The 105,534-nt window shown below is 31.2% G+C and overlaps 11 protein-coding genes across 21 annotated transcripts; 8 read left to right on the forward strand and 3 right to left on the reverse strand.

The window, feature by feature from the left end:
• Positions 1-957: 957 nt before the first annotated feature.
• LOC105203799 (short-chain dehydrogenase/reductase family 16C member 6) lies at positions 958-5,497 on the forward strand. The gene is made up of 8 exons (XM_011172705.3): positions 958-1,370; positions 1,708-1,893; positions 1,998-2,135; positions 2,262-2,456; positions 2,660-2,789; positions 2,856-2,973; positions 3,949-4,074; positions 5,273-5,497. Exons 2-8 carry the CDS (start codon positions 1,735-1,737, stop codon positions 5,382-5,384), a joined length of 978 nt encoding a protein of 325 aa, XP_011171007.1. The 5' UTR covers positions 958-1,370; positions 1,708-1,734; the 3' UTR covers positions 5,385-5,497.
• Positions 5,498-13,008: 7,511 nt separating this feature from the next.
• On the forward strand, positions 13,009-22,935 carry LOC105203800 (estradiol 17-beta-dehydrogenase 11). 3 transcript variants are annotated; one of them, XM_011172707.3, is made up of 7 exons: positions 13,009-13,296; positions 19,152-19,343; positions 19,837-20,196; positions 21,517-21,631; positions 21,728-21,812; positions 21,899-22,009; positions 22,535-22,657. In XM_011172707.3, the coding sequence occupies exons 2-7, from the start codon at positions 19,158-19,160 to the stop codon at positions 22,605-22,607; spliced, it is 930 nt and encodes a 309-aa protein (XP_011171009.1). In that variant the 5' UTR covers positions 13,009-13,296; positions 19,152-19,157; the 3' UTR covers positions 22,608-22,657. The 3 variants fall into 3 exon arrangements, with proteins under 3 accessions (XP_011171009.1, XP_011171010.1, XP_025991045.1); XM_011172708.3 differs by having other exon boundaries at positions 13,028-13,328; XM_026135260.1 differs by lacking the exon at positions 13,009-13,296 and having other exon boundaries at positions 19,158-19,343; positions 22,535-22,935.
• A 670-nt stretch (positions 22,936-23,605) lies between these two features.
• LOC105203801 lies at positions 23,606-26,538 on the reverse strand. Its single transcript, XM_011172709.3, has 3 exons — positions 26,347-26,538; positions 25,407-25,551; positions 23,606-24,044 (listed from the first exon to the last, which is right to left on the reverse strand). The coding sequence occupies exons 2-3, from the start codon at positions 25,470-25,472 to the stop codon at positions 23,709-23,711; spliced, it is 402 nt and encodes a 133-aa protein (XP_011171011.1). The 5' UTR covers positions 25,473-25,551; positions 26,347-26,538; the 3' UTR covers positions 23,606-23,708.
• A 1,225-nt stretch (positions 26,539-27,763) lies between these two features.
• LOC105203802 (sodium/potassium-transporting ATPase subunit beta-1-interacting protein) lies at positions 27,764-39,679 on the forward strand. 4 transcript variants are annotated; one of them, XM_026135236.2, is made up of 7 exons: positions 27,773-28,135; positions 29,278-29,415; positions 29,633-29,713; positions 29,794-29,985; positions 30,093-30,153; positions 31,288-31,321; positions 35,785-36,017. In XM_026135236.2, the coding sequence occupies exons 1-7, from the start codon at positions 28,082-28,084 to the stop codon at positions 35,792-35,794; spliced, it is 570 nt and encodes a 189-aa protein (XP_025991021.1). In that variant the 5' UTR covers positions 27,773-28,081; the 3' UTR covers positions 35,795-36,017. The 4 variants fall into 4 exon arrangements, with proteins under 4 accessions (XP_011171012.1, XP_011171013.1, XP_025991021.1 ...); XM_039450354.1 differs by lacking the exon at positions 35,785-36,017 and adding an exon at positions 31,870-32,000; XM_011172710.3 differs by lacking the exon at positions 31,288-31,321 and having other exon boundaries at positions 27,764-28,135; positions 35,785-39,679.
• Positions 39,680-40,130: 451 nt separating this feature from the next.
• LOC105203803 (glutaminase liver isoform, mitochondrial) lies at positions 40,131-53,951 on the forward strand. 4 transcript variants are annotated; one of them, XM_039450457.1, is made up of 13 exons: positions 40,131-40,315; positions 40,576-40,690; positions 43,307-43,404; positions 44,517-44,597; positions 46,448-46,547; positions 46,644-46,789; positions 47,279-47,652; positions 47,857-48,137; positions 48,462-48,638; positions 49,232-49,392; positions 49,726-49,851; positions 50,055-50,195; positions 50,637-53,951. In XM_039450457.1, the coding sequence occupies exons 2-13, from the start codon at positions 40,616-40,618 to the stop codon at positions 50,809-50,811; spliced, it is 1,935 nt and encodes a 644-aa protein (XP_039306391.1). In that variant the 5' UTR covers positions 40,131-40,315; positions 40,576-40,615; the 3' UTR covers positions 50,812-53,951. The 4 variants fall into 4 exon arrangements, with proteins under 4 accessions (XP_039306391.1, XP_011171015.1, XP_011171016.1 ...); XM_011172713.3 differs by lacking the exon at positions 44,517-44,597 and adding an exon at positions 45,975-46,010 and having other exon boundaries at positions 40,132-40,315; XM_011172714.3 differs by lacking the exon at positions 44,517-44,597 and having other exon boundaries at positions 40,132-40,690.
• A 5,919-nt stretch (positions 53,952-59,870) lies between these two features.
• Positions 59,871-66,397, forward strand: LOC105203805 (uncharacterized PE-PGRS family protein PE_PGRS54). 3 transcript variants are annotated; one of them, XM_026135239.2, is made up of 5 exons: positions 59,871-60,068; positions 60,450-60,743; positions 61,689-62,261; positions 63,000-64,652; positions 65,263-65,841. In XM_026135239.2, the coding sequence occupies exons 1-5, from the start codon at positions 59,999-60,001 to the stop codon at positions 65,337-65,339; spliced, it is 2,667 nt and encodes an 888-aa protein (XP_025991024.2). In that variant the 5' UTR covers positions 59,871-59,998; the 3' UTR covers positions 65,340-65,841. The 3 variants fall into 3 exon arrangements, with proteins under 3 accessions (XP_025991024.2, XP_025991023.2, XP_025991025.2); XM_026135238.2 differs by having other exon boundaries at positions 59,872-60,068; positions 65,355-66,397; XM_026135240.2 differs by lacking the exon at positions 61,689-62,261 and having other exon boundaries at positions 59,873-60,068; positions 65,355-66,397.
• A 1,999-nt stretch (positions 66,398-68,396) lies between these two features.
• LOC105203807 lies at positions 68,397-73,863 on the forward strand. Its single transcript, XM_039450735.1, has 4 exons — positions 68,397-68,961; positions 69,222-69,420; positions 69,608-69,821; positions 72,256-73,863. The coding sequence occupies exons 1-3, from the start codon at positions 68,826-68,828 to the stop codon at positions 69,807-69,809; spliced, it is 537 nt and encodes a 178-aa protein (XP_039306669.1). The 5' UTR covers positions 68,397-68,825; the 3' UTR covers positions 69,810-69,821; positions 72,256-73,863.
• A 153-nt stretch (positions 73,864-74,016) lies between these two features.
• Positions 74,017-76,779, forward strand: LOC105203808. Its single transcript, XM_011172720.3, has 4 exons — positions 74,017-74,147; positions 75,348-75,478; positions 75,755-75,977; positions 76,600-76,779. The coding sequence occupies exons 2-4, from the start codon at positions 75,397-75,399 to the stop codon at positions 76,649-76,651; spliced, it is 357 nt and encodes a 118-aa protein (XP_011171022.1). The 5' UTR covers positions 74,017-74,147; positions 75,348-75,396; the 3' UTR covers positions 76,652-76,779.
• A 3,063-nt stretch (positions 76,780-79,842) lies between these two features.
• On the reverse strand, positions 79,843-83,702 carry LOC113003879. The gene is made up of 3 exons (XM_039450844.1): positions 83,572-83,702; positions 80,266-80,625; positions 79,843-80,141 (listed from the first exon to the last, which is right to left on the reverse strand). The coding sequence occupies exons 1-3, from the start codon at positions 83,639-83,641 to the stop codon at positions 79,843-79,845; spliced, it is 729 nt and encodes a 242-aa protein (XP_039306778.1). The 5' UTR covers positions 83,642-83,702.
• Positions 83,703-93,732: 10,030 nt separating this feature from the next.
• Positions 93,733-96,473, forward strand: LOC105203809 (nucleolin). The gene is made up of 4 exons (XM_011172721.2): positions 93,733-94,019; positions 94,346-94,749; positions 95,028-95,467; positions 95,726-96,473. The coding sequence occupies exons 1-4, from the start codon at positions 93,935-93,937 to the stop codon at positions 95,757-95,759; spliced, it is 963 nt and encodes a 320-aa protein (XP_011171023.1). The 5' UTR covers positions 93,733-93,934; the 3' UTR covers positions 95,760-96,473.
• Positions 96,474-97,731: 1,258 nt separating this feature from the next.
• LOC105206996 lies at positions 97,732-98,610 on the reverse strand (the record flags this gene model as incomplete). The annotated part of the gene is made up of 2 exons (XM_011176443.3): positions 97,732-98,091; positions 98,229-98,610. Coding segments are annotated over 2 exons (684 nt in total), but the record flags the coding sequence as incomplete, so codon positions are not given.
• Between the last annotated feature and the right edge of the window lie 6,924 nt (positions 98,611-105,534).

Below are 105,534 nucleotides of genomic sequence, written 5' to 3' on the forward strand. Positions count from 1 at the left end.
GTCATAAGAGATTATGACCGGTATTTATAGTCGATTTTTATTTTAAGATTATCTTTAGTTGATGACATCATAAGATATCATAAGATGACATTTTAAGATGTCATAAAAAAAACTACTTAAATTGGTCATAAATATAAAAATCGATTATGAATACCGGCCTATGTTTAGATTTTATAAATGTTTTAGATTAAAAAAAATGATTATATAAATTAAAAATTTACACTTAGCTATTTTAATTATTCGAACACGTTCTTATTATAATATTTCGATTCTTGAATATTGGAACACTCTGTAATTGATGGAAAGTTACAATATTAAAAATTTTAATAATTTTCTAAGAACTACAGAATACGCGATTTTGAGTTTCAACATTTTTTGGATTTGTATCAAATCTGTAAAAACGTAAATTCGTGAAAAGAATAGAATTATAAACAAAATAACTATTAAATAAAAGAATTAAATCTTTATTTTTTTTAAATTTACATTATGAGTTATATTATAACCCAATTAATGTTTTATAAATGTTTTTTGAATATTTAAAAAAACATTATAATGAAAAATAAGCATTAAAAAATTTTTAAGAAACTTGTTTGCTGATTAGGAATTACAGTATTACAATATAAATTACAATTTATTAGAGATATTATAATAGAGATAGAGATAAATTATTTTTGTTATTAGCAAAATTTATTTGTAAATTGATATAGTGATTTATCAAATAATATCAGTTCCCGTTTTACGTTTTTTTCAATGCATTTTTAAAAAGTTTCATCTTTATCATAATATATTATTGTAAACATATCAAAGTGCTATATTTTAATTAATAATTTTTGTTGAAGATAAATATTTTAGGCTATATATTACATTCAGATTAGTCACATTATGTATTTAAATGTTTTAAATCAATAAATATTACAGTCGTTAATGTAAATAATTGAATGTTTATGCTTCAAAAAATGTCTAATAAAAGTTAAACATGTTTAGTATTTTGGTAAAATCATAAAAAGTTTTGAAAAAGACATTCTTGAGATGTCTATTTACTGAATAATTAGACAATTTGTTTAAAATGAGTTGTGGATGGCTAAATCACTAACGTTATATTTTTCATTTTTTCTGTTTTGAAAAGAAAGAAGTGATAAATTCCGAGTCGATTTGCGATTTGCGATTGATTTGTAGGTCCCCATATCGGTGTCATGGCTACGAACTGTCATTAATGTGATGATACACTGTTCTTAAACCTGTAAATAACATCTTTCGAGATTTTTAAATAAACTGGTCTCCCCACCGACGACGTTTCGCAGTAATCGCAGTAGGAAGGAAAGTGATCGGCGAATATTACGGTCTGCTGAGGATTGCGTCACAAAATCACGGTGCGTTCGCGAGATTAACGAGCGGATTTTTCCACTCATTTTTTCACTATTTCTATGTGAAAATTTCCATTAGATTCGAACTTTACATTTCTGAAAGTCTTCAAGGAATCTCAATAAATCATGCTTTAAGTAATTTTACAGCCTCGGAGGAATTTTCTCCGAGGAGACATTACTTTCTTCTCCTTATCGCATAATTATGTTTAATTAAATATGCAATTTTTATCTCTTAATTAAATGTGAAATTTTAGATTTTAGTGAGAATGACATTGTAATGAAATGTTTATCTCTTGAAGTTTATTTTTTCCGATTGATAAATTTATGTTTGACACATCTTTAGGCATATTTTTATTAATTCTACTCCAAAATGAAGATTATTCAACGTCTTTTCAAAGACATGCAATTGCATCGATTACTTCTGGATCTGTCTCTTTTGTCGGCGAAAATAAGTCTAGCGATGATAATTGCAACTTTCAGAATGATTGTACCGTGTTCCATGAAACGTTTACTAGGAGAAACCGTTCTCGTAAGCTTGCTTTGCTTTTCATCAAACTGTCCAGAATATTGTAATTACTTTCAAATCTATACATACATGTCCTACAAAGAATGCTTTATTAAAATTGAAATTAGATTACTGGAGCTGGCCATGGAATCGGCCGTGAATTAGCCATCCAGCTGTCTTCCATGGGTTGCATAATTGTTTGTTGGGACGATGATATTGATAGCAATCGTTCGACAATGAGAGAAGTGTCGAAAAATGGCGGAGAGGTAGGAATACATTTAATCTACACTCGAATTGCATTTGACCTTTATTTTTTACTACCTATTCTTTGAAAGCAATTTTGAATACAATCAGGTGTTACCAGAAAGTATAAAATATAACTCTATTTTTAGGTTTACGGTTTTGTGGTCGACGTCTCAAAGAGATTGGAAGTGCGCGAAACAGTGAGGTTGATGAGAAAAGTAGGTGTACCGGATGTAACGATACTCATTAATAATGCGGCTGTATTATACCATAAACCGTATCTGAGCCTTGATCCAGACGACGTGGAAAGGACCTTCAACGTTAACGTACTTTCAAACTTCTGGGTATGCTTATGAATTATAAGCTAGATTATATTTACTTGTTAAATAGATATAATATTCATTTGAATAATATTTTTATTAGCATTTTTATGCAAAATTAAAAATTTATTAATAGTATATTATCTCTTCAAAATTAATTTACTAATTAAAGAACAAGTTTATTAAGGTATAAGATAATTTATGATTTTAATTTTTATTGTAAACAGACGATAGAAGCATTTTTGCCTACGATGTTGATGAAAGGGAGCGGTCACATAGTAGCGATAAGCAGTATGTGTGGCATTTACGGGGTGTCTCAAAAGGTAGCATACTGCTCGTCAAAGTTCGCCGTGAGAGGTATCTCATCGACACACGTCAGATTTCATTTATTTGTAGTAGGACTTTAACGAGTTTGATTTGTAGGACTTATGGAGGCCCTTCACGAGGAAGTACGATTAGATGAGAGAAAACCTAATATCCACTTCACGACGATATATCCGTTTTACGTTGATACAGGATTGGCGAAGGATCCTAAATACAGGTGAAACCGTACTTGAGGATTCGGCTATAATGATAGACGCTACGTGTTGTAAGACATTATAGCGAAAAGGAATTACTCATGAATTATGTACAAATTTAATATACACCTAAATGTAATTATATCTCACGCACGCAATGGTGCTCATCGTGTTATTAATTAAACGAGTATTTTTTTAACGAGTACACATCGACAATATCCATGATGAAATAGCGTTTCCGCGCAGACGTCTTCCGGCCTGGCCGAGGTAATTTACACGCGAGCATTGTATTTACGAAATGAGTCGTCTTTATCCACTGCAACATAGCGTAATTACATGGAATGTAATTAGCGCGCAGTAAATGGAACGGTCGGTGCCTGAAGTCCATGAAGTAATAACGAGATTAGAAAAAAAAGTTATCTATTATTTGCTATCTTCAGCAATTTCCAGCTTTTATATATTTAATAATTAGTATTAAAAGGAAAAGTCTAAGGCCACTTAGATACCGTCTAATGTGTGAAGTAACAACAAGATTAGAAAAAATTATGCGTGATTCGTTATCTACAACGATTTCCAGTCTTCTTTATGTGCGTAATGCATTAACATGTTAGAGGAAACGCCTAAGGCTGTGCACTTGAAAAAAAATCTTGATGTATTAGAATAAAACTTTTACTACGCATCCTTTTTCTCGTAGTGGAAAAAAACTTACGCAGAATGTAACTTTGAAATGAAAATTTAATTAAATAATATAAAATATAATGGCATAGAATATAATATGAAATCAAACGGCCAGATCACAGCGATTAGATTACTCCAAATATAAAGTCGATAGAAAAATTATTATTACAAAAAGACGAGTTTTCTTGTAACGTTAAACATGACACGTACTTTTTTTTATGCGTTACAAATAGTTTTTACTCAATAATTTACTCATTTTATATTATAATGGTAGCATAATAATTGGTCGGGAATGAACTTTAATCCAGAATTAATTGCAGATTTCCTTACATCTTCGGTGTCGTGACACCAGAGTACGCAGCTCGAGAGATAATTAAAGCAATCAGAAAAAACTATACGGAATATTCAATACCGCGATGTCTTTTTTCTTTGAATGCGATAAACAGGTATGTGCTAAAAGTATCAATAATCGCTCAGTTATTATCTATTTAACAATCAAATTTGTAGAGAAGTATTTTCCATATTATACGGGATATAATGTTTGTCTCATTGGAATGTATACGTCATATCTATGTAAGATATACTTTTTTAAACTTTCATAAACTTTCTTTTATGGAAATTTGTGGTGTATACGATGCTATGAGACTCATCGTTCCTTGGAAAACAGAATTGATAAAATTCTACTCAATAAATTGATTATTGTATCAGTAACTGATGATATCATTAGTTAACTAAATAGTAATTATCAGTTACTGATATAGTAATATCAGCAATTTTATTAAAACGTTATATTAGTTCGTTTTTTAAGGGGTAGCTTTTATTATAGTAAAAGCTACATAATATTATATAATATTTTCCAGATATCGTGATGAAATGTTCAAAATATCAAATCAGTGATTTGCGTATGATCTTAAATTGATTTTATTGTGATATTCATTACATTCTTCATTGATTTATGAACCTGAGCGTAAGCGGCACCTAAACGATTAATATTATTGCACAACATTATTGATTGCCTGGAAGGCAAAAGCCTTTGCAATATTGTGTCAATCAAAATTTTTTCTAAAATATATTATGTAATTTGTAAAATATTGAGCCGTCTGTGTTGATACTATTATGCAATAATTTTATAAATGCTCATTTTTAGCGTTAATAAATCCTTCTGGTGAGAATTGATGCTAAATAATGAAACTTGAATAATTTGTTTTTTATAGCTATTCTATTTAAAAATGTTGAGAATTTATTTTTACCAAATTATTTACAGAATTTATTTTACACTAAATTTTGCCTTTTAATGCCTCTCTGATTAATGATTAGATATTGACTGAAATATTCGCTATAAATATTTTGTCAAACGCAATGTTTCTAATGACAATAAGATGAGGTTAAGTCAAGACATAAAACTTGTAATAAGAATTAAGTCAAGAGGATAAGTCAAAGACATAAAACTTGTAATAAGAATTAACTAAATTATTGCACGTTTTAATTAAACGTTATATTAAATCTTCTAAAGGAAGCATTAATAATATTGTATAATACGATTGTCGTCTAGGAGCCGCTTCACACTTAATCCATAAATGTTTACTTCCAATGATTATGTCACGTGGAAACACGTATTTGTCATGACATTTTTTTCTTTTTCAGGATTGTTCCAGAGAGCGTAATGCGTTTGACATTAGATTTTTTAGCAGACGTCGATCGAAAACAGAAAGAAAAAGATGTGATGAATTCAAAATTAGATTTGATAAAAGCTTAGGAACTTTACAATAAAGCTTATATTTATTTATTTTTTTCATTAGACATATGATTTTTAAATAATGTATGAAAATTGTATATAACAATTTGCCATTAATTTAATAAATATTTCTATCTATTTTATTTGTATTTCTTATTCGCGATTAATCTGAAGAGATTTAAAATACATTTAAATAAATTTAAAATGGAATTTACAAAGATCTCTTTCAAAAGGTCTTTCAAAAAGACTTAATATTAATTTAAAGATTTATTATAAGATTTTAATAAATATAAAAAATTTTTAAATTTTGCAACTTTTTAAAACTATTTTCATTACAAAAGTAAAAAAATTTTTTTTTTAATTTTTAACTTCTATTGTATTTTAAAATTTTACCCAATATTAATTTATTTAACACTTTTGTAATCAGTACTTAATTGTTTTTTCTCATTTTGCTAAATTAATATTAAATAAAAGAATTTTGAAACATTGCGAAATATTTGTTCTGGTCAGTAAGAAATATTTTAACTTTAAAATATATTTTAAAGTTAAATATACTTTAATTTATTTTGGATTTAAAATACTTACTAGTAGTAGTAGTAGTAGTAGTAGTAGTAGTAGTAGTAGTAGTAGTAGTAGTAGTGCTTTATTCCCTTTGCAGGGTACACTGCGGACCTCCGCTCCGCTTACAAAATACCTACGCCTAAAAAAGACATTAAAAATGTAAAAAAAGCGCCAAGTATATTTTTTTAAATAAAAAACCAAACTACACCAAACCAAAACTGCAATGAATGAAATCAAATATAATGCCATCAAAAAGAAGTGAAATCAAAAATATTGAAAGTATATTTATTACCGATGAGGTGAAAATCTTTTGACCAAGTTGCGATTGACCACCAGCCACTTACAGTGTTAAACAGTGGAAAAATTCTAGGCACCGGTCGCTCTAAATGACTGTGATCAATCGCAACGTGGTCTAACGGGACACTCCCGTATCAATGAGCAGCAAATTATGTGACAGATAAAATCAAAGATGGGCAAAATCTCTAGCAGCAGCATACTTAACGCGCCCGTTTTTTTTATATAACTAATACCGTTAAAGTTATCTTTTATAACGATTTAGTAATAACGTTATAATTTTTTATAATACTAATAATTATTTAGAACTTAACAAGTACTGTTTTATTATTTTTTGTAATGCTAATAAATCACGAGATTTTTAAATTACTTTATTTGACGATTAATATTAAATGTAATGATAAATATTGTAAAAATTTAAACTAAACTATTCTGTACATTCAACAAGTTTATCTTTATGTTAAGCTTACCTAATAATTTTTCTAATAATTTTTTAGCATACTGCATTTTATAACGTCATTTTTATCAGAATTTGAATTAATTTTATTAAATATTAATGTTATTATTAGAACTATGTTTTAATCAATGCCAGTACTGAAAATTGATTTAATCATTATTTAACAAGTTTTGTAAATAATGATTAAAGTATAGTTTTTTATTTAAAAAAATATACTTGGCGCTTTTTTTACATTTTTAATGTTTTTTTTAGGCGGATTGTTATTTACTTGCAAACTAATGATTAAATATTCTTGTTCCAAGATCAATATTATTATTTGCACTTACATGCGCATTTAAGCACTTAAAACTTTTTAATTCGCGTAAAATGAAGATTACACAGAAAATTACACAGACTCAATTTTCATTCTACAGGAGTGATTTTTTACTCTTATTAGAGTGACAAATTATTCGAAAAATTGTACAAGTACAATTTTCGCTCTTTTGTGAATGTTTGATCTTTGTTAATATATAACATTTAGAATCAAACGCACAACTTTTTTACTAAATTTCTTTTATAAATACATTATAAACTCAATTTCTTGGAATAACTTGTAATTAGATAAGGTCAGCATTAATGAGTGAAACAAGATTAATAAACAGTTGCAGGAAAAAAGCTATTTGAAGAAAATAGTTTCTTATAAGAAATGGAGTAGCTCATTCAATTAATTTTTACTGATTTATACTACATTATACGTAGTAATACTCTAATAAGAAAAGTGTTAATGTATATAAACAGAATATTTATTTTTTTCTATAATTTTAATAAAAAGCGTAATACGATTTCGATTATATTATATTACATCTCAATGTGTAATAGAATGCAACTCGATAAAAATCAGTTGAGAATAATCTTTTCCATTTCATATATGTAAAAACTGTTTTCTTCCAATATAACAGGTTTATTAATTTTATTCGCTTGTTTATTATTTTGGGCGCGTTTCGCTTAACTCTTGCAACACTTGCGAGGCTAAGAGAACTCGATTCTAGGATAACCTTGATTTCGAATTGGGTCACGATATTGGCTCAATTATAAAACCAAATCATATATGTAGAAACTGTTTCCTTTCAATATAACAAGTTTATTACTTTTATTCACTTGTTTACTATTTTAGGAGCGTTTTGCTTAACTCTTGCAACACTCGCGAGCACTATTTATTCTTGTTTAATAAACAGCAATGATGACATGATGCTAAGAGAATACTAAAATATGCCTCTAGCTTGTAGGCAATAAAAAGTTGTTTTTAACAGAATGCTTGATTCAAGGATAACCTTGATTTTGAATTGGCGATGTTGGCTCAATATCACCTCAAGGTTATCTCAATATAAAACTAAATCATGTTTATATTTTTTGTTACAAGTAATTAGCATTTTGGTATTTCGTTTTTTTGAATCATTTCTTAAGAATCGATTGAGTTTACACAATATCTAGAGGCGCGGTCGCGACTCGCGCCTGTGTAGGAGAAGCGAGTCGCAGACTGACCCTCTTTTACGCGAGTCAGCGAGTTCCAAGCATGCGAGATTATCAGATCTCATTGTCAGTAACGGCTGAACCGATCAAGTTCTGAGTAGTCTCAAACGATAGCTTGGCCCCGACTTGTATAATAAAAGGGTTTTTATTTTTCCTCCCCGTGCCCTACGAACGGAGATATCGCAACGCAAAGTCCAAATCTCAATTTTTACATTTAAGAAACGTCATCGTCGCCAAGATTTTCTTGTCCAGTACATATTTTCGACACAGAGAGGCGTTCGCTATTATATTATATTAGCTATATTCAATCAATCATATCATGCACCTTCATTTAACCTGAATAGTAGTTGTCACCTAACGCAACTGACCATTCCGTCACGGCAATTCCGGTGCGAACAATCCTTTAATCCGTTTTCCGCCCGGTTAAGAATAATCAGTACAAAATTACCGTTTCAAAAAAAAAGGTAGGAAAAGGCACCAAGTGTATGTGCGCGCACCTAAAAACCTTTTTTTTTCTGCAACTGGTACTATCTCTGTGTTAATTGAAAAACTTACTATGCCAGCCCATGTCGTAATATCTTGAACTTTAATATACCTTTGTGAATTACAATATTACATTTTATTCCATTTTTTTTTCTTACAATTTTGCCAAGTTGAAATCATGTCTTTTATTACAAAAAAATACAAATTGTTTGATACTGCAAAACGCATGACATCAGTATAAAATTACCTTTTCAAAAAAAAGGTAAAGAAAAGCACCAAGTATGCGTGGGCGTGCACTTTATCTTTATTTTTTTTCTAAACCCAAGTGATATTATTTTTGTATTTTAACAGAAAAAATTTTTTATGCTAATTTAATTTTACAAAATCCAAGTAGTACTACTTCGTACTTTATATTTTCATTGAAAAATTTTCCTATTCTAACCCAATTGGTATGTATTTGATTCGCTAAAACCTAAGTAACAGTGTAAATCGTGTCTTATTACAGAAAAAAAAAAAAATCACATATTGCTTAACTACAAAACGCGTGATATCAGTACAAAATTATCTTTTCAAAAAAAGGTAAAAAAAGCGCCTATGTGTGTTGCGCGCAACTTATTTTGAAATTGTGTAATTTAATAAAAATGATATACGTTTATTAAAAAAAAATGTGTGAAATCTTTTAAAATGCACCTATTATAAAGAGAATATACTTTTTCTACAAATTAAAGTAGTCGTTTGTAATTTTGTATTTGTAATTTCTTTGAAAAACATTCCTATTCTAACCCAACTGGTAGTATCTTCAATTTTTATACAAAACCCACGTGGTACTATCTCTGTATTGTTATTGAAAAATCTTCGTATTTTAAAAATTCAAGTGATAGCATCTTTAATTCACATTGAAAAATTTTATTCTAACCCAAGTAGTATTTCCTTAAATATTGTGTAATTTAATTCAACCTAAATGTATTTTTCCAAAAAATCTTTTAAACAATCAAAGTACTATTTTTGTATTTCCATTGAAAAATCTTTCAATTTTAACCCAAGTGGTTGTATTTAATTTTAATAAAAAATAGTTGTAAAGTTTTTGCGTTTTATATTCTTTAGACTTATTTATTTCGCAATAAAAAAACTTTACATATATTGAAGTTTTTTTGAGAATTTTTTCAGATTTTTAAAAATAGATGTAATTAGATGGACCTTTTTTGCATGGAATGCCCCATATATCAATAAGAAGGTGTAATATATATATAGAAAATTTTATGGAAAAAGTTCTGGTTGTACCGATTAGGTTTTTTAAAAGATTATTTTATTTTGACATAATTTCTTATAAGATATATGTATAATAATATTATCCGCAATCTATAAATCATAACATATACATGTTTCTGTAAACAACAAAGTTTATTTGAAATTATACAAGAGAAAGAAGAAATATATTCATCAATGACATTAATTTAAATATAAGAATGAAATGTAATTAGATTGTGCTCTCAGTACTTAAAATTTAAATGTATTATAATTTAATATTTATTATCTAGACTTGCTTGTGGGAATATTCTATTAGCATTGTAAGGCCGTACAACCGCACGCCAAGGAGATAGAAGAATGACCGAGCAGAACAAAGTTTTTAACGATGCATTTAACGATGTTTATGCATTTTTTTTACTAACTTTATTTATTTCGTCTATATGTTTTTGTACCATCTATTATAAGATAACAGGTATATATGTTGTCTGATCTAAAATTTTATTTATCAAATTTTACTATATTTAAGCAAAATGAAGTGTACCAATATAAACTTTACTGTGTATACTATTACTTATAAAAAAAAATTATAAATACGAAATATTCATTGTATTATATTTGAAAAAAAAAAACTAAAAAAAATTTTTGGATTTCTACCGCATATCAAAAGTGGGTTTTATGACCACTTATGAGTGGGACAACCAAATTGGACAAAGAGCACGAGAACTAAGCACTTATATTTTTGCGTACTCCGTCCTTTGTTATTTCTCTGTACTTATGTATTATGAAATAATCAATCACATGGAATAACCTTTTACACTTTTTATAGAAAGAATAATCAGTTTACGTAAATTGTAATACATCGTTGCGCCATAAAAGCGAATTAAAAGTAGGTATAAACGGGCACTAAACAACGGCGGTATCATTTAGATCAGTGGCGTAATATTCTGTACATTTACTTTAATAAGAATTATCTAATATTTCAACATTAAAAGTTTCTGATTATTGTAAGTAAATTTCCGGTTATATTTGATAAATTTAAGGAAAAAACATTTAATTTGTATTTTTCTTGTTGCATTTACCAGATTTCTAATTTATGCAATCAAATTTTTCTTTCCATGATTGTGAATATAAATATTAGAAAATATTTTAATCATACAAAAAAGATATTGCGTACAATCTCGTTTTTATTTATATCCCTATGTATAGTCAACTCAAGGCAACTCAAATTGTGAAATTTCTTACAAAGATTTTTGCGCAATCTAATTAAATTGTAAACGAAGCGAGCTTGTACGAATTTATACATTACATCAGTGCTCGGAATTAGTGGCACATTTCGAGCCGATTTCCGAGGCGACGCCTACTGTCTCCCCTCGAGCCCCTCACTCCGCTCGTGGGCCGACAGCCGAGCTGCCGGCCGCGCGTCAAATGTTGTGGCTCAGGAGCGTTGAGCGTCCCTTGTAAAAGAAATAGCCTAGGGCCTAGAACCTAGAAATAATTATTATTTTTATAAATAATTATATAAAAATTTAATATTAATGTATGTAATATATACATACAATATAAATAATTATATAAAAATTTAATATTATTGTATGTAATATATACATACAATATAATATACATATATTATAATAATATATTTCCAAAATATATAATTAAAAAATTAAAATTTGAAATTAAAATCTAAACAATAGCTTTCCACATTACCCATGAGGTACTATTGCGAATGCGTTTTTTTTTAAGTGGTTTCCCCAGTAGGCCTAATCCACTAAAAAAATAACTAATTGTAAGATAATGTAAAATGTGGTTTAGCAAAAAAAAAACGCATTCGCAATAGTACCTCATGGGTAATGTGGAAAGCTATTGTTTAGATTTTAATTTCAAATTTTAATTTTTTAATTACATATTTTGGAAATATATTATTATAATATATGTATATTATATTGTATGTATATATTACATACAATAATATTAAATTTTTATATAATTATTTATATTGTATGTATATATTACATACATTAATATTAAATTTTTATATAATTATTTATAAAAATAATAATTATTTCTAGGTTCTAGGCCCTAGGCTATTTCTTTTACAAGGGACGCTCAACGCTCCTGAGCCACAACATTTGACGCGCGGCCGGCAGCTCGGCTGTCGGCCCACGAGCGGAGTGAGGGGCTCGAGGGGAGACAGTAGGCGTCGCCTCGGAAATCGGCTCGAAATGTGCCACTAATTCCGAGCACTGCATTACATTATAAAAGATAATAATTTAGAATATAAAAGATAATAATTTACAATTATGAAAGAGGTTTTTACCTTAAAAAAAAAACATTAATTTAATTATTAAGGTTATGCAGAGTTTTGTTGAAATCTTTATTTGCATACGCGCATTAATAGTACGTGCAATCATAAAAGAAAGGATTTCTGTACTTTTTTCTCACCGTAAACGTGACCTATGTCTATGCAAATGTAGATATTTAACTTTTAATTAAATGCGAGTAACGTGATCAGAATAAAACGTTTAGAAAACGTCATGTTAAACAGATTTCTTCTGAACCAATTTAAATTTTTCTCGTTTATACATATTTATAATCTTGCAGTTTCTATGCAAATAATTTTCTTGGAATTTTTCATCATCTAAAGACCTAATCTTTTACGTAACAAAAGCAAAAACTTTTATTGTTACACGCGTGAACAATAGAACATTATAAAATCTGTAGATATATATCATAGATATATAGATGTATCTGTAGATATATATTGTATTTATAATATAATTTACATAAAATAACATAAAATTTTATTAACATTACCGTTTCTCTGAGGATAGCAGTAAATTGTTTGTACATAGCCGTTATTAAATAATTAAACAATCAATAATAAGATCTTTCCCATTAAATCAAGAATGTTTTCAAGAAAATCTAGATGCATTAACGTAGAAATCAAAGTGGAAAATTATGTTACACATGGCTGGTTAACGATGTATCGGCATCATTCACACGAAGAAAATAATCTGGGTAGAGAAGGAAAGGAGCAAGCAAATGACGTTGGCGAAGGAGACGACCTTGGTTGGGTCTTATACTCTGACAACGGTTCCCGGTATGTTGCAGGGTTAGTCAAGTTCAAGCGATTCGAGCGTTCTGACCGCTTACGTCGCAGTTGGGGAATTGTTTCTTTACGTGTTCCCCACTGTTCACAAAACTGCCGAGAGTGCCGAGTGACTTGGAGATCCAACACGATCCAGTGATCTACGTGTCCCCCGCAGTAACGTTTCGCGCTATAAGCGCATTTCTTCCGTGCGATCGTAAGACCGCCGCGCGCCGTGCTACATGCGGGCTTATAGCGTATATCGTGTGAATTTGGATAATCTGTCAAAATAGGTACGCCAGGATACATTAGCTTCCGTATTTCGGTAAAATTTATCGTGTTTCTAAATATGACTCTGAATAATTTATATTTAATAATTCACTGTTATGTCAAAAGTTATTGTTACGAAAAATTAATTATTTTTTAATTGTTGTGTCACATTTAATTTTAAAGCAATAATAAGAAAGAAGCTAGGGTTTAATAAGCTCTTCTTTCTCACTATTGTTTAAAATTTAACTCTGAATATAGTAGAAAATTCGAAGTGCCTTGTATTTTATTTTTCTTTTGGGCAAAGAAAGATTGTTGACAGCGTTAACTAACATTCTAATTGAAAGAATAATGTTAATGTAATAACAGTACTAATAAAACAAATATCATGCTCTTGTTTTAATAAAATGTATCTTTAATACTTAATGTTATGCATTCGGTATTAATATTATATATTATTTGTTACTACTGTTAATGTTATATGTTCTATTAACTTAATAAATATATTATTAATACTATTAATAAATTAAAATTATATATTGTACATTAATACTGTTAATATATAATGTTATTGTTTTTTGTGTATAAATTCTTTAACCAATCTCTTAGTGCTTTTAACAACATAGAATTTTGATAATAAGAGATTAGACGTGCATTTTTCTAAAATTTTTAATTTTTACGTTTAAATGCAATATAAATATATTTATATTTTTTGAAGAAAAAAGACTTAATATAAACTCGGAACAAAATTGATATCTAGTTGTAAGATATAAATGATTTTATATCATACATCTCATTAATAATAAATTAGAATGGAATAATTGACAAGTTCCATAACAATAAAAAAATCTTATTGAAGTAAAAACATTACGTTCGTCACTCCAGTGTAATTCTATTTAAAACAATTTCTTGTCTGCCTTGATGGATCTCGTAAAGTAAAACTAATGAGATAAAAACCGTTATAAAAAAAGAGGAAAACAACTTTAACTGCCGTATTAATGTTTTTTTCAGATATTTAAATTTACCTTAAGAGTGACATGTTACAAGATAAAAGTAAAAAAAAAAAAATTAGTTTAGAATAAGAAAAAAACATGTTAACGGATTTTTATTGAATAGCAGATATTCGAAAAGTTTGGAAATAATGAAAATATATTGCATTTAACTTAACGAAATGTTGTATTTAATTTAACAAATTAATTAATGGTACCTATGTTTATCGTGAATATAAATAGCTATGCCAGGGTTACAAAAGTAACTGATCTTGCTCTACGTTGCGTATTTACGTGTACTTGAAACGAATGGCTGGAAAACTTACAATTGCCTTTGGAAATAATGTAGTTTCTGTGTAATATATCAGGAATGGTGATGACGTAGACAAACTGGTTTAAGAAAAAAAAAATTATACCTTATTTTTTCAGTATTATAAATCTTTATTCAAATCGATTTGCAGCAGCATACGTAGTCATTACAGAACGGTATTGAATGTAAAAATGTATCTCTGCGAATCGTGAAGGGAGAATTAGCTCTAATGCATGTTGGCGAGCTCTATGCGTTATGTGCAATCGATCGATCGCGCGATCGGGCACGCAGTATTTATTAGTTATAACCGCTTCTTTGTGTTATCGAAAGTGATTTACAAGAGATTGCCTTTAATGTTAATAACACTTTGTTCAGAATTCTCAGGCATGTCGCAATATTTAGCAGTAATTAATGTTTTTTGATTTATCGAAGATATAATCAAAAGAATAAATAAAAAATAATATAGAAAATATAAAAAATAAGTTTTTTTTTAATTATTAATCTACGTTATATCTGATATATCCATTCTAATTTTAACTGTTAATGAGAGAAATACTACAAAATCTTTTATTTTATTAACAATTTAATATGAAATCTTTTATATTCTAGAATTAGAAATTATATTTCGAGTTTATATTAAGCAACTTAACTTTCTTTTCTTCATAAATGAAGAAAGTTACGTGATAGATAATCAGTCTTTATCTTGAGTTATTGTCTTAAGGATACAAGGAAATTCTTAGTGAGATTCGTCTGTACCGTGATATGTTACATAAGAAAACATAGAAGTTTGTTTTTGAAGTTTGATTCCTTAAGACTTTAAAATAAACTTTAGGGATTGACGACCAAAACTCGATATTTTCTCTACTTTTATACATTCATATATTAGACAAATTACTGAAATTAGATTGTACATCGAGTTCCATACGCATACAGAGAAACATTGAAGATGCAACTTATTGCGGCCCTGGCCTGCACAATTGCTTGAATGCGTCATGAGATATGATCGTCCGTCAATCTCCATGCGAAATGCGAAAAAATTTAAATTTCCTTTGACTCAGCCTCAATCAGTAATACGATAATATCGTAATTAGTGCCTTTAAGGAGAATTAAATTTCCTTTATTCTTATCTCTCAGCTTTTTAACATTTCACATGACGATTATCGATACCTTACATTAATAATTGCAACTTAACTCTGTCATTACCATTATTGATTCAACGTAAATTATGACGTTATTAATGACGAATAAACAAAGAGACAAAATCAGACTTAATTAATTTATGCAAATCATATCAATTTATTATTTTTCAGGGAGTGTCATTTCGGAAAGGAATTTTATGTTTACGTGCAGAATAGTAGCTTTTGTTCTTTCTCTCTCGGATATCATGATAGTTATATAACAGGTAGTAATATCTAATTACGGCAGCTAGGTCGAGTAGACGTATCCTATCTGGATTTTGCTTACTCTTACTTCACTGAAAGTGGTGCGCCCAAAGAGAGTGCAAATTATGTAAGAGGAAAAACACCGCACGCTCTACAGATACCGCGCCAGATTTTATGATAGTTATTACGATTGCGTGCACTGTTACTGTGTCTCGCAAACGTTTCCTCATATTTTTGTATTATTATAATGAGTATTTGCTTACATTAACAGATTCTCCATTGTTTGAGTTAAATAAGTACAAAACGACATAATGGCGTGAAAATGATGCTTTAGCGGAATAAACTGTTGACATTTACGAGCGTTGAACTTCAATCGATTACCGTTTTATATTCTTATTACTTCCGTCATACGGTCGCGGGTCGTACCGATTGTTTCATCAAAGTAGTGTGCCGCAAATTGGCCTTTAATTGCGTGTCGGTGCACTTTTAATACTGAAATTATATTGCTTTAAACTATATGTTCTTACAAGGCTTTCTCCGCTGCGTTACAAAATTGTTACAGGCTATTTGTACTCGTAGTTACATAAACGTATGATTAATTGGTACAAAAAGAACAATGGTTTTACGATACTTTTTATTGTAAATTTATATATAAAATTAATGTGGCGTAACAATTAATTTTTTGTAAATTTTGATAAACAGTGGTTACTTTAAGATTTATCGTAATTTTAGACTAGACGTGAAACTTCCCAAGCAATATTATTTGTTTTCCTGCTGTCAAGATTCTGTTGAAATAAGACTCAACCAAAGTTTTATGTTAGTCAAACAGGAAAAGAACGAAATGACAACTTTACGGTTTGTTAAACCGCAGCACTTTAAATCTTCTTGGATTTAGTATAGTACTGCATTACAAGTATCCATATACATAAGTTTAGTTTATCGAGTTAGAAAGTTTCGAATATACTATCCTTCGTGAAAAATTTTAAAATTCTTCAGAGTTTCTATATAAATTTGATAACTTTTTAGAAACGTTTAAGAGTTTTTACAAATTATTGAAACACTTTTCGGAAATATTGAGAAAGAATCTGTACTTTCTTCAGGCAAATTCTTTTATATGCATATTCTAAATAATCTAAATCGTTCTAACATTTCTTATTCTATAATTTCCGAGAACTAAGAAATCTAACGTATTTTCTTTAGAAATATTTATAAATTCTCTTAGCTTTATAAAATATAAGAAAAATTTTAAATATTATAAGATATAATAAATTTTTTATCAAAGTTTATTGATTAAAGATCTTTTATTTACACCGTAGCTGTAAATTGTAATAATATTTTATAATTATAAAATATAATTTTTAATTGCCTACTTGATACAATAATTACATTCTTTACATATGAATTGGTTTCTTAAATGAGAGGTAGTGTTCTATTTTGACTTGACACGCAATTTGTAACTTTATTTTCTTCTTTTTGGAGAGTAAAAACGTTAATGCTAACCTAAACCGTTATATAACACTAACAAGTCTTATAGCGGTTGCATTGCATTTTGCAACTGATTCTGGTTTTCATCATACTGGTCTTTAAGATAGAAATGGAAGCGAACACGTGTATTTCACAGGAATGTAAATGTAAATTAATTTCCGGGTTTAAACGGTTAGCTACATACTCTTTTCAATGAAATATAACTACTAGGAATCGAAGATGTTTGAGCAGTACAGTACTACCTAAAAGTGAAATTTAAATACTGTAGATTTCTTAGGTTTATATTGTCTGAAATATAAAATTAATAAAATGTTACGTAGAAAGTTTAACTATTGTAAAATAACGTAACTTTTAATATTTTTAAGAAAAAGAATATTTATAGTTAATACTTTTCTAATCTTTTTATGATGAAAAATTTTGACTGTGAATGTGCTTTAAAATCAACTGCGGAAAACATAATAAAATAATGAATAAGCTTATAACAGTTTATGCTGTGCAATATTTTGTTGCTAGTTTTAAGTAAACGACTTAAACGAGCAAGTAAATCCAAATTACCTTTATAATATAAATGTTTATTAGAATGTTACTATTATTTGTATAAAAAACTTAATTTAATTTGTAATGCTATTTTTTCATGTTTACAATAACACAAAACCACGATTTTACATAAAAATTAATGCAAACAGAAGATTAAGTAATATTTAAATCAATAAAAGAATTCTGCTCAAATTTTAAACAAATATTCAAATATAATAGGACAAGCAATTTTTATATGCAATTTTTGATGATGCTTTGAAATGTGATACAATAATAAATTTTATTACTGTTGCAGTAAGTTTAAGCTTTACTGAAATATATAAAATAATATTTATTTTTAAAGTACTTTAAAAATATTATATTATAATAAAAAACTATAATTCAAGAATTGAGAGCGTTTTATTATGTGCTGAAAGTCAATAATGTAATATTATTCTCTAAATCTTCTAATTATGTATTACATTAAAAATCATGTAAGGCGGTATATTATGATTAACTCATAGACTTAGAGAATGTTTTTTCTGTCAGGTGGAAAGAATCTCTGCAACAGTTTCTAACGTAACTAAATTTTATTTTTGTTTATTTAGTCTGTTTTCGCGTCTCAATGCGATGATCGTAAATCTTTTGGGGTACTTACTTGTATATTTAGTGCTATATTCTTCATTACCTGCATAGCGGCAGGCATATAGAAGTTTACACGTTACATAATCAACTTGCTAATAACCGCGTAGATACTTTCTCGCGTGAAAAGGTATTGATTTCGACAGAGTGCAAGTATAATTTCTCACGCCTTCTAGTAACGAGCAAGAACGAAAACGATTTGTTTATAAAAAAATTTGTTAGGGGTACTTATAGGCGTAGTAAAAAGAAGATAAACTATAAGTGTATAGACTGTGACAACTCTAGTGGTCATTTTGAAACATTAAAATAATTTAAACAATATTATTATAGGATTTCAATGAATATTACTGACATTTTAACAAATATAGTTTTATTATTTATCAAGATAATAATAATAATAATTACATATACGTTTTAAATTTTAATAAATAATTACTAAATAAAAAATGTAGCAAATAATTTATACATTTTATTAACTCATACATTAAATTTTAGATAAGAGTTATTAAATCGAGACATTATAATAAAATAATTAATTTGTGTTAATTGTTTTGCAGTGAACGATGCTACGAGTTAGAGACGATTCACTGATTAAAAATTCAACAACAGGCTTTTCGCTTAACCTTTTATTGTATCTCAGTGCCGAATTTCTAATTGGAGCTGTCATCGCTAGTTTCTTAGCCATCCTCAATGTCATAAAGTCTTTTCTGCCAAAGCCACCAAGAGATTTAACTGGCGATGTAGTTTTAGTACGTAAACTTTCTATTTATATATTTTAAATTGTATAATTAATACAGTATTTTTATAATTGAAGTTAACGATTTAAATATTTAAACACTTCTAGTTTTTTTTTGTAAAATATGATAAATATTTTTTGTTAGAATTGAAAGAACTAGAAAAAATTAATTTTACATGTAAATATAATTAAATATAAATATTAACGTAAAATTTATTTTCTCTCTAATTTTTTATCTATCACGAATTAATTAGATTGTTCAACAAAAATGCACAAGAACAAAAGCAAATGTTTTCTGTAATTTTTTGGATACTGAATTGATAGCAATTTGATAAACGGAATTATATTATTCAGCAATTAAAAAATTCTCAAAAAACGATTACCTTCGTTCTTGTGTTCGATAAAATATTTTTTTGTTAAACAGTGTTATAAATAAACCAGTTTAAAAACTATTCTTTAAAATGTAAAATAATGTTTTCTCAGTAAACAAATGTTTCCTGTAACAGATTGCTGGGGCCTCGTCGACCTTCGGCGAGTCTCTCGCCGAGGAATTCGCGAGGGGTGGATGTTCTGTGATCTGCGTGGATAACGACTTTAGATCCGTGGAGGAGATAACTGCAAGGTTAAAATCGCGGTGTAATAAAGTGAAGGGAATCGGGCCTGACCATAGAGAACGCCAACAGGAGAATGTAGGGCCCACAATGGCAGCGTACGGATGTGACTTGTTGGACCGTAATGCCATACGTGAGATCGCCAAGAAGATCGAGGATGAGGTCGGTGGCGTTGACGTCCTAGTGACCTGCGTTGGTCAGCCTTATCAAGACATCTTCGATACAGCCAGTACAACTCTCATGAGCCATTATTGGGTGAGCGTCAGTCAACAGCTTGTGTCCTTGAAGCACTTATATGTCAAGTCGTATTAAATCGCGGTCGGTTGTTAACGGATTAATTCTATCGTTGCAGTGTTGTAGAGTATCTACGGAGAAAATTTTCCTGACCTTTGCTATAAGAACGTATAAATATATGGAATATAGGCTGGAATGATCTATGGACTTAAATATACTTATAATAGAATGCTATACTAAGAAAAGTGTTTGATACTTATCGTAATTGTGATGGCTATAATTGCATAGTAAAATAATTATGATTAGGGGTTTCATTCTTTTATAGCATTTTTTGTAATAATGTTAATAATAATAATCTTATATTTATAGTTCTATCAACTACAAATGTTTTATAATAAATTATCATAATTTCAAATATTGATATAATAAAATATCAAGATAACGATAATAAAAATACAATAAAAATTTTTTTATGTAGTAAATGCAATTATAATGAATACAACTATTTTTTAAACATTTGTTTACTATTTATGTAGTAATAATTAAAAACTGTAATTTGCATAGTTAAAACGATATAAATATATATTGGCACCGAAAATGATTATGAATTAAATACGTAATTGGCAGATAATGTTTTAAATGTTTCTTAAATATTTAATTAAACGTTACAATGAAAAATAAATATTAGAAAAACATTAAAAAAAATATTTGTTAATTGGGTTAAATTATAATAAATTATTTTTAAAATACGTATATAAAATTTACACACACACACACACACACACACACACACACATATTATTAATAAATTGATCGCAAATGATTGTTTATAAAAATTAAAAAAAAAATACAAATCAAGATTGTATAAAACAAAAAAAACTTAACAATTAATTAAATATAAATATGAGAAATAGAATGTAGAAAAATTTTGTTTGAGGTGTTGTTTCTTTCAAGATATTATAAACAATGTTTTTTAAAATTCTGGATATTATTAAATTGTTCGTCAATGTAATTCGTGGACCAACAAATGCCGCGCAATTCACGGGAGTTGGAAATTATATGTAAAAGTCATACTAAAATTATTATTATTAGGCACCAAGATCCGCCGCACTGATATTGGCTTTTTCAATATGTGTGTTTGATTATTTTATTGGTTCTAATTTTACTTATTATTATTAATAATTAATAATAGTAATTAATAGAATAGTACTTTACTTTAGTATTGTAGTTTGATAAATTCCATATAGCATTGTATGGAGGTCGACGTGATCATTATAATATGCGTTTATTATAAGCTTTATTATTAATTGGAAATTTTTTGTCTCTTTTTTTTTATTGTAGATAGTGTTGGCATTTCTGCCATTTATGCTGCAACGCGATAGAGCGCACATTGTCGGAATCATGCCAGTTACATCCACCCAGGATGTATATTTGAGCTCGAGGATAGCAATCGCCGGTGAGCACAGCCAATCACAAAAGCCGCTCGTCAAATCACGCGCGGTAAACAATAAATGTCGTGTCGGTTAATAGCTCGTGATTTATTTACATGTAGGTATGATGGAAACTTTGGGTCAAGAATTGAGTAACCGTAATAATCAACTTACCTTCCTCACGGTTTCACCGACGATAGCACGCAGGTGAGCTTCTACACACAAAAGGAAAAGAGAACAAAGAAAATGCTCTGTTGTTTTCCCTGAAAATAAATCACTAACTTGCATTGTAGCTCGACAAGACAAGAAGAACAAAAAATGGCCCAGGATGTTGTAGAAGCGGTCAGAAGAGACCAGTGCAGTATTAGCATGAATTGGTGCTCGAAGATGATCTATCAAATAAGGTAAAAGAGTTTGATCTAATAAAAGATTAGTCATTACCAAGATCCATTCTTAAGGAATATGTATAAACGCATGGATTAAATATTTCAGGTTGGAATTAATCCTGAAGGAATTAATATATTGTAAGAACATAAAGAGATACAGACAATAAAAGAATAATAAAATGTTTCATCCATAAAATATTTTACCTATAATAATATACATTTTATTGTAAGATATCTGGCTTGACATATTTTTTAAGAACTCGCTATTTGTGGAGATTTTGAAAAACAGTTTATTTCAATATCTCCGTAAAGTTTTTAAAAAATAAATTAAATTGAGTAGTTGTTATTCAATCCAGATTATATTCTTACATAATTTTCATTTTATTTTATTACATACATCTGTTTTTTTTTACTAGTGCAATAACATTTTTGCATCATTGAATCATGTAATAAATTATGACATTGTGCAAGCTGTATCCTTGGCAAATGTAATTCTTGATATGCTGTAATTTTTAATTGACTTTGTGCGATTTTATATTTCAGTTGTGCGATCCATAGCGCAATAACGACGGTCTCACAATGGCTTCACACGCAGGGATGCGATTATTTCTTTTAAATCCTGTTCTTGCTCATGAAGCGTGAAGCATTCCAGCCAGCCACCGACTGTGGGAATTCGCGCTTTCTGTTAACAAATTCCTTCGAGATGGACAGCAAAAACCTTCAAAAGTTATTTGAAATTTGTGCAGAGCGAGCAGTACTTTCCCATGAGTTATGAAATAGAATTATGATTTATAATTCTAATTTGACTCTGCATGAATAATTAATTATTCATATAAATCATCATATATTACAGTATCATAGTACATTATTGTATTGCGTGAAGATGATGCTTCTAGCTTTTAAGAAAATAAACTCCCTTTTAATAAAAATTAAAGAAAAAGAAACATTTGCCTTATTTATTCTTTTTCAAATGGTGATACTTAATTACATGAAGCATTATGTTGTTTAAATATTTGTTTAAACTTGTTTGTTTAGTAAAGTTATTAATAAGAAATACTTTTAAGTTTTCGATTATTTCAAATAATATCTTGCCTTGGTAATATAATTTGTACATGGCATAAAAATCATTTTGTTAAAGTATTTAAAAATTAGTCCAGATACAAAGCTGAAAATAATTACGTTGGATCTTCTATGCAATTATATTGGACGTTCCAGCACTGGTTGCTGAAACGTCTAAAATTTTTGTATTATTATTATCATTTGCACCCTATAATTATTTTAATAATTTAATGTAATATATTATTTTTATCTCTGTAGCTGATCTAATTTTTACATAGTAGAAACATACTTTTTGTGATCTTATTTTTTTAACCAATCTGTCTTATATCTATCTTTACCATTTATATTATTTAATGTAATCCTAGATAAGTATTGCAAGTATCAACTTTTATTTTCGCAAATTTAAAGTTAATGAAGTCCCAATAATTTTTAATAAATTTAATTATATGACAGCAATTCTTATATATCGTTTCATATATATCCCACAAATTGAACATTACAATATCTCTTACAAAACTCAAAATAATGTCAAAATTATTAAATAAAAGTTAGCAAAGTAAATTTTTGTACATGTACTATACAATTTTGTAGTTTATTTGTAGAGAATTATTTTAACATTTAATTATTTCTTTTACTAATTGATATAAAGTGTAGCTTGTCAGTCCATAAAAACATTCGTCATTAAATCGTCATCAGGTAACAGGACGTCGTAATGACCATTTTCGGAGCATCCGGTGAACAGAAGCCTTGCAGTTTCGTAGCTGAAGTTCACACGATTGTGGAAGACCAACTTGAGTTCGTATCTGCCGGGTAGCTCACGATAAATTGAGAGATTCATGCGATAGAGCTTCGTGGCCACCGTGCACTCCAGCTCGCTGGCGAACGTGCCCACTAGGCTCATATAATCGTAATACTCTTGACGATCCGCAATGTTCCACTCGGCCATTACGAACGGACCGTACTCGTACCAATTGTCCTTAATGTGCTGCACAACCTGCCGAATGATCCATGGCTGTTATATACGGCGTCGTATATCAATTACTGCCGGAGTTTCTGTCAAGTTGATATCATAAAAAGTGACACTTAAGGGACAACAATGCACATGGCATCTATTCGATTTAACTAATTAAGCTTTACGTCACACGTTATAAAGGGGTTCTATTTTTAATTTCGACTCAATGCAACAGCGAAATTTTTCAGACATTTTTCATAAACATTTCAAATAAAAAGTAAAGTGTTTCATAAAAATTGCAAAATATCTGCAATATTTCTGAGGGAGATCTGGAATAGCAAAACATCCACGATACTTGAAATAATTGCTAAAAAATTATTCTGTAAAATTACCAAAAAAGTTTTTAAAATGGCTGAAATTATTTAGAAATATTGCTGACCGTAATCCACTAAATATAAAAAATTTAAATATCGTTTATAAAGTATTTTAACTTTATTTTTTAATAAATTAAAAAATGCGTACTTTAGAAACAATGTTTAAATTTATTATATTCAGAGTATTTTAAAATACAAAAAAAATTACAATAAAAATTATATATAAAATATAATTAGTGTTTTTATTATACGCTTTTATTCAACATTTGCGATCTAATGAATACGATAAATATAAAATTGATTTTTCTGAAATGTGTTTAAAATGAAGTTGAAATGTATATTCTGAATGAATATACATATAATATATATGATAATAATATTTAATTTTTGTAATTTTTGTAATTTCGGTATTTGTATCTTACTACGCAAAATAAAAATTTAAGATTTATATTTGAATAACATTCATTAACTTTCCTCTTTAAAAAAACTAAAAATAAACTTTTCTAAATAAAGAAACATAAAATCAAAGTATTTAGTCAAATGTAATTTGCTATTTAACGTACCATTACACTGCTATTCTGGTCGTGCGGCCTAATGTCATTGTCTCTTAGTCTAATTATACAAAACACGTACAATTGTATTAATTTGTTGTTCTGATATCACGAGTTATTCGAGCGAAGCAAAAAGTCATGACATAAAAATGAATCGTGATTAATCCATAAATTATTATTTTTATTTTTATTTTAATATCATGATGACTTTTTTGATTTTGCTTGGGTATGTTTTCTAATTTACTGCATATGTGACAGATTTTGGAAACACTCCTGTCGCAAAATTTTATATGACATTTCATAGAAACGTTATAAAATTGTTGCACATGTGAAATGTGAAAAGTTGAAACCTATTTGAAACTTTCTACAATAATTGGTGTTGTATGGGTTGTGATGAATCTTTGACATTTGCAATATTAGAACAGCAAATTTTATATTTATATATTTATAATATTTATATAACATGCAAAATGACTGACCATAGCTCGAAGCGATTGGTGTTCCTCCTCGTTCTGCCATAAAACGTAGCTGATCGCTCTGAACATGCAATTGCCATCCCCGTATATTTTGCGCACGCGAAACGTGCCTTCGTTACACCTTAATAGAGCCGTACCTTTGAGGGATCTAAAACATACGCATTATTGATTACGTACTTAATGCGTCTGTGCGATAAAATGATGCTTGTGTTGGCTGTATTCGCTAAACGAAAAGCAGCCTGAATAAATAAATTTTTAAATTCAATGAAAAGAAAGATTTCAATGTTGTGACTTTTGATTGGCGATACTTCCACCTAATCGAAGCAGCCATACTGTGACTGTGGTTTTTTACAAGGGTACGTTTCATTATTCACTCAGAATATTGAAAATTGTACATGTAACGTGAACTATAGATTTTTAGTACTCGCAGCAAATTTCAGAATGTAGCAATAGTTGACAATGATTAGATTAGAGCTGAATGATAGAACAGAATGATTACAATATGTCATTTAACTGTTTACATGATATTTTCAGTTATCATCATTCAATCAACACATTTATTCAATAAGAAAAAAACATAACAACTGCACGTGCATTAAGCAATATAGATCTTAATTTGACGGAGTGTGTACAGTGATGATCAGAACAGTTTCAACTTTTTTTCAATAAAATTTAGAACACAGCCTTGCTCCGCTTCGCATAAGCCAACGTAATTGCTTGAATCCATAGGTAAGAACTAGTTATGTTCAATCACTCGGTGAGCAGGCTGCATTCCGAAAACCATTGCAAAAAAACGTTGCAATTATTCTGCCTATCACTGTACATATATATATACGGAGTTTGATGAAATAGGAATGATCCAAATATGGCAGTGCTGGAGGTGGTGTCGAGAGTTCGAAATAGTTTCTCTCTTTATATAAGGACTCTACTGTTGACAAATTACCTTTTTTAGATGATCGAAAACGTTTGCTTCTACGCTTTCTGCAAGTGCACTTTGTAATTCGCGTTGAAATTTGTGCGCTGGAAACCCAAACACTGATTTGCCATGCAGAATCACGTTCGCTTGACTGAGTTTTTGAAAAATTGCCGAAGGAATCTCCTCGATCGAAGAAATGTTCTGTTCTTTTGAGATTATGTCCTTTCTCATTCTCGAGTAATGTGCGACGGTGATTCCAATCTTCTAAAAATATTAATCGCTATATAATTTCTTTATTGGAAAAATAAAATTTTAATACAACCAATCAGATTGAATAAAAACTTTATCGTATATAAAATAAGTTTTATTTTTTCGATAAAATAAATAAATGTTATTAAAAATATTACTTCAAATAATCACTATTTTTTAATTTTCTTATTATTTATTAACTATTAGCATTAAGTAAATAATAACTATTTTAGGCGAATTTTTATCAGCTTTGAAGACACGCATGCAGAAGTAAAGCCACCAGGAGCATGGATGATAAAGGGTTTTTAGTAGCTTCAACAGTTTTCTTGATGTTATGAAAGCTCAATTTGGCTTTACAGATCATAAGATCTTATAAGAAATAATTATCAACTATTCGTTCGTTGTCTACAGCAATATCTACATTGTGTTGTAATAAATAATTATTATGTAAATATTTTTGGAGTAAATCAGATACGTCTTGTACACATGTTTTGCTATTTGGACATTTCGCAACTTGACTTGAACGTAACAATTTATGATTATCGATTATCGAATATCGGTTTGTTCAATTACGTTTTGTAGAACTTTTTGCAATCAATAAGTTTTTGTAATAAAATTTTGGGAAGAGAAAGAAAAGAAGGTGCAAAAAGTAAATCAATAACAAACAGATTAAGAAAAATACAAAGTATATTTTTAAATAAATTTTAAAACTATTTAATAATATATTTTAAATAAATTTCTAATTAAATATATGTTGAGTAAATTAAGTGCTCAAATATTATTCGCAGTCAGTGCAAGAGTATTTAAATATTCGGGTCAATTATCCAGTACAAATCATTAGTTTTACTTCAAAGACGCATTCTTTCTCGATGGCGGGAAAATTCGTATTACAAGTTGGCACACCTGCTCCCAGTATCGTATCGATACCTTTCGACTTACACTTACAAATTTTTAACTTTTATTCTTTACATTTTTTTTTTAACACAAATATTTCTCATTATTGGGTCAGAATTCTACTTCTTTGCAACCGAATCCCTATCTTCTTTTCTTCTCGAGGACGTTGCATGCATATATTGTTCCTAATCGAATGGAATCGAACGGAACAGAAACTCAGAGCTCGTTTCGATTCGGTCTCGACAAAGCAACACGTTATTTCGTTACAGCTGCTGCCACAATGCTGTCGAGGGTGGGGATGTGAATTTCTTACACGTGCCACGGTGGTGGCAGTCGTTCGCCAACCGTGACAAAACGTGCGTGCTCCGGTTGCCTGGCTACGAGCGCACGGTGCATGCCGCACTTGCAGCAGCGCGGCACGCAGGCTCGCGCACCGTGAGCGATACCGCGCGGTGCAGGGAGGGTGGAGAAACGCAAGTGTTTCAGAGGAAGCGACGAGCGCGAGTAAAGCGAAAGATGGCGATGGCGCAGTAGTGATGCAGTGCGAGCGAGTGCCGTCGTTGTTTGCTCCGATCGTACCGCGCGTGATCGCTCGCTGAGCGGAGCGCGGCCAAATGACATGGGAATTTGCAGCAGAAGGCACTTTCTACTGACAATATGCAGCCTGCAACTAGTGAGTGCACGTTAATCCTCAAGCTGGTGTACGCCAGCTTTTCGTTCGACCGCGAGTTGTCCCACTATGAATTGTCATATACACATATATATATTACATATATACATGTATGTGTGCATGACTCTGTCCGTGTAGTGATTGAGTCACATATCTCTTCTTTTTTTCTCTTTGTGTAATCCATTGTATTGTATGATACGCGTTAGTCACGCTGTTTTGTTCGCCGACGCGTACTCGCATAGCGTCCATTGGGAGAGCCTCCGAGAAAGAGCCGTTACCACGTTTTTTCTTATCGCCTCGATTCGGACTCACGGATTATCGTATCGTTATATCACGTTGATCCGGGTTCGCGCGGTTTATCTATCGAGAAATTTCCTTAAAACGGATGCTCATATTACGATTCCGTTACGTCGCTTATTGGACGCCGCTCCGATGAATAATATTGAAGTAATTGCATTTAGATGCACTTTTTAAATGTATTCTAGCATGCTACGAGTGACTTGCTTTTCGTGTCAGGAATAAGAAAGTAAAGGTAATATGAGGCTAGGTAATATGAGAAGTGCTTCAGATTTCTTTTCTAAAATGTCAGGCTTTCTCCTCATTGGAATACTGCAATATTAAATTCTAATGTCTAAATGTAACGAGTTATAAATAGAGATACTGTATTTTATATGAACTGATAAATTGCAAATGTTGAAAATAAAGTGTTCTTTATTGCACAAAAGTTTGATAAATAAATTTAAAAGAAATTAATAAATATCGTATATTTGCGTATCGTTGGTTTATTATTTGGAAGACACACATTTGAATTGTACTTAATATTTCATAAAACATATTGATTTTTATTGAATTCTACCGTTTGAAACGAGAATATAAATTAAATCTTTTCACGAAGAAATATAATGTAAGCTAAGAGTTTTCGGACAACATCTTTCATATAAGCTATGCAGCGCCATCAAATGCTATGACTCAGAATGGCTAATTAACTGAGTATTTAGAACATAGGGCAATTGCCATAGATTAAGAACGCTCACAAAGGAATCAACAGGAATTGAGATGTTCGCCACTTATTATTTTGTCTACGCTTCATACTGAATGCTTATGCCTTGTGTTGTCTCTGTAACCTATTTCACTTTTGCTTTCAGATTACCACTATAGAACGACAAGTCTTCGACTTTTTGGGGTTTATGTGGGCCCCGATACTGGTCAACTTCTTCAACATCATCTTTGTAATTCTAGGATTCTTTGGGGCCTTTCAGTACAGACCTAAATATATCGTATCGGTGGGTAATTGTTCTTAACGTACAATTAAATAAAAAAAAAGATCTTTATAAGTTGTTTATTATATTTATTAAGATGAAAGTAATTTATATTCTGCGTTGTGCAAAAGCTCATTAAAACAAGCGAAGATATATATCTATACACACTTTTATTAATTTAATATACTTTTATTGAACTAATTATTTCTTTCTGGTAAAATAACTGCGATTTTTGTTTTAGTATTGTATATGGAATACAGTATGGCTAGGATGGAACATATTTATCATATGCTTTTACCTCAATGTAGGAATACTGGACAGAGTAAGCAAGAGAGTGCTTGTATAACATAATGTAATTTATTGTGTATGCAATAGACGTAATATTACAATTTTATTTTTTAGGATAGCGATATACTTAACCTTGGTACCGGTAGCTTTTCATGGTGGTATGTGAATGGACCAGGCTGCAAAGCTGTTTATGATGTGACGGAGCCAGAACTTTTTCGACCTGCACGACCTACTAATGTAACAGACTGCGTGCTGGATTACGAAGTGATAGAAATTTTACACGCCGCGACGCAATGTCTCCTAGGTGTAAGTGAAGAGTCAATTATCACATAATGCATTATTACAATGACTGCTTAGATTTTGTTATTGTTGTGTGCATTAGTTCCAAAGTTCAACTATTTTACATGTTCCAGTTTATGGCGATTGTCGGCGGAATTTGTCTCAGTAAAGTGTTCCTTGAGGAAGATGATAGCTGTGAGTATATTTAACAATCGTATTTTAAGTTTAAATGATTCATAATTTTTATTTAAAGTTATTCTAAGGAAGTTTCAAAAGAAGAATAAAGCAAACGGAAATTTTCTTATTGTGATGGTAATTTATTTATGTGCAGTTACATGTTTATTAACTACTTTTACAGATTTCTTTATTAGTAACTTTTGATTTACATTGAAACACCGAATTGTTGAATGTACTATTTAAAAAAATGATTAATATCTCAAATTAAATTAATGTAATTCTAAAATCTTTAGTAATAATGAGCAATTATTTTTTTCCTTTTTGCTAAATGTTTAAAGTCTTTTTGATCTATGTCTGAATTTTTTTTATATTATCTTTTACAAAAAGAATAATAAAGATGTATTAATATTAATTGAATTGTGATTAAGCTTTATTTTGCATAACAGCATTATCTTGCTTTTGAAACTTCCCTCACGTGTTAGATTGCAGTCGAGCATATTTAAGTTTCATACCTAAGATTTTAGTGAGATTGAATGCCTTTTAATATTTTAAAAGATATAATACTTGCTTGAAGTAAGAATTAATGATCTTTCACACTTTGCTGGTTTGTGGTTTATGATAAGCAATTGGGAACAGGTTGTGGTTATTATTAGAGCAGCACATTCGGTAAGAGAAAGAAATATGGAGGTATATCATTTTATAGATGTTCAGAGAAGTTAAAAGTGATATATGTATAAGTCATTATATTTTTATTTATTTCTCATAATTGATTCTTAATTTAAATATTTTAGCGATAGTTAGATAATTATAAGAACACACATGAGATTAATTAATTCTTTATTTATTTTTCTGTGTAAACTGAGTATATTTTGAAAAACGCAAGAGCTATATTAGTCTTATATAAGCGTGCTAGAGTTTCATTATTAGGCTTTATTTATATTCTTTGTATATACGTTCCTAATTGCACAATAATGTATACTTCAAATTTACACCAAAATATCAGGAATTTAAATTATCACCGCTAGAGCACATTTTTTCAACTTTAATTAGTAATAAGAAATTAGATAAATGATATCTTTGATAGTCACTAAAATTACGTATAAGTACCCGCGATTATTTATTATTGCTTGAAAAGAGGGTTATCGGTTACAGTTGATTTCATTGGTGGATTTGATCCTCCATTTTGGTAAGTCGGCTTAATCATGTTCATCAATTGCACGCCATACGTATTATATATTTATCTGTATATCTTTTGGCACGAGTAAATAATTTTTTATTATATATCATCATGTGGAGCTGTAGAATGTAAATTAAGTTTGGTTATGTAACGACGTAAAACTTTTTGCATCTTGAGACAATTCGTATCTACTATTATTGTTGTAATTACACGATATTGCTCAAATAGCGTTTCTTTACCTTCGCATGAACGGAATGATGTTGTGTCTTAATATAGAGTACGATATAATAATTATCTCTTTTTTTAGCGAATGTTATAAATGCAATTGCGAAGGCAGAGAAAAATGAAGTAGACTATAGGGCCAAATGTTGCAATCAAAGATATCGCGATAGGACGTTTCTTCTTCGGTGAAGAGCGTTTGGCTGTAACTTAATGACGATGTCACTCGTCGCGTATTCGCTTCTTCGATTGATTCGTTAACGCATTATGCTTAACTCTCTCCGGCTCGTCGTCAGCGGACCTCATCTAATACGATGGATTCTTGAATGACATTTCAGTTGACTTTGTCGGAGGTGATGACTTCGGGTTGGCAGGCCACACGCCGTTGCATCCTATGTACGTTAGCTACTCGGCTCTTCCACCGCCCGCCTACTCCCTCAAAAATTCCGCTCAAAATAATTACCCGACCGGCACGGCTAGCTCACATCAATCCGCCCATCGCGACCCGAGCTTTCCGAAACGCAGCGGCCAGAAGCTGCTGGGCGGCGGTTCCGCGCGCGGCAAAGGCAACGCCGTTGTCGGTCTCAAGAACGACACGGTCCGTAGTAACGGTAGTCGCTCGTCCAGCCGTGATTTTCAAAAAGTAGACTACTCGGTCGACTACCTGAATCCGGTGGATCACTTGCAGCGGCCCGTGTCGCCCGCGTACGACGAGTACGACTCGTTGGACAGCGCCACTAAGCTGCGATATCAGAAAAACAGGTTGTACTTCCCGCAGTCGGCGAAGTACAGCCCGGTCGCGCGTATCAAGTGCCGTCAGGTCGCGGCGAGGCAGGCCAGGAACAACCCTGTCAAACCCCGCGTCTTTATCGATCACGTGCGCGATCAGCCGCTGCGATCGTTTTACTCCGATCCACGATTGGCCATTGATCAGGCCGCCGATCAGTCGTCGGGCGAGCACGACAGGTCGTCGTCTCGGTCGAAACGAGAAAGCCGACCGTTGTCCCTGTACGCGAGTAACTTCTGAAGCTGAATCTTCCGCTTTTACACCGCGACTACCCGAAGTACTTGTAAATCAAAGTCGATGACATTCTCTTCGATCGGCAGATAAAATTGTCCGCGCAAGTTCTTGTTTTCTGCTCTCTTATAGCGAGAAGAGTAACGGAAGTTGTATAGCTTACGCGAACTTCAATGCTACCGCGTATGGCGTCTATTTGCGCGGTACGTGAAACGTTATAATTCCTATACTTGCCAAACAGATAGAGAACAATTAGTCTAGCTAGCCTCTAGATGCCTTTTTCCCTCTAACTATTTTTGTTGCTCTAAATTGCGAGTCGTATGTTTTTTTTATATAACATTAAACATTTTTTTTTTACATAACATTACATAATATTATTTATTGATAATGTTCTTCGTGTTTTACATCGACTGACGCACTGAGGAAAAAAAGTTGTGAATTTGAAGTTCTGCAACTTGATTAAATTTCTTCCGTTCAAGTATTTATCTATTTAACTTAAATACTCTTGAAGAAATTTAATCGAGTTGCAAAATTTTATCGAGTAAACATATTTTTCCCTGTGCACGTCGAGCTGTGTGTGTTCAATAGCGTTTGTTCGTTCGTACGAACGATCGATGCAGTGTGACTTACCTACTAATTCATAAATGTTGCATATTTATATGTGGGATGATTTGGAACTACCCTCCTCTCTCTCTTTGTTAAAAACACTAATAATTCGCATACAAATAAATGATTAAAATAAGATAAATCGATGTGCTGTAACGGCGCTGGATAGTATCAATTTTGAACTAATGCTATCACTGGCCATTACCTGGCCCATAAGATTAATGGGGAGAGTGTGAGAAGTCAGAAAAGATGTTACTAATTTATACACATTTATTTGTATAGAAAGAAAGTTAAGAGGAGTGGATGACAAACGTGAATCATCTTTGTACATGATTCATTCACACGTATTGCTCGTGTTCCGCGCATAAATTGACGAATACGCCTTGATATATTTACTGTGATATGTATAGAAACTGTTAAGATTACGCGAAATATTTATCGTTTTATAAATATACGAGATTTGCTTAGCGATATCTCGAAAGTTGTACGCATTGGGAGATTTGAATGCACGCTACGTAAAGAAGAGCATTGGTAAACGCCACAGCATGACGTGGAACCTATTATTTAGGCGTGAAATTATATCTGTAGCTTTATCAGTTTCCTTTTAAGTACAGAAATCTTGACAGAAACTTCAACGTTTTTTTTTGCAGTAGTATTATTTCTAGATTTTTCCTGTGTCCAAGATATTAATACGTTTCTATAGAACTCTTTGCAGTGTGCTACGTGTATGCACATGGATAGGGGCTTTAAGCTGGTACTCTGTGAAACGACTAGACTGCATTTCATTAGTTTATTTTATAGCTGTGGGTTCGACCCGGTGCTACGAAGAGTTTTTCTTTTTTTATTGTAGAATATTTAAAGGAACTTAAACACAGGGAAGCGCGCATGTCACGATTTCCCTTTGTTTAGTAGTGCATGTAGTAGAGTGGTTTCCTTCTTTTTTTTTTCAATTTAGTAGAGTCGAATATTTTAATCCCTGAAACCCCTTCGTATTTGTTTTTTTCGTAAAAAAAGCATCTAAATGTATTTGAATGTATTGATTAAATTTCGCTGTTATGTATGGGTACACATAATTGAGATTTATTTACGCATAAAGATATTTATGGCAATACGTTTATGAAAAAAAAATCTTATCCGTTTTGTGACATTTCACATGTGAATGACTGATTTTCTGCGTTATGTTATAATTTAAGAAGAAATCTGAAGTGACACCAGGAAAAATATTTAGCAGATTATTATATGAGCTTTTGGTGTGAAAAGTAGTTAACATGTAGCTAAATATACTGATCAAAAAGAAAAAAAGACTGCTGAAGGAGAAATAGATATATATTTTAATACAGCTTAAATTTTATACAGGAGAAAATACATAATGATCATTATATTTATATTTATGTAAATTAGGTAACTTTTCTAGAGTAATACAGATTTGTAACATGCCACATTGTTTTTATTATATAGCTATTACCAGTTACATATAATTTCAAATACACGATATATTTTATTTATAGAGATGATACAGGTGAAAGTTACATATTAATTTTTTTGTGCGTAATATATTGTACATATTTATTTTTGCATAGTACTTATGTAAAATAATCAGACGACAAACAAATTTATTTATTAAATACATAAAACTTGTTTATATTTGGATGGCAAATTTATTTATTAGATATAAAATATTACTATTCCTTTACATTAGACATGGATTTACATTAGACATGGACAAACAATCTTTCTGAAGAAAATCGGAGTGAAGAGAAACCTCGAATATATGGCGCATAATTTTTTTGTCACTTCAGATTTTGGCTGCGTTCCGTTGTACACCGCTGGTGAAAATCTATAGTTCACGTTACTATGGATTTTCAGTACTGGCAGTGTATATTGGAACACGGCTTCAATATTTCTAATCAAGTACAGTCTCTATCGAGCATCTCTCAAGTTTGTACAGAATATTTATATTTTTTTTTTAAGATCGTCATAATCAGTTTTGTATTTAATCACTGTATCACGTTTATTTACTTTGGTGCAGTTATGCATTAATTGGGAACAATAAACATGCAATGCCGCTATTCGCTTGCTTTTTTATTTATTAACCCTTCACTTTTCTTTCTTTTCCTTTTCTAACAATTTCCTTCTGTGCGGTTTCTGGGGAATCTTTCTTCATTTTTTTTTCTTCATTTCTTAGTTGTCATTTACTTTCTGGTTCTGAATTTAGTTTCTTTAAAAATTGTTGAGATATTTGAGCACAAATATTACGTTGTTCTAGGAAGATAATTTTGATTAGAGAATTTATTATCATTCTCAATTATTTACTGAAAAAGTGAACAAAAATTGAAGTTTTAGCACATAAATATATTTATAATTAAAACAGTATTAAAGCTGCTATTTAAATCCTTTCAAAATAAAATAAACGTGAATTAACAAGAAAACAGTTTAATTAAAGAATAGAAATAAATAGTCTCGTCATCTTAACAAAATGACGAATTCTGTTCACTTTTCATATTCTTAACGTGTATCGTTCAATCAGCGTTCATCAATCATTCTATTTTGAATGGACAAATAAAAAAGGAGTTGGGTTGACCGCACCGCAGAATCTGATTGCCTCTTTCTTTCTTTGTTTCCTTGACAGTACGAACTAAACGAAAGAAGAAGCAGCCGCGGCCGCTGTACAGCATCGAGTACTCGCAGCCCGAACCGCCGGTGCAGGATGACAGCGTGTCGCCGAAGCCGATGACGCCGCGCCGGGTGAAACGACGTTCCGTGATCTCGCGGGACGGCACGCGGCGTTCCAGCACGCGGCGCAGCTCGGTGCGGCAGTCGCGACGTAAGAACCCGGTGAACCGCATCATGGACCACCAGGAGAGTCTTTACGCTAACACGATCACACCGTGCATCGGCAACCTGACGAACCAGAACGTCAGCACGCTGTCGCATGGCACGCTCAACTATGACCGGATCGCGGTCGGTTGGGATCGTGAGCGGAACGCTGACCGGAACTGGCAGCCGGAGGCGGTGAACATTGCGGTGTCGTCGCCGAACCTGTGGTCACCGGCCACCCAGGACTCCTCCAACAATTATTCCTCGAACGCTTCGACCGGCTTCCCGGCCGGTCAGAGTCCTCCCGCTAATTGGGACCAACATCCGACCACCAGTTCGACTCGCAACCTCACCGACAACTGGCAAGCGTCGCCGGGCGAGCTGAAACCGATGCAGTGGCACGGTCAGAGCAACCCTACGTTCCAGCAGACCAGCACGCAGAGCCTGAACGGCGAGGACATGGATGAGCTGTATAGCAATCGACCGGCTAGCGCTAGGTCCAGCTACAGTAATTATCACGGTGTCAGGGCGACGCCGCAGGTTCCCAATCGCACCGACGTTGTCAGACAGAGTCAGCGACAGTTCGTGCTGAGCGGACCGCCCGCTTATCAGGATACTGTGATCTGACGATGAAGCGACTTGGGGAAGCCTCAGGGTTACACCTCGCGTTGACGGCGATGCCGAGAGATAATGAATTGCAAGCGATTAAATTGGTCTCTTACACAATCGTCTGCTATCTGTCAGAGATACAGTAAGTGAGATAATTGATCATAGGTAGAATGTGTGATAACGTTCATCCTCGAGAATATAAATGAAAATGGCATATTTTTGATAGCGCTAGTCGCGCATGCGATGCCTTCGATTCAAAGAAAGAGAAAATAACAAAGATTTAAAGAAATCGCAGCGATGTAATACCTAACGTATTACTTTCCTATCATCGGCGTTTCAAGATGTAATAATTTCAAACGGTTGTTTTAACTGTCTCATTAATTACATCACAGTTAAAGCGGTTGTTTGACAGTATCTGGAACTCGTGACGGGAAAAGGAACTAACAATAAGCATCGGGATTTCACCGATTTTAGAGCTTTACTCGACACCCATGGATGCGACAGATCTCTACTAGTGTTGCATCGTATAGTGTATAAAAAGTAAAAGTAACGTTTATAGGCAACTTTACTTGAAGACTCGAAGAGCAATTGTTCGCTCTCTTTGGTCGTTTCGCAATATTATGTTAGAAATATCCAAGTGGTATACGTTTGCATCATTGCCGATTTAGTTTAGATGATAATCGACGGTAAATCTGTACAGTTGACGTGATATGGGATTTTATCTTGAGAACGGCGTAAGTTAGCTTTTAGATAATCTTTACAGTTAACTCGATTCAATGCCCAGATCTTGCAATACGTAAGGTACTTAAGCTGAATAAGGTCTACTTAATTTATTTTATATTTTACAAACTTTATTAGATAGCGTTTAAAAAGAATAGAATTTTAAAAACTGTATTTTTGAAGGCTCTCTTCAATTTTGAACACCCAAGAAAGAATAGCGTTTAGATTAAAAGTATTAACTTTTCAAGCGGTAAAGGATATTTTAGCTTTAAACAGTTTAATATTTTAAATCTAAACACCGCTTGGGAGTAAAAATATTTTTAAGTATTTATGAAGTGAAAATAGAAATAAAACGTTTTAAAATCTTAAAATAAAACACTTTCCTTTTGAATGTAAAGTTTTTAAGAAACAAAGATAAAAGAAAGTTTAAAAAATAAATTATGTAAGCCTTATTCAGTTCAGATACTTTACATTAAACTTACGTTACTTACAAGGTAGACACTGAAGATTGCCTTCACTCTCAGGATTGATCTATTTGACTGATGTGTACTTAAGAATTTTAAAGCAGATCAAAATCTTACAATTAACAGCGTTAGAATTTTTACGCGACATACTTCCTTTTATTTCTCTTTTCTCGTTGTTAAAAGGTTTCTTAGAAACTCTACACATTTATCATTCTCATCCTATTTATATCATAGAATTAAGAATCTTCTTGTTGTACGCATAAAATCAAAAACTTTCTCATCGCATTATATGTATATATAGATTTATAATCTTTTATCTCGAAAGCGTATTATCGACAACACTATACAATCACTCAATTTTATTTATAATTGTTTTTCTAAGTGCGACCAGCGACTTAAGCTATTTTTAAATGGCAATACGAAATAAACAAAATATTCGCCTTTGTAAGATGTTTGCGATATTTTTGAGTCAACTTTTTACACGATTTGTACACGATTTGTATTTGGACATTTAAGTGTATGTTCGAGCATACACGGCTATGCTGTAGTCTTCCAAATCTTAGAAGATAAAAATTAATGCGATACACCTTTGAGTGCATTAGCGACTGATATTAAACTCATAGAATAGTAATGATGTACAATACTATACCGCGTGCAATACTACGCGTATGAAATACAATATCAGTGTACACATTTGTATAATGTTACGAAATCTCTGGCGAAAATGTTTTTTAGAATTCTTTGTATGATTTTATAACATTTTAGAAATTTTCTCAGATTTTTGTAATATAAATTGAAGCATTCAAAAGTGTGTTGAGGGAAAGTCTATATCTTGTCTAAAATTTTTTTTACACATGTATGATTTCTGAAATATTCTAAGATTTTCTCTATAATTTTTTATTTTTAAATTTTTAAAGAAAATTTATAAAATTTGAAGAAAAGTTTAAAGTATTTTTTTTTAATTTTTATGAATTTAAAGTATAAAATATTCTTAAAAGCATTGCGAAACATATGAGCATGTTTTTCACTAGGGATACTACAATTATATGATATTCGTATATTCCGCTGAGAAATTAAAATTAACTTTAATGCGCCTAAGCTAATTCCATTTAAATTACGTGTATATCATTTTCAAATACTCTTATCTGTAGGATTTTGATAGAAAATTTGAACTTTTCTAGAGTGCCAAAAGTCATTTTACTAATAAAATTTTAACTTACTTTCACTACCTACTGTCATAAAAAGACGGTGATTATCAAAACAATAAATTAAGATTTTTTAAATTACTTTATTAATTAAGGAAATTTGGCAAAATAAGCTTTTCTTCGTCTATTAATTATATATCACCTTTTTTATTGTTTATATCTTTCATGCTGTAAGTGTTGGCTCGTAATAAGTGCGTCGAGAATTAGGGAGAGGAGATAGAAACCAAAGTATTAAATATCAATGTACGAGTAAGATCGATCAATTTTAAAACTGCCTCACTCCTGTTCTGATTATTGTACAATCTAGAATTAATTCTGAGACTTGGGTCAAATAAAACGCAAGTGAGTTACTTTATTCTGGTTACTTATAAGAATCTTATAGTTTTCTAATTACGCGTTAAGTGAACGATTACACTTACAAATGTAGTAGAATAGCTTCAGGGCAGCTACGTTATCGATCGCAAAGCACATATAGCGTAATTATATCGTTGCACTTTGTTTCATTGAAATGACTTCTCGTATGTCAGTTCGCATTACATATCACATCATGCAATTTTTATTGATGGAAATTTGATGTAATAATTGTTTGGATTACATGCATTATTCAATATAAGAGATCACATTCGAGATTTATAGTTATTATATAATATATTATATTATTGTGTAACACAATTGCAAGACAATAAACGATAAATGTTCATTATCCTAATTTAGTAATCCGTAATTAAGCCTTTATTCAAAATATATCCTATCTATGTATTTAGAATTTAATATTATATAAAAAATATATATATTTTTATTGTATTTAAAATCCTTAAATTATTTGAGTTAAACAGAGTTATTAAATAATTAATGTTTATTAATATAATAATTATAACATTAACATATTATATATATTAAATAAAATAGTTTGTTAGGCAATACGTGACACAAATAAATATAGGTAATCAATGCATATGATGTGTGCCAAAATTATTTCTCAAGTGTTCTCAGGCAAGCCGATTTTTTCAAGATAACATTTTGTTTCCCGGATAATTCTCATTGTACATCGATCAACATACTAATGACATATTCTGCGTCAGCTGTCGCAAAATTTTGTATCAACCCTAAATCGCGCATGTCCCGCCGGCCGGCCTTCCTTGCCTTCTCCACGACCCTCGGAGCAGTCAGGGGCAGTAGAGGCTGGCCGCCGGGACGCCGAGGGTCGTCTTTCGCCGGCGACGTCGTTGTCGCAGGCAAAAGTGCGACGGCTAATCAATTCGCGAACGAGAGTTTATTAAGCGATTAGATCTTTGACTCGAGAAATTTGTATACTCGAAGTATGGATCGAATAGTGTAGAAACAAGTGAGCATCTTGCGTTTTAAAGTGCGAAGTGGTGGATGTCGTCTACTCGTTTGCGATATCGATTAGAAAATTTGAGCTCTCGAAAAGCAGAATTTATTTGGCTATTATTTCACGTGCGAGATCCAGACTGCAAATTGAAACGTCTTGCTGTCAAACGGGGCAGTTCGATTATTTCTTTTCGCCTTTTTGTTTACAATTTTTCGAATTATTATGAAATAACTGCGATCGCTTTAAATTGGTGTTATCCTAATAAATTGTAGGGAATTGTCAGTGAGGAAGATTTTGATATTGAGGGAAGTGATGCAAGGTGCAAAAATGCTGAAGCTCGTGAGAATCGGGGCGAACGGACTCAGAAGATTGCACACCACTGGCAAGGTAAGATATTTCACGTAAAAAAAATAGGAAAGGTCTAAAGGTGAGTCGTCAGAACAACGGGAATTCGCGAGTGTTCCAAAATAGTTGCACAAACGGCAATAGGAGATAAATATTAAACATGGCGTTTATGGAAGTGTTACGCAACAATGGGGATGTATCTAAAACTCGACTTTAACGCATTCATTAAGCTACGTTAGATCTATTCATTATGTTGTAATTCATATGTGCGCCCTTAAGGTATGTCAAAGAGAAAGGCTACTGATTCTCGTCGATTGCAACCACGTGGGCGGCGGCAATGGCCTATATCGGTGACAAAAATACTTTGACATGCAGCTCGCATACGTCTGTTATGCCAACGAGATGCTCGAATTAGACTATTGCGGTTAATAGCTCGTTCTCGATAAATCGCCTTTAATTATTGAGAGTAATATAATTAATATGTACTACAATTATATTTAGTTGGTCGTTTTATCATATTTTTAACTAACATATTATATTGGTTAATATATTATAAATATTTAATTTAAATTATGTGCTTAACAATTTAATAAGTATGTCTTGAAAATTATAAACAACTGTTATTTATTTATTTACCTACCGGGATTGTTAAGATACACTTTATTATTAATGAAACATTTTTATCACTGTCGTATGCGCAAGATATGAGAGGTTTATAGTCATGTATCGATTACGTAATAAGACGTGTGCGGTGAGAGTAACCTTTCAGAGATGAATCTCGCTCTTTAATCTAGTCAGACTTTCAATTTTCATTACGCCTATACGAAAAGCCTAAACGTAATCCTACTGATCTGAATTAAAGTACACGTGGTAGGCTTCCGCTCAGAGTACTATAATGTTGATTCATAGCAGGATCAATACAGAGCTGCCTAGCAACCAGCACAATCCCTCTACGCGACCATCTCAAAAAGCTTATAAATCAGGAACTGTTTCAAATAATTTTTTTTAATAATAAGGAGAAACTGCTGTATAATCTTCTAGCGATACATGTATTTTAATATATGGACAATTTCATTGTAAAATCCAAATTTGTTTAAGGAAAATAACAGTATTAAATTAAGAGCGTAATTTTTTTTATTATAAATTGGGTCATATATTTAGCAATTATTTGCACGTTTGGAATTGTTTAATTAATGTTAACAAATTACATATGTGTTGTGTATCAATCCTTGATATTTAGAAGAGAAGGTTGTATTACGGTTATACAATACATTGACAGTTTATACAATATTGTTATTGTATAACATATTAATGGATAACCAATAAAAATCAATATTTTAATAAATCGAAAACTTAATGATTACATTCATCGAACTATTCTTTAATAGATTTTAGGCATAAATATGTTAGAATTCAATGTTCTAACATATTTATTATATTGAACGTCATTTTTTAAAAATGTAGCTACACTGCACAATGAGTTGAAAAACAACGCATAAATAAATTAAAAGAATTATTTTAATTAAAAACACAGTGTTTTGTTATAAAATTATATATCTATTTATACAAAATAAAAAGAGAATATTACAGAATATGTGCAAACGTATGTACATATAAGACTTTTGCATTTGTTCAAAGACTATATAATAAACTATACTGCAGTACTGAAAATCTATAATACATGTAATGTAAACTAAAGATTAGTAAAATTACAATCAACTTATCGAACAATTACTTCGATGAAAAAACTTCGAAAATAAAGCTATGTTAAGCCAGTTGAGACAATAGTACACTTACGGAGCTAAGATTGGCAAAATATTATGTTATTGTTTAACTTTGCATAATTCTAAATGCGTATAGTCAAATAGAAAGTTAAAGAAACATATATTCGTGTAATAATACACTCAAATTTAAAAAGAATGGGGAAGTACGTGTAATTAAATGTTGATATCTACCTAAGAAAAGTTTCGAAATATTTGGAAGTAAAAATGCCTTATAACAAATGTCGGCTATTGTGTATTGGCATATTAGCGCTACTACATAACAGCAGGATACTAAACAAATGATTCTACAATTACTGGAATTCGTCGTCTAATAATGAAGATAATATGAGTGATCATAATATTTACACGGTTCATAATACCATTTTTTGCTCTATTATAGAAGATTAATATAATTTTCGATTATTTAAAAAAATTGAGATAATTGTTAAAATGTAAATAAAAATTTTTATATCAACCTCAAAATTTTAAATATCTTTTAAAATTAATATAAAAAAAAGAAAAGTTTTATATAATATGTATTATTTCTTTTTTCATAAATTATACTTAAAATTTTTTTAATAACTTAAATTTTTATTTCAGTTTTGTGTGAAATAATGCTTTCTCATACATAAAATGAGAAAAATTTATAACGATCAGTTTGTTTATAAGAAAGGTTATAATATTATTAAATATTATAATGCTTAAAATAACATTTACTTTATTGAACACATTTTTTTTCAAATGTAGTGACAAATTTTTTGAAAATTTTTGAGCGTTTGATTTTGTTTAATATTTTAATATTATTAAAAAAATTCATTATTTAATTTTATACAATGAAAATAGTTACAATTTTTTTTTTTAATTGTTACCAAACAGAATATCTACGATTTTACAGAAACGTGCTACTGTACTACCGTCCACAAGACTCGGAATAGCAAAGTATCTAAATGCTACTTTCGGATCTGCAGCAAATTTAGAACATCCTCAGACACGGTAAGAAACATCCTTATAAAGTTAAGAATTGAACAAAAAGTGTAAAGAAGTATCATTAGACTGAAAAATATTTTTATAAACCATTTTTGCAGTAATAATAATTATAATATTAATTAAATAATAATTTTTCATACAAATATATAGAATAAGAATTTCTTTCAATGTATTCCTTTAATCGCGTACCACACGGTCGCTTGTAGATACATAAGTAATATAACATTAAAATGTAATTTGAACGCGAATGAATGAGTAATTATGACAAACTACAAACTCATACCAAGATACATCTATTGTCTAAATCGGAATCAATGTATTATTCACTGAAAGACTGGGAATTGTCTGATTTTAGTAACAGACACTCAAGAAAGGAACATATTTAATTTTAAAGCATTAAAATGTTTTACTTCTGTCTTTGTTTTGTAAATTCTTTAACATGTATAGTTTTAAACTGTGCTCAAATTTATAACACTAAAAAGTTTGAAAATAATTTTTTTAATAACTTTAATCGCGTTTTACTCTAGTTTGTCTAGTTCTAACTTTTACAACTAGAAATATAAAGTAAGTCTACATAAACGGATCTTATTGTTAGTGTTTCAAATCTAAACTCTTTAAAATTAAAATATCTTTAAATTAATTAGTACTTTTTTTAATGTATTTATAACTGTATCAGTGATAGTACATTGATTCGGATCAACAAAAATACCCTTTTCTTAATCAAAATTATTGAAAAACAGTCAATAGTCATTGTTATATTATAAGTATAACACTGTAAATCAGTAAGATCTTATTGATTCAGATTTAAAGAGTAGTAGTCGTTTTCCATAGGAAGCATAGTGATTGTCGTGCAATAAGTTTATTGATACGATATCGTGCATCGCAATTGACCATCGCAATTGATTAGGTCGAGCATCGTTATTTCGTTCTATCATTTAAAAGCGTTCAGCAACATACGATCTCTTAGATCGTGATGCAGTCTGTCGCTAAACTGGACCGGAGGGATTTCTTGGGCTCGTGAAATATATGTTATAAATTGCAAAATATTCTTAAAATGGTAAACTTTTTGTGATAATATTATTCCCTGATTTCTTCTACTCGGAGTTTTTCCAAATCAGAGCGATGGATGATTTCGAATTCAGTGGTCATTACTGCGACACGATCGGTGATTTTAAACAACTGCCGTTAAGAATGTTCCGGTAAGATTTTATACTTAAGAGATTATTTTATTCTTAATCTTTAATTAATGCTGTTATCCGATATTTGCTAGAATCAATTAGAATTTCGTAGCTTGATGAAAATATATATTTTAAATGTGTAAATTAATTCGATGTCATTAGTTTTTCTGTCAAATTTGCACCTATAATAAATACCAAACTTAAATTTAGAGTTTTCGTGATAGAGGAAGAGGGAGGGTGGATGAGTGGGAAATCGTCGAGGTATTTGTAAGCATCAAAATTATTAAATTAATTAATAGTTTAATTTTGTGATATTACATTTCTGAGTTTTTTTTTTGAGAGCCATGTTTGAAGTTCGGCAAGCATGCGACGCGCAATTTGGGAGAATTTTGTAAATATTTGTAAATTTACTTAGAAAATTATTATTGAGCACTAAGATCTGCTTTCGACCGGTATAGCCATTCTCGTTATATATTTAAATCTCGTGTTAAATTTTCTGTCTATCGACCAGCTGATCTCTTAAGCTCATCTTTGCTTTACTCAGAGCTTCCTGCTCCATCTCTAATCAACTCTAATGTACTAAGCAATTATTTGTTACCGGTTTCTGTTTGTTGCAATTGTTCGTTCTCGAATGCAAATTGTATGTAACTCCTCGCACCCAAGATGTCATCTGTTCCAATCTGACGTAAATGGCGATACTATTTTAAGACGTATTTTTGTCATCTTTGTGGGGGGTAAGGAAGGTTAAAAACTTGTTTTTTTTTCCTTCTAAGGTATTATAAAAACTCCGGTTGTTACTGCGACGGAGTGTTCTTGCAGCCAGTGAGCGAAACGTTCCTCACATTTTATCCAAAAAGTCAATTACACTTACTAACTTTTTTGAATTGTGTAATGTGAAAAAGCCTAATCGTGTTTTGTGGTGCGCGGCGAATCAAAATATTTGTCGATATCTGATTTAATTGATTTAATAGAAAAACACTATTTATCTAAATCTAATAAATAGAAGTAATAAATAAAACTTGAATAAAAAAAACTAAATAAAAATGTGTAATTTGACGCGACGTAAAAGTTTGTAATACCCGCGAGACATACAAATAATATGTTTGTTGGATTTTAATAATATAAAACAATTCACGAAATTTGAACAAAAGGTTTTTTGAAGTGCGACAATCACTATGCCTTACATCGAGTCAATCGATGGCGATTGCAAAGAAAACTCCAATCTCCAGTTGGCTAATATTACCGAAGATTACGCGATTAAATCGAAAATTGCGTGTTCGATCTGGGTGGAGAAGAAAAATGATCGGTCCACTCGGATGTTGGCGCGCTTTCTTAGGTAACAATCGCATTAACAATTATTATTGTCATCACTAATGCTTGTTTTGCGTTTCGTTACAGCGAATACAGCTTCATTCATGACAGCCACTATATGTAGTGAGTACTATGCGCTACATTAATGCATGGCGTGTTATGAATAACTCATTAACAGCATACCATTTAATATTCTGTGCCACTTGGTTGATCGTGTCATTAGATGTAATGATTTCATGTCAAATTTTTCATTTATTGCTCATTGAAATAATCAATTCCGTCATTTTGTTTATTTCAATGCATGCTGAATTTTATATTTAAAACAAACGGTGATTATAAATGGAAGATAAAATACATTTATTTTATAGTTTTTAAGTTATTGTAGAATGACTTATACGATAATAATATCTTATTTTATGTACATGGTTTTACTTATTAGTAAAAATATAGAAGAAAGTTAGTTGTGAGAAAAATATCTGTTGATTATATAACTAAATTCTTTGTAAACGCATTATTTTTATTACTATTTAATAATTATATTTTTAACATTTTTTTTACAGCACTCGAGATCAAGATCAAGCAACAAACGCCGAAGATGTTTTATTTGACATGTTCAAGAAGGAGGAGACTGGTCTCGTATCAGTGGGAGAGTTTTTAGCTGTATGTGTGATAAAATAATGAATTTCTTCATAGGAAACAATGTTCGTGAAATAAATCTGAAACAATAAAAATTAATATTTCTATTAATTTGTTAAGGCTTTAAGGATAACCGGATTACGAAAGACTGATCCTCGACTTCAAGAATTTATAGACAATCTTAAGAAAGAGCACGTTAATAATTGCGATCGTACTAAGGCTATATCACACGAAACACAAAAGTTAGATAGAGAACAATTCAGAAGGTGAGCTTATAACGTCAAACAATAACTCAAATATATTACAGAGAGAAATGTATGTTTCTTCAGATTTAACAAATTTTCTTAAAATCACAAATAAATTAAATAGAATTAAAGAAAAAAAATATTATTAAGTGGTTTTCATTCACAGTTCAAGTATTTTATATTTAATATAAAACATTAGATTAAATGTTACGTTATATCATCGTTTAAATATTAGTACGGTATTTAATATATTTTATTGTATAATATCTATTATATTAAATATCAAATTTACACTTGAACGTAAAATTATTTTAATACCTCTGGATATGCTTTTTATATGTTAACTTTAATTTTTTATGTATATTATAATGTTTAAATATTTGCAAATTTCAATTTAACTAATACATTTTTCTAAATTTCAGATATAATCTAATAATAAAGAAAAAAAGCTTAATATATAAGTATCTTCAGTAAATATCGTTTTTAATGTGACGCTTCTTCTTTTTTCAGGATTATAAATCCCAATATTGTTCTGATCTCGCGAGCGTTCAGGCATCAGTTCATAATTCCCGACTGGTCAGGTTTTACAAAGCACATCGAGGACTTTTATTGGAAATGCAAAACGAACACCGAGGGCAAGGTCGCTTCTTATATACCGCAGTTAGCCAAGATGAATCCGGAATATTGGGGCGTATCCGTATGCACTATCGACGGCCAGCGATTCAGCATCGGAGATACCTCAATACCGTTCACCCTTCAAAGCTGCAGCAAACCTTTGACCTATGCGATAGCCTTGGACAGGCTGGGTCAGGAAATGGTGCATCAATACGTTGGTCAAGAGCCGTCCGGTAGAAATTTCAACGAGCTCGTGCTCGATTATAGTAGTAAGCGTTATTTCATAATTATTTAATAAATGCAATGATGAATAATAGTGAAGAAGATAATTTAGAAATTTAATAATTAAATTATTGTAAATTGGATTAAAAGTTATATAGGAAAAAATCAACAAGTGTAGAAGTAATAATCGGACTTTAATGTTTTTTCTTTTGCTTCATTACAATTTCTGATGCACGTGAATATCTTTATAGAGAAGCCACACAATCCGATGATCAATGCCGGCGCGATATTAATTTGCTCGCTTCTGAAAACGTTAGTCAAGCCGGAAATGGGCCTGGCAGAGAAATTTGACTTCGCAATGAATTGTTTCAAAAAATTGGCCGGTGGTGAAAATCTTGGATTTAACAACGCCGTCTTCCTGTCGGAGCGAGAGGCGGCCGATCGAAATTACGCTTTAGGATTTTATATGAGAGAGCACAAATGTTATCCGGACAAGACAAATCTGCAGGAAGTTATGGATTTTTATTTTCAGGTAAATATTTTTTCTTTATGTAATTTTATTAAAACGATCTAAATAAAAAATATTGCTTTTTTTTAATTATTACAAATAAAAATTGAGATTAAAAAAATTTTACAAATATAGAATATAACAACATATTCGATATTTTTTTTTACAGAAACCCAAGTTTTTTTTAAGCGCGGCATTTTAATGTATTTTAGTACAATTTGTGGTATATCTTTCAATTTCACGTGTCTAGTGAAGTACCAGAATAATCACCTCTATATCTATTTCTATTTCGGCAACGACTCGTGCGTACGCAATGCTCTGACAATGATTTTTATTTTTATTGGCAAGTGCTGCGCCATGGAAGCGAATTGCGAGACGATGTCTGTAATGGCAGCTACCCTAGCAAACGGTGGTATATGTCCGATTACCGAGGAGAAGGTTCTAAAACCAGATAGCGTTCGTGATGTTTTGAGTCTAATGCACAGCTGCGGCATGTACGACTATAGTGGACAATTCGCGTTCAAAGTGAGTTAATAAAGATAAAAGTATACCGAATAATATTTGCAGAAATGTAAATATTATATTGTTCAAAGAACATTTACTGATAAGCATTTTTTTTTATTTCTCTTTACATAATTTTTTTAAAATTATACAGTTTTATAACGTTTTAGAAAATTTTTTAGATTTTTTATGAATTAGAACACTTTAGAAATGTTAACAAGGTGTTATAGCTTATTTAGAATTCCTTGTATATGTGATTTTTGAAATATTGTAAGATTTGACACTTTATAATTTCAGAACAAAACTTATAAAATTTAAAAAAGTTACTTTATTTCAGAAATGTGGCAATGATGCCAATCAGAACTCTTTTCCTTCAAAAGAATTGTAAAATTAAATTTACAATTAATTATAAAATTAAAATGCACATATATATTTCTGGAATCCATAACTGGCAATCATATTTTCTTATTTATTATAATTTAGTATAATAATTACCTGTTTGTTTTATTGATATATCAACATAACTTGCAATTTAGTACAGATAGTTTATCTGTTGCCACTAATTGATGTAAAACTAAATAGAAATTAATGTATTGAAGAACGTTGTTTCGTTTTAGGTTGGCATACCGGCAAAATCCGGTGTGTCGGGAAGCCTTCTCGTGGTAATTCCAAATGTCATGGGAATTTGCACGTGGTCCCCACCTTTAGATCCGCTTGGTAATTCCTGTCGCGGTGTGCAATTCTGCGAAGAACTCGTGCGCGAATTTAACTTTCACAGGTGAAGATATAATTAATCGAAAACATCAAATTGTTTACCTAAAAAAGAACAACGAAAACTTGCCAACAAATATAAAAAATGATTTCTAGTTTTTTAAATCGTTTTTTTTTTTTTTTAATTAAGTACTTGGCATGATTTAAAATTTGAATATATCGTACAGGTGTTTTCATTATCATGGAATACTATTTTTAAATTTATTTTAGTTTTTGTTCCTTGTAATTTATGGCATCGGTTGCAGACGTTATACGATCGAGATTACAGAACTCAATTCTATTTCTTTGTCTTGTTTTTCTCGTGTTGCTACTAATTCAACATATTTCACACTGATTATAGGTATGATAATCTAAAGCATGCGACAAACAAGAGAGATCCTAGACGGCACAAATACGAAACGAAAGGCCTCTCGATTGTTAATCTTTTGTTCAGCGCTGCCAGTGGTGACGTCACAGCGATGAGAAGGTGAAATACTCTTTTAAAAACCTGTTTAATAAAGATTCATGCGCGCGGACTTGGATTGCAAGTATTTTTAATATCAAATAATGTTTCTGTAGTTGAGAGAGTATTGCGCAAAGTATCAACGATGAAGTTTAGCGGAGGTGAAGCAGTATTAGAAGATTGTAATTATCTTAGTTTTGATCGTTATCGAACATTTGTAATTTCAGACACCGATTGAGTGGGATGGACATGACATTGTCGGATTACGACGGCAGAACAGCGTTGCACTTGGCCGCCAGCGAAGGCCATCTAGATTGCGTCGAGTTTTTGATCGAGCATTGCGGAGTTCCACATGATCCCAAGGACAGGTACGACTTGAGCAACGTCTCAAGATCAAGTTGCAAAATTATTTTAACAATTTAGTACTCTGTTAACGAATTTTTCAAGATTACAAACAATTGATTTATTAAGATCGTATTAAAGCATATTTTTTGATTTGTTTATATAGAATAAAGAAAATTATATACTTGTACTTTTTTCTTTTTATTTATAAATTATTTAATATATTTAAAGTTAATGTTTACTGAATTGCTTAATTCTTTTTTGTGTTTCTTTCTTTTTTTATAATTAAAAAAAAATTATTTTTAGAAGTAATAACTTTTATAATTCTCTATTTTTATTCCATAGGTCTTAATATTTTTTAATTAATGATCCTAGTAGACTAGATAAAAGAAAATTGCATGTGATGGCTTTGACAAAGAATTATCTTTCTCACATCAGTTGAATTTAAAGAGATATCATATTTTTAGATGGGGTAAACGACCAGTCGACGAAGCTGAGACTTTCGGGCATATGCAGGTGGTGGAGTACTTGAACAATTACGATCTTGTCCGTAAGACCGAGTTAGAGAATAAGCAGAACGAATGTATCGATGACGATAACGACACGTGTCGCAAACCGCCGGAAACGGCGGTGCACTCGTGAACAATAGGCAATGACGAATTTACGTAAAACTGGAGTGAGTCGTGGGCAGGATGGGAACGAGGACTTATATGAAAGCTGATGAGAGGAAGAAGGGAGATAACGTATCGATCGTAATAGTAGAACAAGGTCGCAAAAATGTTTTAAAAAATTTGTATTCTATTTAATGAGAGTATTTTTCAATATTATATTATATTTGAATAGAGTACACACACACACACACACACACACACACACACACACACGACACATATGACACGATATAAAATTATTCCATAATTATTTGTATTATGTAATAATTATATACAATTAGTGATAATTCTTTAATATGAAAGAATTTACATGAGTCACAAACGGACAATAACGGAGAACAATAATTTTATCTTTTTTTTTTTTTTTTGAACGCGTGATCTCGTTCCGCTTACGCGCGATGTAGTTATCTCATTGTCGACATTGAGCAACAACACTTTATATTAAAAGAATAACTGTGATTAATGTTATGTACGTCTTTTTTCCATGATTTTAGTTTAGTATTGAAAAACCGTAATGAAGCTCGTTTCATTACTTCATTAATTTATATTTTACTTATACCTTGCATCTTCTACTATCGATTATTGCCTATACTTTTTTTTAAGATACACTTATATTTTTTCATATTTTGAATGTAAATGCGATAGAAAATTCCAATTTACATATCGAAAAAAGTACAAACCAAGTGTCCGATTCTTAAATGTTTAAAGTATTTTTTGTTCAGTCTTCAAGTTTGACAAAATATTTTTTTATGCCATTATTTAACATATGGGATAACAAAGGATAACATATTATACTACCAGTTAAAAGTTTGGAAACATTCAAAATTTTCGCACCTATCAAAAGTTAAGTATAAAAGAAGTTTAAAAAAATGTATTCAACGTGAATCAAATACATTATTACATTCTTTTTTCTTTCTTTTCTAGTTTCAAAGTTATAAAACATTTGACAAGAAATGAGTTTTTATACAAAAAGTTCGATTTTATTGTGAGAAATTATTGCACCAATTTTTTTTTAATTTAAAATTTTTCAGGTTTTAAACTCTTTTACTTTAAAAATATTTTATTCTTAATTTTTATCCTATGAATTGTTATCAAACTACAGTGTTTCAAAGTAAAAAAATATTGAAAAAATATTTTTTATTAATTTCATGTAATTTTGATACAAAATCTCGTAGGAAGAGCTATAATCAAAGCTGTATTATTTTTAAATTACATTTTCAAAAATTTTTTTATAATTTTTTTTCCAGGGATACTTTTTGTAAAATTCGAGAAAATCGAGGGCGTTTCTAAAATGGTTGGTAGTGTATATAATAATTTTGAGTATATGAGTTTTTTTTTCAAAGTTTCTGATTATGTTACTTATTATTTTATATGAGATGTGACGGGACATAAGAATAAATTATCTTATTTCTTAAAAGTTAGCCTTAAAACGAGAAAATAAGATAAATATTTCGGGAATACATTTTTGCATTAATTTGTTTGATAATAACGCATTTTGCGCGACAAGACAGCAGAAAATGTTAATATAAAAAAAATTCTTTTGTTTGAAAGAAAGAATTCATATAAATTGAAAAATCTGAATAAACGTAACTGGTATAAAATGAATAAATAAGTTTATAACAGACATTCTGTTTAATATTTCCGTTTTTGTTCTAATTTTTCTTTCTTTTTCTGTAATTAAGACTATTTAGTTTAAATAATATAAAAATGGTAATTTTTTTTATTCAAGGTACTGACAATATTCGATATATTGTCTCGACACGGTGGCGCTTGTTATTCCTCTATTTAATTGTGAAAATAGTAATTCATATTTGTACAATGGCGCATAAATACATGGATAACGAGCTAATCGGGAAATACAGATGTTATCTCGTTGAAATTCTTCGTAACAAATCGCGTGAATCGCGTGTTAAACATATCTTTCTGAATGTTTTTTCCGTAGAGTTTTAGAGATTCTTCGAAGATATGAAATGTATGTATATCCGTCTTGGAGAGGAATATCTACTATTTCGCAAGCGTCCACTGCGAGAGAAACCTTATAAAAAAAATATCACTAACGTAATGTCTTAATATCTTAATGTTGCATTTCACAAACAACGACTCACTTTTCTTCTACGTTATTAATTTATAAAAAGAACTAAGTCTATATTAAAAATCAGTTATGTTTATCCTTCGTATTGACTGATTTTATCTATCGTTTGGAGAAGAGATAATCTGCGTAGATAATTTTTATGTCAGTGACATTGAAACGAATTAGGTATTGACGTGAGAATTACTATAATCTATTCTCCTCCGCATCTAATATCATCTACTATAATGCATAGAAATATATACATGTTGTTTCCATAGATAAATAGTTAAATGGACAATGCCAATTCCGAGTGCAATTATGTAACTATTTCTCGGTGTATGAGCGGGTACTCCGAGTATACCGCCATACTGTTGTTATTGAGCTATAAATGTGCCGACAAATGCAGAAAGGCTGGAAAAGTCAATTTTTCGCAAATGCGTCAACTAATGATTACGATTACGCTAACGTAGCGATCACATATATATATACATATATTCTACGTATGTTAGACAACTATTTTCGAATGAATTAGCTAGGATCGCTTTACATAGAGGAAAACCCGATCTTATATTTTCAGATAGACAAAGAAAACGACAATAATATTATTATGGTACGCGAGAATATAATTTTTTTTATGTGAGAGGTGAATATATGATTCCGTAATTTTTTGCCAATATAAGAACAGAATTCACGTAGCGTAAAATTATTTTGTAATCCATTTTAAGAGGTACATTGTTTTTTTTTTTACATGGTCTACTGGAAAGAATTAATTACAGTATTAATAGATTTGAGATAAGTTTCATGACAAAAAACCTTTTTGAGTACTTTTCTATGACCGCCATGTTAACATATGTATATGATGATTGCGCTGTGGTTTTTAATTAAACAATTGTTAAAAGATTTGACAATCTTAAGTTTCCTACTTCTAAAAAGATTTTATTTATAGTTGGTAAGTGGTTTGTGTAAAGTTTCAATCCAGATCAAGTATTACGTTTACCTCTGTACTTGTTCTGTCTACAAAATAAAGTATTAAATAAAAATTTTGTGTTTCTCTTTTCCATTTATTATTTTCGTTTTTTCTGATTTATCAAAATGCATAGACATGTTCTTAAAATCTAAAATTTTATACATGGTCAATTTCAAATTTTAATATTTCTACTTGAATTGTCTACTTTCTGTATCGGTTAAAACTTTGTTGAGATTCTTTTCTTTTCGCTCATTTTTGATCTCCTCGTCATTGTTTTTAAAAAGTTTGCCGTAAAATATATCTTGTGATTGCACTAAACATGTATAATTTCTTCTCCAAATCGTTCTTTTAAATATGGATTTGTTATGAATTTTTATATTTATTACGACAAAAATAATTTTTTATTTAGATTGCATATTGAAATAGAAGTTACAAATAGCAAAAAACAACTTAGCCCGATTAGATCGTTGATGGTACTAGCTTAACTTTTGTTTATTACTGTACGATTGACACGGCCTTTGGCCGATAAATCTTATCAATAACTTTTTTTAAGGAGATGAGTTAATTTCTTTTGTTTTTATCGAATAATTCGAAATCGAAGAATCACTAGCATCTTTAATATCCGCCGAATCTGCGAAGGTTTAAAACGTTAAATTTTAATATTTGATATCTCTATTAATTAATGACGAAAACGTTGTTCAAACGATCATAAAAGATGCAGAAAGCATATTTCCGTATTGTCGGAGAGATAACGGACGGATTGTCAAATAAACATTAAACAAGCTCCACACTCTCGTGATGTAATATCGTGGAGAAGCTTAGAAAGAAGTAATAAATAATAATACTGAAAAATGAAGATTGACGTCGACCTCGACATTGCGCGCAATATCAGTGATTTTATGCCGCTAATCAAACCCGTCATACGCGAGCTAATCTACGCAAAACAAGCGCGAATAATCGTTGCATTTTAGACAAGCCATACAAAACAAAACATTATACAAATGGTTGACAAGGTAAGATGCATTGAAGAAGATGTAATCACACATTATACTCAGGAACTCATTTAGTTGAATAAATAAAAAGAAATTTGATTGAAATAATTCTCTAAATCTGTTGGATATGAGTATACAAATGTTTTAGTTGATGCAACAAAACAATTGAGCTGAAAAACTTGATAATATTGGAATAAAAATTTAATGATAATATGATTTAATGAATAAAATTGTTTATTACAAAGCTATTTTTGGTTGGTATTTTGTGTAAATTTTATTCAAGAAAATTAAAATGATTATTTAATTAATTTTTTTTAATAATTATTAAAATGTAATGTGAGAAATAGTATTTTTTTCTGAATATTTTAAGTTTGAAATATTAATTCTAAAACGTTTAAAAATTTTTTAAATTTTTTATTCTGTAATTTCCAAAGAAAACTTATAAAATCTAGAGAAGTTTAAGACACTTTTGAAATTTAATAAAGTTCAAAATAAAAGATTCTTTAAAATATTTAAAATGTTTTTTTTATCAAAAATTTTATCATATTACTTTATACATAATTTCTGTAAATGGCGATGACATTAGTAACAGTTTAGATCTAAACAATGGATGATTAATGGTCTGCTACCCACGGGAATACATGAGTTACGTCATTATCTGTTGTATCGTCAAGTATAGTAAGTACCGGTGATATCGCAGTTAAATCACGTAAGGCAAATGGTTGGTTTTTCCTGACTGATACCAAATTTCGTTGCTCGGCTGAGCTGCACTGTAACAGGTGAGTCATTAGAAATACTCGAAGGTTTCTCGTTTTGCATTCATCGTGCTACTTTATTCCGTAATATTGGCATTCTATTCATTCGATCTTGATTCATTCATTGTATGAAGTTGATCTCCCTCCCGGAATCATTGCTTTTTTGTGTCATGTATTTTTCACAGCGTTAAATTACTAATTCCATCACTAATTAAAGTGTTTCTTGGATGTAAAAATTTATTGATTTTTATTGTCTTATCTATAATAAAAATAATTATTAGCGTGATTTCTAATAAAAACTTTTGTGGTTAAAAAAGTTAATACTTTAAAATTTAAAAATATAAATCAATTGATGAGTAACATTTAAATTAGTAGACATAATTTTTGAAAATTTATGTTTAATAATTGAATTTGTAATTTAAAGATAGTATAGAAATTAATTTATCTAAAGTATAAAATTATTTTATGATAGTCGTAATACGCCTAATTAATATTCATTGATATACAACAAAATACATAGAGGTTTTTTGTGCTAATAGTATTAATAAACAGAGTAAAACGTTTTTTTATATTTAGTATTTTAATTTATTATTTATATCTATTTCACAGAAATAATATACCATTAAATAAAACATTATTTTATTAAAAATACATATTTTGTTACATTAAACTGTATTGTGTGACAGAAAAAGACAAGCATGTTTAAGGTGGAAATGTCGTTCACTTCGTAATACAAGTTTGCCTCGGTCACATCATGGGAATTCCCCGATTATTGAAACTCACCTTGAATCTTTCATGGACCACTTGACACAAATTTACAATTTGATTTAAAGATTAGAAAGCTGTTAGCTGAAAATAAATTCAAGAATCAAGCAGCTCATTCATGTATATCAGCCATCATTATGATGACGCATTTGGGAATAACGAACTACTATCGCAAAGTGAAGATCAGGCGCCCATCACGAATATCAGTGTTTGTGCTTATGATTAACGACAAGGACGTATTATCGTCAAAGATAATTCTCCGTTTATTTTCCGGTTACTTGCGGATATACTGGGAACGAAATCGAGCTCCGTTTTCAATTAATTCTGAGTAACGCAGTTTTGTATTCGCGGTTAATGGATTCCCCATTTCTAATAGGGGAATCTGCAATCTATTATGTAAAAAAGTTATATATGTTAATTGATAACGGATTACATTAGAGGAAAATTCTCACGCTATCTTATTGTTTCGTTTATTTTTATTTCTAAGAAATTGGAACTTATATATTATATTATAAAACATAACATATTTTTAATATTATATATTTTAAATTTTATTTGGATTTACGTACGAACACAATTTGATTCAAATATGCAGAAGCAATAACTAAACGCTACGAAAAATAAAGTACATTTCTTTTTTTAATCTTTTCACAAAATGAGAAAAAAGTATTTTAATTTCCAGTTATAGAATCAGTTGAAATAAAATACGGTAATGTATAAAGAATGTGACAGACTTGAAGAATATATGTAAGCAAGTATAATATTGAACAATTAAATGAGGTATAACTGTAATCGATTGCAAATCACGACTTTTACCATTTTTGGGCGTTACCAGTTTTCTAGAAGCAGCTTTATTGATGGCCAGTCATTGAACCTGACCTTGAAGAACCGGAACGATACAGGTTTCGCAAGAAGCTTAAGAACAGAATCTACGAAATATCTTTATATTTGTAACTGGTTAAATCGGCTACTTCATGGCACCAGTTGATCGTAAATATTATTAATTATAAATAACAGGACTGGTGTTTGCTAAAAATAAACAATAGCACATAAGAATTATCTGAATTTATCTTTGCATTTAAAATAATTTTTTCTTCAAAATTATAATGTTACAAAGGAATTAATAAACAATAACAATCAAGTTTAAATATAAAGTATGATCAAATATTTAATTTTAACTTTAACAGAATAATTTAACAGAATAAAAGTTCGTTGTTTTTCCTGAAATGCGTTTCAATATTACATTTTATTTAATGTGTCATATATGTATAATTAATAGAATTGAAAAATTTTAGTTTCTCTGAAAATTTGCTTATGAGGTATTGAAGAAAAGAATCAAAACTTATAAGTATATTTTTATTAATATTTGTATAATTTATGATATCTTTTTGGACCTTTTTTAATTAAAATAAAAATTGTCTCTAATTTAATTTAAACAGAAAAAAAAACTCGTTAAAAAATTTTAATTATGTTAATATTTAAGAAACTGGAACGGAATTTATTCTTCGTTTTCAGCTCGTTATATTCTTTCCTTGACCTAATATAGATTTTTATTATCGAAGCCATCAAGATTTGTACGTCACAGCGAAAGAGAGTGTTACGAGGACTGCAACTTTTATTTCCTTTATTTTAAAAGATCAGCAAAAACGTTACTTCCGTTTTACATTTATTGGTTTTTCCCTTTATGACAACTCCTCTTTCATGTTCGCTTCTCGTGCAATTATCCTAATAATGATTATTAAATTTGATTTTTACGAACGCTTAGTAAGTATAAATATAAAATATAAAAAAAACATTAATTATTAATATTGTCGATTCTGTGAATTTCTTTCAATTACATACGACTACATTGCATATATACGATTTGTAATCTTTTTTTATTATAGATGCATGGACAGCACTTACATGGGCACGTATTTACGTTGGATGGTTATAATCATTTATGCTAATTTTGTGGAAAGACAGAGAAAAAAAGTAATGATTCTTCTTTTATAGCGTTGTTGCTTGTCTGTATTTATGAGCCAAATTTTTTTCGAGTTCTCCTTTGTTGCATTCACAAAATATTTCTCTTTCGAAAGAATCAATGTAACAAATACAATGGACAGTATTAGACTAGATTTTAAACAAAGTACGTTATATTCGAGATATCTTTAACTTAAAATCATATTTTATTTATTATCAAGAATGAAAGAGAGAATGACAAAGGCAGAGAGAAATTAAAATAATATATAAAGGCTAAGCTATAATAATCACAAATAATTAATAAATTATATCTTTTATTATATTTATTATATAGTGCTATAATAATTTTTAATGCTTTATTTAAGTGTGCTAATTTCTATGATAGAATGAAAATGTATATATTCGACATTATGTAAGTAATTATATGTATAAATGCAGTTTTTGTTAATTTTTCTTATATAATTAATGGAATAATTAAAATGTTTTCATAAGACTATATAGAAACTTGAATGCTTTTTATATAATTTTACATGTTGCTTAAATTTACGAAAATTATCATTATATATATATATATATTTTTTTTTGTGTGTTTATACATAGTAGTTATTGATCACAATCATCGATATAAAAAGAAGACAGAATTCAGTGAAAATTACATACATGTATGCGAGATTTCATCTTGCATTCGAGAAGTCATCTGACTGCTTAAAATGCAAATCACTTTGTCACACCGCTAAGACTGTTTGGGAATTAATATTTTTTCTTTGTATTGAATTTATATGCTTATGCAGAAGTTAAGAATATTGTAATGTAATGCCTTTATTTTGTGAAAAATAATATTCTCACTTTATAAAAGTGTTTGTAATTATTTTCTATATAAAAAGCTTCTAAACGTATTAAAAAAGATTTATTATAGTCACATTTATTTTAAAAATTAAGAAAGAGTTGTAAATAAGTCTTTAATAGCTTGTATTACTGTATTATCTATTTCTCTCTTTTTTTTGCAAAAGTTTTATTTATTTGTAATTAAAGCTAACATAAAATTTTTAAAACGCATTAGTTTTTATTGGACTGTTTTTGTTTATTAATCTTTCTTTAATCAACGGAAGAAAACTGGTATTAAAAACATATAAAATATTTTGTCGAAATGAGCGGATCTTGATAACGATTTAATGAATGACAATTGAGCGGTATAATTTTTGTCGTTTGATCAGTTTTTACCAATTATTCTCAAAATCTTTGGTATTTAATATGTAACGACTATTATTTAAAATAGTATTAGCTCTTTAGAGAAAAAGAGAGAGAGAAAGAGTATGTTGCTTCCGAAACATAATGCTTCTAGGGATTGACGTAGGTTTCATGGAAATGAAAGAATGTAGGGAATCCTAAACAGAAGCCCTGATGATACCAGAGAACGCGATGATACCAGAGAACGCGATAAGAGAGAGAGAGAAAGAGAGGGTCAATTATTGTTCGACGTAAAATCCACGCGTGTGTCGTATATAAGATGTTGTCCTCGTGCGAGAGCTTCAGTCGCTCTTGACTCTTCGACCATCGAGATATCTCAAAGCGAGGCAGACAAAACAAAAAGGAATACTGTGCGGTGATAGCCGAATAATTATATAGTTGCAAAAGTGAAAATTGTAATGAAGTTATTTAGGTGTTTGGTGCCGGTGGTGCTCCTGCTGTCGATTAAGGACACCTCCGCGAGACCCGGTGAGTTTCAAATCAAAGGGGTATCTCTTTTCCTTTGACGAATTTTACGACGAATCGAGAGGAACGTTATTGCCATATTGTCCTCCAGATATTTATATAATGATGACATAATGTCTGACGTTTAAGAAGATTATGCCATACCGAAACGACTTTTGCTTTCTCGCGTAACAAAATCAAATTAAATGTCGACTTTTTACCTATAAATTGAAATATTTTTGACCTTACGAGGTAATAACAATAATAATAATTTTTAGAAGAATTAGTAGTGAAAGAGAAGAAACCGCAGATAGTATAGAAAAAAGTAATAGATAAGTAGTAGATAAGTTGTTATCTACAATTATTCAATACTTCCGATAATCTTATAATAATTAATTTGTGTAGGTGTGTTAGGCGATTTTATCAATGGACAGGTCGGCAGTTTGCTGGGAGTCTTGAAGCCCAAAGGTACTGGTGCTGAGGCTAGCAGCAATGCTCAGTCATTGGGAGGAAATTTGAATTTTGGACCTATCGGATTCAGCGGTGGAATCTCCTCGGCTTCGGCGTCAGCGAACAGCGGCGCCGGCGGCGGTCAAGCTTCAGCCAAAGCGGATGCTCAAGCTAATGGAGGGTACGGAGGATACGGTGGTGCGAACGCGAACGCCAACGCGCAAGCATCCGCCAACTCCAATGCACAAGGTAGGCTTTTGTATATATAGATAAAAACACACTTCTATAAGGTTAATAAATTTTTTGAAGCATGTGGATTAGTGGAATGCTATACCGATTAGAGTAACTCATTCTACGATTACAATCTACAAAAATTTTATTAAAATTCTAAATATTTCGAATATATTTATGCTAAGAAAAGTATTTTTTATTTGTATATTAGATCTTGATGATTATACAAAATTCAAATATTATAAAATTAAAAACAAAAGATTGAGGCTCCTATGAATAACAATTCAAATAAGGCAAGACGAGTTTAAAAGCTGTGCTGGGTGTTGTGCGCCGAAAACAAAAATAAATATCAAAATAAATAGTGTGAACGTTTCGACTTTCGATTCATCTCTGAACTTTGTGTTGTGACATTGGTATTATTGTCTAAGATAACGTTTTCGGAACTCACAGATTATGTTCCGAAAACGATGTCTCTCTTTCTTTCTCCTCGAGACTATTAGACTAAGGCGCTTTCCGACGTGTTTCGATCGTTACGTTTTTTAAGCTGATGTCACAGATTCTTATTGATTTGTACTGATAAAGACTGATTATTAAAAGTCGAAACGTTTATTTTGGTATTTGTTTTTGTTTTTGACGCACAACACCCAGCACGGCTCTTAAGTTTGTCTTGCCTTATTTAAATTGTCAAATATTATAATATATTTTAATATTACTTGATACATACTCATATATATGATATCATAGAAAAACTATTTCTTTTTAATAAGCTATTTTGACAAAAGTCTGATTTTTTTTCTATTTTGATAATTCCAGTTTTTTAAATGTTTGTAATTATTTTATTATTATCTAACAGTGAGACTTTCTTATTTAAACTTGTGCTTCAACTATTATTCTATTCATTATTATCATTAGTTGTATTAATCATCATTTTGACACATTAATAAATGACATCTTTTAACATAGGTTCTTTGGGAATTCTCGGGGGGTATAACGGCGGAAACAATGGTTATTACCCTAGCATTTCTCATCAACCAAATTATGGAAATTACGGTGGCTCTCAGTCCAGTGCTAACGCTAACGCGAATGCAAACGCGAATACCAACTCCATCGCCAATGGCAACGGCGGAGTGCATCCGGTTCGTCCCTCTTATTACCCTTCTGGATCGCAGATCGGTGGCAACGCTAACGCTAACGCCAACGCAAACGCGAACGCGGGTGCAAACGTTTTAAATAACGGCGGTCTGAATGTGGGACCCAACAAGTATCCTGGCGGAACAGGAGGAATAGATAGAATAGAAGTTATTCCTATAAACACGTTGCCGCTCTCTCGACCAAGCTCGCCTGTGGTCCATCCACACCCTCAGCGGCCTGGAATTGGTAAAGAAGACGTGATTGTCGTTGTTGAAACTCCGCAATATCCGCCGTATCATCGCGTGAATCCTCCTTCTCGGCACCATCATCATCAACCACATTATGGTGGTAAACCGAAGCAACAGCCAGTCGAGATCATCATCATCGAAGAGACTGGAAAGCCAGGTGATTCTTCATGATTGAACATACTTGAAAATCGTCGTGTGATCACCGAACCACTTGTTGACATTCTAATATGATAATTGATGACAGCTGCACTAATTGTTCTACACTGCTCTTTATGTAATTCTTGATGGAAGCCGTATCATAATTAATCGCTCCTTACTGTGTTACTTTTTATATATGTTTTATCATACAGGCGTGTGATGTTGGTAATTAACTGGTGACAGATGGAATTGTATAACGGCTATCCACGATACTTGTAAATAATTTGCGTACAACTAATTTATGTGTTTAAAGTGCACGTCGTTTCATGTACTCTTTGTTTCACCGTTCGGAGCACAGACCTTATATCGGACGGAAGTTGCATACAAGGACACGTAATCCGGAAGACATTTTCTACATTTGTATCATAGTCAAGTTTAAAATCTCAGTACATTTTTTAATGGAACATTCCTGGCAAACAGTGACAAAAACAAGGACCTTGCTGCTAATGCACTTTCGTTGTTTTCCTTATCATGACAAGCACTCTACTATAAATGGAAGGAAACATGAAACAAAGAATCTGACTGAGTTATGCGTGACTGAGACTGAGAGCACTTCGTAACTTTTGTGTCACGTGATAACTTAGTCTTCATGTATCTGTAACTGCATGTTCTTATACATAATATTGTCACATATCATGTTATCAGTTATATAAATGTGATAAAAAAAAATTAATGTTTTTAAAATATTTCTTTACAGCCAATGGCTATGGAAATGGCGGTATTCATGGAACGCAAGGATTTGAAGGCAATCCGTTTTTACACGGCGCGGGATCAAACGCTAACGCTAATGCCAATGCTAATGCTAATGCTCAGGCAGGTGCAGGCGGAAATAGCGGAGGTATCCTGGGAGGACAAGGTGGATATCAACAAGGTGGATATCATCAAGGTGGCGGTTACCCAACGGGATCAATACAAAAACCTTCGATCGATGGCATCAACAATCCTTTTTTACATCCAGGATCTGGTAATGCTGGTGCCAATGTCAATACTAATGCCAATGCCAATGCAAATGCTGGAGCCGGTGGAATTGGAGAAGAATTAGGCATAAATAATCCATTCCTTTCTACTGGTGGTATATCTCATAATACTGGAGAAGTAAACTATCAACCAGGAAGTCATTCTAAACCTTTTCCTACCACTTATCCGGGTCAATCTGGAGTAGGATTCCCGCACGGATCGGCAGGAACAAATGCTGGCGCCAACGCCAATGCTAATACCGGTGTTGGAGCTGGCGGTGTTGGAGGTTATCCCAAACCTCTTCCTACCACTTATCCGGGTCAATCTGGAGTAGGATTTCCGCACGGATCGGCAGGAACGAATACTGGCGCCAACGCCAATGCTAATACTGGTGTTGGAGCTGGCGGTGTTGGAGGTTATCCCAAACCTCTTCCTACCACTTATCCGGGTCAATCTGGAGTAGGATTTCCGCACGGATCGGCAGGAACGAATACTGGCGCCAACGCCAATGCTAATACTGGTGTTGGAGCTGGCGGTGTTGGAGGTTATCCCAAACCTTTTCCTACCACTTATCCGGGTCAATCTGGAGTAGGATTTCCGCACGGATCGGCAGGAATAAATGCTGGCACCAACGCTAATGGCAATATTGGTGTTGGAGCTGGAGGTGTTGGAGGTCATTCCAAACCTTTTCCTACCACCTATCCAGGTCAATCTGGAGTAGGATTCCCGCACGGATCGGCAGGAACGAATGCTGGCGCTAACGCCAATGCCAATGCCGGTGCTGGCAGTGTTGGAGATTACGGACCAGTCAAGCAAAGTCCGATAATTGGCTCCGGCGGACACATCGATGGATCTTCAGGAGGTGGTTATGGAAATCATGGATCCGGTCAGAATCTCGGTGGAAGCATAGGACAAGTAGGTCCGTCTGGTGCTAATGTTAACGCTGGTGGTATCTTAGGAGGATCCGACGAACATGGACTCATTCTTGGAGGATCTGGAGGTCACGGAGGCTCCGACGGACATGGACTCATTCTTGGAGGATCTGGAAGTCACGGAGGAAATGGCGGGGGTTCTTTCGATCAGAGCGGTGTATTTGGAAATGATGGTGCAAATATTAACGGCGGACACATTGGAGGTTCTTCCGGTGCCCATGCTAATGCAGATGCCAATGCTAACGCCAATGCCGGAGCTGGCGGGCATGGAACTGTCCTTGGGGGATTCGGCGGAGGCTCCTTAGGTGGTCAAGGCGGCAGTGGATGCAGCCAATGTGGATCTTCTGGGCTAAATCTCGGTGGATATAACGGAGGTTCTTCCGGCGCTAATGCTAATCATAATGCTAATATTCATGGAGGACACGGTAGTCAAGGCGATAACGTCGGATTAATCGGAGGAGGTATATATGTATTTTACATATAAATCTGGGTTTTGTGTGGTGTCCTGTACGATGAGCAATTCTAAAAAGAATTCACGCATGTAAATCTCAAAATTCAAGAATTAACGACACAAGCACGTATAAAATTTTTATAAAATTGGCAGCTTAAATAGTTACTATTTAATTAGGAGTTAGCATGACTTCCTTTGTTATGTAATGTCTTGTCGACGTATATCTTTGACACGTAATATCCTATTATATGTAAATATCCATCGTTCAGACAATCATCGAACAAATGATGTACCTATCCTTTAACAACCTCCAGTGCATAATTCACTCATTATACAAGAGACGGAAAAATTCTTCAGATACTCATATCATTGTCAATATTACGATCGAGCTCACGAAAACTAGTCGTCAACGTCATCGCAAATTAATCTTCAAGTCGCAGAATATCCAGTATTACATTCCTAGCTCCTTTGTTCATGAATATGAACGCCATCGGATGGAAAAGTGATAAAAGACTCATCCAGCACTCCGATGGGAAACCCGATCAGAAGGTCCTTTGTATTCATTTGTATTTGTGTATCCACCGATCGTAACAAAGCTTTTCGTGTTCGCTTTTCCACAGACCTAAGCCCCGAAGCCAAGGCGACGGCGTTGACCATGGCGGAGGCTGTGGCATCGGGACTGGTCGTAATTAAATAATTCGCTATCCCGCAGGCTCAAACGCAAACGCACAAGCGTCCTCCAACGCGATTGCATCCGGCGGTGGATCGGCATCAGCAAGCAGTAAATCATCGGCCGTCACTAATGGATCGGGATCCGCGAAAGCCGACGCGTCCAGCAGCGCATCCTCGGGCACGGAAATAGGATCGAAAAGTTCGGCGTCGAGTCATGCGTCGGCTTCATCCGATACCAGGGACATGCTGATCTTCAATTAAATATTGTGATACAACAAAGTGGACGACCGACGAGAAGTCACTCGACGAAGAGTCCCCTTGGCCATAAAAGCAACACAATACTCCGATATATATTTTGATGTTCCACAAGCGTAACCAGTGCAAATATGATATTGCCCAGTTTTAGAAAATTATAAATTACCTATTGATTAAAATTAAAGTACATATATCGTAAAACTGCCTATAAGAAAGAATACGTTTAAGCTTATAATCACGAGATATAAATATAAACACATTTTTAAGAACTATGATTGTAAATTATAATTTTTTCAGAAAAATTCAATTTTGGAAATGTACAAATAGTTTTTAGCATTAATTAGAAAACGTAAGGGCAAGTGTTTATTTGTATTCGTACTGTGAATCGCGTTGGAGGCAGATTGAACATTGTTTCTCTTCGAAGAAATGGGTAACTAATTGTAAGATTAAAATTAGAATTAATTAGACATTAGAATTTAAGATTTGAGAAAGATTTTTTGACTAAATACGGAAGTATAATCTATAGACAAAGCCCATCTCTCTCTTGAGTTGGTATAATGACGTATCTGCCTTAGACTAAAATATAAATTTTTATACTCATCCGAGACGTTCTAAGATCGGAATGATTTTAATACATATAGTATGATATATTATATTTAGACACCTAAAAGATCTTAAGTTAATACTCTCTTTATATTTATATGTACTTAAATTATATATAATTAACTGTGTGTAGATCCCTTCCTCTAAATACTGGATCTGTGATTTACATAAAACATGCCAATGAATATACAGCAATAAAGATATTATAAAAGTTTTTATTATAAATGTGATTAATCAAATTGAAAAATTCCAAAAAAATAGCTTTATATGATTTATCTGCTCTGCTTTCTCTCCTTTCTGTTTTATGCATATTTTCTTATTTTATGTTGCATCAATTCGGTCCAAGATATCTAGTGTTAACTACCGCTTCAGATCCCAAAGGATAAATGCGATCGCAAGGGAAATACTCGCCGATCAAGACGAGTGCATACGCCTTCGTGTATTTTTATGAAATCGGAGAATAACAGCGTTCGAAATTGGCACCGGCTACATCTTCTCTCTTTGTCTTTATTCTCACGATGGCAGGCGTCTTTGGAGTGTCGGAAACAACGGGGATAAAAACTCGTCGGACTTGTTCTGCGAGAGTATGAACGATGAAAACGGAAGAGAGGATTGCAAAGACGCAGAAAGAGAAAGAGAATATGAGAACAAGAAAGAGCGAGAGAGAGAGAGAAAGAGAAATAAAAAGAGATAGAGAGCGAAAAAGGAAATTAAAAAGAAAATTATGCTAAAAGAATCAATCGTGATATATATGATGTTCAAATCCTTAAATTCTTACGCGATTGTAATAATTAATACGTAATTATTGATAATCGTTTAGTATTATTTGCTAAGTGGGTTTCCTAGAATTATTGTTTATTATTAAAATCTGTTTAATGTGTATACATATATAAAACGTATATTTATACACACACACTTACATATGTACGTATATTATACAATATATGTATGCATTTAATGGACTTGATGTGTCCTTCCGCAGTCTCTTGTGTAATATATAATTATTGCGAGACTTGTGACTACGTAAGAATTTAGTAAAATTTGTAATCTTTTCGATACTGATGTAACGCTAAAATCGTTGCAGTCGAAACATTAATATATCTATCGCGCCTTATATACATACATATTATATATCTCGTATCCATAACAGCTAATATTTTAAATTATTATGAAACTCAATTTTATCAAGAATGTTTGAAATGGAAAAATGGAAGATATATCTCTTTGTTCTTTTTTAAATATTACTTCATCGATTGAAACAGGTATAATAATTATTATGACATACGCTTCTTTGCTTGTAGAGTCAGTTTCCTTGAGTGATTTTGTATTTCTTCATATTTTATGAATTATTAAACATAATCTCACAAATGTTTCCTTATAATTAAAATATTATGATGTAGAATATTTTAAGTAAGACAATTTATATATGAATAATATAATTTATAAATAATTTAGCACGTCAAATTTTTATATTGTTAATATTTTATATTAATATTTGAAGTCTGATTTGAGAAAAATCATTTTGATCTCTCTTACAAATTTTAAGAAAAACACATTGTGTCAACATATATGTATATCGTATGACGCACGAATGAAAGATAGAAATTTAAATAAGCGTGCAAAAACTTTCGAACGTGTGAAAATTTTTACACATTAAGATCTATTAGCGTAAGAATTTTATCTGTGTATATATATATATGTTTGTTTTTGATCTTTACTTCCTTTCGTCCCTGGATATCGAAAGGTCGACCAGTCCATAGAATTTTTTAAATATTAATACGATTTGTATATAAATAAACTTATATTTCTGGCGAAAATTTTTCTTATAATTTTTCGTATAACATTTTTCATAATGTCTATATAAATTTCAAAATTTTTTAAAATATAATTTTAACATTAGAAAATTTCTTGAATTTTTAATATGAATTAGGCCACTTTTCGAAAGTATGAAGTTTGCACTTTTTTTTAGAGTTTTTTATACATGTGAATTTAAAAATATTCTAATTTATTTCTTATTCTATAATTTTTGAAGAGATGTAAAATGTTTTTTCAGATATCTTTACAAATATAAAATATAAACAATTTTTAAAAATATCATAAAATTTTATGAGAATTTTTTTCACCAAAAACTTTTTTTTTTCTTACATGTTATCTGAACGTTTGATGAGAGAATGATAAGATCGTACGTTATTATTTGCTAAATATAAAAATTTCTAATATTGTGTTATATATATCTAAATTATTAAAAAATAGCTCGGAAGAGAGAAAAGTCTTTTTTTCTGAAATTATGAGAAATATAAGAAGTTTGAAATAACTATATAATGAAAATGAGCTTAAGTGAATGTGCAGCACTTTCGATTGCGTGGTCAAAGTCAAACTTGCGTCAATACCTATCGGTGAGAGGATACTGCTTGTGTAAATTCATGCTAGTCTTCGGTTTACTTCCGGACGACCCTGGAACGGAAGGTCGACCACTTTACGAAGACCGTTGACCGTGTCTTAACACTCGGAGTTACCGATATTGTGAAATTATGGGAGACTTCCTTGAATTTCGACGGTGAAGGGGTTTCCTATAAAAGCATGGGAAACGAATGACCAGCTTTGAATCGTTTTTTAGACGTTCAACAGGTAACAGTGACACTTCCGTTCCACAATGAGAGGCTTACTCTTAGTGACGGTATTCGGTGCGATTTTTATGAGAGAATCGTTTAGTAAACCGACGGAAACGCTGGCGAATTCTGATGAGCTCGATCCCGTTGCCTCGACTGTGAATACTACTTCCGAAATCGGTTGGTAAATATAATTTAAAAATTTTTTCACAATATGTCTGTCTTAAAAAATGTTTTGTTGAAAAAATTGTTAATTACAAGAATAAATTTAAAAATTAATGTGCATTTTTTATACATATGTACGATATTCATACAATATGCTTCTTTATTCTTCTACAAAAAGTGTAATATTTATATATTATATAAATATTATATAAACATTAACATATAATTGGATGTTATATATTAATATATGACAAAATAAATGCGTATTATTTTAGAGGCCACGAGAGAGCAAAGATCGCCGCAATTCGGTTTGTTAGGTGGTAACAGTGATTATTATGATTACAACGACGATGTACGTTATAATCGTTACGGAAGCAAGCGAAAATATCATCACTATAATTACTATAAACCGTTCAATAGGCCACACGGTATTGTCGGAGGACATGGATGTCGTGGTTATGGCTGTGGTGGAGGGTACGTACTATTATTATTATTAGATTATTATTTTACCTATCGAAAAACAGAAGTCTATGTTATATGAAAATAATTTAAATTTTATCTTACAATTTTATTTTTTATAAGTTACAAATCAATAGTTTTTAATTCAATAATTGCGAGCTGAAATGCGCAAGATAACCGTTTGCATTTTACTTTCACGCAGATGGCAACCGGACTACGGCGGCCATCACCATACCGGACAAGGAGCATCTTTTGCCTCAGCATCAGCAGGATCTATAGGTGGAGGTGGTCCTTATGGCGGAGGACACAGCCAGGCCAATGCACAGAGTGCGAGTTTCAGCGTCGGGCCTTTCTCAGCCTCGTTCAGCGCCGCTCAGTCCTCGTCGGGACAGAACGGATTTTGAATTCTTGAAACGGTAAGCGTCTTGGATCGAATCCCATCCTAGATAATGTTAGACTCGTGTAAGTAAATATTTAAATATTTACTTATACTAATTAGAGCTCTATTATGCCGATGTGCATATATGCCTTCGGTTTTGTAATCACTCTTGCGTACTGCTATAGCGAGAAAAGGCAATGTGCAAAAACATTAAATAATTTCCGAAGAAAAAAATTCTTGTACCTCTTAATATGGTAAAGAATTATTTATACTTTAAATTTATAAAGATTTAAAAAATGCTTAGTTAAATTGAATTTTTAAGAATACTTAAACTTTAATTTCTGAAGATTTTACAAGTTTTTTTAAATAGAATAAAACTATAGAATAAAAAATCTTAAAATATTTAAAAGTTCACATATAATAAAGAAAAAAATACACACTTTTTGAAAAGCATTTCAATTCAAAATCTGCAAAAAAGATTATCAAATGCAAAAATTTTGAAAAAAATTAATTATAGAATATATGTAGAATTATAAAAGAATTATTTATGAGGAAGGTATTATAATTGATTTTTTTTGCATTTTAATGCAAAAATATTAATTTTACATGAAATCAATTAACTAATTTGTATTTCAATAATATTGGTGTCGCGAGTATAAGCGAACTTTACTTATTTTGAAAAACAAAGGTTTGTGGAAATATTTTATCTGCTCAATTTTATCTGCTCTATTACGGATACTTTTGTTGATTATTTTACCTAAAAATCGAAATAACTATATAGATATCTCTTATTTCAATTTCTACAACTTACTATCATTATTAATGTACATTAATATTTCACAAATTTCACGTGTCATATGCAAAATACCGAGAAGTACAATATCGCATCTTTCGCATCCTGAGAAGGGTTAAAGCCCAAGGATGTTGCGCCGCAGCATAATACGCTGCAGCCGCCCACGAAATTGCGCCGGACTCGTCTCGGGCATAGGTCAACGAACTCGAGGGGCCCGAAGCCCGGAGGTCGGGCCCGGGAATCCGCGATTCGCATTATATTACCACGATCTCGTTGTGCCCCCTGACACCCCGCGCTGCGCTGACTTAACGCGGACGAAACGGGCCCTGAAACATCTGTCCGGCGCGGCGCGGCGTGGCGTGGCGGGCCCAACGGCGGCCCCCGAAGACGCAACAATCTTCGTCGGGGAAATACGGGCGTATTTCACTTTCGTGCAGAGTACGTGCGCCTGTGTGCGCGAGAGAGCGACGATTAAAGCTGCGCAAGTATGCGCCCGTGTGTGTACATACGTATTTGCGTATTTGCGCCTGTGTGCGTAAGCATGAGCGTGTGTGCGAATGTTTGTAGGACCTGCCCGAAAAGAACCCGCGAATGTGAGCTGACGCGGCGTTCGCGTATTGTACCATTGAGGCGCACGGCCCTTTCGGGGTACGTGTGAAAAAGAATGAACAAAGGGGAAATGAATCTTCTTGGTTCTCAGGCGATCGGCAGACGGCCAGACAGACGGATTAACTCGTTTTAAAGGGACGGCTAGACGCCATATTGTTGTTTTGGGCCCCGTAGTTTAGGTGTACGATGCTCCTCGCTCCCTCACTCGGCGCGACGAACCGGTCTGTTTTCGTCTCCCGGGAGATGCACCTACACGCGAATCGGAGTGTCGATTATGCACACACTTGCGACGCTTGGACATGCAGTAAATGGCCATTGTTCGTTCGCAGGGAGTCAGAGGGCTCGGGGGATTTCGACTGAGCGAGTTTAAATCGGATCGTTTCGGATTGTTAACGTAGGAAACAAGCGTGGCAAGATTGATACCAATTTTTAAGCACACTCTGCTTAACGATGCCCTTTGTAAATTCGAGCTGTAAATCACAGTTAATTATTTCAAGTCTTCGTGGACATCGATTCTTCTCAGCGCGGGTTATTTACAAAATTAATCCCGTGAAGCTTCGCGCGATTAATAATAATATTGTTTCTCGATATTGAAAGTTACGTTTGCACGAGTCTGTGTGCGTCTTCAATATTTTTTTTTTTTTTTCTTCACAACTCTGTAAACGTTTTATTACGCTGCACTGTAATCGGGAAACAATGATGCCTTGGCCGTCTTCTTGATGCGACTTTAAACATATGTAATCCCGTGTTGACGCAACCTTCGCTACACAATCGTTAAATGTAGTTAGGAGGTTGCCGCAGGCTCACTCTTCTTTTCATTAAAGATGACTCAGTCGAACATGTTAAAAATAAAATCTGTTCCTTTTACACGCAACGTGTCTCTCCTTTGAGGGACGGAAAAAGCAAGTGTCTTTATCGTTGTCTCATTATTTCAAAATCAGAGCCAATAGAAATGCTTTTTATTATTTTTAAACAATTACATCTGTGGAAGGCTGGTTTAATATCAATGAAAGAAAACCTATAATGCATGCAGTATTAATGTGTGTTAAACGTTTTCTATTCTTCGCAGATATCGAACGCAACTACGCTAGGCCCCGAATCGCCCCTTAATTTATTTCACCATCATCGTCTCTCCGTCATCATTGTGGGCCCATTGTTTACAAACATTCTACGTCACTCGCTAGGAGCAAGTAAATAAGCCTAACCGCGTGCGTGAGCCACCCTCTTGCCTCCTGCGAGAGGATTTCCTGAGCGAGCAAGTTCCCTTTGTCCGCGTGCCAGCCACCAGATGTTCCCCAAAATAAAACTGACAAAATATCGCGACGTAGCGCCGCGATTCGCGCACGAACGAGCGAGACGGTCAGGCAAATCTGACGCGAGAGGAGCAAGGATGGAAGGACTCTTGAGGAACGACGAGGTGGGGAGGTGAGACGCCGCGAGACGAAGAGGGTCGCTGGATAAACGGGCACAAAGGGATAGGAAGCCGAAGGGAGGAGGGCTTGTTAAAGGCGAGGGCCCCTGAAATCGAGATCCGAAAAGCCTCGTGCAATGACCGGACGAATCGCACACGCGATCTTCACCGGCGCGCTGCGGTGCAGCATCCTTCGATTCGTGATAGTCTCCTCACTCTCCTCTCGTCGAATGCAGCCGGGAGAAGCGACGCCCTCGAGGACGCGTGCAGCACATCGCGAACGTCGAAGAACGTCGAGAATCCTTGGCGAAGAACAGTTCATTTATTCATTATTTAGCGAAGCATGGAGCGAAAGGACCGATGGATCAATCTTATGATTTCTAGCAATAAATATCTAGCAATTGTTGTGATATTTTTAAAGAATGAAGAAAAATAGAAAATATAGAGAAGAAATTAAGAGATGTGGAGAAAAGAAGAACTCTTTGCTTGATATTCTCTCGACTAATTTGTTTCCATTGCCTTTTGTACAAAATGACAATTAAGCAGTTTTATAAAATGATTACTTAATAGTATCAAAATAAATAAAATCAATAATATAAATAATATAAATAAAAACACAATTCTTTTTTTATTTATATTATACTTGCATTAATTTCCCCCATTTCTTTATAATGATAATCGTAACAAAAATATTCGCGTGTGATGGCCAGAGGCAAGAGGCTGAGGAATATTCGAGAAATTACGCTCGTTAAAGATCCACTGTGATATTAACCGGGGTTTATTGGACGAGGTACCCTGTTATTTTTCCAGCTGCAGAAGATCATTAAACGCGTTATCTTTTGCTCTTCGAAATCACCTAAACTCACACAAAAAATTCGAGTTCCACTTTAACTCTCTTCCCCAAAGTACAATGAACATTCGTTCAAGCAACTTTATTTCATCGTCGTCTTATTAACGTATAAATCTCTGAGGTCGATGAACTCTCATTCCCTTGATTTACAGAAGAAAAACTTTTTCTGGAAGGACCATCGGCCGGTTCTCGGTCGGGGCTTAGCATTTTTAGATCGCAGCGGCGTCCACCTCGAAGAAGTGACATTCACGACACCCGAGATGCGTCAAAGAGGCTCGTTAAAGGTCCGTGTCCTGTCGTTAACCATTGTTTAGCCGCTCCTGGGCACCTACGGCCCTGCTAACCGGTAAACCAGTCTCTCCGTCTGAGTAAAAAGAGAGAGAGACGGAGAGTACGAGAGTCGTCCGGATAAACGGAAGGAGAGATCAAATGAGAGAGACGCAGAGGGCACGGGAGGAAGAGGGGGGGAGGGAAGATCGAGAGGGAAAAAAATGAAATAGAAAGTGGTCCGGCCAGTGCAACAGACTACAGTATATGACGCTTTTAAAGCACCTCCTCCCGATGGTATATCCACGGGTCTGTTCCTGTTCTCCACGTACTATAGCAAATCCGCGATGCTTTCTTGAAGGCTCCCGCGTCATTGTGCTCGCATTTCTCGTGCGGTTGTCGACTCGGAAAGTATATCCTCAACTTATCGCCGGTAAGTCGAGATACTATGTACTGTTAAGTAGTAAGTGTTAAGCCTCGAGACCCATGGTACAAGTAAGTGAAACCGTGCTGACCCTTAATAAGGAGGTTTGTTCTGTCATTTCGCAAGATCGAGGACAGTACGCGAAGATAGCAGTGATAAGAGTTAATCGTAGTGTTGGAGTACGGCTTATTTTTTTCAAATGACACGACACTCCATATGCTACCTCAATCTTCTTTTTTCTTTCAATCGATATCGCGCGTAAATGTGTTCGTTAAATCGAAAACGATATGATTAGTCGTTACAATAAAAAAAAAAACTCGACTTTCGCTTTTTAAAAGAAAACTTTGATTGAGGAGAAAGTTGATTAATTGTTTAAAAAATGCAGGCGAATTGAGACAGTTATATTTGTTTTAAATAAGTCTTTTCTAATATTTTTTGTATTTTTTTCTAATTCCTCGGACTTTTTATAACACATTATTAATATTCTTCGAATAATATTAACTTTTAATATTTAATTACAATCTGTTAGATTTTAATACTGTAAATAGTGTAGAGTGATCGCGCGTCCAATTCCGATAACGTCATTGAGTTGCACAATCCGTTGTTTTTTACGTAAGATTCTGCCGATACTGACTGCCCTAGAAAGTGACTCAAACAGTAATTCCTCGAATTCTCGTACGAATGGTGATTGCGAAATCGTCGAAGGCCTTTTAACGATTCTACATGAAGCTAACAGATGTTCAGAATTTCTGAGTACTCTAGCATGACGCAAGAACAATACTAATCAGTTAGCATAATTTTTCGTGCGATCAAAAAAAGTTTACAGCTCTGCCGTCAGCTTGTCAGATAGATTTGATAAGTAAATAGTCTGTAAGTGGAAGACTAAAGTCAACTTGTAAAAGTACAAAAATCAATTTGTTTTATTTAGGGCTTTGACGTTTTGTATTACTTATTTTTTTGTTTTGTACATGCATCAATGATAAGATAGTTATATTAATTAGTAGGTATTAATTAGATATTAATCAAATAATTATAGTTTTAATAACTGTTTAAATGCATTATTATCTGTGTCGTTAATAATATCGTTATTACAAATACGTTATAAAAAATTCGATAACACAAAAAGTGAAATAGATCGCATAAGAAAATTTCGTTGTAATTCGAATTTCCGCCGAATTTGTTTCTCATTTCCGTTTGTTTGCTTTGCAGGGTAACAAAAATTTTTGATCTTTGGACATATTAAAATTCCCGTTGCAAAATGATAAAAATTTTGGCCCTCTTACTATTCACCACAGTCTGTGTCATAATCAATGCACAAGAGACGGCATCTAACGAAAAGCGTAAGTGGAACAGTAAAGAATATATTAGTTTTAGAATTTTTAGAAACTCTTTTAAATATATTTTTATATATACATAATTTATATATAACAAAATTAAAATATTAATTTTATCTAGTACAGATATTTCCATGCTTTTTTGTCTAAATTTAATTAATTAATAAAAATTTTATTTTGATATCTGTCTTTATGTATCTACAAATTTATATTAAAAATTTGAAATTTATTAAATTTTACTTCCTTCAGTAATTTTTTAAACAATCTATTTTAATTGTGCAGCATATTTCGGCCAAACATTTGATGAAATTGTCGTATCATCGGACTTAAACGTAAGAAGAAAATCAAAAGAAAATCGTCAAGGCAAAAGATTATTATCAAATGTGCCGTCAGCAACTACTGGTCCTCCGGAAAGACCGACTGCAATTGCGTCCAGACTCGTTTTCGCCGATGGAAGCCGTATTACGCCGGAAAAAAGGGAGAAACGTGGCATTACGCGAAGGAGGTAAATTGACAAGGAATTGTCTTTTTTATTTATTCAGATAAGATCCGATTGGAATCAATTGACGTTTATTGTAAAAATATCGAATGGTAGCTAAATCACAACACAAATTATTTTGAACATTTATATACACATACGTATATGATTAACTTTTGAAAGTTAAGAAATCTTAGATAATACCAGCAGCTGATAATATTTTGCTATATTTTATCAAATCCTCAGAGAGTTTATTCAATTGCTGCAATTTACCGATAGCTGAACTGTGAAGTAAAACTAATTGTGAGCGATTCTCTGAACGATTCTCGTTCTATGATACAACCGAAAAAAAATTACACTAACGATAAACGCAAAATTATCAAGATGGAATCTGAGATGTTTCGCAAAATTGAAAAAGTACGTCTTGTGCATCTAATTTTCAAAGTAATCAAAGAAAATTGTTTGAGAGAAAGACGGTTTATATTTTTTTTGTTAATTTCTCTCTCTCTTTTTCTCGTGAGTTTTGTTGCATATTTTTACATTGAAAATGTTTAAATAAATCATCATTTTTGTTTTTATAATTACATTTAGTAACATTAATTATATATGAAAGTATGCGAATGAACTTATGTGATTTTATTAATTGTAGGTATTTAGATCTGGGCGTCGCGGGATACTTGCTGAAATCTCGGAAACGGTAAAAATTCTCCTCTCCGAGGACAACCGCACGACCCTCCCACCCTCATCTGTGATCACACTTCTTTCGATGAATTTTTAGGCCACGGTTCATGTAACAAAAAGGATAATAAAATTTTTCTGTGTCATAACATTTCCTGCTTTATCACTCGCGCGTTCGTAAAATTATTCTTCTCTCTCAAATTCTCAATTATTTCTTCTCCCTCTTGGCTTTTTGCAAATTCATATTTTACATAATGCACTTCTAATAATATTTGATATTAATCTCAAAATCTGTAAATCTGTAAATATTCAAAATTGCATCCCTTTGAATTTAATAATTTAATATAATCGATCATTATCACGCCGTTATTACAAAATCATTATCTTGATTATAAAAAAATTAATAATTCTATTATTTGATATATAGTCTAATATCAACTTAATATTTTTAAACAATTAATAATTGAAAATTAAGCTAATGAGAGTCAGCGCGGGTAAACGTGCGCAACAGTATTAATATTATATAACAAAATAAAACATACGCTAGTTATACAGAGAAGTGTCATTTTCTGCGATACTGTCACGGGTAAAGATGCTACTACGGATTTGTCAAACCGTTGGTGACTCAGCTGCTTCCCGTTTATGATAGCTGATGACGGCTAGAATTTGTTATATTTGATACGCTGAAGATAACTCCAAAGTGAGTCGAAACGTTCGTTCATTTGTAATTTAAAGATGAGTAAATAATTTGTATAATATTAATACGATTGCGCACGTTTACCCGCGCTGACTCTCATTAGCCTAATTTCCAATCACTAATTGTTTTAAATTTTGAGAATCCTGAACTAATTTTAATCGGTTTTTTAACATTTTTAATACACATCCATTTCTTTGCGCATTATTATCGTTAACAGAGCACAGATTCTTTTTTTTTTTGAGACTTAAGGAAAATAACATGGTAAATTTTCTCAGGGCATTGACAGACCTAATTTGAATATGTTTCTTTGAGAATATATCTTTATTGACGACGGTACGTCACGGTCTCGCAATACGCCTGCCGCAATGGCCAGTCGATTGCCAGGCATTCCGCGTTCGTACGCAAGGTGAAAAAAAGATCGGTTGGCTGAAATATTGCAGCCCGCACTCAAAAGACAGCCGCTAGTACTGCATGCGGCGATCGCTGAGCGTCGTGTGTCGATGCACCTTCGTCACGCGATGCACCCACGAGCACGTGAGAGGCACGTCCAAAACACATCGTCCATCTATCCAGTTCTTCATCTTCGAGCTCATCTGATCATCGCTCTTCTTTCTTCAAATGATTTTTTATTGGAATTAGATAATAAATTTTATTGGAATTAGATAAATAATCCCTAATTATTAGTCAATTGTGCAATTTCCATTGATGATTGAAGATTAAAATATAAAGATCATAACAAGTCTTTATTATTCAATGTTAAATTCGTAATACTAAATAAAATAAAATTTAAGTCATTTTTAATCATTCCTACATGGCGTAAGATTCGTCAGTTTTAATAATTAAAAAAAAATTATTTTTTTTTTACAATACTTGCTTAATTGTAATTTACAATGACATATACGTAGTTTTACGTGTATGAGAACTGAGGAACTGCCGCTGCAGTTTCCGAGATCCCTATTTATAAGGCGATGCCATGACGCATTTCTATCTTTTGGAAAATTCCTAAAAATGATGCAATACATTTTATCGAAGGTAGATCTCCGAAAACGAAAGGTTCGACTATCTAATCGAATGGAAAGTGCTCTAGTAAGAGAAATCAGATTAGTTATAACGAAAAATGTTTTTAAAAATTGTCTAATCAAAAGAAGAAAATGTCATGGAATCTTTAGCCATATACATTTTTAAAGGAGGTACGTGACTTTTGCTCACAATGAAAAGAAACCAGTTTTGTTAAAGCATTTAAAAATTTAGCTGGATATAGATCTTTATTGTTTTCTAACAGAAAGAAATGTTAACTGTTTTTCAGAATTTCCATATTTAACTGTCAATATTTAATAGTCTATAAATATATAATTATCAGTTTACTTAAATTGATATGAATTACCAGTTTATTTATACACTACAATATTAACTTAATTTTATAAATTATTTTAAAACATTTATGTATTGCTTCTAAAGAAGATAAAAGATGAAAAGGTATTAAAATTATAGCTTATTTATTTAGTTGCTTAAAGCCTAAATTTAGGCTTTAAAAATATAAATTTACCATTACAGATGAAACTAAGTAAGCTATAATTTTAATATCTTTTTATCTTTTATAAGAAGATAAACTTAAATTAAGATATTATTAATTATAAGTTGTACAATTATAAATAGTTGTGTAAAACACAAAATAAAATTGTTGTAATATTAATAAATATTTACTATTTAATAATTTTATAATTGATGTATTAACATTTAAAATAATACAGAGATTTTTAATTAGTTAACTATTATTTATATTATATTAGTTTATATTACTTATATTATATTATACTATACATTCGTAATAGATACATATTAGTATCTATCATTATTAAGTGATTATGTCTACTCAGAAATTTAAAAAAAAAACCAATTGTTTGTAACAAATTTTTTTGACGTACGTAATGTTAAAAATATTTCTGGTAAGTTTTAAATTAATTTACTTTATTTTGATGGAAATATCCGTTCTACCAAATGTTCCACGAATGGGTATAATACGGTTTTTAAATTAGCATAAATTTTTTTAAAAATTTTCATCAAAATTTGTGTTTATTTGTCCTTCTGACTAGGCATAACCCTTTAAACTAAAATAAATTTTAAAGCGCTGAATACGCATAAATTTTCTGATACTTCAAGATTCAATATTGCAAGATCGCTTTTTTATGTTGCCACCAAACAAATTCTGAGAATTTGTGACAAAATTTATTTTAGTTACTTTTTTGTTACATACTTCAGAAAAATTTGTTACAAACAAATTTTCTTTTAAAATTTCTGAACAGGCATAATCCCTTAATGATGATAGACACTAATATGTATCTATTACTAATGCAACAGTATAATACCTAATATGGTATAAATAATAGTTAACTAATTAAAAATTTTTGTATAATTTTAAATGTTAATACATCAATTATAAAATTATTAAATAGTAAATATTTACTAATATTACAACAATTTTATTTTATGTTTTACATAAGTTAAGAAAATTTATGCTTATTCAGGAAATAGTTTCTCGTAATTAGAACGTGCGATGCCGTTAAAAATTAAGAGGACTAATTGGGCAAATTTCTGTTCAATTATTGGTTTAATAGTTCTAACAACATCTTTTTTACTGCTATCTACAACATTTGTAAGAACTTGATGCAATTGTCGTAATTCCTTTCCAGTTTCAAGAAACGTATATTCAAAATCTATGTTAAAGATATTTTCTTTTACTTTTGCAGCATATATTTCTTTTTTATTGTTCTTGGTTACTACTTTTGCGTCTATGTCTATTTGTAATGACACGTTAGCTGTAAAAAAAAACACATATTTTGGTATTATTAACAAAATAAAATAAATTGAGCTTAGGCTAAGTTATATCATATTTCTATATTTTATTTTAATAGAAGATTAATATAATAACATTTTACATACCCTGAATGTTAACTGGTCCCTCATGAACAACAGGCACCAAAATGTGTATGTCAAAGTTATACAAAGCGTTTATGGTAAGATTGTTGAATGTGACATTAAAACTAAAATGGAGTCGGTCAGAATCTACGTGGACTGAGCTTATGACGTAATCACAAAATCTCGTTATTACTACATCTTGGAGGTAAAGTTTAAGCTCTTTTGTATCATAGATAACTGCTTTCTTAACAGTTAATGGTGCGCCCGGAGAAACATTAAATTCCGGAAATCCTTCACAGACTTTATCTTTTACACTGTTGAGATTCTCCGCGATGCATTGATTATAGTCAGGATTTTTGCGGCCACAAACACGAATGTAGGAAGCTGTAAAAAACATTTAATTTATTTTGTTTAATTTGCAACTTTAAATTAAACTACTCAGGTAATATAATAACATTGATAATAGTTACAATCTTAAATTAAACCAAGATAAAATAAATTTGAATTTAGTAACAATAACTGATATATTTTTAACTAAAATAAAATATTATGTAAACTATTCTATTTGTTCTTATAATATCTTCTCATAATAAATTTTTATTTATTCTGAAAAGAAGTATGCAATTACTCGTATATATCGAAATTATTGTCGCTTTTTTGTGATTCCGATTGATTAATTCACTGCGCTTACTTTGTGAGTGCCTGCCATCGCGGAGATTGTGCTTTTGTTATTTAAATAAGTAAAATAATTAATTATGTAATGATTATATTCATAATAATTGTAATTCATTATGCTAAAAAGAAGATATGTAATATTTTAAGGAAAGAAAAAAAATAAAAAAAGAGAAAGAAGAAAAAATTATTTAAAATAAAGGATGAAAGAGATTGAGGATAGAAGAGCAATAGAAAATGGGCAAGAATACAAAAAGATTTTCTTAACTCTTATACATAATACATGAATTTAGATCTATACAAAAGAATAATGTTAAAAAAGAGCCGTTTTTTGCCTATCACTGGAAACGTAAAAAATATAGAAAATCTTATAAATTTCGATCTGCTGAACACGTTGATGCTATCAATTTTCATTAAAAATGTTGGATATATCATTCTTTTTCAGATTAAATTCTTATTTTTTATCCTCTCTCTGATGTGTCATTTTTAATATCTCATTATAAAAAGGAAGTATACATTTTTTACTCACTCGCGTTAAATTTTGCCGATTGATATAACTGTTTTAAAATATAATTTGCTAATAAGTTAATTTTAATTTGCATTAAAAATAAATAAATTGTCTAAGTGCACTTAGTTTATACAAAAGTAAATAGATAAAACAATAATTATGTTTATCAAGTAATTAAATATAACTTGATTGACTGCAAACATAAAAATCGCAATAACATTTAAATGCTCGGCAAGCAGGCCAATTCAACGACATATCTAGACCAAACTTTCTGTCTACGAAGTAAAGCTGGAATCTTTCGTAGCCGATACCTTACCATGGAGAAAAAAAAGAGATACTCTTAAAGCACTTTGTTTAAAACTACCAACTTTTAGATTTAGGATAAACTCGGGTAAGATGGCCATAGTTTTTCAAAATGCAAAAAAAGCACTTTCATTTTTGTTATTTTTTAATAATGTTTGACATATTACTTCACTAAATCTTAAGGATAATAATACTATTGAATTTAAAGAAAAAACACTTATTAGAAATCTAATATTAACAAAATATTATAACATATGCATTGGCCATCTTATCAAAATTTTAAGGAAAAGACGGCCATAGTATTATGGGACAGTTGGCTATACACGTTCCATGTTAAAAATGAATGTAATATTTTCTGTGTGATAAATAAAACTTATAATTTTATAAACATTTCTCTACAGTTACAGTTTGAACTGGCTGTATTAGTTCAAGTTTATCTTTCTTTTTCCAATCCTCAAGAGAGAAAGACACAACAATGAATTAGTACAATCAGTTCAGATAAAAAAAAAACAGGCCTAATATTTAGATATACAAAACGCGTTCGGATATATTCGTAATTGACGATACGTTATTTTGACGTAATATGGTAATGACGTATCATTTTAGTATCAAAAGTGATGTCGTAATTACGTTCCACTTAAATCACATGACGTCATTTTTACTAAAATCACGCCTTTTTCACGTCATTTCGAAGTTGTCTTGTTAGGTATAAATGAAATATCACTGATACATCTAAATCAGTTTATTGGAACACGTTTCTAAGACGAACTTTATTGAAACACGCACTATTTTACGCCTATTATAAAAATTAAAAATAGATTAATAAAAATTAAAAATATTGATTTTTTAATTGTTATTCAAGACGATTAAGTTAGCTCTTCTTGAGTTGCTGCTTATTATTGTTAATATATAAATGTCACGATATTGAAGATTTTAAGCTTTAAACACTAAACTGCATTGCCTACTTTAAAGAATAACAATATTATTATTATACAAACGCAATTGAGATATAGATTATATAACATATCATATTGTTTAGAAAAAATAAATTTGTATATTTCTGAAGGATATTTTGAAAAAGAAGAATATCAAATAACCAAATCTGTTGAAAGTAGATCTTGCAAAATGTTGCTACATATCTGATTAGCAAGAAAAATACAAATTTAATTGCAGAATTTGATTCATTAAAGGATGTCAACAAAATATTAGCATTGTATAACAAAATCTGTAGAAGATTCTGACATAATTTGACAGCAAATTACAAGCAAATGTATTCTTATAAGTAGAGAGCAAATTAGTGGCAACAATCAAACAGAATCTGCGCAATTCAATTTAATGGCAGATTGGTAACAGAAATAGAGCAAATCAGTATAGTGTTATCACCAAATTGTCAATAAAAACGGAGCAAGATCTGCACTGATTGAGAATATAATTGTCGTGAGAAAGGAAGATTCCCTTTCACCTGTATAAAATTTGTCCAATCTTCATAGAACTTAAAGTCTATATAATCGAAGCTTGGACGTATCATGTTTCTGTATTGTCTTGTGCAAGACGATGTAATGTTACATAAAGCTTCTTCAGTGTAAATTTATTATCGGTAACGGTATGCAAAACCTGCTCGCTTTTCGTTATCAATTTAATGTTTGGTTACATGCGTAGACTTTGTTAGCAAAACATAAATTTATTACTGACATAGATGATCCCGGAATTGTCATCAATCTTTAAGCGAGTTTGATATTAACTTGATGACAATTTGCCCCACATAATGTGACAAGCTTTGTGCAGTATAGAAAGCATTAGTAATTATTAGTATATATTATTGTGATAAAAATAAGAAGATTTCTTACGCAATTCTGCTGCAACAGATGTTGCAATAAACACGAAGATAAGAATTTTAGCAGACATTTTAGCATACATTTTTTAAGAGTATAAAAAACTGTTCACGACTTATTTTTAATACTAAATAACAGTCATATTATATCTTAACAGAAGCAAATAAAAATGAAGACTAATCCACTGTGAGACTCGATCATGTATTTATACTAACGAATATCCCGTATGCATATGTGTTTTTATTCAGTTTGATTTGATACCTGTTTTTTTGTCCTTTCACTGGCAATGACTTGCTAAATATTTAAATGCAAAATACGAATTTTATAAGTAGTTAACACAACTTAGCAAGTATGAATAATGTATGATTTTTTTTAACTGCGACGTGACATACTAACTTTGTTACGAAATTTTGTTTTCACGAAATCTTAAGCAACATCAATTGCGACATTTATTAATGTATCAATTAAGCAATTATTAATTATTGAGTTTACAACAAACATTTATTGTATACATCATTACTTGACCACAATTGATAATTTGATCTTTTTATCAACAAACTAAAACTATTCTTGTGGGGCGACAAGAATCACTCATGCAACCTGTTTTGTACATTAACATTATACATACATTCAACATTTATCACTCGAAGTCTGCAGACTTTTAATTTTTACAATTTTTTTACATCAACTTTTGATGTAATCCTTTCCATGATTTTGACACAATCGTTACGTCTATCTATTTATATTTCTTTGAATGTTCACATCCTAGTTTATTGACTCGTAATGTTATAAGTTATTTTTATTGCTGACGAAGATAAAGTAAATTGAAACGTTCAGTTTACTTAATGATTAAATGGAAATAAATTTTAATTAAAAACGTACATCTTCTTTTTGCTCGTCATCAATCTTTCTTTTTTTTTTATTAATTTCATTTCATCTTTATCATACTTTAGGTTTTCTTCGCGCTGCTTTTGCGTGCCCAAATCCTTCTGGCTTGAATGATTCTGCGCAATACGCTCTTTCACTTTCACTCACCTCCCAAGGTGAGGCTCTCCGCCTAACAACGTTATTTATTTATTTTTTGTCGATGCGCCGCAGTTTCGCAATTATTATAGTCCGTTTTTTTTGTTCATTATTGCGGCATTGTAAAAGTATTAAAATAAAAAAGAGAGTTACGATAACCATCAAAGTCTCGTATCATTTTCGGTTTCCGTCACAGCACGGGTGTTAAAGCAGCAAATTAATATGCGTACACATACGCGACGGCACAAGCCGATACAATCTTCATCTCACATGTTTTAAAATTTTTACTAAAAGAGATATTGTTTTATCAAAAAAATTTTTATTTTTATAATATAAAATATAAAAATATCATGTGATATTCACTCGTTATTAAAAAAAAAACCTTCAAACCCGTATTAAATTGAATTCTTAATTTCCTTCATCCTTTATTTAAAAATTTTTACTTTCTTTAACCTTTTTAATTCCGTTTTCCTTTCTATTTTATTTTTATTCTACATTCCTTCGATTCTTCTTCCTTCCTACATTGTTTTATTCCTCCTTTTTTTTAAAATAAAGCACAAGGTATCAATTTTTCATAATGATAATTTTTACAACAATAAATAAAAACGTTTAATAAAACGTTATCTGAAACAATTATAAAATCGTCTAAAGAGAAAAAAAAATCGTGTTGTATTTTAGCGCAATATACAACCGGTATCCTCTTCGTTTCTCTATACATCATCGGCGAATGCGTCAAGCTGCGTGACGGTATAATTTGCAACTCGCGTTGGTAAATATCACCAGGTTATCCAAAATCGATGAATCTAGCTTGCCGCACGGCCGATTGGTCATTGCCAGATGATCCCATGTTTTCCGCGTTCATACCGTTCAAACCGAAATTTTTACAACTGTTCAGGTTAACACTAGAACTACGGTAAAATTTTTCACAAAAAACATGCGATTGGAAAAATCATGTTAATTAGTTCCTTTTAATTAATTAGTTCCTTTTTTTCAACTTTTATATAAATAAACTTCATGCACAATCACAAAATTACAAGATTCTACAAGCAATAGATTAATTATAAAGTTAATACGAAAAACTGAAATGGTTATTTTGACCGCGGCCGTCGTTCTAGTGTTAAGAAAATCAGTCGTCAGTACTGCTACGAATGATACATCACATGAATACGGCTATGCGAGTGCCAGTCTGTGTCGAAAACGTGTACTCGACAAGATTTGCTTGGCGACGACGGTGATGATGACATTTCTCACATGAAATTTTCGAGAGTTAGACTTTGAGTCGCGATATCTCCGCTCGTAGGACACGGAGAGAAAAAATGAAAACACTTTTATTATTCCATTTTATCCAAGCTATCGATTGAGACTACTCAGAACTTGATCGGTTCAGCCGTTACTAAGATAGAAGGTAAAGAGACATAGTCTCTCGCTAACGCGTTCATTTGGAGCGAGTCGCGACCGCGCCTCTTGATCTCGATCTCACGCGTGTCGATGCAAGCCGGAAGTAGCATCCCACGACGTGAATACAAATCCGACCGATCAATTTCCTTGGGCAGCAAGGAGAATGGACCGGTGCAGGTGTTTCGTTTTCGACCCGCTCTCGCATTTGCATCGGACTTCTATCGTGATGCAAAATCCGTAGCTCCCTCGTTGTTGTGTATGTGTGTATGCGTGTATATATATATATCGTATCTACGCGCGGGCGTTTACGTCGGCTGACGATGTGCACCTGCGACTATTTTATGTCTTCCCTGGAAAAGCTGGACACTAAAACCTAAACGCGGTTATCCATCGTCGATCCGTTGACTGCTGATTACTGACGTCAGTGGCGCAGCTAGAGATTTAAGATTAAATTAGCCTATGAGAACAAATGCTGTTTTAGCCTGGTTTTTTTTTTACTCAATTTTATAGGTTAAAAATCTATAAAAATTTTTGAGTATTATTTTGGGAACATGAGGACACAATTTTCGTTTTGATAACGATCCTTTAATCAATTTAGACAAATAATTTTTAAGATTTGCAACGTTATTTGTTAAAAATATTTAAATAAATACGTATAATCACACATAAAGTATTTTTTTCTCTAATCCTTAATTAAGATAATATTTCTATATCCATTATGTTTCCTGAATTTTTCAATATTCATATGATTCAATCTTTTCTTCCTAGCTACGCCATTGAACAGGATGCGTTTAAGACGACACGTACTGTACTGTGACTCGATACAGCACGAACCTCTCGTCCGTTTTATTTGGAAAATTTGCAAAATGAACGCAATCCACGGGCGAGATGTTACGCGGTCTTTCAACTCGCCATGCTTACCGGACTTACCGGATTTACCGGACTCTTCGTGATTTGTTTCCAAATAAGATCGTGGATATCTACACGTGCACCGAGATGATGCATCTTGAAATGATGCATGTACTGTGGAAGCCAAGGTTTTAATGTTTATAGCGAATAGTTCAGTCAAATGTAATTTAAAGAATTTTCAAAGATTTTAATGTACGTAGTAATTCAGCGGTCCTTACTTTATTTTATAAAAAAAGGGTCCTGTAAACATATGTCTTAAAGGGCTTTGTTTTCAAAATTTAAGGTGTCAAAACTGAGAAAGAATTATCAAAAATTTAGAAATCTAGAAAGCACAAGGAACGGTCAAGACTGACGAGCTTTAGATATGTTGTAGAACATTAAAAAATATTAGACTTATATTTTATTTTACCTGCTTATCTTAAAGTTTAGGAGCTAAAATACCCTCTAAATCCCCTATAAAATAATACATTTTTTTTTGTTTTTAGTGAACATCTTTGGAAATATGATATGAAAAAATTTTATAATTTTACAATTATAAAACTTTTGTATAAAACATTTTTGTATGAAATATTAGGATATATGTTTATAAGTTCTTTCTTTATAAAATAAGCCAAGAAACATTCTCTTAATTTTTTCACACTTGTATAGAAATTATTCTATACATATAGAGAGAGAATATAAACATACATGTGTGACTAAAGAAAAGTGCACATGCGTTAAATTGCAAATATTAATTTGAGATATTTTTCTTGATTAATAATTTAATAATAAATATTTGAATTATTCATTATTTATAAAAATTAAAATACAATCTACTAATAATTAATCTAACAATAAGAACTAATCTCATAATAATAATTGTAAATTTAAATAAAGAGAATAATCATACCGGTAGAAAATAACAATTTTCTAAGCGAATTTATATAAATTTACGAGTTCTCCCTAACTGCCTGTCGCATGTTTGCCACATTTTAAAACGCAGCTGTCAAGTAGAATTAGTAATGTAAGGTCACAAAATTAAATTGCAAATCAATTTAATAATTTTTATGCCAGTAAGTATTTTTACGATTTGTCTATAATTCTATAATTGTAAAAGAAGTTACAGTTTTCGGGATTCGTTTATGATAATTGCATTTGACTTAATCCCTTCATTTTGGAATCGATACGCGAACAACGAGCGACAGATTTGTATCGCCCGTCGATTTGATATGCGTCACGAATTAATCAGCTTTAGCTCGGCAGCAGATTGTTCGACAAGGTTTCGAGTTAGGCGAGGCTACCAAAGTAGTACTATCTGTATGTCTCACGTCTTCGACGCACTCGTCGCGCGTTAACCGATCGGCGTATGCCGTAGCACAGCACGTGTAATTCGACATCGGCTAATCTTGATTCAGCCCGCAGCGGTGGTACCAAATGAGATTCCGTCGGCAAAACCGCGCGCAGACATTCGTGAAAGCGGGAGTCAAGCATATCGCTGAAATCCTGGGAATTCCGGGATTTCTGATTTTAATTCCGCGGCGAAGAGGGCTGGCTCCGTACACGAGATATGAATTCGTTGTTTGACCAACGAGCCTACAAACAATTGTAGGGGGTGATTCACGAAACTCAGCACAAAAAAATATTACGCTTTGAGGACAATAGTAGAAGGATGATGGTAGAATAATAAATTAAAATCGTAAAACTTAGCTAAATTCTCTCACAATGATTCAAAATTATATTAACAAATTTTTATAAGTAATTTATATAAATGACTGTTGCATAAACATAACAAATTGTTTATAAAGATAGTGTATGAGTCTCGTCTTGTCGTGAGTTTCGTCGAAGAAAGAAACTACTTAAAATAAAAAATAATAATGCCGTAATTTTAGTATTGTAATGAATGGAAGTATTTTGTACATCAAAAGAAAAGTTTTACTGTTGTATCGAACATTTTACCTAGATAGAAATCTGAAAATAACTGTTGGACTATTACAAGCATCGTGAGGCACGCTGTAAAAATTTTGATTATTTCATTATAGTAACCAACTTGAGAATCTTACATAATTATTTTAATAGCACAATAATTAGTTTTAGAGAAAAGAGAGAGATTTGTATCTTTAGTTAAATTTTTAGATAATTTAGCAAATCCGTTTAAATCTGTATCCTTTATTGTCTCTTTATGTGTATGTAATTAAATCTATCTTTACGAGCTTTACATGCAATATACATTTGATATGTCTCGTGAATTTTAAAGAAGACGCAGAATAATTGCAATTCAACGGTACTAGACGCTCCTGTTTTCTGTTCTTGTCTACAAAAATGTCTTATTCGCAAATCGATTTTAAATGTAGCGTACGGTCACTGAACTCGTTCTGTATTGTCGAATCAACCGTGTGCCGCTTTAAACTGGACTCGATTATTTGCACAGTTTAAATTTTAACTTGATAAATGTATGAAGGAAGAAAAAAATAAGCATTTTCCTTATTTAATTTTAATTTTTGTGGACCAAAATTTTTCACGCATCAAAAATCTTTATATTAATATTATATGATTTATTTACAATTTATTGCAAATCCAATTGTAAACTATCGCGACAAAATTATTAATTTGTTAAAAATTTATCAATAAAAATTACAAATAAATTTTTTGTTGGAAAGATGTCGTGTGAACACAATGTAATCTAAGTAATTACAAAATATCCAACCGGTGATTTTTTTTTTGCGAAACACTGGTAAAATAAATAAGCATGTGTTATTAACTCTCCGATATATTCCTTTGTTCCTTAATTTTTATAAAGTATAATGATTTGCCAAGTTTATAACGCGTAGTTCACATGTTGAAAGTTGTGAGTTTTTAATAGAATCACGGATATTCAAGGATTAGGATAATATTTGTTGTCACATAAAAATTAGTTAAAAATAGTTAATAGATTGTTGCGTTCGTATTCTGATATCGCAGACGTTTTATATGTATATATATATATATATATATATATATATATATATATATATATATATATATATATATATGGATTCGCGTTGTTTCATGAATCAAACTCCGAATCATACCGCTTTCCAAGTCACGTATACCGTATTTTCGAGCGTGACTAGGCAGATCAAAAAGTAGCCTGTGTACAGAAGGTAGGTGGTATCGCGCAGGTATCACAAAATTCGTATATCATTCGGAATATTTTTATGAATTGCCGCCTCATCCTTTTCTCGAAGAGCATCGAAATCAATCTCCGCAGCACATTCGCAACCTGTTATTCCCTGGCGTTGTATACTTAGGTAACGAGATGTTTCGACCGCCAACCTCTGGAATCGTATTATCGAATTAATTTGTAAATGCAAAATACGATATTTAAACAAGCAATTTTTTTATTCTTTGTTGGATCGATATTTAACAACTTCTGTTTGGTAAATTAAATAAATATATAATTTGGATTTATTATGTTATTTAGAAAAAAATGACTTTTTTGAGATCAAGAAAGTAGGTAATTGTTTATCTTAGTGTCTGGGACGCTGAATAACATTTATCCCGTCGGTCAAATTGTTTTATTAAGTACGTGCTACAATTTTTAAAACATTTACGATTAAAATTGCAAATAGTTTCTATTTTAATGTATAATATTTTGTAATTACTATACATAATGTATTGAAGAAACTCCATTAAAGTTAAAATTAATTTTATTTTTATGTAAAATCAAAATCATCAATACTTTCAAACATACAGGCATTAAAACGAATTTGTTGTGTCGATCCTATGGTTATAAAAATTTACAGCCATTAAAGATTTATTAATACATCTTTTATTCATACTATTCAAATCAACTCGAGAGTTTTCAGGTCATTGAATACTAATAACAATGATTATTAACATAATTTAAAAAATATTTAAAAAATCTTTAATAATTTATGAGTCACAATTTAATTGCAATAGACTATATTAATCATAAATATTTTTTACTTATAATCAATAATAATAAATTTTATTTGAAAGCTAAAAGTTTTAACATCTTAATTTTTATTACAAAACAAAACGTTTTCAACGCATAACATAGTAGTCAAAATACAGTAGCTGTGTCATGTAACTTTAACTATATATTTCTGAAAATTGTGAAATAATAGAGCATTTGATAAATAGAGTCGTATTCAGCGAGAAAACAATACAAAACTTACACTATTATTTTTGTTTTTATTTATTTATTATATATTTTTTAAATTGGATTATTGATACAAAAAAATATATAATAAAAAAGGGAAAAGATACATATTCTAATTAATATCTGAAAATGTTCGATGATTGCATTATATTATCAACGTTTTCATTGGAAAATATCAAGTCCCATCTATTCTCAGAGCAGCTGGACAAACCATTTTAAATTCTTTAAAATTTATTTTATGCAAAGGTGCCGGAATCATTCGCGGATAACGACACGACAGTTTGACGTAACTCCCTACACGATCCCACTGCGCGCGTGCAACTTCTTAATATTAATATTATGTCAGTCATAGCTCGTCCGAGCGGGTACGGCTGGTCAGAGGTGACGATAATTCTTCGGAGACGATCAAGGAGTCCACTGGTGACGGCCGTGGCCGTCGTGTCTGGAATAGTAAAACGCGCTCATAGTCGGATTTGTCTTGATGCGTCAGTCTCCCTTCAACGTTCCATCATCTTCAGCTGCGAAGGCAGACGCGGTATTATTCGATCCCTAAACAGACGACGCGCGCTCATTTTGTGTCCCTGCTTCTATTCACATTTTATGTTTGTGACGAATGCAACGGCGCGTCCCTCGGTTGTAACTTCCCGAAGTACTGGACCCGACTTCTTCGCAGAGTTGCGTACACAGACATTTCATTGACTTCTTATGATGTCGTTATTCCGGCTTGAGTTTGATCCGTATGTGTGCGCGCGTATGTGATTCAGTACCTTAGATTTACTGCAATTTTTTAATTTTTGCTAATTGCAATTTTTGTAACCACTCTTTAAATCTCGTAGAGTTACTCTGAAAGAGTGAAAATTGAGCTTGTGCAATTATTCGAGTCACTTTAATAAATAAATAAAACATTATTTTTATATGAGTTTTATTCAGTTCTAGAGAAACAAAATTTTAATTCTTATATAAAGTGGTAAGTAACTTGAATAATTACACAAGCGCTTAATTTTTACTCTGCGAGATTTAGAAAGTACATTTTTTTCAAGCTCTTTTGACTTTATCGCTGGTCTGAAAATCCTTTTCGAAGAGGCATTATTATCCGCAAAGAAAATGGCGAGCGATAAAAAATTCTTTGATTCATGGATCGCGTGATATTTTTAGAACGACTGAAAATGCATGAAGTTACTCGCAAGAGTCTGTTTGTCTGGCACGCTAGATTCCTTTAGTGCATCTCGAGCAGGGTGACTCAGTAATTCACATAGCAAAAGAGGGAAAGTGAGGGGGCCATCGGCCCTACAGACGTTCGTCAACCATCCTCCATTCACATTCTCGCCAGTTTCCAAACGAATTCATTACAAATACTTTGTTTCAGTCATGAGCCAAAAGCCTCGAGTCAGTCTGATTTCCTTCTGATTCAAGATGTATTAAGCGCTTAATGTCCTCTTTCATCATTGAAGACATTAATTGACCGTGGTCAGAGATAAATGAATTATATGGAACATCTTGATAACTAATGAAAAATATACAGAATTAGAAAAGTTACTTTGTAGAATTTATTAATTACAGTTATTGTTATTTTTCTGAATAAGTTATTATTACGAACTACTCTGAGTAATATGTTACAGTTATATAAGTTATTCACACAAATAACGAATTGTTACTTTATTGCTAATTTTTTGTAATGTCTATGCATTTTATTTTAAATCTTCCATTACTAAATTATTTGTTATACGAAACAATCTGTTACATGCTACATAATTTTATATCTAATAATTAAAAGAAAAGAAGGGGATACTATGGACACTGTGGATATTACAGACGTACTCTTTGTTATTAATTGACGAATTCTAACAATTGTTTATATAATTATTCGTTTAGTCCATTATTTTTTAATGGCGTTAACATGCCAATACGCAATAGCTGACAATTGTTATAAAGCATTTTTACTTTTGAGCACTTCTAAACTTTTTCAAGGTGCATTAACACTTAATTGCACATATAGTTACTATATGTATAGTTACAAATTAGTTACAAATAATTATAGTTAAGTTAAATTAGAGATAAAGAATATTCTAATTTTGTTACAAGTAGCGAGTTACATTTCAACATTGGAAACTACTGTAAATCAGTGTGAGACCCAATCTACATCAATAATCTCAATTCTTTTTTTCTACTCTCTAATTTAGGAAATCTTAAATTGTTCATGAATTTGTCACGACAATATATTTCATTTAATGTATCAAACGTATACATAGTATTACGAGAAATTGTCTTTTTGCATGAAATGATAGTAATTACCTATAATTTTAGAAAATCTGTGCATGTGCACCTGCCAGTAATTCCATTTGTCATTTATATTCGTAAAAGAGCTTGATCGAGGGATTATCGCGACACTTTCCCATATCGGTTCGATCCCGCGAATCCAGATTGTCATCGACGCGAATCACAATTAATTCACGTACCGCATCCGTCATGACGGTCACGTAGCGTCCGACGATGCGTGAGTTTGCTTTACCGCAATCCTGGCCGTGTAAGCGACCACTCCACTGGTGGGGCACATCCGCCCGATCCCGTATCCCCCGTGTATCCACCAATGGGTCTGATCCATCCCATATCTTCGTATCAAGGTATCTGCCCATCCCCATCGTCCTGTGTGTCCGTGTATTTCATGGTATAAAAGCTATTGCGACGGTAAGGACTACCAGCATCGTGCAAAAAGTTGGTGCAGCAAGGTGGATCACCAAGATAGGTGGAAGTGAACCGCTCAATTATACGGATTTTCCGTCAACGATTTTTCGCTCAAACCTGAAAAAAAGGTCGATGTTCTCTGGAGGATTTTTGAGGAAAGACGAGTAATCAGAGAAAGGATTGTTACGAAAGAACTCGAAGAAACGGAATAAAATCAAAGCTAAAATGGCTGGTTGCATTAGCTTCGTTCTGATTATGATCGCGTCGACGATTGCGATGGCGGAATCGAGGGTGATACCGGCTGAGCCTAGTAAGCGTTGCAAATTAAATTTCTTCTATCCTTGTAGCATCTTTTGAAGATTTTAAAAACCACATATTGTAAAGATATTATAAAAGATCTGCACGTTTCTTGGACGTAATATAATTAATAATAAAGATAACAAAACAATAAGATTAAGTATCAAAAAGTATGTTGTAATAATTTGAAATACATTTAACAGTAGTTACTTTAACTCTAATAAAAGAAAAAAACTTTTTTTTTTTTTTTTAAGAACAAACGCTGATGCTAAATAATATGATATATAGATCATAATGGCATCTTCTTATATATAAATTAAAAATCTGTATTGTTTACAGTTTCCATCACGTTGGATTCTTACGGCAACCCTGTAATGTTCTTGAGGGAAAAGAGGACGGTCGTGCGCCCTTATCCGCACAAGACGATGATGTTAACCGGTTACTACAGGCCGATACGTCGCACGGGTAACGGCGGCCAGGCATCGGGCGTCTTCGCGCAAGGAAACGCCGTAAGTGGCGAAGCTTTCTTCGGCGGTGTGCACTCGCCGCATCTCAAGGGTGGACCGGAACCAATCGGGGAAGTGTCCAGCGCTGAAGCACAGGCAGCGCCGGCACACGAAGAAGAGCAGGAGCACGAATATTATCATCATCAAAACGATGTTCATCGACACGAGGAGGAACAGCATCATCACGATGAGCCGCACTATCATCACCATCATAATCAAGATTCTTTCATCCCTCAGGTACGCGCGGTGATGTCGAGATTTGTACACGTTCAAAATATGTGCGAGAATAATTTTTTAATAAATAAGTAAATGTAAGATGTTAGAATCAATCGCGAAAGTTGTGCGAGTAGTAATTTATGGCAAGGATTATTTTAGACGTCTCTCGCTTAAGATTATCAAGTTAGATTATACTCATATAATTTGTACATCCACGAAATTAAACGTTATAAATGTCGACCTGTTTATTAAATGCTTTTGTATAAAATATTACACAGAGATTTGCATTATTACTGCAGGAACATCACGAGTTGGAGAAGATTCCGCTAACCACCGAGATTGCGCAAACAACGGATAAACCGATCATTTCCACGGAGGTGTCCATAACCCGACCGAAAGAGCATCATAAGAAAACGCATAAGACGCCCGTGACTAACGATGCTGATGATGACGACGTCAACGATGACGGCGATGACTATGACGACGACGAGGACAAGGTTGATGAGGAAAATGATGAACCGGCTGTGCCGTTCGTGCCTTTTAAGAAAAGACGCCGTCAGGGATATCCTCATTTGAACAACTTCTTCCCTATGGTCTTCAGCTTTCCGAGACTGGCCACTCGCGCTGGGTCCTCCGGGTCACTTCCTGGTGCCATCACCGCTATCGCGAATAGTTACTCCACAGGAAAAGGCGGAGTCGCCAGCTCGGTAGCCACTGCCTACGGTGGATCTCCAATCGGGTAAGTTATACATATTATACATCTCTTCTGTTGACTTTCTTTATCGAAAAACATGAATTTCAAAAATAAATTACTGCAATGATTAAATACTTTAAGAATTGACTTTATTAAATAATTGAGTACATTCTGATTACGCTGAGTTAACTAGAGTATTTGCAATGAGAAATTGTTTTTAATTAAAGTCGCTACACGAAATAAGAATAAAGACATAAATAAATTTCTAAAAATTAATATTTCTTTTGTACTGATATTTGTTAGGAAAAAACGACGCACGCAGCCATATAAAGAATAATAGCGATCAACATTATTGGCGAGTTGAAAAACTAAGTCCTCCTGGAAGCTTTTAGGATGAAGCTACAATCTCCTTTGGACATCTCGCACGATATTCACGTAGTTGCCAAGTTTTTCTACATATTTTCTCAAATATTTATCAAATATACTTTCAGACATTTAAAGGAAAACAATAGCTAGTTATTCACAGAAATATTTTTGACGCGGAAAAGCAGAAATAGTTTAAGAACAACATTAAATTTGTTTAAGATTGCGCACAATTTATTACGTTAGATATTTTGTTAATGGTAAATAGGGATTAACACAAATCTGCAATCTCTTAATTTTTAAACTATATCGATAAATTATAGTTACACTAGTTTACCATAAACTTCGGATCAGATATTGTAATTATTTGACTTAGCGAAACATAGATGTTCTATTATTTATCTAATTTGAATTGTTCTTAAATCAATACAACGTTGTAATATAAAATTAATTTTATATTCAAGATTTCATGCATTATATTATGCGCCATCAAAATTGCGAGAAGTATACTATAATATAAGTATCTTTAGAAAAGTACAGACGATATATGCACAGTGTAAATTAACAAATAAAATATTGCTAAGCTTACGAAAACACTAAAGCGATATTTACAAGTAAATTAAGCCAAAGGTAAACGAAGAAAAATACAATAGAAAAAATTATTGTATATAAATATTATATAAATAAATATTAAAAAATTTTATTAGAATCAATGCGAAATTATTCAACAACAATCGATAATAATGACTAATTAATGACCAGCAATTAATATTCTCTTTATCTATCTTTTCTTTATTTTCTGTATGCTTCTTATTTTTGTAATATTTCTTTAGATTTAACAAATTTTTTTAAATCCACAAATAAATTAAGTAGAATTAAAAAATATATACATATATTATTAAGTAATCTTTATTTACAGTCCAAGTATCTTATATTTAATATAAAATATCAGATTAAATATTATGTTATATTAATTGTATAAGGTTTAAATATAAATACAGTATTTAATATATTTTATTGTACAATATTATATTTAAAAAATGTAAAATTTATATTTAAACGCAAAATTACTTTAATATCTCTAGGTATATTCTTTATATCGTAATTCTAATTTCCTAATTCTAATTTCTATAATGTTTAAATATTTGTAAATTTTAATTTAACTGCATTTTTTCTGAATTTTTCCGATATAATGTAATAAATAAAGAGAAAAGCTTAATATATAAGTATCTTTAGTAAATAACATTTTTAATGTGTTGCTTTTTCTTTTATCAGGACCGTAAATCTCAATATTTGTTTACTTTTTTTAAATTTTTGTACGATTACAATTTTGGATGCATATGAATATTTTTATAGAGGAGCTATACATCTGATGGTCAACGCTGGTGCGATATTAGTTTGCTCGCTTCTGAAAACGTTAGTCAAGGCGGAAATTGGCCAGGCAGAGAAATTTTACTTTGCAATAAATTGTTTCAAAAGATTGACTGGTGGTGAAAATCTTGGATTTAACAACACCCTGTCGGAGCAAGAGGTGGCCGATCGAAATTATGCTTTACGATTTTATATAAAAGAGCATAAATGTCATCCAAATAAGACGAATCTACAGGAAGTTATGGATTTTTATTTTCAGGTAAATATTTTTTCCTTATGTAATTTTATTAAAACGATCTAAATAAAAAACATTGCTTTTTTTTAATTATTACAAATAAAAATTGAGATTAAAAAAAATTTTACAAACACAGAATAAAACATCATATTCGACATTCTTTATAGAAACGCAAGTCTTTTTTAAGTGCGACATTTTAGTGTATTTTATATATAATATAGTATAATATATATATATATATATATATATATATAATATAGTATAATTTGTATATCTTTCAATTTCACGTGTCTAGTGAGGCACCAAGTCGAAAAAAAGTCGTAGATAACTTGTTATTTTTGAACATTCAATGCTTTCGATAATCTTATAATATTTTAAACTGAGATTTAATTAATTATTTAGTTGTGATCCGGGAAAAGTTCGTTAAAAGTAAAATGTTTAACTATATTGTTTGTAATTGAAAGTATTTTTTTAGAGACTTTCGTTTCTAACGATGATTTAATTTTGGCGATTAATTCTTCTTCATTATTGCCTAAGAAGTTGCTAATAATTTCGTTTAACTGAGCTGGTTCGTTCACATCGAGCTTAGTTTTCAATCTTTTAATGTCGAATTGCAAATTCATTTTTGATATATATACGTATCTTTCACCGTGTCTGGTTATTATTTTCAGGTCTAGTGTGCTTTTCGCTAATACATTATCTGCAAAATGAATACATTGTATCACAACATAATCTGATAAAATCAGTAAAAAACATAATAGTATATAAATTTTTACAGTTTAGTAAAGTAGATTTCTATAAATCTTAATTTTATTTTATTATTAATTTGATACATACCTGTAATAAAATGAATCGGTCCTTTGTGAACAACAGGCAGCAGTACACGTATATCAATATCATACGTGCTATTTGAATAAACGTTTGGGAATGTGACAGTAAAATTAAATTGGAACTTATCAAGGTCTATATGAAAAGTATTCAGAGCAAAATTGCAAATCCCCAATATGTTTGAATCTTTGAGAAATAACTTGGCATTATTTGAGTCAGAAATAGTTATATGATCAATAACGAATGGCTCCAATGGTGGAGACTCTAAATCTGGTACTCCAATACATATCCTTTCGTTTAAATCTTCAATACTTTGCATGATGCAATTATTAATATTTGGATTTTTTCGGCCGCATGCATGAATATAAGGGACTGTAAAAAAATACAAATTATTTTTGTTAACTTGTAATTTTATAATAAAATTATTGAATAAACACAATACTTTATAATATTTTATAAAGTATTGTGTTAATTCAATAATTTTATTACAAATTACTTCGTAAGCTGACAAGGATATGGCCTTAATAGAATTTTAATTTCTTAAGCAAATAAAATTGCGCATTATTTTAAAATAATGCGCAATTTTTATTTGCTTAAGGAATTAAACTCATCCCATTACGGCCATATCATCGTCGGCTTACGAAGTATTTAAAAAATGCAAGATAAAGCGTTACAAAGAAATTGGGGACTATTTCAAAGAGAATAAAATTTATCCGATTATCAATTTGTGCGTTCTATTTAACAATTTCGGGTATTTTTTGAACAAAAGATGTATACACTTTTCATATTTATTTAATATTTATATAAATGGAAATTATGCTAATTATATTTGTGCTATTATGTAAAGTGTAAAATAAATTTTTTTTTTAAGTGGGAGATTAATTAGTGTAAACATCTTATTATAAATCATAATAAATTTTAGCTATAAAAATAATTAGATTTAAATATTAGCAAAATAAGTTAGCACATTCAAAGTTGTAATTAAGTGTGTTTGCAGAGGTATATCGAATGCCGATTTCCGGCCATTTTAACAAACTCTGATTAACTCTAATCGACGGTTAATTCAATTAGCAGACAATATAAATAAAATGGATTCTTGAGATTTAAAAAGTATAAAATGTTCAAGGTTAATGAACGTCTCCGGAAGCATGCTGCACGCGTTCCCGGAGTCCCTCCAGTCAAGGACCAGAGCCGGACACCCGGAGGGGTTTTAGTGGGTATGCCCCCGTCGTCACGTCGACGGCGGGGGAGAGCCCCACATAACCGCCAGGCCTCCCCCGGGGCCTGGGGTATGCGGTAACGCATTTCCCCTCCGCCAAAAAAAAAAAAAAAAAGGGTTAATGAACGTCAAGTGCAGTTTACCTACTCTCAGGTAACTTTTAACTTGTAAGATGCTACTTCAGACATAGTAATACTTTGGTAACTTAACCACTTATAGACGAATAAATACCAATATACATTTTGATATTATTGTTACGCTGAATATGACTCTAAAGTGAATCGAAACGTTCATAGTTTTAATTTGAATAATTTTATGTTTTACAAATATTAAAAGGGTTAATAATTGGGACAAATGCATTGATAACCACACTTAACTTTTATAGCCTTGTTTGAACCTATTGTATTTTGTTTAATCAGTAAAGTTACCAACATGAATACGAAAACAATTTATTATTAGATCAAGACGCAAAATTCTCTTTTTTCTCATCATAAATAAATATTTGATTTATCATAGCATCTGATATATTTGATAGTTTATATCTTATTATGTTAACATAGATGAAATTATTAATTAATTCCTTTGTTGAGCATTGTACGATTTTTATTCACCGAGTTATTCAACATTAAAGCAAAAAAGACCATTTTCGCAAATTTTTACATTTTTGATACTGTTTGCAATAAAATTGTAATTGAAATATTTGCTGTCACAATTGTGAAATGTAACTGGTAGTTATAAAATGTTTAAACTTTCTATACATTGCAATTTTATGAAACATACTGTTTACAATAGATTTATACATTGGTAATAGATTTAAAATCTTAAACAAAAGATTTTTGGATTTTATAAGCTTTGTGATTTCAGTAAGTAAATAAAAAAATATTTTTATTTACCTAAATATCTTTATGAAAAATTTCGATGTTTGTTTTCCAAAGATTTTAATTCCATACTTAGCTAAGTGTTTCTAGAGTAACTATGAATGAAAACCATTCATAGTTACATAATGTGACAAGCTTTATGTGGAGTATAGAAAATATTAGTATACATTATAGAAATAAAAACATGTTTCTTATTACTCATCCAATTTTGTTGTAACTGGTATCACTATAATCACAAAAGTGAAAAATTTAGCAAACATTTTTGAAGAAAGTATTAATAAATTTATAAATTTTTTAAGAGTATTAAAAATTGTTTATGACGTCTTTAAAAAACTAAAGAACAGTCATATATATGTCTTAACAGAAGCAAATGGAAGAGAAAGACTAATCCATCGTGAGCTTCGAGCCTGTATTTATACTAATCTATGTTCTGTATATGCATGTGTGTGTTTGCCTCTATTCTCTGGTTTAATTTGATACCTGTTTTCCTTGTCCTTTTACTTACCTCCGACCTTTCGCCTAGACATCCGAATTCTACGGATTCTATAAATAAAGTAGTCAAAACAATAATTAATCTTGGCAAATATAAATAATGTATGATCGAGAGGCAAGGTCGTGTTTCTCGCCAAAGTGAATGCAAAGCGAGAGACTTTCTTTTAATTGCAATGTTACATATATAACGATCTTGTTCTCACGAAATCTTAAGCAATATCAGTTGCGACACTTGCAATGTTAATGTACCAATTGAACAATTATTAATTATTGGGTTCACAACAAACACTTATTGTACAATATCATTACTTGACCACAATTGACAATTTGATTTTTTTATCAACAAATTCAAACTATTCTCATGGGGCAACAAGAATCAGTGATCATGCATCTCGCTTTGTATATTAATATACATTCAGCATTATCACTGGAAGTCTGCAGACTTTTAATTTTCATAATTTTTTTACGTTAAGTTTTGATATAATCCTTTCCATGAATTTAACAATACCATCATACCTATCTGTTTATATATTTATATTTATTTAAATATTTACGTCCTGTTTTACTTACTCGTAATGTTATAGTTAATAATATTGTGGAGAAAGACAAAATAAGTAAAAAAACGTTCAGTTTATTTAATGATTAAACGAAAATAAATTTTAATTAAAAACGTACACCTTCTTTTTGCTCGTCATCGACTTTTCTCTTTTTTATTAATATTATTCCGTTTCTATTATACTAGAAACGATGTCATAATAATGAAAAATTACAGCAAAATGATACGCGCGTAAAATTAACGCAACTAATCAGCTTTGTTTTTGTCTCGCTGGGATTACGCGTGCGATGATCGAGCTGATTTCTTGTACTTCAATAATTAATGTAAATCGTAATTTCTACAAAATTTTGATTTTACGTATACAGTATAGTAGTACCTTGCATGTAGAATCGTCGTGTTATCAAAAAATTTAAGTTTTTAGTTCCACGTGAAAACTACTCTTATTTGTCTCTGAAATATAGAGAATCTTTCAATAATTTTTAACAACTCTGACTTTTATATTATCTTAATTCAACGTGCACAGCGCGGTGGTAACTTATGCACGCTATTGTTTTACAATTAAAGATTCAATGTTTTTTCGTTATTTTTGCCAAGTTTTTGTAGTTAAAAAATTTTTTATTTTAATAAAATTTTATATTTCTGTTTTCTCTTTAATTCTTTGAGATTAAATGTTATATACTTTATTGAAGCTTTTTTCAATTAAATACATCCACTTGGGTTAAAACAGACCTTTCATTAGAAATACACAGATAGTATCACTTGAATTTAATTCAAAAAGAAATTGAAGCTACCACTACTTGGGTTTTATTAAAAAAATAATAATACTATCACTTCTATTTTAAGTGTTAAAAGTAGTACAACAGTTGATTCAAAGAACAATATATTTTCCTTATAATTAGCGCAAATTAAAGATTTCATACATTTTTTTGGAAAAATACATTTAGATTGAATTAGATTTAAGATTTTTATTTTTAAGTAAATACCATTTGGGTTGGAAAAGGAAGATTTTTCAATGATAATACAAAGATAGTATTATTTAAGTTTCGTATAAAAATTATAGTGAGTACCACAAGGATTAGAATAAGAAAATTTTTTAATAGGATACAAAGACGGTATTACTTGAGTTTTGTAGAAAAGAATAAAAATTTGCGGGGTACACATACACACACTTGGCGCCTTTTCTTACCTTTTCTTGAAAAGGTAATTTGGTATTGATATCACACGTTTCGTAGTATTAATGACTTAAATAGCATGACTTGATAACTAAACAGATAATAAAATGCTGGGAGTTAAGAAAATTGGAAAGTTAATAAATTATACCTCGAAGGTTCCAATATCCAGATAGGAAAAGTATCAGAGCTCTTTAAAACATAATTCTCTGAATATTTCAAATAGTTCAAATTTTTAACTTAGCTTCTTTGGCAGTGAGCTGTTGTTTCGAAAAGAAATATACTTTTTATTAAAAGAGAAACATCATAAAGATGTGATTTTGGTACACAGAATACCAAATAAAAATGATATGACCAGCGATTTTCCATAAAGATTTAATAGAAAGAAGTCAAAGAGATAAAAATTTTTTCTTATTAGTGTGTTAAAAGAAATCATGTTTGATTTTACAATACAAAGTTATAGCAATATAAATTTTTTAAAGTTAAAACAATTAAAATTTGATGGACACTTAAATTTTTAAAAAGTAAACAATATTACATGGAAGAGCTCAAAGTAGACGAGAAGAGGGTATTATGGCTACTGTCGACAATATATGGTTATCCCTATTTCTGTTATTAGGTGATATATTCTAACAATTGCTTATGGAGTTATTCATTTAAGTAACCCACTGTTTTTTAGTGATGTTAATATAACAATGCGTAATAAGTGACAATTGTTATAAGGCACTTTTACTTTTGAGCATTTCTAAACTTTTTCAAGGTATATCTTTAACTTTTAATTACTTATACTTCTTTATTATTTTTAAACTTGAGTGTATTATCACACGAATATATATACACTTGAGTGTTAGTCAAGGCGGAAATTGGCCTGGCAGAGAAATTTGACTTTGCAATAAATTGTTTCAGAAAATTGGTCAGTGATGAAAATCTTGGATTCAACAACGCCGTTTTCCTGTCGGAGCGAGAAGCGGCCGATCAAAATTATGCTTTAGGATTTTATATGAGAGAGCAAAAATTTTACGAACATAGAATAAAACACCATATGCAACAGTTTTTATAGAAACGCAAGTCTTTTTAAGATATTTTAGTGTATTTTAGTATAATTTGTATATCTTTCAATTTTACGAGTCTAGTGAAGTACCAAAATAGAAAAAAAGTAGATAACTCACTTATTATGTATTGTCATATTAATTTTTAACATTCAATGGTTTGGATAATTTTATAATATTTTATTTGTGCACGTGTTAGATGACTTTGTTATCAGGAACGTCGACCATATAGTGAGAGTTTTCACGAATTATGGCTTGGAATCTCTGATCAGGACTCTTCAAATAATAAAAAAATATTATTTTCTATGTAAGTATGTATTTTTTCTTTTATAATATCTTTTTCTTTTACATGGATTTTTACTTAAAAAGAAATGTTAATAAATTAGAGCGTATTTCAAAATAACTAGTTAAAAAACAAGTCAAATTATTAAAAATTAACTAAGTCAGAAACTGTTAATCTATTAACATTATTATTTAACCTTAATTTTTTAACTAATTTTTACTCAATCTTGAATAACAGAGATTTGTTAGATTATTGATTATCAACCGTGTAAATTTTTTTAACATTACAGTTTAAGAGTTAAAGCAATTTAATAGCTATGAAATTTTATGAATATTGTTTTATTCAATTAATCTTTAAAATACATTATGAAAACACTCAAGTGTATATTTCTTAATAATTCTGATGAATGTAATTAAAAAATATTAACTTAATATTAAGATGTAATACATTGTGATATGTATAAAATACAATTAGAAATAATTTATTTTACATGTTCAATTTGCAAAATTTTTTTTTAACATTATTTTCTGAACAACAACATGTAATTCCACATTTTATTTTATTAGTCTCTTTCAATATTAAAAAACATTTTAATACATATAATACATAATTTCGTGCGTAACAAAAAAGATTACATATCATATTTATTAAAATCTAATGCTCTTATGTACTAAATAATTTATTTTGTATTTGAGAACAGTTATGCATAAATTTTTCTACATCAATATATAAATAATAATAAAATTAACAAAAGTTTAAATAAAATATTAATATTTTTTCTTTTATAATATCTTTTTCTTTTACATGGATTTTTACTTAAAAAGAAATGTTAATAAATTAGAGCGTATTTCAAAATAACTAGTTAAAAAACAAGTCAAATTATTAAAAATTAACTAAGTCAGAAACTGTTACAAGTTAAAAATGTTATTAGTTACAAAATAAACATATACATAATAATATGTCGTGTCGTAATTTTATTAAGTCGATAATTTAATAATTGTCATATCCAATATATTTTACATAAAACGCTTATCTTTTAATGAAAAAAGCAATACAACAAACAATTAATTAAAACAAATTTTTTACAATATCTCGAAAATTAACAACAAATTTAATTTTTATTAAATAATAGATGCAAGAAGATACTTTAGAATTATTAAATGCACATTTACCAGAAGGGGTGCAAAATAATAATTAAAATAAAGCAATATAAGAAACAAAATATTTTCAATTAAGTAATCTCAAGATATTGTAAGGAAATTGCGAACAATATAGTTAAACATTTCACTTTTGACGAACTTTTCCCTGATCGCGAGATATTGTAAAAAATTTGTTTTAATTAATTGTTTGTTGTATTGCTTTTTTCATTAAAAGATAAGCGTTTTATGTAAAATATATTGGATATGACAATTATTAAATTATCGACTTAATAAAATTACGACACGACATATTATTATGTATATGTTTATTTTGTAACTAAATAATTAATTAAATCTCAGTTTAATTAATACTGAGATTTAATTAATTATTTAATTAATTCCGATGTCTAGGCAAAAGATCGGAGGTAAGTGAAAGGACAAGAAAAACAGGTATCAAATTAAACCAGAGAATAGAAGCAAACACACACATGCATATACAGAACATAGATTAGTATAAATACAGGCTCGAA

The sequence above is a fragment of the Solenopsis invicta genome, chromosome 6, assembly GCF_016802725.1.
Source record: "Solenopsis invicta isolate M01_SB chromosome 6, UNIL_Sinv_3.0, whole genome shotgun sequence".
NCBI classification, from domain to species: Eukaryota; Metazoa; Arthropoda; class Insecta; order Hymenoptera; family Formicidae; genus Solenopsis; species Solenopsis invicta.

Bases quoted from the DNA above. Each gene is read 5' to 3' on its own strand.
- LOC113003879 (XM_039450844.1), bottom strand. From the start codon at position 83,641: ATGTATGCTAAAATGTCTGCTAAAATTCTTATCTTCGTGTTTATTGCA. The intron at 80,626-83,571 runs GTAAGAAATCTT...TGTTTTTTACAG, and splicing joins ATCTGTTGCAGCAGAATTGC to CTTCCTACATTCGTGTTTGT. The intron at 80,142-80,265 runs GTATGTAAAATG...TTTTTTTTACAG, and splicing joins GGGACCAGTTAACATTCAGG to CTAACGTGTCATTACAAATA.
- LOC105203808 (XM_011172720.3), top strand. From the start codon at position 75,397: ATGATAAAAATTTTGGCCCTCTTACTATTCACCACAGTCTGTGTCATA. The intron at 75,479-75,754 runs GTAAGTGGAACA...TTAATTGTGCAG, and splicing joins GACGGCATCTAACGAAAAGC to CATATTTCGGCCAAACATTT. The intron at 75,978-76,599 runs GTAAATTGACAA...TATTAATTGTAG, and splicing joins CGTGGCATTACGCGAAGGAG to GTATTTAGATCTGGGCGTCG.
- LOC105203807 (XM_039450735.1), top strand. From the start codon at position 68,826: ATGAGAGGCTTACTCTTAGTGACGGTATTCGGTGCGATTTTTATGAGA. The intron at 68,962-69,221 runs GTTGGTAAATAT...GTATTATTTTAG, and splicing joins GAATACTACTTCCGAAATCG to AGGCCACGAGAGAGCAAAGA. The intron at 69,421-69,607 runs GTACGTACTATT...ACTTTCACGCAG, and splicing joins GGTTATGGCTGTGGTGGAGG to ATGGCAACCGGACTACGGCG.
- LOC105203799 (XM_011172705.3), top strand. From the start codon at position 1,735: ATGAAGATTATTCAACGTCTTTTCAAAGACATGCAATTGCATCGATTA. The intron at 1,894-1,997 runs GTAAGCTTGCTT...AATTGAAATTAG, and splicing joins TACTAGGAGAAACCGTTCTC to ATTACTGGAGCTGGCCATGG. The intron at 2,136-2,261 runs GTAGGAATACAT...CTCTATTTTTAG, and splicing joins TGTCGAAAAATGGCGGAGAG to GTTTACGGTTTTGTGGTCGA.
- LOC105203803 (XM_039450457.1), top strand. From the start codon at position 40,616: ATGCAAGGTGCAAAAATGCTGAAGCTCGTGAGAATCGGGGCGAACGGA. The intron at 46,548-46,643 runs GTATGTGTGATA...TAATTTGTTAAG, and splicing joins CAGTGGGAGAGTTTTTAGCT to GCTTTAAGGATAACCGGATT. The intron at 46,790-47,278 runs GTGAGCTTATAA...TTCTTTTTTCAG, and splicing joins GATAGAGAACAATTCAGAAG to GATTATAAATCCCAATATTG.
- LOC105203809 (XM_011172721.2), top strand. From the start codon at position 93,935: ATGGCTGGTTGCATTAGCTTCGTTCTGATTATGATCGCGTCGACGATT. The intron at 94,750-95,027 runs GTACGCGCGGTG...TTATTACTGCAG, and splicing joins AAGATTCTTTCATCCCTCAG to GAACATCACGAGTTGGAGAA. The intron at 95,468-95,725 runs GTAAGTTATACA...GATATTTGTTAG, and splicing joins TACGGTGGATCTCCAATCGG to GAAAAAACGACGCACGCAGC.
- LOC105203805 (XM_026135238.2), top strand. From the start codon at position 59,999: ATGAAGTTATTTAGGTGTTTGGTGCCGGTGGTGCTCCTGCTGTCGATT. The intron at 60,069-60,449 runs GTGAGTTTCAAA...TAATTTGTGTAG, and splicing joins GGACACCTCCGCGAGACCCG to GTGTGTTAGGCGATTTTATC. The intron at 64,653-65,354 runs GTATATATGTAT...GCTATCCCGCAG, and splicing joins CGTCGGATTAATCGGAGGAG to GCTCAAACGCAAACGCACAA.
- LOC105203802 (XM_011172710.3), top strand. From the start codon at position 28,082: ATGGGAATTTGCAGCAGAAGGCACTTTCTACTGACAATATGCAGCCTG. The intron at 28,136-29,277 runs GTGAGTGCACGT...TTTTGCTTTCAG, and splicing joins CAATATGCAGCCTGCAACTA to ATTACCACTATAGAACGACA. The intron at 30,154-35,784 runs GTGAGTATATTT...TTTCCTTGACAG, and splicing joins CCTTGAGGAAGATGATAGCT to TACGAACTAAACGAAAGAAG.
- LOC105203801 (XM_011172709.3), bottom strand. From the start codon at position 25,472: ATGTTCAGAGCGATCAGCTACGTTTTATGGCAGAACGAGGAGGAACAC. The intron at 24,045-25,406 runs GTCAGTCATTTT...ATCATTCGGCAG, and splicing joins ACCAATCGCTTCGAGCTATG to GTTGTGCAGCACATTAAGGA.
- LOC105203800 (XM_011172707.3), top strand. From the start codon at position 19,158: ATGCTACGAGTTAGAGACGATTCACTGATTAAAAATTCAACAACAGGC. The intron at 20,197-21,516 runs GTGAGCGTCAGT...TTTTTATTGTAG, and splicing joins CTCTCATGAGCCATTATTGG to ATAGTGTTGGCATTTCTGCC. The intron at 21,632-21,727 runs GTGAGCACAGCC...ATTTACATGTAG, and splicing joins CTCGAGGATAGCAATCGCCG to GTATGATGGAAACTTTGGGT.